The sequence below is a fragment of the Coffea arabica genome, chromosome 7c (genome assembly GCF_036785885.1).
Source record: "Coffea arabica cultivar ET-39 chromosome 7c, Coffea Arabica ET-39 HiFi, whole genome shotgun sequence".
NCBI classification, from domain to species: domain Eukaryota; kingdom Viridiplantae; phylum Streptophyta; class Magnoliopsida; order Gentianales; family Rubiaceae; genus Coffea; species Coffea arabica.
In genome coordinates, this window is record NC_092322.1 from 20,188,335 (window position 1) to 20,332,513 (window position 144,179).

A 144,179-nucleotide genomic window follows, 5' to 3' on the forward strand; every position below is an offset into this window, starting at 1 on the left:
ATTTTCTTCTTCCATTGCTTTTTCGTGCCACATTTTTATTCTATTTTCTTTTCAATTGAACTTTTCACCTATTAGAACAATATTAGAGCAACATTAAGTAGCTTCCATTCAAAATAAAGCTCAAATAATATAGTTAACTAGCAACTTATGCATGTAAATATTCTACAAATTACACCCTCTCAATCAGTGTTTAATTTCGGATTCAAATTTGGGTAACGCTTGTGCACATTTGTGTTCACTAGAGTGCACATTCATATTCGCTAAACTATGCTTATATAAGTTGCTATAAATCAGATTATAAGTAGCAGTAAGAGGAATGTTGTCGACATTCCAAAGCAAGTTGAAGTGCACATTTATGTTCATTAGAATGCATGAGTTCATTTGAGCACGCGCGTGCACATACATATACTTACATACATATATATATACAAGTTTGGATTGTTCATTTTTATCAAATTAATTTCAAACAAGTTTTTATTGAGCCAAAGTTGAACTTTAGCCATATTTATATATATGCACATATTTATATACACTAATCAAAACACAAGTCAAATTTGAACTTTAGCCAAATTTTATATTTTATATATATATATATATATATATATATATATATATATATATATATACTAGTATATAAATTTGTAGTTTTGAAATTGGTTATGGAATGAGTTGTATTTTTAAACTTTTAGTTATATTTCTAATAGATGAAAAATTGATCACCATTCAATCATCAACAACGAACCAAGTAAGTAAAAAACAAAAAGCCAGTCTATAGTAGTTAAACTTTTAGTGGAACATATATTTAGAGAAGCAAACTCAAGTCAAAATATAGGCCATTCGTATATTACATTAAATTTATACGTAATAGATCATAATATTATAGGGCAATGTTCAATTATTGACATTCATATTATTTGAATTGCTTTTTCTTTTCACTTTAGAACATCTACTATCTAATCATTTAGAACCAAAAAATAAATATAAACTGAAGTAACTTGCTTGCCGTCCACCGTGGCTAAACTATCACTAAATATTTGACTAAACTAACCCAGTATTTGCAATAAAACTATAGGATAGAATGATGATAGCCAGAATTAACAGGTACTCATAGTCAAAAATCATGGCACTTTTGTATGTCCGCATGTATAAATTAACAAATATATACATGTGTAGGAAGAGGCTATAATGCTAGCAGTGCACTTTACTTTAGACTGGGCAAGATTTGCTAGTCAACAGCAAGAAAAAGGAGGGAGGGGGAAGGATGGCCCCGTCTTGTTTGAACGATACTAGTAGTACAGCTAATAGCAGTAATTATTGCACTGCTCCTACTAATGCTATAATCAACAATATCCGGAGTAGATCAATTAAAGTAATATTTTAAAGATTCTAAACAATCTAAACTATTGTCTTAATCATTCTTTATAAATCAAATAGAAATTGCCTCTCAAATAATTCATCTAACAGATAGTAAACAATAACAACAGTAGTTCAAGACAAACCTGCAAACCAAGATCTTTTGTGAATATGCAACTGTTTGTTGATCTTCAAACTCTGTGGCAAGAGATAAATTATTTGATGAAGGCAAATTTATGAAAACAATGATGCAGCAAATAATTTTTTCCATATTGTTATCCCTTCTATCCAAATGCAATAAAAAAGGGGAAAATTAATCAAATTATTGGCGATTCTCTATCCATGCAACATTTATTTTGTGTTTTGGGTGCAAATAAAACAACTAAAACAAATAGAAAATTCCCTTACCAAAGAGTACCGTGAGCACTAGTCGATTAATACTGGTTGTGAGCACTTTTCTCCAAGAAAGAAACCTGTGTTTGAAAGCTTCCGAAGCCTTATCGAGGTTATGCTCTTCATTTGAAACCGAAGACTAAGGAACACCAAAAGAATCTGAAACTGAAGAAATCAAAAAGACCCAAACGGAAGAATGCAGGCAATTAAGGCTTCAACTCATATTGTAAGAGTGAGATAGTCGTTTGAGTGCCTTTCCAATTTTCTGGCTCATTTAATTGAAATTGAAACGGTTAAATGAGTAGTAAATTAATGTAAGGGTTAAATGTGTCCATAGGAAATTATTGAAAGCTATATGTATTTGTACCATATGCATCACTAATTTCAACCAAGCACTCATATTTCTAAACCAACCCTACATGGTTAAACATATACCAAACACATATGTCAAGTGGTCAATTGCAGATGACAATTGTTGGTGAAGGTAGTGTTAAAACAATAAACCAATCAAAGAATGTTAAGTCAATTTAAGTTGTCCACATGGCACTCCTTGGTGAAGGTAGTTTTAGATTTTTATATTGTGATTAGATATATAAGAACAAGTTGTTAGTTTAAGTGATATTGAAATATCCAATTTAGGAGATATTGAAATATGCTTCCTGTTGGGAAACGGGTACCGGTGCAAGCACACAATATCAGAGTAAGTCCAAGATAAATTACTCTTTCCCCAAATACTAGTTAAAATATAAATAAATTAAATCACCAAGTAATAATGCCAGCAGTGATAAAAAAATGTAGTAAAAATATAAGGCACAGGACACCAAACTTTTTACGTGGAAAATCCAAATTGAAAAAAATCACGGGATCTAGTCCAGTAAAAAATCTCCACTATTACAATAATGGGAATACATAGATCTACCCGAAATATTCGGATGACAATCACCAATATCAATCAAGCAAAATTACCGTAAAATCACCCCCAAAAACTACAACTGTCAAAGAAGTGGGTTTAGAAAGGTATTACCAAACGAAGAGGAAATCCAAAATCTGAATTAGTAGCTGAGTAGAGCCTAACGAGAGGATCACGTGGGTAAAATTTAGTCTCAATCGAGTTCTGAATAAATATTCAATCAATATCTTGAAGTTGCTCTCTCTCTAGCCTCTTTTCTCTTTCTCTCTCTCTTCATTTTTCCTCCAAACCAGCAAAAAGTGGTGGCTGTTCTTTTTTCTTCTCCGTTGATCACTTGTGCGGCTAAAGCTTTTTCCCCTTTATAAAGAATGAAAACCTGCAGCTTTGTATTGTGGTGTAGCCCACAAATGGGCTGGCCCACAAACCCAACAATCTCTCCCTCCATCTCATTTGGAGAATATAGTCAAACTTGCTTCCTGTCTGCAAAACAAGAATTTCTCCTTAGGCAATGCTTTGGTCAACATGTCAGCACCATTATTTTTTGTATGCACTTTCTTAAGTGTTAACAATTTGAAATTCAGTACTTCCCGAATCCAATGATATCTCACATCAATGTGTTTGGATCGAGAATGAAATGTAGAATTCTTACAAAAATGAATAGCATTCTGACTGTCACAATAAAGGTTGTACTTCTCTTGCTTCATACCCAATTCCTGAAGGAATTTCTGCAACCAAAGAGTCTCCTTGCATGCTTCAGTAGTTACGATATACTCTGCTTCCGTACTGGAAAGGGCGATGCACTTTTGTAACTTACTTTGTCATGACACTGCTCCCCTTGCAAAAATCATCAAGTACCCAGATGTGGATTTCTTATTATCAAGATCACCTGCCATATCTGCATCGGTGTACCCATCTAGTATAGTGTTACCATTGCCGAAACACAAACACAATTTGAGAGTTCCTTTGAGAAACCTGAGAATCCATTTGACCGCATTCCAATGTTCCTTACCAAGATTGGAGAGATACCAACTGACTACTCCAACTGCATGAGCAATAACTGGCCTGGTGCAAGCCATGACATGCATCAAACTACCAACAGCCAACACATAAGGAACCTTTCTCATGTCTTCTTTGTCTTTCTCACTTGTAGGACATTGCTTAATATTTAACTTAAAGTGACCTGCAAGTGGAGTAGAGACTTCCTTAGTTTTGCTCATGTTAAACCTGTCAAGCACCTTCCCTTCTTAATATACTTTTCTTGAGACAACCAAAGTTTTTCATTTTGCCTGTCTCGTGAGATTTTCATCCCCTGTATCTGTCTAGCCAGATCTAAATCTTTCGTTGCAAAAGATTTATTTAACTCCTTTTTTAACCTATCAATTTTCATAGCATCATGGCCAACAATCAACATATCATCAACATATAGCAAGAGAATAATAAAATTACCATCTGAAAAATTTTCACATAAACACAGTGATCAGATGCAGTCCTATGGTACTCGTGGTCTACCATGAAGGAGTCAAATTTCTTGTATCACTGTCTCGGTGCCTGTTTCAACCTATATAAATTCTTCTTGAGACGGCATACAAGATTTTTCTTCCCATTTTCTTTGAACCTCTACAGTTGCTCCATGTAGATCTCCTCTTCTAAGTCATCATGCAGGAAGGCCATCTTTACATCAAATTGCTTGATCTCCGAATTTAAATTAGCTGCAATACTCAGAACAACTCGAATTGATGACATCTTTACCACAAGAGAGAAAATTTCTTCAAATTTTACACCCTTCTTTTGGCAAAATTCCTGCACAACCAATCTTGCTTTATACTTTGGTTATAAACTGTGCTCCTGAGTCTTCAATCTATAAACTCATTTGTTTTTCAAAACTCTCTTGCCCTTAGGTAGTTTCACTAAGTCATATGTGTAATTCTCGTGCAGAGATATCATTTCCTCTTGCGTGGCTCGCAATCAATCTTCTTTGTCCTCATTCTCTAGAGCCTCACAGTAGGACTCTGGCTCTTCGTCATCTGTTAACAACACATATTCATGAGCATTATATCTACTAGTAGGTCTCCCCTTTCTGGTAGATCTCCTAAGCTCATCTTGTGGTGGCAGTGATGGAATAGGTGGTGCCTCATGTTCAGGTTCATCAGCAGCAGGATTATCACTGTCATCAACATCTTCTCTCTGCTCTGTCTCAGCTCCCCTTTGATTAAAATCAACAGATACTGGAACTGGAACTGGATCTGGATTTGAACTAGTAAGAATATCATCTGAGAATTTTGGGTTGTCACCTTTTTTAATGTCTTCAATGGTTTGATCTTCAAAGAAAATAACATCTCTGCTTCTGATCACCTTCTTATCAATAGGATCATACAACTTATAACCAAAATCTTTATTTTCATAACCCAAGAAAATACACTGTTTTGATTTTACATCAAACTTTGACCTCTCATCTTTGAGAATATAATCAAATGTCCGACAACCAAAAACTCTCAAGTGCTTAAAAGATACATCTTTTTCCATCCATACTCTCTCTGGGATGTCACCATCTAGAGAAACTAATGGAAAAAGATTAATCAAATCGACTGCAGTGCTCATTGCCTCACCCCAAAAGAATTTTGACAATTTAGCATTATAGAGCACACATCTGACTCACTCAGTGATAGATCTATTCATCCTCTCTGCTACTCCATTCTTTTGAGGAGTTTTTGGCACAGTTTTCTCCAATCTGATCCCACGGGACTTGCAATAAATTTCCAATGGTCCTCTGTACTTACCACCATTATCAGCACGTACACACTTTAACTGTTTACCAATTTCTCTTTCAATTTTGCTATGAAAATCTTTAAACACATCCAAAACTTAATCTTTGGGTTTCAAAGCAAAACACCAAACCTTTCTAGCAAAGTCATCAATAAAAGTTACAAAATAAATGGCGCCACCAAGAGACTTATCTTTCATATAGCATATATCAGTGTGCACCAACTCTAACGGATTCAATTTTCAAGATGGAGAAAAATTTTGAAATGCAACTCTGTGTTGTTTCCCATAAATGCAGTCAACATAAGGTTTAAGTGCATTACCTCTAACTTCAGATAGCAGTTGCTTGCGAACAAGTGTCTGAATCCCCTTTTCACCCATGTGTCCAAGTCGCCTATGCCAAATGTCAATTGAGGAATCACGAACTGCATTTACTTCTCCCTTCCTCAACTTGGATTGTATCACGTAGAAGGTACTATACTTCTTTCATCTGGCAGCAACGAGATTTCCTTTGCTGAGTTTCCATTTGTCTCCACCTTGCGAGCTATAGTAACTCTCATCGTCAAGTTTTCTTGTAAAAATAAAATTAAGACGAATATCAGGAACATGTCAAACATTTCTCAAGATCAGTTGGCACCCGGTATCTGTGTCCAGGTATATGTCTCTCATGCCAATAACTTTGCATGAGACCTCATTTCCCATCCTAACATAGTCAAAGTCTCATTTGGTGTAGGTTGAGAAGAAATGTCTGTGTGGAATAACATGGTAGGATGCACCCGAATTAATTACCCAATCACTGTCATAACAGATAATATTCACCTGACCATCATCAGAGAACACAAACATGTCATTATGATTTGCACAACTGCTGTTGTCTCCTCATCATCTTTTCCCTTAGCTTTACCCTTTTTCTCTGACGGATCTCGTTTTATAAATTTGCACTCCTTCATATAATATCCATTCTTTTTTACAATAATAACACGTAGTATTTTTTTGCGACTCAGACCTGCCTCTGGATTTATTATTCCTATTGTGGGGTCCTCTACTTTTACCTCTCCCTCTTCTTTCTTTCTTTTCTGTCACCAGGGCCTGGAACTCATAGACAATTTCTTGTTCCTTCCTCCTGAGCTCTTCATTCATCACGGCCTCTTTTGTAATAGTCGTGGTTAACATACCATTGGGAGCTAAATTACTGACGGAGACCACTATGGTTCCCCAATTGTTTGGTAATAAACTGAATAATAATAGAACTTGCACTTCATCATCCAAGTTCAAATTCAACGTAGTTGTCTGGTTTATTAACCTCTTAAAATTACCCAAATGTTCAGTCATATCTTCTCCATCTTTATATCTCATCCGAGTAATTTGTTTCAGACAACTAGCTTTGTTTAAACCGATTTTCGGTTCATACATACTCTAAAACTTTTTCTACAGTACATCAGCTCTGGTGTCATTAGCAAAGTGTTGAAAAATACTCTGACCAATCCATTTTTTAATATTATCAACAGTTTTCCTGTACATAACAGCCCATTTTTCATCACTCATATTTGTTGGTCTACCATTATCCCCTAGAACAGACTCAAACAAGTCTCTACAATACAGATAGTCTTCTATTCTAGACTTTCAAATCGAATAATTAGTTGCATTTAATTTTATCATATAATTGCTATCCGAATCATCCATTTTTAACTAGTATAATTGAGCAGCTCAACCTGACTGCTCTGATGCCACTTGTTAGGAAAGGGATACCGGTGCAAGCACATAATATCAGAGTAAACCCAAGATAAATTACTCTTTTCCCAAATACTAGTTAAAATAATAATTCCAGTAGTGATAATAAAATGTAGGAAAAATAAAAGGCACAGGACACCAAACTTTTTAAGTGAAAAACGCAAATTGAAAAAAATCACAGGGCCTAGTCCAGTAAAAAATCTCTACTATCATAATAATATGAATACACAGGTCTACCCGAAATATTCGGATGACAATAATATCACCAATATCACTAAGCAACATTGCTGCAAAATCACCCTAAAAAACTACAATTGTTAAAGAAGTGAGTTTAAAAAGAGGTTACCAAACGAAAAAGAAATCCAAAATCTGAATCAGTAAATGAGTAGAACCTGACAAGAGGATCACGTGGGTAAAATTTCGTCTCAATCGAGTTCTGAATCACCCTCCAATCAAGATCTTGAAGTTTCTCTCTCTAGCCTCTTTTCTCTCTCTCTCTCTCTCTCTCTCTTCGTTTTTCCTCCAAGCCAACAAAAAGCGGCGGCTGTTCTTTTTTCTTCTCTGTTGATCGTTTGTGCGGCTGAAGCTTTTTCCCCTTTATAAAGAATGAAAACCTGCAGCTTTGTATTGTGGTGTGGCCTACAAATGGGCTGGCCCACAAACCCAATACTTCCCTACCTGTCAGAATTTGCACATCTTCAACAAACTTTAACCCCTAACAAAATTCATGAAAAAAAATTAGTATAATCCGGATAAGAATCGGAACTTGCTTATGAAAATCAATCACATGAAAATCAATCACACCAATTAAAAGATTAGAACTACTGACATTTGAATGAGAACAAAATCCTCGGTAAGAGCAACAGAATTTCCTCTGTTTGTCTAGAAAGCAGTCTTGAGTTCTGCTAGAACTAAAGTTTCCATTTAGGAAAGCTCAAAAATTGGAAAACTTTGTATAACAATTATTGACCTTCGTAATTCCCCTGTAAATGCTTCTAGTGTATCACCAATTATTCCAGCAATGGATGACAGGGTTTTGATATCAAACTTGGGCGATAGATAATTGTCAATTTGGTGAGAGATAAAGAGTATTGGCTGATATTCTCCCTTATCTACCTTGTTTGGTTGTAAATATTCATAGAAAAATTTTTATATTTTCTGTAAATACATTTCTGAATCACTTTTTTACATTATGTATATCAAATCACCACAATACATATTTTTTATAAAAACTTCAAAAAATAACAATCCAAAGAAAGAATTTTTGAATGAACGTAAGGTGGATCTTTTGTGGAAAAGTTGGTGGTGGTAGGTTAAGGGCGGTGACCGAGGGAAAGGGAGAAGGAATTCATTTGGGTAGAAGATGAATGAGATTTTCCACCTGGACATTTTGGTAAGTAATTTAAGCCGAATTTTATTATATTTAATATTGGCTGAATAGTTGTACACCATTTTTGAATCTTATCCCCATTGTATGAACTTTTGAAAAGTTGCATTTTTTAATATTGATTTTGACGGTTTCCAAATCCGAAATTCTCCCAAATATTTAAGATGATGGGCAATATTTTTTTAAGGGGTGGTTTTATTTCTTCAATTTTTATGTTTTCAGCTGGAAAATTCAATGTTGGGATAATATCTTATTTCTAGTCACGGAAAATTTCCATAATTTTCTGGCAGATAATTGTTAGTTTGCTAGGCAAGCTCTTGTCACAAAGATGATTTTAGCAATTTAGCCTTGACGATGGCTTTTATGCTATCTAATTGCTATAGATTTTCCTGCCCTACACTAGTAGTCTAAAAGGACAATCAATTCCTTTTGACAAGAGAATTACAGTTAAAAGTTTATTCTATTGCTGAGTTGGTAGGATTTGTTTGGTCAGTTCGTATTTGAATTTTTTTAGAAATGTTACATGAATAACCCTAGTTGCAACAGGCATAGTTTATTGGAGTTACATGTCTTATTTTTAGGTGTTCTTAAACTCATAATTAAGTTGGTGTTCACAAGGATAATGATGGTATTCACGGAAAATATTTTAAGATATTAATGTAAGCAGATCTGAATATGGTATTTACATGTTAAAGTTTACGAATTATTAAGCCCTTAATAATGGATCCCTTGAAGACCTATGCAAGGTAAATTAATATGTTATGTGTCTATATTGGAAAAAAAAGTTTAGAAATAGATTTGAGACAATCAACAATAGAATTGATGTATTGCAATTAGAGAAATAATCAATTCTATTCTATACAACTAAAGTGTGCATAAATACGACAAAAAAGTGTGTGATTCTTTAAGAGTAAAGTTTTCATGTACCGTCAGTTTACACATATGCCATAATTTTTATGCACTATTAGCGTTCAACATACATAGATGTACAAATTTTTGTTTGTGTGAATACTACAATAACTAGTGCCTATTCAATGGAAAAAAGGAGAAGACTTGAAATTCTTTTTTTAGTTTACGTGTTGTTTGATTTTAAAAAATCAAAAAGAAAAATGCAAAATGCAAAACGTCCAACCGATTGCCTATGTACCTTGTAGTTATCCCTTTGTACCTAAATTAATTCCATCCTATTGTCCTCAAAGGAGATACGTGGTTAGAATTGCCTTTGGGTAAATAGCAAAACAAATAATACATTTTTCTAATGGATTCTGCTTAATATCTACAAGTGGACTGGGTAAATGGCCAAGACATTATAGTATTTAGCTTGGTATCTTGTCGTGTTTGCATCATTTAATAATCTTGTAATCCTTTGTCCTTCTGGACTTCTTGGAAGCAACTAGATTAATGAACTAATCTTCTACACTATCCTCCTATTTGTTATTGCTTTGTGAGTTGCATGCCCTGTTATTTAGAGAAAATATTTTAATACTGCACATGTATACATTTTGACAATGTATAAAAAATTTTACTCTTTTTTATTTTCCACTTTTTCTCTACTTCATTTGTCTAATAAAACTCATGCTCCTAATTTTTCATTAAAAAAATCTCATTATGTAAAGCAAACACCAGATTATCTCTTTCCTATTGCATCCACCATAGTCACGAAATCATTTAAATATTGGATAGAGTATTATTTGAAGTATTATTTAGAATAATTATTGTAGTACTTTTTATGATGTGATGTATATGAGATTAAAAGGTGATTCGAAATATAAAAGGTGGATTGAAAAATGTGTTCATGATACAAGCGAAATATTATTTGAAAAAATTTAATATCCAAACAAAGCCACTATTTATACTTAACATCCACCAGTACGTGCCCCATGACCGGTTGGTTATACAGACTGGATGCACTGAACATCAATATGTATAGGCTAACTTTTATTTTTATATATAGATTAAAAATGTAAGTTAATGTATATTTTGTGCAATTTTTTTGCTAAGTAATTTTCTCATATGTCATTTCGTTAATACTAGCATTAGTGATGTATCTGCTACTCTTAAAATGATTAATAATATATTTATTGATAAAGATGTATATTAAATGTGGGCATGGCAATAAATTGGTAAACTAACAAGTTCATAATTTAGGATGACCACAAAAAAAATGACCTTATCTTATAGGAAGAGGGATAACTAATACTGCTCTAATAGTATGATAACATCCTTCGTCCCACTTTAATAATCTTATTTTTTATTTTCATCTTTCCTAAATTATAACTCACTTTCTAATTGAAAAATAACTTTTAATTTCTTTAAAATATCTGTATTTAATGTACTTTGTTTTCGGTGAATTTAATCTACCTTATTCAATAATTGCTCTGATTCATACCTTAAATGGTATAAGTTCTATCAATATTATTGTTGTAATTAATATAAAAGTACAATGATTGATCATACTCCTAATATTAATGTAAACATATTAATAAAGTTACTCTTTCAATAATTGCTTTAGGATTATAACTATTTTACAAACTTTGTGGACAGTGAAAATGAACAGTACGTATTATAAACCATTTCCTGCATCATGGTCTAGAAACGCCTCGAATCGGTATCGTTTATTTGCGGTGTAAAAACGTCCATTACTTGGAAATGCAACATGGCCGACAGTTGGCAAAGGTTCCCTCGTTTAGGCCCCAGCGCAGGGACCTGAAGTCACCACCAACGCAAGAAGTCAAGTTTGTTTGGATTGGCTTGGTTTTAAATAAAAAAATTTATTGAATTTCAATCATCTTTTTATGTTATTAATCGTCTTTTTATTTTACATACATCACATCATAAAAGTACTACAATAATTATTTCAAATAAATCATACAAATAAACTCTTATCTAAACAAAGAGATTAATAAATTTAGCATAAGTAATTAATAATTTCTATTAATATACATATGTAATTATTAGAATAATTGATAATATTAATTATATTATATATATACTAATATATATTATATAATACTTATAACTAATAATATTATTATTATAAAATTATTACTAATTAAATTATATAAAAATTTGTTAGTGGGTGGCTACTAGAGGTGGCAATACGGATAAATGGTTCATAATTGGTTTTGATTTAATGGATGGTGGATGAAATTTATCCAATCCATTTAGATCCATTTAATAAATGGATTTAAATGGATGGATCTAAATGGATTAAATAAAAACCAATTATCCATTTATAATCCATTTAAATATTATTTACTCATTGGAGCAATCAATATCTCTGACTGTGAAACGATATATACATACATGGTAAAACACAAAACAGCCTTGAGGGTGGGAAGGTTTGTGCCTTGATTTGTATAATTATGGGAGGCTGCCCATTTTTCTGCTAGGCCCTCTCCTTCAAGCATTCGATCCACATCCGACATCTTAGGCCGGTTGGGGGGGGGGGGGAGGTATTGAGTGCAAAGTAGAGCAACTTGGAGCATCTCACCCACCTCAATCCGGTCACAGTTGATCCCCAGTTCTCTATCCACCAAAACTTCAATTTTATTTGGTTTTTAAATAAATGGATATATATGATTTTTATGGATAATCCATATAAATCCATTTAATTTAATGATTTTACTTTGGTCAACCTTTTAAAACCAATACTATAAATGGATAATCAAAATCCATTTAATTATGGATTATATGGATGGATAAATGGATTTCAATCCAAATTGCCACCTCTAGTGGCTACCCAGCCCCGCCTCATTTTTTTAGCAGAGAAAAAATTCCTCCCGCCTCTGCCCCATCAGTCCTCGAGGAGCGGGTGCCCACGAATTGCCATTCTAGAAGCTGCAAGCCTGCAACAAGGAAAGAAGAAAGAGGCTCGCCCACAATATTTGACTAAGTTTATTCAAGGTACAAATCCGATCTGGAAGGATAAAATACATTAAATCCTCTTGTGATTTTGGTTATGGTCATAAAACTCTCATTATTTAGAAACTTTCAGGGAATCGCATTGTGTTTTGGACTAATTTATTTTTATTTTTTAATTATTTTTTAAATATATTTTTCAATCACTTTTTAATTTTACATATATTAAATCATAATAGCGTACAACAAATATTTTATTAAAAAATTCAAAAAACTTATAGTTAGTCAAAATGAATTTTTGCATCTTTTTCGAAAAACTCCAAAATCAATAGTGAGACCTATTTATGCAGTTCTTCTTTTTTTCGTTACTGCAGTCTTGAGAACCCTATATGTTTCTACTTAGCGAATATTCATCTAAATACAGAATCGTCATGGTTGACAACAAACAGAGTAATTAGAGTATAAACACCTGTATTCTTACTTGTTGAAGTATCCTAACAAAATTGGTTTCAAAATAAGATATTCCTATTTTGTAGCCTAAGACCACAAAATAAGCCTGCGCGCATGAAAAAAAGGGGTTAGACGGTTTGTGTTATCTGATTGTTATGGCTTTCTCCGTCCTCCTATATAGTAGTCAAAGAGCAATCAATACCTTTTTACAAGAGAATCACAGTTAAAATCCATCATATCTCGAAATTGGTAGGATTTGTCAGGTGAGTTTTGTATGGATTTTGAACAAATGTTATCTGGAGTTTTAAGAGTTGTTACCTTAATATGTCTGGAGTTTTAGGTGCCCTCAAACTTCTAATAGAGTTGGCATTGGCAAGGATAATGAAGATATTGATGAAAAAATAGTTCAAGATATCAATATGGGAAGTTTACACTGTAGCGTTTACATTCTGGTAAAATTGTAACTATTTACAGTTTTTGTAGGCATCGAAAATGAACAGCAAGTATTATAAACCATTTACTGCTTTAGTATCTAGATTGGCCCGAATTGGTATCGTTTCTATGCGGTCTAGAAATGTCCATTACTTGGAAACGGACTTCGGCCGAAAGTAGACAAAAGCTGACCCCTTCAAGCCCCAGGAAAGGGACCCTAATGTATCCACCGGCCCGGCCAGGAAAACTAAGAGTCTTGCCGACGATATTTGACTATTTTCATATCATGAGAAAGTTGTAAACCTTGAACTAAGTTCGTTCATCAAGGTACAAATTTGATCTCAGAGTGAATAGAAGATGCAATAAAAAAATAATGGAGATATCCTTCCGCAGTAGCACTAGTTGCTTTGAGTTCGCAATAGAATTTCTTGGCTGGATGTATGAAACCATCTTAGCGTTCGATTCTCTTATCTCGAACCTGAAGAAGGGGGTGAGACTATTACAAAGCTTTGACCTGTATCTGACAAAGTGTAGGAGGAGGAACCATGAAACCTGTTTGGAACAAGATGAGGAGGAGAAGGATGTTACGTCTTCCAGAATTCAAGATCTGATTATCAGGAGAATGGAAGGTCTTGAATTTGCTTGCAGCGAATACTTGATTCATTCTCGTTCGCCTGATTGGACTCATATTGAAGGTGAGCTCACCATATTCTTGGAAGCGATCAAGTTGTTTTTCGAAACAGATATCAACGAATCGTGCATCAACTTTCTGCTGGACTGTTACTGGCTGCGAGATCCAGAGCTAGTTATTGATTTCATTGATTCAGTTTCCGAGAATCTGGCAGAAATTGACGAATCCCATTTCAAACGCCTTGACAAGAAGCTAATGTTCTTGAAGAGTTTCATTCGCTTTGCCATATTTTGCGGTATCGAGGGTCAGAAATCGATAGATCTCTTGATTCATGCTGAAGTGGTGGCTATCAATGCATTACACGTGTTTTCTATATGGTGGTTCGACAGCGGTACATACAATGGAGAAGTATGGAAGAAAACAGAACTTCAAATTTGTCGACTAATAAGTGAGAAGATTAATCTCGGTAATCCCCAGGTCCGAGAAACTTACAACCATGTCTTGACTCTAGCAAAGTTGTCAAGATCATCAGACATTTTAGCTCTGGAGAAGAATAAGCATCTAGTAGCTGACTTTATGGATGATCTCATTACCAATATTATGGAGCTAGTAGAATCTTGTACCAATACTTTGGTTCCGATTATGAATCAAATGCTAAAACTCCTTGAGGGGCTAAGATTCCTGACAATCCTTCTCAGGCATCAGGAGAAGTTCAAAGAGCTATGCCATGAAATGAAGAACCTTATTGTAGTTGTGGCCTGTGATGCAGCGGTTGTAATTATCTCTCTTTCTGTGAATCAAATCGAAGAAGGCTTGTCCAAGGAAACCGATCTTGCTCTTTTTCATTTGCTCAAAGTGCTCAAGTTTGTAAGGGCAGAATTTACACAGGTCGATCCACTAACACCGGTATCAGGATTTGGTTTTCCTAGGATCAGTGAGTTGGGATCTATGGATTTTCTCCTAAGAAATCTGAAGGAACTAGCAAGGTCCGATGAAATTAATGGTTCAAATGCTTTTCCAGTGGATACAATCCAGACGATCCAAGAAGATTTTGAATTCTTAAGATCTTTCCTGGAGAAAATCAAGGAACAGCGCAATCAGAACGAAAAACTCCAAGCTTTCTGGAGTCGTGTTATGGAGGTTGCCTATAAAGCAGAGTTAGTGATCGACTGGACACTTATTGGTGATGGACGTGAATATTTTTTGGATGATGTTGCTAGAGATATCAATGTTATGAAGATTGAGGCTCAAGAGATCTATGATAGGATAAACTATGTTGGTGAAACCAAGAGAGTCACCAAGACTTTCACTCGCATGCCATCAAAACTTACCGCTGCCACGTACAATGAAGGTCTGGTGCGTCTCGACAACGAGGTCGAAACTATCACTCAAAGACTTACAAAAGGGGCAAGGCAATTGGATGTTGTTCCTATCGTGGGTATGCCTGGGCTTGGTAAGACCACATTAGCCACTATAATTTACAGCTCTTCTTCAGTAATGTTGCACTTCCATATTCGTGCTTGGTGTATTGTTTCTCAAGCATATAGCATGCACAACTTGTTAGTTTAGATATTGGGTAGTATTGAATCTGGGAAACTTTTCAATATCAAAATATGGATGAACATGATTTGGCTGTAAAGCTAAAACAAGTGTTACTGAGAAATAGGTATCTCCTAGTTTTGGATGATTTGTGGGATACTAAGGCATGGAACTTGTTGGAGAGATTATTGCCTGATGATGCCAATGGAAGCAGGATTGTCATCACGAGCAGATTGCAGAATGTGTCTCTGCAATTCAAACCTGATAGCAAAGTTCACCATCTCCGCCACCTTACCAACGAAGAGAGTTGGAATTTGCTGCAGAAAAAGTTATTTGGCCAAGAAGGTTGTCCTCCAAGACTAAGTGGAATTGCATCTCAAATAGCAAAATCTTGTGGGGGCTTACCTCTCACAATTGTTCTTGTTGCTGGAATTCTTGTCAATAGTGCAGAAGACTCCTGGGAAGAAGTTGCAAAGAGTCTAACTTCCAGTATTGTCCTTGATGATGAACACTGCATGAAGACACTTGAGCTGAGTTACAGTTATTTACCAGATGATTTGAAGTCATGCCTTCTTTACTTTGGTGCATTTCAAGAAGACGAAAATGTTCATATCCGAAGGTTGTTATGGCTCTGGATCTCTGAAGGATTCATACGAAAGATTGAAGGAAAGAGCTTAGAGGATGTGGCAGACAACTACTTGACGGATCTGGTTGATAGAAGTTTAGTTATGGCTTCCAAACAAAGAACTTCGGGTGGTGCCAAAGCATGCCGGCTTCATGATTTGGTACATGAGTTTTGTGTTAAAAAAGCCAAAGAAGAGAACTTTCTACATATTTTGCGTAGTCTGAATGATGGTTTTGTTCTAACTGGCCAAAGCAACCCCCTCCGAGTTTGTGATCAAAATGCCAGGAATTTGATGATTTGGGAATTAATGTTAGAATTTCCCAACGTACGCAGTTTGTTATTGTTTAGGGAGGACGATTTGGGGTTTTGGTTACCTAAACTTCTAAGAGTGTTGGATTTGGGGGAATTGGTGTTTGGTGCATATTTTCCGATGGAAGTATTTTTGCTTGCTCACTTGAGATACTTGGCTCTTTTTCTTTACTTCATAGACTCTATCCCAGCTGCAATAGCAAACCTCTCAAGGTTACAAACTTTTCTGCTACGAGGAAACGTCATTGATTGTTTGTTACCCAAGACTATTTGGAGCATTAAGACATTGAGGCATCTATGGACTACAGATTCCAATATTGGTTTTATTTTTCCAATTGAAAATCTTGAAGTATCCCCAGGTTTAGATCATTTAGACACTTTAAGCCTTGCCATTGATTCCTCCTCTCAAAACTTGCAAAAGATACTAGCAAAGTTACCAAGCATCCACAGGCTAAGATGTAAGATGAGGAAATCAAGAGAAGAATCTACCAGAATTGGCGACGGGATTCTCGTGTTTGACTATTTGAGTCAACTAGAATCACTTGCTCTGCGTTCCTTTCGTGGATATGGATTTAAATTCCCATTGAATTTGAAGAAGTTGACTCTCTACAGGAATGATCAACCATGGAGTGAAATTTCAACAATTGGAAATTTGCCTAGTCTCGAAGTGCTTAAATTACTCGAGCGCTCCTTCTCTGGGGAAGAATGGGAAATGAAAGAAGGGGAGTTCCCTAACCTCCGAGTTTTGAAATTGTCTATGTTGTGGGACTTTCGTAGCTGGATTGCGTCTCCTGATAATTTTCCCCGTCTTGAGAAATTGGTTGTGCATAGCTGTCTAAAGTTGGAAGAGGTACCTTCTTGTTTAGGGGATGTTAGAAGTATTTACCGTTGTTAATTAATCATATTTGTTTATGCTACCTAATTAGTGGAGTTAGTGGAATAACTAGTGGGATTAGTGGAGTACCTAGTGGAGTTAGTGGAGTTAGTAGTGGAGTGAGTGGAGTTATTGGGATAGATAGTGGAGTTAGTGGGATAGTTAGTGGAGTTGGTTTAAACTCTATAAATAGAGTAATTTCATGTTATAAGTTGTGAGAGTTTTACAAAGAAATAAACATTTGTCCTTTGCTTCTCTTATTATTTGCCTCAATATTTGTATCAGTGGTACCAGAGCTAGGCTAGTGAGTGAAAACAAAAGTGAGTTGTGAGAATTGTAAATTACGATGGCCACCGACAATTTTGTGCAGCCAGCAATTCCTCGCTTTGATGGTCACTATGATCATTGGAGTATGCTAATGGAGAACTTCTTGAGATCCAAGGAGTATTGGCAGGTTGTCGAATCTGGAGTAGCAGAGCCAACAGCCGGAGAAATATTGTCAGAGGTGCAGAAAATGGAGTTGGAAGCATTGAAACTGAAAGATCTTAAAGCCAAAAATTATCTTTTTCAAGCTATTGATCGAGCCATTTTGGAGACAATTCTTAGCAAAGATACCTCCAAACAAATTTGGGACTCCATGAAGAAAAAGTATCAAGGAAATGCAAAGGCGAAGCGGGTGCAGCTTCAAGCTCTTCGGACCGAATTTGAGACTTTACGCATGAAGTCAAGCGAATCAGTCACTGATTATTTCGCAAGAACGATGGCAATCGCTAACAAGATGAGGATCCATGGAGAAAACTTGAAGGACGTCACCATTGTCGAGAAGATTCTTCGATCAATGACAACAAAATTTAATTTTGTTGTATGCTGTATAGAGGAATCGAAAGATATTGATGCAATTTCAATTGATGAGTTGCAGAGTTCTTTGTTGGTTCATGAGCAAAAAATTAACCAGCAAGAGAAAGAGGAGCAAGCACTAGTGGCTTCAGCAGAAATTCACTCAACATGGAGAGGAGGCAAAAGCAGAGGCAGAGGCAGAGGTAGAGGAAATAATGATCGTGGCAACCAACAACAACAATACCAGCACCAAGAAAATCAATTTCAAGAAAGAAGAAGAGGACGAGGAGGCTATCCATTAACAAATCAAAGGCCAAAGTCAGCAGACAAGTCCAATGTTGAATGCTACAAATGTCATAGGTATGGCCATTATCAGTCCGAATGTCGAACTAATTTGAATAGACAAAATGGAGAAAGGACTAATTTTGCAGAAAAAGAAGAAGAAGTGTCTCTTTTGATGGTGTGCCACATGAGTGAAGAAACTCAACAAAACACATGGTATTTAGACACCGGTTGCAGCAATCACATGTGTGGAGATAAGAAGGCATTCTCTGAATTGGACGAGTCATTCCGTAGCACTGTCAAGTTTGGTGATAACTCTACAATTTCTGTTATGGGAAAAGGAAGGGTAATTATCCAAGCTAAAGAAAATTCTTCTACCCACACTATTACTGATGTTCTTTTTGCTCCAGACTTAAAGACAAATTTGCTTAGCATGGGTCAGTTGCTCGAAAAAGGGTACGAGATTTTTGGCAAAGGTGGTGTATGTCAGATTCGAGATGCAAAGTTGGGCTTAATTGCTCAAGTTAAGATGACGGCAAATCGTATGTTCCCACTCGATTTGCAGAACTTGACTCATTCATGTTTCTCGACAAAATCGAAAGATGTGGGATGGTTATGGCATTTTCGTTATGGACATTTGAATTTTGGTGGACTGAAAACTTTGCAACAGAAAAATATGGTAGCTGGTTTACCTCAAATCACAACTCCTTCAGAAGTTTGTGAAGAGTGTGTTGTTAGCAAACAACATCGAGATAGCTTTCCAAAAGGAAAATCGTGGAGAGCAAAAAATGTCTTGGAGCTGGTTCACTCTGATCTATGCGGACCCATAAATCCGTCATCTAATGGTGGAAAACGTTATTTTATGACGTTTACTGATGATTATAGTCGAAAAACTTGGGTCTATTTTTTGCAGGAAAAATCTGAAGCATTTTCAGTGTTCAAAAATTTCATGACTCTTGTCGAAAAGGAAGCAGGCAAATCCATAAAATTTTTCCGCAGTGATCGTGGTGGAGAGTATAATTCACATGAATTTATAAATTTTTGTGAGGAGCATGGAATTCAGAAGCAGCTTACAGCAGCTTATACGCCGCAGCAGAATGGTGTTTCAGAGAGGAAGAATCGTACAATATTGAACATGGTGAGGAGCATTTTGACAAAAAGTGGTGTTCCAAAAAATTTTTGGCCCGAAGCTGTCAACTGGAGCATTCATATATTGAACAGAAGTCCCACACTTGCTGTTAAAAATATGACGCCTGAGGAAGCATGGAGCGGACGGAAACCAACAGTGGATCACTTCAAAATTTTTGGATGCATTGCCTATGCTCATGTTCCAGAGCAAAAGAGGACAAAACTAGACAACAAAGGGGAGAAATGCATTTTTCTTGGTGTTAGTGATCAGTCAAAAGCTTATAAGCTTTATAATCCTATCACCAAGAAAATTGTCATCAGTCGGGATGTAATTTTTGATGAGGAAAATTTTTGGCCATGGAGCAACAATATTATTAAACAACAAATACCTGCTGATTTTGATGGAGTTGATGAAGAAAACAGGCAGCAGTTGACAGAACAAATTCCATCAAATGGTCCAGATAATGTATCAAATTCCCAAACAGTAGCAGAAGATGAAGGACGGCCTCAACGTAGTAGAAAAAGACCTGCATGGATGATTGATTATGAGGTAACTGGAATTGATCAATCTGAAGACCCACTTACATATTTTGCACTATTTTCCGATTGTGATCCTACAGTTTTTGAAGAAGCTGTCAAAGATTTGAAGTGGCAGAAGGCAATGGATGAAGAAATTGCAGCTATTGAACGAAATAACACTTGGGAGTTAACCAATCTTCCAGAAGGACAAAAATCTATAGGTGTCAAGTGGGTGTACAAGACGAAATTAAAGGAGAATGGAGAAGTTGACAAGTACAAGGCACGTCTGGTAGCTAAAGGCTATAAGCAAGAGTTTGGGGTGGATTATGGAGAAGTCTTTGCTCCAGTCGCAAGGCATGACACGATTAGGATGGTGATAGCATTGGCAGCTCAAAATTCATGGCCTATCTTCCAGTTGGATGTGAAATCAGCATTTTTACATGGTGATTTACAGGAACAGGTATTTATTGATCAACCTCCTGGTTATGTGAAGGTTGGAGGTGAACATAAGGTATACAAACTCAAGAAAGCATTATACGGGTTAAAACAAGCCCCACGTGCTTGGTATAGTCGTATAGATGCTTATTTTTCTAAGGAGGGATTTAAGAAATGTCCATATGAGCATACACTTTTCATAAAGATTGGAGATGGAGGTAAATTGCTGATTGTTTGCTTATATGTTGATGATCTTATTTTTACTGGGAATGATAGTGCCATGTTTGAGAAATTCAAGAAATCTATGATGGCTGAATTTGATATGTCTGATCTTGGAAAGATGCATTATTTTTTGGGTATTGAAGTGGTGCAATCTGCTGATGGAATTTTTGTCTCTCAAAGAAAATATGTGCAAGAAATTCTGAACAGATTTCAAATGTCGAATTGTAATTCTGTTAGTACGCCAGTTGAAGTGGGTTTAAAACTCATCAAAGAACCAGGAGGAAAGAGGGTTGATAGCACCCTTTACAAGCAAATTGTGGGAAGTTTGATGTATTTGACAGCAACTAGGCCTGATATTATGCATGCTGTAAGTCTTATTAGTAGATACATGGAAAATCCAAGGGAGACACATCTTCTAGCTGCCAAGAGGATTCTTCGATACTTGCAGGGAACCATTGAGTATGGATTATTTTACAAGAATGGTGAAAAATTAGATTTGTTTGGTTTTACTGACAGTGACTATGCAGGCGATTCTGATGATAGAAAGAGTACGTCTGGGTATGTGTTCATGATGGGTTCAGCAGCTATTTCATGGTGTTCAAAAAAGCAACCAATTGTTACGTTATCAACAACTGAAGCAGAGTATGTAGCTGCAACCGCCTGTGCCTGTCAAGCAATTTGGTTAAGGAATATTCTTGAAGAGTTGCATTTTCAGCAAGAAGGAGCTACTACAATTTATTGTGACAACAGTTCTGCCATCAAGCTCTCTAAAAATCCAGTTCTACATGGAAGAACCAAACACATAGATGTGAGGTTTCATTTTCTAAGGGAGCTCACAAGGGATGAAATAATTGAGTTTCTCTACTGCAAAAGTGAAGATCAGATTGCTGATATAATGACCAAGCCATTGAAGTTATCCACGTTTCAGAAATTAAGGAAGCTGCTTGGAGTCTGTGCAGTTAATAAATCATATTAAACTGAATGTTTGATAAACTTTCAGTTTAAGGGAGGAATTGTTAGAAGTATTTACCGTTGTTAATTAATCATATTTGTTTATGCTACCTAGTTAGTGGAGTTAGTGGAATAACTAGTGGGATTAGTGGAGTACCTAGTGGAGTTAGTGGAGTTAGTAGTGGAGTGAGTGGAGTTATTGGGATAGATAGTGGAGTTAGTGGGATAGTTAGTGGAGTTGGTTTAAACTCTATAAATAGAGTAATTTCATGTTATAAGTTGTGAGAGTTTTACAAAGAAATAAACATTTGTCCTTTGCTTCTCTTATTATTTGCCTCAATATTTGTATCAGGGGAATGTCCGACTCTTGGAATGATTGAAGTGAAACGATGTGGCGAGTCTGTTGCAAGTTCAGTGAAGCAAATTCAAGAAGAACAGATAGATATGGGAAATGAGGTTCTAAAGATCTTAATTGAATATTGTGGTGACGCACGGAGTTCCAGCAAAGAAGAAGAAGAAGAAGAAGAAGAGGAGGAGGAGGAGGAGGAGAGTCAAGTACCCCCCTCGCAAGTAGTCTAATTCAAGTTTCTTGAAAAGCATTTTCTGGAGCTTCCTTTTTTTTTTTTTTTGTTTGACTTGATGTGTTTAGCTATAACTTTGTGACTGTGACTGCAATGGCAAACACCATAAAATCTCAATTCGTGAAATCTTCTTTAATTTGCTACAGATTGATTTGATACTTATGGCAAGTTGAGCACAAGTTTAAATGCAAGATACATCTTTCTCTTCCTTCTTACATGTTTCAGTCAGAGTAGTACAGAAACTTTTAACTTTCAGTTAGAGTAGTATAGAAACTTTTAACAAAGAACCACACAATCAATTAATTAATATGTTAAAACATCCATTTTTTGTCTAGCAACAAATATTAAGAAGAGACAGAAGAAAGGGGCGAAAAACTCGGTTATGTTACTTTTCAATAGAGAAAGGGCATAGCAAAAGAATAATAAAATTTGCCTCAAGTGGTTGTCTAATGCAATTTGTGTATTGTTGTTATATGCAGCCCATTTTCATTGGCGTAAGAGCTAGAAATAACTTTGGATATCAGGCCAAAAGGAAAAAAGAATCTAAAAACTTGTGCAACAATTATCTTTATATGCGTCTTTCTTCGTTACACTATTTTCAGGCACATACTTTTTCCAATTAGCGATACTTTTGGAAGTCTAAAGAAAGTAAACATTTTAAAACTTTTCTTTGCCGTTTCATCTTTTAGTTTCCATTCTTAGCGACTAAATGTTCAAACTGATCAAAATGAAAAATCAAAGAAACTAGATGACAATTTTGTTGAAAATTTTCTGTACTTTTTTTTTTTTATCAACTGGTCTTACTTTGCCACAGTTCCTTCCTCTAGAGAAATTAATGAAAATCAAATTAAAATCTTTTGAGATGGAAACAAGTTGGTTGCATTAACGATCACTAGTTTTTGCATAAAGTATTTGTTAAAATTTATAATGCACTTTGACTGCACATATCAAAATTGTGCCTTCAAGAAAATATTTTTTTAATGAAATAGCTCATATTTTAATTAACATAATCTTTTTTGTTTTTATTACACAAATCTCTATTGTCTACAATTTTTAGAGAAAAATTGTATCAAATTTTTAGGGTTGGACGTAATTCATCTCTTTTCACTAAACATACAATTTGAAAATGGACAATGCTGTGATAATGAGGAGTCACCGCTATAATTCATAAATGAGTTGCTGATATACTGCCACATATAGGTTTTAACCTGCTATTATAGGATTCACAGGGGGGACAAAATTATAGTAGTAAATTTGGTGTAACTAATAGTAAGCTTTTGCATAAAACAAGTAAGTTTCATAATTAACCAACTACTTCTAGAATAGTTGGCCACCAAGAGCTTTAAGTCTCTACTTGCATCAAGGTCAAGAGAGTTATAGTCATAATTTCCTGAAGATTTCGCCAACGGGTGCATAAGTATCCGTTTGGATGGTATCCGTTTGGATGGTGATTCAGTCCTCTCCAGGTTCCTCCTATCCGTTTGGATGGTGATTCAGTCCTCTCCAGGTTCCTCCTTGATCCCTTTGGGTCCTTCTCCCTCCTAGTATAGAGTAGGAGTAGGTGTAACTTATTATTAGAGTAGGAGTAGGTGTGACTTATTATTAAAGTAGGAGTAGGGGTAGGCGTAGAATAGAATTTATCGTATCCTACCAAAAACTGGGAGTAACTGTTTATTTTCAAATCCACAGTAACAAAGGGGGTGTTTTTGTGCAAAAGATGACAATCAAAGAAATTCAAATAAAAATATCAAAATAAATAACTAACTAGAAATTAAATGACAATTCACTAAACTTAGAGTAACAATAATTGAAGGTCTAAAACAATTAAAACAAGAAAACAATTACAAATAAAATAAAATAGGCAACTAAAAATCAAATGGCAATTCGCTAAAATCAAGGTAATAATAATTAAAGATCTAGCCAAGAAATAACTTCAACAATGGTTCACCTAATTGATCATCAATGCACAAGCAATTCCAGTTATTTATTAATAAATAAGTTATAACTGCCAAACAAGCGATGACAGTCAACCCCTCCTTACTGTGTCGATGATTAAGGTACGCCCGTTAATCACTACTCTAATTGAGAAATAATTCTAGGTACGCCCATAAGATTTAATTTCTCAATTGTCTTACGTATTAGAGGAGTCTTATTCTAATCAAATAACGCACTACCAGGGTTATTTCAGATTAGTCCGCGTATCCCCCTGACACAAACCCAATCGTGCCAGTTGTCACTAATTCAAGGCAATTAAACAATTAGGGATTTAAATGCCCTAATTGACAATAGATTACCAAATTAACTAATTATCCGGATCCAAGACAATCAATTAATTAAATAACCATAAGCATAGCAATCAAGGAATATGCAAATACCAATGAATAAAAGAAAAAGATTAAATTAAATCGATCTCACAATTTTAGGCGATCCAAAGCATCCGTTATTCCTTAACTAGAGTGAGGAAATTAGTTCATATTTGATGAACAAAATTCACAGGAAATTGAAACAAGAGCTGCGGCCATCAAGTGGAAAATAGGCGAACTCAATTCGTTCAAAGGAATAAAGAAAAGCAAAGTTATAGAGGGTAATTCAATGTCTTCCTAAATGTTCCTGCCATCCGAGGAGAAAAGAAGTACTAAAAGACAAGAACAAGAAAAGTCAAAGAAAGCAATTCCTAATTGCTCCTGACAAGCGCCGTAGGAGTCTTCCTAAAAGCATCCCCAAACGAAATATCAAAAGCTAAGCCTAAAAGTAGTGCTTGTCCTCTGCCCAATTTTTCTACCTAACTGCTAACTAAGAGCTCCTCTTGTGCGGCGGCTCCCAAGGGAAAAGAACACTTCGGCCAAATTGCCCAAGAGGGCTTGCGTCTCTTTTGTTCCCAAAATGCCCCTATATGCCGTTCATTTGAATTCTTTCCTGATGACTGTCAAATTGGCGTTGGTTGTGGTATTTTCGTTCTACTCTCTGAAATAAATGCAAATTACGAAAAATAAGTAGAATCTAATAATTAATTCATATCAGATCAGGTAATAAGAGAAATTAATAATAAAATAAATAATAAAATTGCAACCTATCAGATATCAATCACATTTATAGTAATATTCTTAAATTTCCCTAGTCATAGTACTAATGAGATAGGACATCATTAGTATGGAAAGACTAGTACACAATTAGTCTCTACTTAATGTAAGTAGTGGTTGTTCTCATCAACCATAGTATATAGATACCTAGGTTAATGTGTAGATGATTTGTAATGTACAAATACATTGGAGTGATTCGCTTAGAGATCCCATTAGGATATCTATCTAGTGCCAATGGTTGTATCTCTTGTGGTAAGTTATGTAAATGATCCTGCGACTTGAGATCACCATAGTATCTTGAGTGTGAATCACTACATTTTGACTCTATTGCTTGTTACTCATTGAGAGTGACTTAGAGAACAGAGATTGGGTGTAGTGTGAAACACGGAAAGGTAATGAGTGATCAAGATAGGATTCACCACTCCGATAGTCGGAATTGATATCCGGATGGCCACTAGTGGGAAATTAATCCTAAAAGGTCGCCTACATTAGGTTAATTGAAAAATATTTTCAAGTTAACCTAATCTAGGGTTAATTCTGGAAACTAGTAAATTTAATTAGTCATTAAGGAATTGGCACTTATTCCTTGACTAATTGGATATCGGTGGTGAAAGGATAATAATTACATGGTAACTTCTCATGAAAAGGTTAGGTCAAAATTCCCTTGACTAATTTCGGGTACTTGGGCGGTCATGCTGTGTTGCTAGACACCGCTCATGATTTATAATTATGAATTAGTTAATTATTGTAATTAATGATAAAATAAAGTTGTTTATTTTATCTAATTCTTTTTGGGAATTATAACTCATAATTATTGCCAATGTATTTGGAGCCTATTGGATCACATGCATTAGAGTTTTGGTTCTGGATTAAAATTATGTGTCTGAGTGAAGACTTGGAAATAAAGTATAAGATACTTTCGGGATTTAATTTATAAGAAAAATAAATTCTAGACCTATTTGAGCAGATAGGAGAAAATAGTTATCTCCTATCTATCAGATAGCTGAGGGATAGAGTTTGTTATTGGATAAAAAACCTATCTCTTCCTTTTTTCTTTCTACGAATCCTCTCTCTATTAGAACGATGAAACATCTATGACTCTCTCAAGGGAAAAATAAGGTTTTGTCATACATAGAGAGTGGAGGAAAAAAGGTGTGTAAGACATACATAGAGAGAAAAATATAGACAAGGAAAAGTGAAAAGAAAGGCTGGCAACTTTTATAACTTTCACACATATATCGTAGAGACGATCCAGATATCACTCTCGCGTGGATTTCGGTACAGGCAGGACATCTGGACTGCTCAAGGGGTTGTTCATCTTCTCCAATTCGGCAGAGGAACGTCACGCGGATTAAGGTAACCCGTTTTTCCCTCTCTTCTGGAACCATACGCAAAATCTAGGGTGATCCTTGAGTGGGTTTTTGGGAAAAAATTTTTAATTTCCGCTGCCTTTCTGTCCCAAAAACCTAACACCATATCACATGAATGACGTTATAGATTTCTTTTGTTTCTTTTTTTTTTTTTTTGTTTTTGAAAAATGAAAACCTATGAAAATGGTGAAATGGAAACATTAGATAAAAAAAAATTAAAAACCAATAAAACTAAACATAGAAAATTTGAGCAAAATAAGTTTTAGTGAAAATGAAAACTCTGAGTTTGTAGATTTGGTTCTACGCGTGCATACATTTTAGTTTGACAAAACACAATTAGTGCTTTTATGTACTAAGCTTGTGTAGTAAAAAACGTTTCCCCTTCTAAGCTTGTACACTTGAGTAGAAGTCGAGGGCAAGTCTTTTGATTGGAAAATCACTCTTGATATTAAAATTTATTGAGAGAATAAATGTATGAACTTATTAGATATTCATTGACTACCATTCTTTTGAGATTTGTACCGCACTTTATTTAATTATACTATTTAGTACTTTTTAAATTTAGTCTAGTTTAATGTTGGCTTGTATTCTTGAGCAGGACTTGAGAATATGACAGATGTTACGTGACAGGTGCGTGTGGGTTAGGGGCGTGATAATCTCTTTATGGTCTTAACCTTGTTCAGCCTTCAGAAAGCCAATCAAATACCAATGTTATATATATATATATATATAAGATACTAGCCTATATTTAACTATTGACAAATACCAATGTTCTACATATATATATTTCACTTTAAAACAAAGAAAATGAAAAGTGAAATATATACATATTAAAACATTGGTATAATTCAATGGTTAAATATAATTTTTTATTTTTTTGGTAAATAAGTATTCTAATTTTTGTAATAATTTCTTTTAAAAAATGGAGACAAAATATACATGAAAAGTACTTTCTTTCATTTTTATTCTTGTTCTCTATTAATAAATCCTTTTAATGTTTAAGTATATATTAGTATTTTTTTTTGAAAAATATTTCAATTGCACATATTATCATAACTACAAACTTTATTTAATAAAACATTTATGTAATTACTATGATTATATACATCTACAATTGTATCACAATTTTCTACAATATTCTTTATTTAAAAAGATATAATAACACCATTGCCCAATGATAAAACTATTAAAATATTATGTATACGAGGGCTTGAATGCCTTTTCACACATCTCATAAATAAAATCTAATCCACTTGTTCGACCTTTTGGCAATAGGGGGCAATTTGTATGTTTTTTTATTACAGGGGGCAATTTGTGATTAAGGCTATTGAAAAAGAATAATTTTTCTTCGTTGATTAGCAATGTGGACTACGGTAGATATTGATATACACTTTAATGTTTGTCAATGTTCACTTTTGATAAAACACTATGGTAAAATAGAGAAATCATTAAAAGATTTTTATGTAAGGACAATGAAATATCACATGATTGCAATTTTTTTGATGTAGCATAACCAATTGAATAACTCGACTTCAATTTGAGGCAAAATAGACACTTTTCCTATACAGAATGAGGTACTTTACATGCACGTTAGGGTACATTTTTATACAAGTACTTTTCTTACAGTAGTTAATTAATGATAAAAAAAAATTCAAGTGGATGGCTGAATATAATTATACATTTTTGAAATAAAAAATTTGCAAGAAACAAAGCTCATAATAATCACTAACTAATTTTTTAAATTTACTATGCCAGTCAGTGAATTTGAGATCAAAGAAGCATTTAATTATCCATAATTTAACAAATACAATATATCTGAAGAATTGTGAATAGATTTGAAAAATATAAGAAATTTCAAAATTGTTTTCTAATAGATAAATCGCCGCAACTCCCTTCTATGCAAATTACAATCACAACTTAGATAATCATTAACAATTGACTGATTAGTGTTTAATGTTGGATTTGAATTTGGGAAACGCTTGTGCACATTATATATATTCACCAGAGTGCACATTCATATTCACTAAATTACGCTTATGGAATTTACTCATTTATGTTCATTAGAGTGCGCACATATATGAAAAAAATTATCCAATTTAGGCGATATTGAATTATGCTTCCGTGACTGTCAGAATTTGCACATCTTTAACAAACTTCAGCCCATGTCAAAATTCAAGAAAAAATTACTATAATTTAAATAAGAACTGGATCTTGCTTATGAAAATCAATCACGCCAATTAAAAGCTTTCAGCTACTGAAATTTGAATGAGGACAAAATCCCAGGTAAGAGAAACAGAATTTCGTCTGTTTGTCTGGAAAGCAGTCCATTTCGACTAGAACTAAAGTTTCCATTTAGGAAAGTTCAAAAATTGGATAACTTTGTACAACAATTATTGACCTCTGAAATTTCCCTGTGTGACGATTCCACCTCTCCCTAGGACGAACCCAAAGGTTTGGCGGATTACCTACCCAACTCTCGTCGGGACTCACTCACTAGCATTGTCGAAAATAATAAGGTTCTCAAATCAACCATAATTCAACTTCATTTACAAGCCAAAAGTGAAACGTAGCTTTACATTGCCAAATATCCCAAATGTATTAAATCCATAAAAGTACAAGGAACTTATACACACTAGATCACGTTTAGTTGCTCCAGACCTCCACTTTCTGTAAGGAAAACAAAAACTAAAGGAATGAGCTAAAAGTCCATTGAGGTTCCTAAACAAGCAATCAGGTAGGGAAACCATGGAAACATTACATTTAACAATTTGCATGCTTTGCAGAGTAATATCCAGTCATTCAAGAAATAAACTTTCAATCATTGAAAGGATACGTACCCACTTGGATCCATTCATTCAAGTCATTCATTCATTCATTCGCCAACCATTTTCCTTATCCCTCCAACATTAGAAAACATTTACAAGTGAAAACTCCTTCAGTGTTCTTGTCATTCATTCATTGATATCATTGCATTGAATTCATTGGCCAGTTCTCCACCAGATTTCATGGTAATACTCGAGTATACCAAACACTGTCCCAGGGTCACCAGCCGCCCGACCGAGTCCGCTTCTGGCTCGAATCGAGTGGCAACGAAGGGCAAGGGCCCAGTTCAGCCAAAGGCTTACATTCATGCACAAGTAACATTCAATCATTAATCATTGAAAATTTCACGTTCACTTAGGTCGAGTGCAATAAAGTACACACTCGCCTATTGAAAATCCATTTAACAATCATTTGAAAGGATTTGACATTCAAACAATCATTCACATAGTCACTTATTGTAGAAACACGCAAGGAACACTCACCTTTTAAAGTAGATCAAAGCTAAACGTTCGACTCCGGGTCGTGCTCGTTCCCACCGTTAAACCCTAAAAGTAACCAAGACAAGATGTCATGGTCCGATCATTCAAAACTTAGATTAATAAGATACTCACTTTAGCTTTAATCATGAGGCATACACCTATCTAAAATCGGCCTCTCAAAACACAAAACTCAAAGACAAACTTGAAAGCCAATTGAAGAATATCCAAATGCATTCTAGGGGTATGAAGTACACTTGTTTAAGGCCACAAAATCATCTATAATCACACCAATTAAAGTTTTCTCAAAATTTTCCAAGTTCCACTCAATTCATTTGACAAAATTTCCCAGCTTTGGCGACATTCTTTGAAAAAGTATAACTTGAGTTCCGTAGGTTGAAAAATCACAAAACTTATACCATTAGAAATAGACTCAAAGTCTAATAGACTTTAGAAGACATCTTCATAAAATTCAACTCATAGGTTAGTCAAATTTTTAGTTCAAAATCACTGCTGTCTCTTGAGCAAAACAGAACAGTCATGGTTTTTCAGGAAAATTTGTAAATTTGCTGGTATTTATAGGAGTTGAACCAACCCCTAATTTTTACACGGTTAAAATAGCTATGAGTCTAGTTTCAAATGCAATAAACGGAACTCAATTCAGATTTTTCTACACCAAGATATAACATATTTTTCAAATCTGCTCAAAGTCTCTTGCGGGAAAAATTTTCAGCAGCACTTCCCCTTATTTTCCCTAATTTCCAGCCATTTTTAAGGCTTCATTCTCACCATAAAACAGCCTCAAATCAAGCATATACATACCAGGCCACCAACTCACTAAATCAAGCATTACATAGCATATAACCATCACATACTCAAGTTGGAAAAATTAAACCCTAGGCTAGAATTTCACATCTAAAGCTGGAATATCCTATTTTGAAGATAAAATTTCATATCAAAGCTACAAATCTTCATATCTAAACTTTCATATCCAAATCAAAGTTAGAAACTCCCAATTCATGGCTGAAAAATATAAATAAAAGCTGAAAAATTCCAACAACATCACAAATCCATGAAACCAGCCACAAAACTTCCATAGTCAAGTCATATGCCCAATAAATTGCAAGAATAGAAAGAGAAGCAAGTTCCTTAGCTTCATACATTCAAACCTCCAAGGAAAAATACAAAACAAGGGCTTTCTTTCTCAAGTAACTCCACCAAAAGCTTCCCTTCAAGCTCAACTCAAGAGTAATCGCTGTGGTTTAGGGTTGGTGTTTGGATTTTTCACAAATCAAGATGGAATTTGGAAGTTTTTTCTCTCTTTTTTTTCTCTCAATTTTGGCCATAAGGAAGGAGAAATGAAGGAAAAATTTTTTGGTCAATTGCAAGATAAAGACTAATGGAAGTCTTAGTCAAAGAAAGCTTCCTACGTTGACACTGGTCATCTCTTGGTTCCATTCCTATCTCTTTGTCTTTCTTATCCTCTAATTGCTAGTTTATGCTCCTCTAATATACTTTTAACACTTCTAATCATATACTCCTTCTAGTACCACACTTGTTCTCATTCATCAAATATAACACACACATCTCACTAGTCGGTCAAACTACCATAATACTTTACGAAACTTAACATGCATCAAAATTATAAAAGGGAAAACAGAAAAATCTTAACTTAACCTTTAAAATTACCATCAAATTAAGACTAACAAATAAGCAAGTAAAGTGAACTAGAAGGAAGTAAAAATTAGTTTTCAAAAACAGGGAAAAATTTAAAAATAATTTTCGAGTCCTCACACCCTGTAAATGCTTCTAGTGCATCACCAATTATTCTAGAAATGGACGATCAGGGTTATGATATCAAACTTGGACAATAGATAATTGTCAATCTGGGGAGAGATATTAAGTATTGACTAACTTTCTCCCTTATCTAGTTATTAGGAAAATTAAGGCCTTGTTTGATTTGTAATTTTTTATAGAACTTTTTTTTGTTTTTTGTAAACACGTTTTTTAATGACTGCTTTTAAGTCACATATATTAAATTGTTACAGTATATTTTTCTATAAAAATTCCAAAAAATAACAATCCAAACAGAACCAAAATTTGAATGAATGTAAGATGGATCTTTTGTGAAAAGTTAGCGGCGGTAGGTTAAGGGTGGTGAATGAGGGAACGGGAGAAGGTATTCATTTTGGTAGAAATTCAACGAGTTTTTCCACCTGGACATTTTGGTACGTAATTTAAGCCAAATCTTATTACATTTAATATTGGTTGAATAGTTGCACACCATTTTTGAATCTTATACCCACTTTATGAACTTTTGAAAAGTTCACACGATTTTTGAATATTGATGCTTTCGGTTTTCATATCCTAAATTCTCTCAACTATTTAAGATGACGGGGCAATATTTTGTTAAGGGGTGTTTTATTTCTTTAGTTTTTACTTTTTCATCAGGAAAATTCAATGTTGGGATAATATCTTGTATTTAGTCACGGTATTTTTTCATTATTTTCTGGCAAATAATTGCTAGTTTACTAGGGAAGCTCTTGTCGCAAAGATGATTTTAGCAATTCAGCACTTGATGATGGCTTTTATGCTATCTAATTGCCTAGTTTTCTGCCCGCACTAGTAGTATAAAAGGATAATCAATTCCTTTTGACAAGAGAATTACAATTAAAGTTTATTTTATTGCTAAATTGGCAGGATTTGTCCGGTGAATTCGTGTTTGAATTTTTTAAGAAATGATACATGAATATCCGTAGTCTCAATGGGTATAATTTATTAGAGTTATATGTCTTCATTTTTAGGTGTTCTTAAGCTCCTAATTAAGTTGGAGTTCACAAGGACAGAGCTGGTATTCATGGAAAAATACTTTACGATGTTAGTATGAGCAGTTCTGAAGATGGTATTTGCATGTTAAATTTTATGGACCATTGAGGCCTCAATAATGGATCCCTTGAAGACCTATGCAAGGTAAATATGCTACGTGTCTATATCAAAGGGAATGTTTAGAAATGGATTTGAAACAATCCACGGTAGAGTCGCTGTATTGCAACTAGAGAAATCATTAATCCTATTCTATACAACTAAAGTGTGACTAAATTCACACAAAGAAATGGATGATTCTTTGAGAATAATGTTTTCGTGCACTGTCAGTGTATGCACAAATGATATTTTTTTATGCAATATCAATATTCAACATGGATACAGTACAAATTTTTGTTTTCGCAAATACTACAATAACTAGTACCTCTTCAAAAAAAAAAAAGGGGAAGTCTTGAAATTTTTTTCTAGTATGTGTGCTCTTTGATTTTATAAATCCAAAAAAAAAAAAGAAGCAAAACGTCCAACCTAACATCTACCTACCTTGTATTCTTCCTTTTGTACCTAAATTAATTCCATCCTATTGTCCTCAAAAGAAATACGGGGTTAGAATTTCCTTTGGGTAAATAGCAAAACAAATAATCCATTTTTCTAATGGTTATTTGCTTAATATCTACTAGTGGACTGCTTAAATGGCCAAGGCATTTTAGTATTTACCTTGGTATCTTGTCATGTTTGCATCATTTCAATAATGTTATAGTCTTTTCTCGTTCTGGACTTCTTGGAAGCAACTAGGTTAATAAACCGATCTTCTACAGTGTCCTCCTCTTTGTTATTGCTTTGTGAGCTACTTGCACTCTTATTTAGAGAAGATATTTTAATATTGCACATGTATACATTGATAATGTATTAAAAAAATTTGTTATTTTTCTTTATTTTCCACTTTTTCTCTACTTCGTTTATCTAATAAATCTCATGCTCCTAATTCTTCATTAAAAAAAAATCTCGTCATGCAAAGCAAACACCAGACTATGTCTTTCCTATCTCATCCACCACAGTCACAAAATCATTTAAGTATGCTACCATTTATACGTAACATCCACCTATACGTGTCCCATGGAACAGGTGGTTATACAGACAGGATGCACTGAACATTTATATGTATTGGCTAACTTTTATTTTTATATCTATACTCCATATAAAAGTGTGTTAAAAGATTTACATTTGGGTGTTTCTTACATTTTTGAACTACTTATTTTGCCCTTAACTAAAGCACAAACACCAGTGTAAAGGCAACGTATTGGCATGTGATCATCCATTTGGCAATGTCCTAAAACAATACTATTAGTTAATACCTGTAATATAGAAAATTTTCATGTACCGTTGGATTGTTTGTGTCTTCGAGATCTTGGAATTGTCACCTGTCTGTTTGTGCCTTGTATAAGTTTAGAATTTGATTTACTTCCTAAATAATAAAATTTAGTTGGTGACAAATTCTATCAAGAACGCACGATAGAAAAAAGTCAAAATGGAGAATCTTTAGGTAGGTACCAAAGAAGAATCATGGTACTGTTTGTAGAGCTGTTAATCGAACCGAGCAGCTTGTGAGCCGAGCTCGACCCGGCTCGATAAGAGCTTGGCTCGGCTCGTTTAAAAAGACAAACAATCCAAGCTCGAGCTCTACTCAGTACTCGTTTAAGCTCGTTAGGTTCGAAGAGTAGGGGCATTTTCGTCATTTCAATGTATATATGGTACTCTAAGTTATCTCCCGTCTCCGTCTGTAGCCATAATTTTCTTTCCTCTTCTGGTTTTACGTTTTCCCGTCCCACGGCCGTCACCCTCCAGCCGCACCCCGCAGCCTCCATTCATATGCCGCACCCGGCAGCTTTTCGAGGAGAGAAACAATGCCGATGAAGGTGAAGGGATGGATTTATTGTGGGAGACGTACGAGGTGGAATCGACTAAGAGCAAGGCAAACAGCAAGATGAGCAAGAAGAAGAGTTACAAGAAGAATACGAAAGCAAGCATCGTGAATGCGAAGATATCAGCTGCGATGGGCACGATGAGGAGAAGGAGTCAGATGGGCAGTTTTGTTGCTTGCAAGCCCTTAAGTTGTCAGCAGGAAGGGTGAATTTGGGAATGGCAAGGCCTAATCTTGTTAAGATATTTAAAGCCATTAAAGGAATTGGGTGGCTGCATAATCTGAGCAGGCATAGCAAGAAGGTGCACAGTGGAGACAGATTCTAATTTACTTCCTACACTGATACTAGTCGTTAATTGGTGGTAGCATCAAGTAGCAGCGAGATTGTTCTACTATTTAGTTTCTTTGAATATTTATTTCTTGCTAGTATACAGTTTATATCTTTTAGCTCCCATGCCAATTGTTAATAACAAAATCTTGTGCTCTATGATTTCTTCAAGTTATGGATGAAAAAGCAGCAGATTCTTGACCGCATTAGCTCTAGTATGATGTCCACGATAAACACTAAGTGGACAAAGGGAAGTGAAGTTAAATCTTTGGAGCCTCGGCTCCAGTTTTTCGCGAGCTCGAGCTCGAGCTTCGAGCTCGATGAGCTCGGCTCGATTTCAAACTCGAGTTTGAGCCCGAGCTCGAGTTTTCTATCAGTATATCGAGTCGATCTCGAACGCCTTATAAAACTCGAATTACTAATCGAGCGAGTTCGAGCTAGCTCGATTAGAGGTTCGAATCGAGTTCGATTATCCTATGCTCAAGCTCGACTCGTCTCGTTTAACAACTCTAACTGTTTGGGAAAAATTTTGTGGAGGAGAAGAATACACGATTTGAAAAGCCATAGTTTTGATTCTTTGGGCATTAATTGTAAAGAATTATGAGTCCAATAAGCACTTCTAACTTGGATCATTATATCTTATGCACTTTAATGAAACTTCATGAGGTTGATTCATATTAGAAAGGAAAATAATTTGAAAAAAAAAAAAGAAATAGCCACAATCTTCCCTCTTCAAACCATGAACCATAGTGATGATGAAGCATGTAACTTAAAATCACACGTTAATATTGTATGAGTTTCTTGTGATTTTTTTTTATTGACTACATATCTTCAGGAAAAATTTATATCACTTATTAGACTTACATGTAATAAATACTTCAAAATTTTCAGCAAGATGTTATTATTATTTTTTTTTTTGGCAAAACTACGCAATAATATCTATTATCTTTATATAATTTTTTTTAGTTAACATATGAACAATTTTGGCTTAATACATACTTTCATGCTATGTGATAGCTCATTGCACTTACCCCTTCTAATCAGGATTTTACACATATATGTTTACCTGCAAGAGTTCTTTTTAATATGCACAACATTCTAGACTAGGAAGATATGACTGATTATGTTAATTGTTAAAGGTATTGGGTAGCATTTTCCTTTCTCATTTTCTTGTTTCTTTAGGTGCTAAACTTATTTGTTTTTAGTACCTAAAGAAACAAGAAGCTAAACTTATTGCAACTTGTTGCCCATGAAATGCGAAAGCTTAACTTCAAATTTTAAGAAGAAAACAAATAATAAAATAGTTTAATATATAATGGAAGCAATACATTCACAAAGTTAACATAGCTCTGAAATAGGAAAATTTTGACATTATTGGCTTGTTAAAGAAATGGAGGCAGAAAAAAATGTGCATGTATTATATGTCAAAGAAAGAAATAAAACTATGACAACCGTTAAGAATGAATTTTCTCCAGTACCTACATTGCTGAGCCAGAGAAACACAATGGAGGAAATGACTACTTAAATATGACATAGATCCAAGTCAACTTCTCGAAAGTGAAATAGTATAAGAAAATATATACAATAAGAAAACACGACCCTTAGATTTACTCAAGCAAATTGCATGCTCAGGTTTAAAAATTTGGCAATCATAGTACTGGTTTTATAATTGACCTCCTATAAATTATATCTTGGATTAGTTCTATTGTTTCTTTTTTCTAGTATGGATTAAAAATGTAAATTAATGTATACTTAATCTTTTTTGCTAAATAATTTCCTCAAATGTCATTTCATTAATACTAGCTTTAGTGATGTATTTGTTACTCTTAGAATGATTAATAATATACTTATTGATAAAAAATGTACATTAAATGTGGGCATGGTAGTAGATTGGTAAACTAACTACCCTCTTGCAAAGGAAACAAGTTCATAATCTAGGACGATCACAAAAAAAAAAGACCTTATCTTATAGAATAGAGGGAATAACTATTTACTGCTTTAGTATTATAATAATTCCCTACGTTCCACTTTAATAGTTATGCTTTCTATTTTTATCCGTTTTAAATTGTAATCCACTTTCTAACTGAAGAATATAATTAACTTTTAACTTCTTTAGAATACCTTTATTTAATGTACTTTGTTATCAGTAAGTCTAATCTATCTTATTCAATAATTACTCTAATTCATGCCTTAAATAGTACAACTTTCATTAATATTATTGTTGTAATTAATATAAAAATATAATGATTGATCATACTCCTAATATTAACGTAAGGATATTAATAAAGTTACTCTTTCAATAATTGTTTTAGTATTATAACTATTTTGCAATCTTTGTAGATATTATTGAAAATGAACAGCACGTATTATAAATCATTTACTACTTTAGTGCCTGGATTTGCCTCGAATTCGTTTCTATGCGGTGTAAAAATGTCCATTACCTGGAAATGCAACTTGGCCGACAGTTGGCAAAATTTCCCTCCCCAGGGTAGGGACCTGAGGTTGCAACAAGAAAAGAACAACTCTGGTCCAGAGTGAATGCCGTTGTGGGTTGCCATCTCACATCCCACATCAGTTCTTGGGGGTGTTGGGTTTGGATTTGTAAGTCTCCGGGAGGATCTCAAAAGTTGCCAGACTTTTGAAGTTTCTTCTGGGATCTAGGTTTATAAAAGTCGAATTTCTAACTTTTATTAGAAAAGGTCATGAGGCAAATTCCTGCAAGGGTAGTTATACTGGGTTTCATGGGGGGTCTTTACTTCTTAACAGCAGCGGGTTTACTGGCTTGCCCTTGTGGGGTTGCCATCTCACATCGGTTCTAGGGGGAGGGGTTGGATTTGGGTTTATAAGTCCTTGGGAAGATCTCAAAAGTTACCGGCTTTTGAGATTTCTTCTGGGATCTAGATTTATAAAAATCGAATTTCTAACTTCTATTAGAAAAGGTCAAGAGAAGGGGGTGGTCCTAGAGTGAATGGAAGATACAATCATGCAGCTAAAATATTTCTTGATACATTTTCAATATTTTTTTAATTAAATATATATATTTTATATATTAAATCAGGCAAGTTGCCCAACTGGAGCCAGCACGGTACCTAATGATAAAATATGATAGAAGCAAACACCAGAATATGTCTTTCGTGTTGCATCCGTCTCGCTAGTATAGGCTAACTTCTAGTTTTCTATATGGACTAAAAAATGTAAGCTAACTTATAATTAGTGCAATCATTTTTGCTTACTAATTTCCTCATATTTCCTTTGGCTAATACTAGTTTTGGTGTTGTATTGAATCTATTGATTACTCCCTACCGCCTAAAGTTTCCACCATTAGAAGAAGAAGCTGCAACAAGGAAAGAAGAAAGAGTCTCGCCGACAATATTTGACTAAGTTTAGTCGAGGTACAAATCCGAAGGGGTAAAATATACCCAGGAGTGCTATTTTGATGGTAAATTATTTCAGATAATATTTCGTTTATATTATAAATATATCTTTTAATTCATTTTTTTATATTTTTAATTATTTTTTTATTTCATGTATATCAAATTATAAAAATTGTTATAGTAATTATTCCAAATAATATTTTAAATAATACTCTATGATCATAAAATTTTCTCATTATTTGAAAACCCCTGTAGAACCCCATTGTGTTTTGGACTAATTTAGAAAATATTTTATGTTCGTTTTTCAATCACTTTCTTGATGCATTTTTCAATCACTTTTTGATTTTACATATATTAAATCATAATAGTGTACAGTATATGTTTTATAAAAAAAATTCAAAAAACTTAGACCAACACCTGGCAATCAACCAATGGGTTTATGCAGTCACGAAGAAATAATCGTGCAAGGAAAAAGAAGAACAGAAAATGCACCTCTTTAGATTCTTGTTAGTCTCCCAAATTTTGGACGCATGAAAAATTTTGGCTATAGACTTTTTTTCTGTGGGATTTGTTAAAGAAGGACATTCCAAAATATTCGTTTTAAACTGATCCAAAATGATTGAATTTCTGAAACGTTTGATCGATTTAGTGAAGTAAATAGATTCCGAAAGGTAGGAACTAGGATCTGTCAGGTGAGTTTTGTGTGGATTTTTAACAAATGTTACCTTAATATGTCTAGAGTTTTAGGTGCCCTCAAACTTCTAATTGAGTTGGCATTGGCAAGGATAATGATCGTATTGATGAAAAAATAGTTGAAGATATTAATATAATATGAGCAGTTTTGACTGTAGTGTTTGCATTCTGGTAAAAATTATTTACAGTTTTTGTAGGTATCGAAAATGAACAGCAAGTATTATGAAACATTTAGGGTTTGTTTGTTTGGACTGAAAATCTTTTCCAGAAAATATTTTCTTCAATTTCTGGTGTTTGGCTGCAAAAGAGGTCAGGAAAATTTTTTCTGGTCGAAAATCTTTTACATAACTTGGTGTAAAATGACTTCCGGAATTAAGATACGGAAGTTAATTTCCGACAACTATCGCGACTTATCAGTTTCCTCGGCACTTGGCTATTGTACAAAGCCATCAAGCACTATACCACAGAGATCAAATCAAGAGCTATGTTCCTGCACTTGCTTCTGCAAATCCCACAACTTTGCACCTCTTGAAGCTCTCCTCTTTCTCATGTTCCTCTCTACTGTTCCCATTTTCTTGCGCCACACAAACACATTTATGGATTATACAACTCTAGAGTCTAGATCTAGATTGGGCTTGCATTGAGAAGTTTTGAAGAAAGGAAAAAAAAGTGAAGCCAATGGAGGCAGCAGGAACATTTTTAGAAGAAGAGTTAATACAATAAACATCAAATTTCAATTGCTAATTTCTTATAATGGTTCAATCAGCTGTAGGCATATAATATAAACTTTTTATTACAATGGCACTCAACTGGCTTGGGGAGATTGTGAATTCCTGTTCTGGTCTTTGATTTATTTTTTGAGACTTGAAAGGATTTGGATTGGGGATTGTTTGTGGTGGCTGATGAGGTGGGTAGAGATAATGATAATTAGTAGCAACAATTAGCAAAAGAGAAATCTGAGAACGATATTATCGTTGGAGGATTTTAATTTTTTTTTAGAACATTTTCTTAAAATTGCACCAAACACCAGAAAATGAAGGAAAAATTAGATATTTTCCAGAAAAGAATTTTCATTGAAAATATTTTCTTAGGAAAAATATTCTACATTGAAACAAACAGACCCTTACTGCTTTAGCATCTAGACTTGGCATCGTTTACTTGGAAACGCACTTCGGCCGAAAGTAGACAAAAGCTGACCCCTTTAGGCCCCAGGAAAGGGCCCCTATTGTATCCACAGGCCAGGCCAGGCCAGGAAAATTAGGAGTCTTGCCGACAACATTTGACCATTTTCATGTCATGAGAAAGTTGTAAACCTTGAACTAATGTTTTATTCAAGATACAAATTTGATCTCAGAGTGAATAGAAGATACAATAATGGAGATATCCTGCAGCAGTAGCCGTAGTTGCTTCGAGCTCGCTCTAGACTATCTTCGCTGCTTGCATGATACCACCAAAGGGTGCGGGTATCGTATCTCGAAGCTGGAGATGGGGGTGAGACTATTACAAAGCTTTGATCTGTATCTGACAAAGTGTAGGAGGCGGAGGAGGAACCATGAAACCTGTTTGGAACAAGATGAGGAGGAGAAGGATGTTACGTCTTCCAGAATTCAAGATCTGATTATCAGGAGAATGCAAAATCTTGAATTTGCTTGCAGCGGATCGCCTGATTCGACTCGCATTGCAAGTGAGCTCACCATGTTTCTGAAAGCAATCAAGTTGTTTTTCGAAACAGATATCAACGAATCATGCATCAACTATCTGCTGGACTGTTATTGGCTGCGAGATCCAGAGCTAGTTATTGATTTCATCGATTCTGTTTCCGAGAATCTGAAGGAAATTAACAATTTCAATTTCAAACGCCTTGACGAGCAGCTAATGTTCTTGAAGAGTTTCATTCGCTTTGCTATGCTTCGTGGTGTCGAGGGTCAGCAATTGATAGATCTCTTGATTCATACTGAAGTGGCGTCTATCAACGCATTACGCCTGGCTTCTATATGGTTCTCTGAGGGTATCAGATATAATGATCCTGAAGCAAAAGTTCAAATTTCACGGCTAATAAGTGAGAAGATTAATCCCACTGAGCCCCAAGTCCTAGAAACTTACATCCATGTCTTGACTGCTTCAAAGTTATCAATATCATCAGACACTTCAGCTCTGGAGAAGAGTAAGCAAACAGTAGCTGACTTTATGGATCGTCTCGTTCAGAATACTGCGGAGCTACTACAACCTTGTACCAGTACTCCAGTCCCGATTATGAATCAAATGCTCAAAATTGTTGAGGGGCTAAGATTCCTGACAATCCTTCTTGGTGATCAGGAGAAGTTCAAAGAGCTATGGCATGAAATGAAGAATATTATTGGAGTTGTGGCCTGTGATGCAGCGGTTGTAATTTTCTCTCTTTCTGTGAATCAAATCGAAGAAGGCTTGGCCAAGGAAACCGATCTTGCTCTTTTTCATTTGCTCAAAGTGCTCAAGCTTATCAGGGCAGAATTTACACAGGTCTATCCACTAACATCAGTATCGGGATTTGGTTTTCCTAGGACCAATGAATTGGGCTCTATTGATTTTTTCCTAACAAATCTGAAGGAACTGGCAAGGCATGATGAAATTAATGATTCAATCGCTTCCCCAGTGGATAAAATCCAGACAATCCTGAAAGATTTTGAATTTTTAAGATCTTTCTTGGAGAAAATCAAGGAGCAGCGCAATCAGAACGAAAAACTTCAAGTTTTCTGGAGTCATGTTATGGAGATTGCATATAAAGCAGAGTTTGTGATTGACTCGACACTTGTTGGTGATAGACGTGAATATTGTTTGGATGATGTTGCCAGAGACATCAATGTTCTGAAGATTGAGGCTCAAGAGATCTATGATAGCATAAGCTATGTTGGTGAAACCACCAAGGGAGTTACCAAGACTTTCACTCGCGTGCCGTCACAAGTTCCTGTCGCCACGTACAATGAAGATCTGGTGCCTCTCGACGACGAGGTGAAAACTATCACTGATAGTCTTACAAGAGGAGGATCAAGGCAGTTGGATGTTGTTTCCATCGTGGGTATGCCTGGGATTGGTAAGACCACATTAGCCAATATAGTTTACAATTCTCCATCAGTAATGTTGCATTTCAATCTTCGTGCTTGGTGCACTGTTTCTCAAGCATATAGTATGCACAACATGTTAGTTCAGCTATTGGGTAGTATTGATTCTGAGAAACTTGAACAATATGAAAAGATGGATGAAAATGATTTGGCTGTAAAGCTAAAACAGGTTTTGTTGAGAAATAAGTATCTCTTGGTTTTGGATGATTTGTGGGACACTAAGGCTTGGTATTTGTTGGAGAGATCATTGCCCAATGATGCCAATGGAAGCAGGATTCTCATCACGAGCAGATTGCAGAATTTGTCTCTGCAATTCGAACCTAATAGCAGGGTTCACCATCTCCGCCGGCTTACCGACGAAGAGAGTTGGAATTTGCTGCAAAAAAAGCTATTTGACAAAGAAGGTTGTCCTCCAAGACTAAGTGGAGTTGCATCTCAAATAGCAAAATCTTGTAGGGGCTTACCTCTCACAATTGTCCTTGTTACTGGAATTCTTGCTAGTACTGCAAAGGACTGCTGGGAAGAAGTTGCAAAGAGTCTAACTTCCAGTATTGTCCTTGATGAAGAATACTGCATGAAGACGCTTGAGTTGAGTTACAATCATTTACCGGATGATTTGAAGCCATGCCTTCTTTACTTTGGTGCATTTCAAGAAGATAAAAATGTTCCTGTCCGAAAGTTGTTATGGCTCTGGATCTCTGAAGGCTTCATGCGGAAGACTGAAGAAAAGAGCTTAAAGGATGTGGCAGATGACTATTTGAAGGATCTGGTTGATAGAAGTTTAGTCATGGTTTCCGAACAAAGAACTATGGGTGGTGCCAAAGCCTGCCGACTTCACGATTTGGTACACGAGTTTTGTGTGAAAAAAGCCAAAGAAGAAAACTTTCTACATGTTTTGCATAGTCAGAATGGTCCTTTTGTTCTTACTAGCCCAAGCAACCTCCACCGAGTTTGTAATCCAATGAATGGGGAGTTAATGCTAGAATTTTCCAATGTACGCAGTTTGTTATTGTTTAAGGGGGATGATTTGGGGTTTTGGTTACCTGAACTTCTAAGAGTGTTGGATTTGGGGGAATTGGAGTTTGTTGCACATTTTCCAATGGAAGTATTTTCGCTTGCTCACTTGAGATACTTGGCTCTTCGTACTAGAGGAGTAAATTTCATCCCAGCTGCAATAGCTAACCTCTCAAGGTTACAAACTTTTCTGCTACGAGGAAACAAAGCTGATTGTTTGTTACCCAATACTATCTGGAACATCAAGACATTGAGGCATCTATGGACTACAGATCCTGATACTGGTTTTATGTTTCCTGTTGAAAATCTTGAAGTATCCCCAGGTTTAGATCATTTAGACAGTTTAAGCCTTGCCATTGATCCCTCCTCTCAAAGCTTGCAAAAGATACTGACAAAGTTACCAAACATCCGCAGGCTAAGATGTACGATGACGGAATCAAGAGAAGAACCTACGGGAACTGGAGATGGGATTCTCGTGTTTGACTGTTTGAGTCAACTAGAATCACTTACTCTGTGTTTCTGTCATGGATATAGATTTAAATTCCCATTGAATTTGAAGAAGTTGACACTCCTAGCGATTGATCCGCCATGGAGTGAAATCTCAACAATTGGAAAGTTGCCCAAGCTTGAAGTGCTTAAATTACTCTCTTATTATTACAGCTCCCCTGGGGAAGAATGGGAAATGAAAGAAGAGGAGTTCCCTAAGCTCCGAGTCTTGAAATTGAGAGGCTTGCGGGACTTTCGCAGCTGGACTGCATCTTCTGATAATTTTCCCCGTCTTGAGAAATTGGTTGTGCACGATTGTGAGAATTTGGAAGAGGTGCCTTCCTGCTTAGGGGAATGTCTGACTCTTGAAATGATTGAGGTGAAACGATGTCGCCAGTCTGTTGTAAGTTCAGTGAAGCAAATTCAACAAGAACAGATAGATATGGGGAATGAAGTGCTAAAGATCTTAATCGAAAAGTGTGTTGATACTTGATGCACGGAATTCCAGCAAAGAAGAAGAAGAAGAGTCAAGTCCCTCAGAAACAGAGTCAATGCCCCCACAACAAGGAGTCTAATTCGAGCTTCTTGAAAGCAATTCTGGAGCTTCCCTTTTTTGTTTTTTTTTTTTTTGTTTTTTGACTTGAAGTTGAGGCTTCTTTAATTCTGGAGCTTCTTTAATTCTGCTACAGATTGATATGATGATTATAGCCAGCTGAGCACAAGTTTATATGCAAGATACACTTTTCTCTTCCTTCTTTGTATTTTAGTCGGAGTAGTACAGAAACATTTAACTTGCTTCTGTTTTTCCTCAATAAAGAACCATACACTCAATTAATTAACATGTTAAAACATCCGTATTTTTTGGCAACAAATATTAAGTATTGACAGAAGAAAGGGGGAAAAAACTTGTGATCCGTTTGGATAGTCTAATTTGGAGAAAAAAAAATTTGTAAATATTATCCTATTTACATCATAAACATAATTTTCAGCAACTTTTTTTTAATCTTATATATATATATATATATATATATATATATATATATATCACATCACAAAAAATATTATATAGTATTTGAAATAATTTTTTTTTCCAAATGATCTCATATCCAAAAACACTCATATATTCAAATAGCTGCTAGGTAGCGAAGCCTTTTTTTTTTTTTTTTTTTCCATTTACCTTTTCTAAAGCCAACATCTTTACTCATCAAAGCATATTTTCAGGTAAAACGACTTTGTGCATTCCAACTTATCTTTTTTCTTTCATGATTTTTTTCAACTATGTTTTGGTGAAAATAATTACATTTTTATGCTCCATTTTATTGAAATTTTTTATCACATAACGACAGAGAAAAATTTGAGCACGTGCATTGGAAAAAGAAGATATTACGGAAGCAACTTTTAGAAGATTACATAAAATACGGACATTCACTAATGTAATTATTGTTGTTTCTCAGATATAATTTTCTAAGATGATATTTGAAAAAAGGGTAAAAAAAACGAGTGATATTAAAGAAAAAAACAGGTGCAACTTTTTCAAAATTCATATATAGTGCAAATTCCAATACGCTGATTGAATACAGGTCGACATAATGCAAAGAATAAACAAAAAAAATCACTTTACATCCTGAATGCATCATTACCACTTAAAGTTCAGTAGAACCATGAGCATCTTGGCATCCATGTGCATGAACTTCACTTGTGATGAGGCTTCCACTTGTGATGATCTTCTTTGTGCACTTCCTTTGCTGGAGGGGGTTTCTGGAGAATTAAGCAAATACGGAAACAGGAAGAATCAATAAAACCATATAATGGGGATGAAAACTACAACTTAATGCTTGAATCTAATCCCTACTGACTGTTTTTAGGTCTAGTTCTACAGATTGATAAAACCATATAATGCAATCAAAATTTTTGGATTAAAGAAAAAATAAAGATGAAAAATGGTACTGATTAATTTTTTTCTTAAAAAGCCAACCTTGAATTAAGACTATCAAAGTGCTAAATTAAATTTAAGGTTAATATAGTAAATTCACAATAAAGGTTAAAAAAGTTGTTCTACACAAACTCCTACATTACACTGTTATACAAGGTGCAAATGAAAACTAAAGAAACAGGCAAACGTTAGAAGTAGAACATGACAACTCGAGGGACCAAATTAGCAATTGTACTTTAACCCCCAAGAAATTAACCCAGAGAGAGAATGTAACATAGTAAAACCATATTTTTAGTGTTCACTTTACCATTTACCCTTTTGTTCATATTTTTACATGACTCTTAAAAACTAAAGCCACCCTCCCTTCTCAAACTCTATTGCCTAATTTCTAGGAAGTTGCCTTTCTATATCTTGATTTACTTACTTTTTATGCATATTTGTGGCTCACCTTCGTCAATTTTTTTTCTTTTGTCTTTCTGGTTTTTAGGCAGAAATTTAAAATTTTGTTGTGGGTATAATAGAATTGGAGGGAGAAATGTTGAATTTGTTTGCTAAAATTGATGACAAAAGTTGGTTTGTCTAGGATTTGCCTTTAGCTGAACAAAACATTAGCATTGCTTATGGTGGGAAATTTATCGATTTTGTTGGCTCTTTTCTTGGGATGTGCTTTTTCAATTTTAGGGTTCTTATTTTTTGGAAAAAATATAGGTGCAAGTTCATTTCTTTTCTCGGTGAGTAATTTGGATTTGATTATGTGAGATAACTAAGATGGGAAAGGGAAAAAAAATTCACCTATGTGAGGTTCTGTGCAGTAGTTAGTAAATGATGCTTTCGGAATTATGCTTGTGGGAATTGGTTTTTTTTTTCTTCTATAGGTTTTATTTATTTATTTTTTTTACCTTGTTTTATCTGAAAGATTTTGGTGTGTAATTTATTAGATTACCTAGTTTAATTGCTAACCTGTTAGTGATATTCCAAAATTACCCCTCTTTTGTTAGTTAATTAGCGATCATATTCGATTTTCTTGGTGATGCCGCTACGGCGCTTCTTAATTAGAAGTAAAAAATAGGTTTAGGTATTAAATTTGACAAAATTAAAAGATAGGGACCAAATTGACACTAGTGAAAAAGGTTAGGGACTAAATTAGCGATTTTTCTTTTTTCTTTTTTTTTGCCCTGTTTTTTTCCTGGCTTGATCTTCACTTCACTTTGTGTTTCCTCTCAGGCCTTTAGCAGGCTGACAGCTACCGGGATTACAGTTCCATCAGCCGGTATATTGCACTCGGCAGTAGCACCCCTGCGGACAGTAGGTAAGATTAAATTCATGTCCCAAATTTTGCCCCAGCTTAATTTTTAACCCATTCAGTTCTTAATTGTGGCCTAAATTCAAAATTTTGATGGAGTCGCTGGTAAGTTTACTGAGATAATTTTCTTTAATTTATTCTTAGTTCCCTCTGTTGTTTGTGAGAAATTTATTTGCCTTTTTTCTTTATATGCTTAGGGGAACGAAGGTTGTTATATTTGGCAATCTATGATGGAAGAACTGCAGCAGAAGGGTGTAAAAAGGAGGAAGGAATGGAAGAAAAGTAGTTCTAAAAAGTCCAAAAACAAGAAAAGGTGAGAACTTTAGGGCCTGGTTCAGAAGATGGGAGGGTTAAGAAAATGGATAAAAAGATGAAAAAGTTTCTTCAGAAAAAGGCTAGAAGCTATAATTCAGATGATGATGAGGTGGAAGAATCCGGAATTTGAAGGGGGGAGAAGAGCAGTCAGGACTCAGGAGTAGTGAAAAATGAGGTAAAAGGTGGGTTCGAGTCGAAATTTTTGGATAGTGAGGAAGAAGGAGAAGAGAATGGTGAAGAGAAAATTGAGGTTTCGGAGGATGAAGATGGTGAAATTCAGCCAGGAGTTATGAGATTTTCAGAGGGTTGTAAGGCTTTTTAGGTTGGCATTCAAGAAGATTACCAAGAAAACTGCTTCAACCGATCATGATGTACTGGTGAGTATGCTTAACAAATTCTTGACTTCTGCTATTGATCATGTTTGGAGATTATTTTTGTAACTGTGATTGAATTTGATCAGAGGCGCTTCTTCTTTTTGGTAGGGTCCTGTGTTATCAGCACATAAAAAACTCGTTGCCGAGAAGCTAGCTGACGAAGAAGCAGAGAGAAAGGTTAAGGGTGAGGCGAAGAAGGAAAAACACCTGGTATATTGATGAATTTGTTTAGTTATTTAGTTATTTTCATGTTTAGGTTCAAGTAGCGGGATTTAGAAAATGTAATTTCATTGAGTTTTACGTGAGTGAAGTTTAGCCTTAATGGTCAAATTAGTGCAGATTTTGCCTTTTCCATTATAATTAGTTCTCACGTGATTTGGTTTTCTTTGCATCAAAAGGTTGAAGGGAAGGGGCATGTGAAGCCTGCTAATTATTTGGATTCACTTGAAAAGCATCTCATTGGAGTTGCTACTAGAGGAGGTATTCCTGACTTTATTGATAATGGAATAATTGTTCTGCAAAGAAAAAAAAGGTCTATTTTTTAACTGATGAAGCTTCTGTGTTTCACGTGTCTTGCTGTGCTTTTCAGCGGTCAAGTTATTTAATGCTGTAAGTGGCTTCTCCAAACCTATTATTTTCAGATTTTGTTTCCAACTAAATATGACTGGTAGTTTTTTTTTTTATTCTAGTTTTTGTGATTTATGTAGATGAACTTTGTGGTACTTAAAATGATTATTTATATGGCATGCAGGTCAATAAGGCACAACACTCGCAGAGAGGACTGAATCCCTCAAGGTCGAAAGATGAAAAAGGTAGGTGAAAAGCATCAAATTCAACATTTCAGACTTTGATATATCATTTTTTAACAACAAGGTTCTTGCTTCAAGTACATGGTATTTATTCCTATTATCTTTTCCATTGGCTTCTGTTCTCACAACAATCTAATTTTGAAGCCAAATATTTTTCTTTGACTTGATATTCAGCAATACCTTGTCCTTTACTTTAAGAGAATTTGTATTCAGACTTTGAGGCTTTAGTTACCTGGTTCGGAATGTCCTCAAAAGCTTTCTCTTGCTCCCAAAAATGCATTATAACGGGGATCCTCAACCAAGAAATTAACATAACATCCTTATTTGCAGTCACTAGAACGTATATGTGCTGGGTTTGAGATTTTCTAGTATTACTGCTGCTTGTATCACTGTAGACAACCTGAGGTAGTCAATTATAATTAATTTTGTACACAGTTTCGTGTTAGTCAGTTGCTCTCTTTAAGATGAATTCCTCTGTCTCTCTCAGTGTGTGGTTTGAAGAGTGCTAACAAGATTAGGCAGCAAAACTTCCTTCCCAGGAGGATTATGGTGCTTCATTACTAATTCACGCCTTCAATCCTTACTCTGTTATTTATCCTTAAGTTGTATGGGGTGCATGTTATTTCAAGCTGGTTTAATTTTAGAATGTTTTCCCCTCGGAATTTTAATGGTGAATTGCCCTGGATCATGCCATGATCCCTGAATTGTTAAGCATAGTTATGAACTTGTCTGATGACGTGTTACTTCAGGAATTTCTTTCTGCATGAGTTCTTTTGAGTTTCATCTTGGGATCTGGATGGAATTTGTGCAAAGCGTCATCATAGTATAAAGGCATTTCATTTAAGATATAAAACCACAATTAACAAGGTTAATTGATAGTTAACCTTCATTGTCTATGAAATAATGAACCTTTCTCTTTCATTTCACAATGATGTAGTTATTACAGAATGTTTTGCTATGGAACTTTATCTTGGGTTGGATATTGACAGTAGTAGCAAAGGGTAGTTTGTGTTAAAGTTTTATGCTATGCTAAGAACTAAATATAGGAGTTTGAGATTGTGTGTCAAATTTATCCCCAATCAAATAAAAAGAATTTGAGACTTTTACTGGAGAAAGCTATAGGTGACGAATCTCGGCATTTGATGCTTTTCTGAGCAGTTAATTTAGGCTATAACTGGTTGTCTGTTCTTTTTTGCATTTTTGGTGATCAGTGATATCCTGGTTTGCATATTGACCATTGATGTCTGGAAATATAAGAAACCATTATTAAGATGATGCTGGTTAAATCCCATTAGATAAGTTGGATAACAACAGGTTGCGGTAAAAAGGTAAGGAATTACATGAAATTAGGATTTTGGCATTAGGATGAAAGATTTGGTTTTGATCAGATTCCAGTCCATAGTTAAGACGTATATGCAGATTCTTAGCCAGCTGTTGTAATTGGGAATCCTCAAGAGGATGAGGCTTAAAATCATTGAGAACTGATGCAGGTGTTCTGTTAGATTGGATTACAAATGAGAGAGTTTTAGATAACTAGAAAGCATGTGAAGAAAAACGATAATTAGTCAAATGCTTTAGGACTTTAGTAATTTAAAATAAAAAGAAATAATAAGCTATTTAGATTAAAATTCCATTTAGAGGTCAGGTTTAAAAGTTTTCTTGTTGAGCTACGTAAATCAGTTTAATTTTGTTCTTTATCATAAATTGCATCTTCTTTGACAACATCTTCTTCGGTGGAAATATTTTTGATGGTGGAGATTCTTCTGATGGTAGAAAGTCTAAGTAAAACTTGAATTGCATGGACAAGGGTCATCCAAGCCAAGGGAGTGGATGGAAGTTTACTGAGATCTGGACCGGAAGGAAGCAATTGAATTACATGAGGATGTTAGCCATTAGGATTAGAAGATACGGATTACTTTTAAGTTCTTCTCTAGAGATATAACTTACCTATTTAATTTCTTAGAGCCTTTAGATGTAGTTAATACTAATCAGTTTTAAATACTATAACTTGTTTTTTCTAAGAACTTGGTGCTTTGCAAAGAACAGCCCAATTCAAGGTTTTCTCTTGGTTTTCCTAAACCTGTGTGTGATCATGAAGACTTTGTACTTGCCCACTTCTACTTGCCTTATAATACAAGTCTTCTGAGTTAGTATTAGTTGTAGATCATTATGCCTAAATTGGAAAGCAGCAAATTTCTATAGTTGGAACTTGAGATGTCATACGAAGATACTTTGTAGTTTAAGTATGATGTTGGTCTCTTTTTATCTAGCTTGTGGTGCATGGAACAGATGGATAACCAAAGAACTCTGTGTGTGTGTGTGTGTGAGAGAGAGAGTATCTTTATCGACCTTCAAAATTACAAACGTTCACTCTGCTGAAACTTGCTGTCACACTGCCTCCTCTGTAATCTTAGGCAGAGCTACTTCAAGTAGTTGTATTGCAACTGAAAAGTGTGGTCTTCTGATTAGTCATTTTTCAATCAGTTTTAGAAAGAAACAAGTAGGTTTTTGACTGTCTAGTTAAGGGGATTTATTTGTAATTCGCCCTGAGCTGCAAAAGTACATTGACATGCTATTTCAACTCAAATTTAAGCTAATACATATCCTTAATGCTGTGATTATGAAATGGTGGACTCATGTTCAACCTTTATTAGGAATTGTTTTAGCATGAAAGTTAGGAAATGATATTTTCATTTCAGCTGGCAGGTGGTGATCTCCATCTCATTTGTGGACATAATAGTAATCATAATGTACATCTCACTGCTTGTGGCCTTCCAAGCATACATGAATTTAGCTGGTAAAGTACAAGTTGCATCTATTGAGTATCCCTTTGGGAGCTGAGGTTATAATCAGTTTGATTAGTTTTAATTTGTCTTTCTTGGCTGTCGGGAGTTTCTTGGCTGGTAAAGTACATAGTTGCATCTATTTTCCCTGAGGTTATAATCAGTTTTATTAGGTTTAATTTGTCTTTCTTTTTAATCTGTGCACCAACGTTAAGTGCTCTCACTCTTGAGCAACTTTATACAATTTCTCATTTTTTTTAACATCGAGTCATATGGATATTTATGTTGTTATCTTAAACGTGCAGTAATTAAGAAGCGGAGGAAAGAGGCTTTTTTCTCAGTCTTGGGCCGGACCCCTTCCCAAAAAACCGGGAGCATACAAAAGGTCAATCTCTATATGTTTGTTCCTAGTCGTGGTGTTTGAACTAAATTGCTTTCTGTTTCTACCTTTTTTTTTTCTTTGTGAATGACATATTTTGGATTTCATCAATTTTTTTGCCCTTTTAAATTCTTAATAAGGCAGTCAATTAATTTGCTATATTTTGTGTAGATTGGTGCATCTGCTGGCACTGGTTCTGTTGATGCTCCTGCATGGGCGCCATTGCGTGATAATTACATGTTAACAAACTCTAAGTTGAAGGACTGGAGATAAGATGCCAGTGAGAATCCCTCGAAACCATTCCTTTTTCTGAAGTGTTAGATAGCCATTCTGTAACGCAACATCCATCTCATTTGCTTGTCAAAATTCTGCCTTTCTTGCCGATGCAGGGCACAGCTGCTGTAGATGACTTTGGGTTGCGACCAGATGTAGATAGTTCATCTGATGATGAGTAATAAATGTCAGGATAAATTACAGTCAACTTGCAATGCTTGGATGCAGCCAACTGGATGGAGCTGGAGATGATCTAAACAGAAGCAAGAAGTTGAGACTCGTCCTCTTCATTCCAAAAGCCAATGCCTATTCTTATCATCAGAGATGCGACATCATAGAGAGATTCTAGCCTTGATTTGAACAGTTCCATACTCCATTTTCAAGACTCGGACAGGGGTTTAAAGAGTACCAGCTCAATGATAATTCAATTTTCACCAAAACAAAAAAAAAAAGAAAAGAAAAAGAAAAGGTAGCTTCAATGAACCATTTCATCAGAATCCCCATCTGTCTCACATGACTATCTTAGGATCATCATTGTATCTACCTGTGAATAGTCTCATCGCCCACAAACATCGTGTTAGAAACAATATCATAATTACATAGGACTTCATTGTGTAATGTCCAATATAACTCAATTAAAAGGAAAAGGAAAAATCGTTTAAAATGTCTTCTGTATTTTACAAAATGACTTTTTTTGTTCTTCACTTTTAAAAGTGTAATTTTACATCTCTTATGAATTTACATTGATCAATTTGATTTCTATCTAGGTTTCTAATTAGTTTTTAGGTGGAATATACTCTGTATCTTGCTCGTGATTATTTTTAGGGGTAAAATTGTCAAATTATATTTCACATAATCCAATTCATAGTCTCTGACATTTTATAAAATGAATTTTTTCGTTCTTCACATTTTACAAAAATAAAATTTTCCATTCTTCACATTTTATACAATTAATTCTTTTCATTCTTCATTGGTCATGTGTATGCATAATTTTTTTTTAAAACTCATGTATATGTCTATATGATTTCACCTACAACTACAATTAGCTTGTTCAGATAAAATTAAATAGAGATATATTACATGCTATTCATACTGTTTAGGTGAAATCAAATAGATATATACATGAGTTTTGAAAAACAAGAAAAAACTATTTGTACACATGATCAATGAAAGATGAAAAAATTTATTTTGTCAAATGTAAGGGACAAAAAAAATTCATCTCATAAATTGTGAGGGACTATGAATCGGATTATGTGAAATGTGATTTGACATTTTTGTCCCAAAAAATGATCACGTATAAGGCTCGTGGTAAATTCCAGTCAAGAATAAGTCAAAAACCTAAGTAGAAACCAAATTTTATATATGTGAATTTATAAGGGATATAAAATTACATTTTTAAAAATAAGGTAAGGAAAAAGTCATTTTACAATATGTGAGAGACATTCTAAGCAATTTCCCAAAGAAAAATTCACAAACACCTCTCAACCATCATTATCTAGTACAAAAAATTGCTCCATGGTTAAGCATGAAGTTTCTACAAAAGCACAAGACCAAAAGAAATCAACTTTAATTGTAGTTTGTATTAGGATTTTTTTTTTTACACAAAAAATGTAGTGTGATAATTATTTACCAATTTTTATGTTTTCTAGATCAGCTAAATTTCTTTTAAATTAACGTGTTTTACAAAGCCAATCTTATGTCAAAAGTATAGATTTTGAGAATTTGATTGCAAGTACACAATCAAATTGAAGAAATTATTTCTAGAATTAACTTTTTATGAACTAACAGTATAGTAATTTTTTTATATTTGCAAATTTTTATATATGTCACATGTGCATGATTTGAATTTTAAATTTAAATTCATATTATACGGCATGATTTTAACCTATTAGTGTAAAAATAAAATTTGTATACTAACAGTGTATAAAAAAAGTTATCCTTATCTCTAAAAGTTTAATTGGTATATTTATATGGGTCGGGTACCCATGCTCGCCAATTCTCAAATTTATGATATGTTTGCATACATGCAATATCTACTTCTAACCTCAATCCATTGATATTAGACACTGAAAGTGGATTTCATATTTGTTTAAATATGTAAGAATTAAAGAAAAGTAGGTGGTACCAAAACTCTAAGCTTCACTCACTTGAACCCAATGCAATAAGAACATATGAAATCATAATGAAATGAAAGTATTAAGCTTGAAGAGGCACTCGAAATTCGTTAATAGCTTAGCCATTCTTCGTCTCTATTAAGCTCCCGAGCCAAAATTTCTTGCTTCCAACAAGACCAAGATTCACCTTATTAACGGCTCTAGGTTAGTAAAATGACTTGAAAAAAAAATCAAAAGATTATTAGTGTTTAAGCATGAAATTGCTTTGGTGACTCTATACACCTAGAATGCAAAGTTGAGGGGACATTTTGAGGTTTTTGAAAGGCTTTTTCCTATAGTGTCTTAAATATTGCATCAAAAGTCCCATTTAAGACTTTTTCTTTTTTTTATTTCTATTTATTCATTAGTTTCTTCCTTTTATATTTTATTTTACGACAGGATAGAGCTCATGTAGAAAGTATTAATTGATTTCTTGAAGCAAGAATTGGGTTAATACAAATTAATAAATTGGAATAACTTCGTGACTATACATTCGATATAGAAATAGAAAGCATAGCATTCGAGGAAATTTCTCATTCACAAGGAAATTTTGTTGGGCTAAATCAAACTTTTTTGGCCCAATGTGTTTTTGTCCACAGGACGCCAGCAGGAAATTCCAGTAACTGGTATGTTGTTGCCATTTTGAAGGGATTAAGGACTGAAGAAATGTATGAAGTCTAAACCCAATGATGGGTAAGGATCCCAGAAAAGCACCCTCTTAATTGTCTCAATAACTAAGCCCCACTTAGGATCTAAAGATAAGAAACAAAATTTTAAAGGAGACGAATAAGGGGGTAAAGACCATCTGAATTTTGTAAATGAAACAAAACCAAAATTACAAAATCCATTTTTATCTTATTTAAATGACTTTCCTGCATGACAATTGATGAGTTTTGATCAATTGAAACTAGAGGTGTCAAAATCGGTGACTTGGATGGATTTGGATTGGTTAAAATAAGTAATAGATATAAGTGAGAACCCATTTATGCCCATTTAATTAGATGATTATAAATGTGTAAGTCAAAAAATGAATTGGGTAATCCAATTACCCATTTATAACTATTTATTTTAATTTTTTTATAAACTCATTTGAATTCATTTTTGCAAACTAAGTTATCAATTTATATCACCCTTTACACCCATCATTAGTTTTAAATATTTTATCAACCTTTACACATATAATTAGTTTTAAATATTTACTTATAATGCTTAGTAAGGGTGGGAGAAGGCAATTCTAAATGGATTAATTAGGTTTGATAGGTTACCCAATAATACCCATATGCAAAAACTTAAAATACACATACCCATCTCTATTCATGAACGGGTATAGATAAATTTAACTAAATAGATTTGTTTGCCACCTATACCATTTAGCAATCATATAATGATGAACAATGGCTTTAGCAGAAAAAATGTAAGGTGCTCTGCATACACCTTGTGGCACACATAAACCATGCAATACCTCCTCAAGATCCACGATCCACTTCTATCTTCAGGAATTTTAAATGGCCAAGGCGGACCCGTGGCAATGCCACTTACTGCTTCAAAAGCAATCATATTTCACCGAACAAATTATCCGGATAATCACTGAACTTTTTAAATAATTAAGATTTGGCTACCCAATTACCTGGATCTATCAATGGGAAAGTAGCCAGGCAAAACCAGCTGGTTGTCAGCTAGAGTTCGTTCATGCGCTAATAGAGGGAGGGAGGTGGAAGACAGATCACTTGCAGCTCTGGTTTAATGCAGATGATGTGGAGCACATAACTAGCATTTCTCTTAGCCTTTATGAGAGGAAAGACAGATTATATTGGAAGCATAGCAAGTCTGGGGTTTATACAGTTAAAACAGGTTATGTGGTTGCAAAGGGGGGAAGGGACACCATGAACCGCAGGTCAACACCTGACTCTGAGACTAGCTCGGAAATTAGGAAGCATATGGTGTGGAAAAGATTGTGAAGTTTAAATATTAAGATGAAACTGAAGCACTTTTTTATGGAGGTGTTTGCAAAATGGGCTGGCTACTAGTGAAGCACTCTATCAGAGAGTTGGAAAGGGAAGCAATCTTTGTCATTGCTGTGGAGAGGCTACCGAAACCATTGAACACGTGTTCTTTTTTTGCCCAAAAGCTCAAGTGGTTTGGAGGCTAGCTCGTGTGAGATGGGAAGGGATAGTTGAGCTGCAAGGCAACATATGGAGATGGTGGAATGCTGTGATGGAATCAGCAAAGGAGGTGCAAGGAGTGGATCGTGTCAAGCTCACAGCGAATATTCTTTGGCAGCTCTGGAAAGCGAGGAACAAGATGGTATTCCAGATGGAGAGTGTGGATGCAAAAATGATAATCGACAAAGCTCAGCAGAGACACAGACTCCCGAGCAACTGCATCATCAGAGAGGGAAAGACTGGTTCAGCATGCTTGGGAGCCACCCAAGGAGGGAGTCATGAGGATTAATACGGATGCAACAATCTCAGCTAAAATGGTCAGGACCGGACTAGGGATAGTTGCAAGGAACTGGCGTGGGGAACTAGTGAAAGCTCGAGGAATCGGTGGAAGGAGAAGAGGGGAAGCCGCCACAGAGGAATCATTAGCGATCAAAAGTGCGTTGGAAATGGTTCAAGTTGCAGGTTGGACAAATATAGAAGTCCAGTCTAACTGCAAAAATGTAGTGAGCTCTATCAATGCGGGTAATGTTCAGGATTGTAAGATACAAACAATCCTAGAAGACATTGAGGCCCTAAAGAATAGCTTTGACAGCTGCCTAGTCTCTTTTGCTCCTAGAACTACGAATGGTTGTAGTCATGCAATGGCTCAATTTGCAGCCAAGTCAATTAGAGACATTGATTGGGAAACCTCATTCCCAACATGGCTAGCAAACTTAGCTAGGAAAGATATGGGGGTAGTTACCCCTTTTTGTAATTAACTCTTATTTTTTCAAATGTTAATACCTATAAAATGTTATCATTTGTTAAAAAAAAAATAATTAATAAAATATTTTTATCCATTGAACTATTAAATATGTAAATTTTAACCATTCCATCTAATTTCACCGTTAACTTTAATAGACCTAAAAAATCGCATAATTTGCGAGATATACTATTAATAGTTAAATTTGACATAGTTAACGGTAAAATCGAGCAGAATGATCCAAAATTTATACATTTAATAGTTCAATGGGTAAAAGCATTCTATTAATGGTTGAGCGGCTAAAACTCTTAGTAACTACCCAGATACTTTGCTCTACTTCACCGTCTTAAGTTAGGTCCTTATTTGGTGTGTACATTCGCGAAGCACTCAACCTTTATTGGAGTGATGCCTTCTCTATCCATAGTTTGAACTAGTTGTATAAATAGAAAATGAAGATTAAAACCACAGAGGTAGGATCAGTGACCTTACTATCGTAAAAAGCAGCCATTCTACTCCTGTCCATGTCGGACATTAGAATTCTTTTTCAATTTGCATACCACAAAATCACATAGGACTCTCACAATACATTTGCTATTAATTTCAACCACCCCATCTCAAAAGACGGCAAGACAGCTAAAGGTTCCTAATTCGATCCCAATGACATCATACGATCCAAGAGAGAGGAGGAGTTTCAATAGCTGATCTAATACAGGAAGCACCTGCAATGAATGAACACTACAGTTACACTTCATTGAAAACACAAGTTCTGCTAAGCAGACAGATCTAATACAGGAAGCACCTGAATTTGGTTATACCAGTTAAAGCAGTGACCAAATCGATTGTTTGGGCATAGATGGGGCAATTAAAACATAAGTAGTTCACCATCACAGGCCGCTTTTACCCCGAAGCCAAAGGATGTGTCATATAAATCAGTATGATACAGGACATAAAATGCCAAAGAAATCTGAAGCACATTTTTTACAAGTGAAAAGCAAAGACAAAAGAAGTTCATCAATTATCCCCTCTTTCTACAAATATACATCAGTTACTTTCAAAAGCTTCACAAAAGAACAGCACATGAGGAGAAATCACTCACCTTGAAGCCCTCCAAACCCTTTTAGATGTTTCTTCTGTTAATGCCATGATACGTCGTCCTTTAGCACATGTTCCCAATCTGATGGGCAATTATCATTAAACCCCAGAGAAAAATGGTTTCCCCGTCCATGCATTGCACTAGATTGGTTTACTGGAACATCTGGGATAGAGGGGAAAAAGTCTCTTACCAATTCATATCCAGAACCACCAACATGAAAGCTAACATGGCCTTGGTTAACATCACCTGTTTTGAGAGAATCAGGTTCCACAGCTAAATTTAATCCACCATCCTCCGATTGATCTTTACTAAACCGCATGATATCAGAATAGACAGCATCAACTAAACCTGCATGTTCCCCTACCAAATTTGTCCCTTTCAGGTCATCGCGGCATTTTAAGATATTGAATCTGGCCATAATGGCCGCATCAACATTATCGATATTCCTATTTGAGCTCAAATCATCTTTGACTGCTTCATTTTGGGAACAACCTATATTCAAGTCAGCCTGCCCTTGATTAATATCATATTTTTTTTGAGAATTAGGTGCCACAGCTACATTGAGTCTTCCATCCAGAAATTGGTCTTTAACAAATGGCATCTCATCCGAACAGAGATCATCAACCATAACTGCATCTTCTCTTACCACGTTCGGACTTCTTGAGTCATCATGGCATTTTAAGATATGGAATCTGGTCATAACAGAGGCCTCAATGTCATTAGGATTACTGGTTGAGCTCAAACTCGAGCTGCAGATTGTAGTCTTTTGCAGCGAGCCATCAACCTTAGGTGGTGGCATATCAGATATTCTCAAGTCATGTGAACTAGAAGTTGACATATTCTCCAAAGCAGCTGCATTTTCTGTAAAATTTAAAGCATAGAAAATCAGGTAAGCAATCAATCATACATAGAGAATTGCAATAAGCAATCCCTACCTTTTTTCTGGTTGGATTTCAATTTCTCTATCTCAATCTTCATCCTATCAAAGCGAGCTCTGTAACTAATGGAACACAATTTAGCTTCAGCCTCAAGCCACGAGTTCTTAAAAAAAAGAGCTTGTGAATCCATTTCTTCCCCAGAATGAAAATTTTCCTCGAGGACCTTCTTTATTGCCTGAAATACAATAATCCAAACAAATTTATTGAGAATTCTATTTTAAAAAAATTCCAGAACAACTTAACAGAGATACATAGATCATTCAAGTTAACCACATGCAAACACAAAACTGTTTCTTAGGAGGAACATAACCCTACCTGGGCCATATTATCATCTTTCAATACTTCTAAACCATCTGTTACAGGAGAAAGGGGCTGAAGCTTCTCATTTTTTTCCTGGGTAACATTGTGATTCCCCATCTCATCATGGGTATTTTGAAAATCAAGATGGCAATGAGAATTTGTATCCACTTCATTTTCAAACTGATGTCTGCCTGCAGCATTGCTCTGTAAAAGATACCATTTGGTTTTACACATAATCAGATGCTGCTTATATACCCAAAAGATTATCTTTATCTCGCGTATTATGTCTTTATGTTTACACGTGGTAAACAAAAAATCTCTGCCACAAAGAAAAAATGCTTAATGGACAAACAAATGGAAACAAAATATTCAAAGTATGTTGTGAATTGAGTTTGGCCTCCACAAATTCCTGGGATAAAGGATGCAATTGTTATAAGCAGATATAACTGCAACTCCAAATTATCACCCAATTATTTTTTTTCTCTTCTGCAGCCTCAGATGTACCAAATTAACATTATTGACACAATGAAAAGAACAGAATTCAAACTATATAAGCTGCAGATTAACAATGCTGACGAACCTCTAACTGGGCATGAATAACCAGAATAATTTCCTCTACTGCTATAACAATCTCAACGTTACTTATACAGAAGTCATATGCACCATGATATTTAAATAATTAAACTTAAAACTTCGAACAACTCACAGCAGACACTTCTTTTAATAAACATAGCTTTATCTCATAATGCAAATCTAAGATTTCGACATGATACAATATTCAAACATACCACATGAGGATCAGCGGAGTTTTGAATTTTATGACAAGTAACTTGCTGCCGAAATATTCGCTCTTGTGGTTGAATGAAATACTCCTTTTTCCTTGAAGCAAGCACATCCAGATTGCTCATTACATGCTTAAGGGCCTCTAAGTCTTCATCTTTTAGTGCAGATGAATCAGTTATACAGTTGAAGACAAGCAACTCCGAAAGGTTTTGCAATGCTTTAACTAATGATTGAACATCTATTTTGGGAGCCGATTCACATCCATGCTGTGTTGCTTGCTCAGCAGCACCTTCTTCAGAGGAAGGAGAACGAAGAACATTTTCAGCTGCACGAACAGCAACAGAACCTTCTGCAGTGACACTGGTGTTCAACACAGAGTCCATAACTGAAGAGTGAAAATTCAGAACTGAAGGGGTAAAATCTTCGACTCCAAGTTGTTTGATGCCTGAAGATTTCAAATCAGAATCATTCTTTGATTGTGTCTGCAGGTTGCAATCTTCGCTAGGCTTATTGTAAGCCTCACAAGGTTGAACTCCTTCACTCGGGCCTTTAAATCTGGCTTTTACAGCATCAATTGACTTCAGTTGTGTGGCAGTGCAATCAGCTTCTGAAGTATTCTCTGAAATATGTGATATGCCTCTCCCTGCACTGTTACATTCGTGCACTTTGTCTTCACCTGCTTTTGCAGAGGAGCATCTTATAGAATCATTTGGCAGAGAAAAACTCTCATCAACTTGAAGATCCAACTGACAATATCTATCCACTTTCTTTTCAAATGGATGTGTTTTTTCGGTTTCCACATCCAATGGAGAGAAGTAAGAAGCTGGGGCTCCTTTCCAGCAGGGAGAATCCACAGCAAAATTATGATGATCTAAAGAATCTGGTACATTGTCAGAAGACTTGATAGCTTGAAAGCAGTCTCCTGCCAGTGAAAAGCCATCTGAGACATTAATACTTGGGACTTGTGATCCAGATTTTGATTTCGAAATACTATTTACGCCATCCCAAATCTGGGGATTGCATGATAGTTCCTCCGTCACAGCAGATGGTACAAAAAATAGCTGGCCATTACCTTCTTTCTGATACTTGAGCTGACTTGAGATTAAGGAACCTTCTTCAACTTCATGATCAAACAAAATCTGATGTTCTTTTCCTTTAGCAGGACAACTGCTACCCAGTCCTGCTTTCAGATGAATGGCTGCAAGATTACCAGTATCAACAGTCTTGCCTAGAGAACCATTACCAGTATCAACAGTTTTGCCTGCTTTTCGGGTTACTGGTGGTCTAATCACCAAAGCCGGAGATTTTGTTAGAGATAAAGAACCATTAACGCTAGAATCATGTGGCAGGATGCATTTCTCATAGGCATGCTGAGAATTCTGAAAGTTAGTAAAATTCTTAGGCAACTCCAAAGATGAACATGGAGAGTCAGATGCTGAAATTTGAAAACTGGAACTTGAAATATTTGTCCTTGAGTAATCAAAAGGAGGGGAGAGAATTTTTTGAGCCAAAAGTGATGTACTATCCACAGGTTCCATCCTTATCAAACCATTAGCGTATTCTCTTCCATTAGCATCAGAAAATTGCCCAAAAGAAATGCTAGAATCCTTTTCAAGTATGTCCCCGTATTCAACAGTATGATAACCTGCAAGTCGACAGGTAGACTTATAAAATAGAAAATCCAGCACAGAATCCAATGACAAAGTCTGGAAATACTAAAAGAAAATATTTGTCATCTATTGAGCACACAATCCAAATTATAGCTCTGAAGCAAAAACCTAATTCTAATTACTTAAAGTCATGAACTTAGATTTTATTGTCATCCTTTAGAAATGCCTTTTTAAAACATAACAAACTTTAGTGAAGATGTTTTGACTTAGTCCATAGTAGCAACATTGACAATACCTAGCAAATAACTGCCTTGCAAAACTAAGGGCCATTATATGTGTTGAAAAATTATAAAATTTTGTGAAAACATTTTGTATACAAAACCAAAAATCAATATTCAAAAATTCAATTTTAAAACTATAAACAATCTACTTTGAGTATGAACTCACGTTTCATGTCATACAGCACCACAGATTCATTCTTCAAGAAAACCAGCAAGAACATGTAAGACATATCTTTGATCCCTTGGAATATTGCAATTTCAGTTCAATAATACTCCCTCCGTCCCAGAAAGTGTGTCGCGCTTTGAAACTTGTAATTTTTATCAACAGTGCAAGACTTTTAAATGATTTGTGTTTAAGTTCCAGCAATACCCCTTGACTTTCAATGTTTCCATACGTGATTGAATGATAAAAGGGCCATAAGTTGTGATAAGACATGTGGGACCCAAAAGAATAAAAAGTCTCCACACTACTTTAGAGGAAAGTGTCATGCACGATTGTTGTTTGCATTTCATGTGAGAATCACGAACTATCAAGTGCAGTGTTGGTACTTGGGAAGTGCATAATTGGGCCCACTAAAAGATAAGAAAAGGCTGTCACATTGAAGGGTATGGAGCGGAAATGTGTGAGAGTTTTCATTGCCAATTTTAGTAAGTGACAATCATTTTGGGACGGATAAAAAAGGAAAGTATGACACTATCAATGGGACGGAGGGAGTATTAGCTAACAAATTTCAAATCTGTTGAAGCTAATGTCGTTCAGTAAACCAAAATGAAACTCCAGAAACGAGATACGCAAATAATGAACCAAAAAAGAAATACTATCATTAAGGACAAATAGATTGGCTAACAAATAATAATGGAATGCAAAGGATTGGCTAATATGCTGGGAGAAACATGATTATGCATCACTTTCAGAGCAGTAAAGACATGAACTAACAGAAAAAAGAATGAGGCGGCAGTAGTAGGAGAAGCACCAGTGAAGCATGCTGGGGAAGGAGCAGGTAAAATTCCATTAAATTCTTGGCAGTTTGCTATACGCTATATAATTACTGTACATTCAAATCTCAAAAATCAAAGATCCAGCAAAAGTATTTTCTCTAACTGTGCCGTTAACGCAAGTCAAAGTTATTTCTACCTTTTGCTTTTCCAACCAGCCACCGATAGTCATGCAGTAATTTGAAGCTAGAATTTCAACAACAGATGGAGAGATCAAAAACAATAAGATGAGTTGGACACAGGAAGAAATCATTAATGGAGAATAAAAGGCTAGCGGTAATCTAATGATACAAAACATTCTGAGGTGGTTTATTGGACAAAGTACACCCAAATACTATCATATTGAGCATTGATATCTCAGACAGGAGAGGTACCTTGATTCATATGGTTGCCATAAGCATGTGAATCAGCAGCATTTGTGATATCCAAGGAGAAACCCATATCAAGTTTTGCTTGTTTACCCCGCTTTGCATCAATTAATCCACTCCAGCCAGTATGCCAGTGTGGCGGGTACTCCAAACCAGATAAGCTCTGAGTATAATCAACTTGAGAAGGCACATTTGGCGAAGATAACAAGCCAGAAGAGGGCAAAGTGTCATAACTGGGTTCAGTAAGGGCAAGCAGGGGAGAATCATGGTCGACCACTGGGGAAACATAAGGGGAGTAATACGAATTCACCTTAGCATCGTAAGAGAAAGTAGCAGAGGAGGAAGATTTAGCACAAGGATTCACAGTGGACCAATGAGTGGTTTGAGGATCACTATTAGACTGGGGAACTGAATACCCAAAATGGTAGTCATTTCCTGTAGGTACAGAAGTGGTCCTAGTAGAGTCAAGGTTCAAATCACATTTCTGATACACATGGGGCCTACAGGTAGGAGCTGAAGGGTTTGAATATTGCCAGGTTACATGAGCAGCAGCATAGGGCTGCGAATCAGATAATTGCACAGAAGGGTTCGAAGTGGGTGGTCTTAAACTAAATCGCTCAACAGTAAAAGGTGGGGCTAAAGCTGATAAATTGGAGGAGGCCGATGAAGATGCTGCTGCTGATGATGATGATGGAGAGGGTCCTCCACCACCCCAATACCCAAAACCCATCATCTTACCAAAGCCTAAAAGTTACTATGAATCAACCAACTGATCAAAAAGCAGAAACAAATTCCCAAGTCAGACATAAATTAAAAGGCTAAAGTTACTATGAATCAATCAACTGATCAAAACCCAGAAACAAATTCCCAAGTCAGACACAAATTAAAAGGCTAAAGTTACTATGAATCAACCAACTGATCAAAACCCAGAAACAAATTCCCAAGTCAGACACAAATTAAAAGGCTAAAGTTACTATCAATCAATCAAATGAACATAACCCAGAAACAAATTCCCAATTCAGACATAAATTAAACAAAGTTGAATGATGAAATCTGTTAAACATGAGGGAATAATACATCCGAAAACCAGTACTTGCTTAACATATAGACATCTAAATAAACAAATACAGTACGAAACTTAACTAAAAACTGAAGAATTATTGAAATTACTGTAATCAATTAAAATAATGACGCATGCAATTGCAGCAGTAGAGAATCAAAAGATTATGACTGAGTCCTGGAATTGAACAAATAGGGGAAAATCATACCAGTCAAAGAGGAAGAGGAGAGAATAGACCCTCTGTCTTTTCCGTTGTATTCTCAATCTCCAAAAAAGTACTCCTAATCAATACCCCTCCTGTTTTTATTGCTTTGCAATTCTTTTTATTGCTTTGCTATTCTACTGGCACCAGTGTATTCTTTCAGGTATTTCTCTTTATTTAAGAAGCGCCCTAAGTATTTTTTTTTTCCTGTAATTGCACTTTTGGCCAATAGTTAACCCAAGCTTTTTTTAAAATTTTTTTTTTTCTCAATAAGGAAGGATAGAATTTAAAAAAGCGGTGAAGAGGTTGGAGGATTTGACTTCAAAATTTTAATTTCTAGAATTTCAATCTAATTTCAAATTTTCTACTATTTAACCTACAACATTTTTTTATTTATAATTTTGTGATTTTATTTAGCCAACATTTTTAGCATTGCAGAGGAGTAAAGATATCATAGCAAGATCCTCCAACGCTTTTTTTTTTTTTCTTACGATTTTGTGATTTTATTTAGCATCCTCCTCAAGGAGAAAAACTTGAATATACTTAAACTTATATGTATAATATACTAAAATATTTTTTAAATTTTTGCGAGGATAAAACTTTAAATTTATGAAGTATATTTTGAAAATTTTTAATTTTGTAAGGCAAAAAAAATTAAATTTTTAAAACTTTGGGGTGGCGAGGGGGGCCCCTCCCTGTCCCCCTGCTTCCGTCCTAGAATGGAATTGAAGGGGAAACTTGAAATAAACAAATTGCATGTCACGTTTTTCGAGCAAGTTGCTTGTTGACGTGAGGTTGCTTTTGGGCAATGCCATGGCAAACTATGGCGTGTCCCGTTAGAGGCCCCATTTGATAATGGGTTTTTAAAAGTGTTTATCTTAAATTTTATTATAATTTATTATAAAAGTGATAGGAAAAATTTTATAGTATGTAAATTTTTGAGTATTTTAAAATATATAGTTTAAAATTTTGAGAAATTTTTTGAAATTACTGTAATTAAAGTTATTAAAAAACTTGTAAAAAATAAACTTGGCCGAAAACTTGTTTACCAAACAAACCCGTGGCTGTTTGGATTGTTAGTCTTCGTAGAAGAATTTTTGGAATATTCTCTAGATACATTTTTTAATTTTTTTATTTCATATATAGTACATTGTTATACTATATTTTTTTGTCAAAATTTTTTTAAAAAAATTGCAATTTAAATGAATCTAAATGTCCAACATTGATATTGTAATAATTTTTAGCAATCTATTGGATTTGTGATTTTTTGTAGAAATTTTTTAATATTTTTTGTGAATACATTTTTCGATTATCTTTCTATCTCATATGCATCAAATCGTTATAATATATATTTTTTTTTACAAAAATTCCTAAAAATTCCTAAAATATAACCAAAGAAATAAACCTAATGGAAGAAATAAACACAAAAATAAAATACATAAACTTCGCGAGATTTAGACATACAACCTCTTTATACATGGATGTAGTTTTCAACCAATATTTATCCAAAAAAAATTCTATGGTGAAATCGGTAATTCTCAATAATTATAATTCTCTTATATGAAAATTTTAATTTAACTACATTTCTTCATTTTTTTTTCAATAGAGTTTGTTTCTTTTGTATTCCTGTCTTAGAAATGGAGCTCTATAGCTGAGTTTCTAATCATGTGGTGGCAACCTTTGAAAGGATTAATGTGCATACAACACATAAGTGAGAATTTGCAAACCTGACATCAGTGGAAAGGCTAGACTTTTTCAACTGTTTTTTTTTTTAATTTCTTTTTCTGGGCTTTTAGAAAAAAGTGACCGTTCTTGTTTTTGTAAATTATCTTAATTTTTGGCTCTAATAATTATTGCTCAAATAAAATTTCAGGTTGACTAATATATATCTTCAAAATTTTCTTGCTTTGGGTGCTTTTATGTCCCATACTCCCATGCACTGTGGGCATTTTTTGCAGGACAATTTTGTTTTGTGAGTGATTGATATGATGAAGTGAAGATGTTTTGGGTAGTTTCAAATTTAATTTTTTTTAAAAAAAATTTAACTGATTGGTTTTTACTTGGTTGCTTCGTCAAATTGATAAAAGCCCTTTTCTCTTTTATTTGTAATTTGCTAAATTGAGTCGTCTATAAGTATTTGCTTTGATAGTGCAACATATTTGAGGTTGTAAATAGGATTATTTGATCTGTATAATTATATCTTGTACTAGTTTACGATGATATGCATCAGGTATCATCTGATGAGGGCCAAGCCAAGGTTAGAGGGATTTGGAGCGAGTACAATTGGCATGATTATTATATTTTTTTTTTGATTTGGTATATATTCACATAATTTTGATTTGGTATACCCTTACATAATTTTTATTATGCTTTATGAAATACGACAAAATTATGTATATGTATACCAAAAGATGAAAAAGTATAATAATCGTGCCAATTACACCTAAAACCAATTGAATCCTGTTAAAGATGTTGATTTGGCATTGCCAGGTATATTCGTTCCTGTGGAACACTTGTAATTTTGGGGCTGTAAAAGTGTTCGAATAGGAAAACATCAGGAAGGCCAGCCAGGGAGGAGGGGCCGGAACGATTGTCAGATTAGACAAAAAAAAAAAATTTGTGCGACTTAAATCACTCTTTATAACTCGATTGTCACGCTACGTAGGACATACAAAAATGTTATTCTAATGTTACTCGCTGTTGTTTTATTATTATATCTTGTACAGATGATGTTATATCGCGTGTAAATAGTGTTACATCTTTCGGAACGATTGCTCTGAAAACCGTTTCAGCCCCGGATCCGCCTCCGCCAGCCAGAGGACAATGTCAGCCTTAGTTAGTGCTTTGGAATGTGTAGGTTGGCCTCGTTTAATTTATACTCTAGAAGTGACCCTTGAGACTTTCTTATTGTAATTCAAGTACATTAATTTGTGAAAACTTAGTGTAACTACTGTCATGTACCTATTTAGCGTGGTGAAAAAAATGGATACTCTAGTAGTAGACCTGTCAGCGGATCGGTTCAGACTGAAATTGAATATTTTAAATCTAGATCCGCTTATTTATGCTTGTTTTGGATTTAACCCATATATCCAACAGGTCTTATGCTTGACCTCTCGAATTCGGCTCCGATTGGGTCCGGATACGAATTGGGTATACTCGTACTCAAAATTATATATTAATATATATTTTTTATAATTATTAATATGTATATATATTTTATAACTATTAATTCATGTAAACGGGTTTGAATAAGATGAGAATCAGAAGTCAATATTTCGTATTCGACCTGCTTTTTTATTAGAGAAAACTATCCGTGTTGATCCTTGAAGTGGAAAGGAGTTTGGGGAGGGGGGTTAAAAAAATATCAATGAATTGTGGTCCCTATTGTTCATCCAAGGCTATATAGGGGTGGAAGGTACAAAAAAACATAAATAAATAAACAATGAATTGGTGTCTATGTTATTCACCCAAGACCGTATTTTCAAGTATGTGACAGTATAGAAGTTTTGGCTTGCCAATCTTATTGAAGTTTTGAGCTCTACCATTTTACCCTTTCAACAAGTTGCTTTTGATCAGTCCACATGTTTATCTCCTTTAATTTCTCTTTAAAAATGTGTTTTATAATAACTCATTCTAGTTTCCTTATATATATATATATATATATATATATATATATATATATATATATATTAAATATCATTGTTATAATTTTAATATATTTAGTGTATCCTTACATTAGATAAGGTAAGGAAACAAATAATTGACAAATAAAAGAAAATTTAATCATGTTAAAAATTATATTTATATATGATTGACTTGAAGTATTAGTCAAAAGCTAACACCTAAACAAATAAGCATCTTTTCCTAAATTCGTTCAACTTATCTCAAACATCCACCCTTCGCAAAACTCCATTTTCCCAAGCCAAGTCTAATTTTTTTTTTTTACAATTCTTTTATATTTTGATCCATCATCATTCATTATTTAGATACATACACTTATTTTAAATTTTTTACTTAGATTTTTTTATGATTATTAATTTGCTAATTGCTCTTATTCTAAACTTGTATCTTAGAATTTTTGTATTAATTTGTATAGGGTTAATGTCTATTTATTGAATTTAGTTAATGTTTATATGATTTTGGTCCATGAGTTAATTTTCATCTTTTGTTTTATATTTTGTCGCTTATTATTACAAATATTTAATGCTTAGTTATCGCCTATTCAACTTTGATTTCAAGTTAGTGTGTATCATTTGTTTTCATAATTGTTTTTTGTAATCGTTGTCTTCCTCCCTTCCCCCCCCCCCCCAAAAAAAACAAAAAAAAAAATCCTGCATCTGTCACTGGTAGAAAGAGTTGTTGACAATTGCATATTGTAGTTTGTAGAACTTTAAGTAGCTAATACAGAAAAATGATGATAACTTGATGCAAGTTGAATTTGGATCTACTGGCGTTTTGTAAATATTTAATTGGTTTCATAAACATTACACTGTTGTCTTAGTATGAATATGCAATAAGCACGTGAAAAATGTAAATGTACGGAACTTTATGTTTTGAAACGGGAAAAAATGCACTTTTCATCCTCAAAGTTTAGATTTTTGACCAATTTCACCTCAAAGTTTCACCAAAAACACATTTCATCCTCAAAGATCTGTAATTTTGATCAATCAAGGATAATTGACAGAAAACTAAGGATAGTTATTTAATTTGAACGAAACTTTGCACGTGAGAAGCACGGTCTGTCAAATCCAACTCTATACTTAACCAAAAACGGGTTAAATAGAATGGAGCCACTTTCATAATTACTTGCGTGTAGGCCTTAGAGCGTGGTTAAAAATTTCCCAAAGTTTGATTGTTTCATTGGCTCAGAGACTTATAATAGATGAGGCCAGAATTGACTTGACTATTTCCACAAAACTTGCACAGTATCTATTCTTGTCTGTTTGGAAGATATTTCCACTCCATATCCACACTCGACAAGAATCATCTCCTTATTCTCAAACAAATCCCATAAGAAAGTGTGGAAATCAAATATGAACTCAATCACCAATAAGGATAGGCAGCTGATGGAAGATCAACCTTCGAGACAGAGAAGGAAGATAAGGAGCTACATCTTTTTCATCGTCTTATTCACGGTTATCATCGGTTCAATCATCACAGTTTCCATAGCTCTCATACAAGAAAAAGAGTCTGAGTTACTCTCCGCTTCAATTCCAGATAGAGCAATTCGTGCCATCTGCAATCTGACTCCAAAGCCAACCTCATGTTTCGACTCTATATGGTGTCTCCGCACGAATTTCTCCACCGATTTAGGCGAGATCAAGACCACCCCATCAAGAATTTTCACCCTCTCTCTCCGTGCTGCTATCAATCAACTAGAGGACTTGATTTTAGCTAATGAAAAGGCAATCTCTGAGGTCAAAGATTCAAGAACTTTGACAGCTTTGAAAAACTACAATGTCTTGTTCAAGGATTCTTTAAGGCTTGTAAACGCGTCTGTGACAGCAATGGGAGTCGAATCTGATGACAAAATTTTTAAGGTCGCGAAATCTGTTGATGAGAACAGGAGACTGGAGAAGGTGCTGCTGACGAGACGCTGACGGACGAGAACAGGAAGCTGGAGAAGGAGCTACAAGAACTGAAAGCGCTAAAACTAGCTCAGCTCTTGTACATGCAATTGCCAACGGCTACACTGACCATGTGCCCTTCTTGCGAAAGGGTCGGCAGAGTTGGTGAAAACTCTTCCAATAAGAGCCCATTTTCCATGGCACCAAAACCGCACTTCTTTAATTTCTTCACCAATGCATCTGCTAGCTTGTTAGCCAGCTTTTAATGTAGCGATAGAGATAATAGCGTGAGCATTAGGCATGAGGGTACTGAAAAGGGTCGTGGGTCATTAGGCATGAGGCGTGAGGCGTGAGCAACAGGGGTGAGATAGATGCGGGGAAAGAAAAGAACGGAAAAATCCCTAAAACTCATTTCCCCTTCCCCCTCTCTCACTCTCTGAGAGAGAAAAAGCAAAGAGAGGAAGGAAGGAAGGATAGTGCGGTGTGTGTGGATCATAATGAAGGAGAGGGAAGAAGGAGAAGAATGTTGGTTTTCGTCCGTTGCAAATTATTATTCCATTAAAAAATAGTTCCATTCGATTTTACCCATTTTTTGTTGGGTTTAAAGTTGGTTCTAACGGCTCACATGCAAATTTCCATCAATTGTCCTTGATTGACCAAAATTACGGATCTTTGAGGATGAAATATGTTTTGGGTGAAACTTTGAGGTGAAATTGGTCAAGAACCCAAACTTTGAGGATGAAAAGTGCATTTTTTCCTTTTAAATCGAGTGATACAAGTGCATGCATATTTTGTTTTAGATTTATGTCATTCGAGATTGACACATTGTTGAGACAGGGAACTCAGGATTGTTACTCTCGTATTTTTACCCTCCTAATTTATCTGAAAATATCTGACTTATATTCTACTCCTATATAACTTTGGCAGCCTTTTTTTGCCTTGTTTAGTCTTTGTTTTTTTTTTTTTTGACAAAAAGCAAGTTCTATTAATCAATGGTTGAAAATTGTCCAGTATGAATTGATTTACATCATTGTACTAATGACAAGTTAAACATGCATTAGAAATAACGTATTAGATCGGTTAAATTTAGCAAATCTGAAATATTTTTAACAAATTTGAAATATATAAGAAATTTTCAAGCTATCTTTTAACAAGGTAAATCATTGTAACTATCTTCTGTGCATGTTGCAATCGCCAGATCTACTAATCAATGGTTTTAAACTCCATGACAATGATGAGATTTATGCCAAAAAAACCCAAAACCTAAAAAAATTTTAGATTTGACAACTGGATTTGAAACAAATTCGAATCCAACAATAAAAGAGAAAAACAAAAGAAGCTTTTTGAGAAGAGGAGAAAAAGTAGAGAGTCTGCCTTGTCTAGACTAGTAAATATTGTACTTGTTCAAATCTATTGTACACGTATTAATAGCAACTTGACCAATTTGAAGTCCCTATTCTTGCTGATGCATGGCCTTCAGAACTATTAATTGCTACTGTTGAGCAGTACCTTTCCTATATTACCCAGTTTTGCACATAAAGAATTGCTATTGGAAAAATCGCTACTTTAGTCCTTAAACTATTTTACTTATGCCAATTTCATCCCTCAATGTTATTTTAGCCTAATTTAGTCCTTCAACTTAAATTTCTTGTCCAATTAGATCCTTTTACGGCTGCACCACCCAATAAACTTTTTCCGACACAAAAAGCACTACCTAAACAAAGGGCACGAATGGAAGTACAAGTCTTGTCCTACATTAAAATAAAGAAATCTGAAAACTTTTCATCTAATGGGGTAAAACAAAAATTTTACACTAAATTGGGGAGAAAAATAAAATATCTGTAAAAGAAGATCCCAATTTTCATCTCCATTTATCACTAGTCAACAAGTCATCACCATGTCACCAATCTTCTTTGGCAAACTTCCGAAACAAGGACGTCGTCTTTTTGAACTCTTAAATCAATGGCCATTCTTAACTGGACAATCGAGACTCCTCTCTAAATTTGTAAATATTTCTACAAATGAGGCACTACAATTTTTTGTTTTAACTCTCACATATTCTCTGCCAGTGTTGCTACATTATTAATTCCAGAGGATTCATTAATTGGGAAAAAAGCCTGTGTGATTGTCGTAAAAGCAACTCATTTGTAGGATATTTTTGTGAGCAGTTTTTTTGCTCAATATGTACTCTACATTGTGATAGTTCTTTGCTCAATATGTATTCTAGATTGCATTTTGTTGAAGAGGCCCGAAAAGTGTTTGATGAAATATTTAAGAGAATTATAGTTTCATGAACCACTATGGTTTGCTAGGTATGCAACCCCTAGACTTGCTGTGGAGGCATTTAAACTTTTTCAACCTCTATTTCATGGAAGGTAGATAGAGGACTTGAACGAATTTCTTAGAGCTTTTTATGATGATACTGGTGATGGCCCTGGAGAGAAGAGGGAAAAGCCTTAGCTTCTCTCTATTTGAGACTCGATAGGTTTGGAAAGCATTGACAATTTAATTCCATAAGTTCTGTGCCTTGAAACTTTCTGAATTTTTTGACATCTTTGTGAGAAAAAGAACCCAAATAAAAAAGAAAAAAATGAGAAGGCGATGGAATCCAAGAAATGAAATATAGAACGAGAGAAGATGGTGATGCTTAAGGAAAGGTTGTGATTGATAATTATTAGTAGATGGTAGTAATAGTGAAAAATTTTGTTAAGAGACTAGGTATGCTTTGACGTAGAAGGATAATTCAGATTCTCTTTTGATGATCTCTATTTTCTTTCCCAATTTTGTGGAAATCGTTTAATGGAAATAGTTTTGTTGGGTTCTAACTTTGGCCCTAAGTTTGTAATTCCTAGATTGCCCTTAATTGGGTGGTGATTTTGTGCCTGAAGGATTTTAATTGGTGGTGCATCTGTGAAAGGATTTAATTGGACAAGAAATTTAAGTTAAAGGACTAAATTAAGCTAAAAAGACATTGAGGGATGAAATTGACATAAGTGAAATAGTTTAAGGACTAAAATGGCGATTTTTCCATTGCTATTAGAAGTGATAAATGCACACACATCACTTGTACATATTTATTTCTCTTCCGGTGAATGGGAATGTACACAGAAATAGGTGCTTTTCCGGAGGAATACTTGTTTCCTTCTCTATTGGTTTTGGTTTAAATGTCATCATTAGTTGTACATATCTATGTAAAAGAGGTGCTTGTTCCCTTCTCCTTTCATTTAGATTTTATGTCCTGTTTGATCAAAATTCAACCAACAAGTCTTGTTAATGTTTTCACATCTGGTGCAGTTGCTTCTTCCCGTTCTGGGCAAAAATGTGCGGATGAGCCAAGATTTCAGTCAGAAACAGAAATAGCTTCGAGGAAGGGTCGTACGCCATCACAGTTAGCATTGGCACGGGCTCATCGCCAAAGAGATATGTCTATCCAATTCCGGGAACCACCAAGAAACAGAACCTTGAAAGTAATATCAAGGCTTTATCTGTTAAGTTAACCTCAAAGGAAATAGCTGAACTCGAGTGATGTTCTAGGAGGTTACCGGTAGTACTTGAGAGTTGGTTTAATGTGGAGTTTCTAGTCTTTGGACGTCGGTGTTTGAGAGATTCCTGGCGTGCATGAGATATCAAAGACCGCCAAAATTTGGATCCGAGGCCTCTCCAGTTGAAGTTCCATCCAATTCCGTTCAGTTGTGTAAAGTGTAAACTGGCACAATTTCAGTATAAACTAATATATTTTTGGTGTAATTGTAAATTTTATACTAACTCAGTTATAATTCATGTTTACACTAAAATTCTATCAGTTTACAGAACTAGAGAGGCTCCATTTCCCCTAAATTTCCAGATGAAGAGGCGTCTATAAACTAATATATTTTTAGTGTAATTGTGAATTTAATACCAATTCAGTTATAATTCACGTTGTAAACCCGAAATTCTATCAATATGTAGAACTGGAGAGGCCCCATTTCCCCTAAATTTCTAGATGAAGAGGTGCGAGACAGTGTTTGTACCTTGTTCAGTCAGAATTAAAGTTTTTCATTCTGTTCTTAATCTCCTAAAATTCCAAACAAAGGGCAATTGACTGTCAGAGATAAATCAACGTAGTTACAGTGGACAGCGGCCGTGAAATTCAAAGACGTGTATATTTTGCTTTGCACTTCTTGAGTTCAAAAGCTTTGTTATGCATTAGTAGGAACAATGTTTTAAAAACCGGATTGTTGATTGAATCGGTGAAGTGAAAGAGTCGAGATTTAACCGGTCGAATCGGTTTAACCTTGGTTCAATGAATTTTTTTAAAAATTATTTATATAAATATATATATGTACAAAATAAGACATGTAATGGATTAATTTAATACTTTATATGATGAAAGGTTTACTATTTTTTAATAACTTGGATTTTTTAAAAATAAAATTTTTAAATTATAAGTTAAAACAAATAAATTTCATCTCAATTTCAATTATATCTAAATCCAACCCAAAAATATCACAATATTTTGAAATTATACAAAATTCACGTCTATGAGAATTTAGATATTGTGAACTTAAATTTTAATTTACGTTTTAGAAATTGCAATTTAAAAAAGGAAGTTTGGAGTTCGAAGGAAGTCAAGAAAATCGAAAATAGAAATGTAAACTTGATAAGAAACAAAAAATGAGATAAAAGTGAGTGGTTGTAGCATTAAATAATTTGGGTTAAAAAAAAATTCTTTTTGAACTTTTTTCAATTTAATGGATAAAAACAAAATTAAAAGATGGAAGAAAACATCAATAAATTTAAAATAAAGAGGTTTGATTAAAAAGGGAGTGACAAAAAAAAGACAGGATAGAGAGAGAGAGAGAGAGAGAGAGAGAGAGTTGAAAATTAAAAAGAAAGAGCCATGAGAGAATGAGATTTTGTAAGAAAAATGAAAAAAAAATATGAGTGTTTGTTTTATATAAATAAGTTATAAAAAAAAACTAATAGGATATGATGGTGCAACGGTTAATACATTGGTCTTCTATTACAAAGGTCTTGAGTTCAAATCTTAATAGCTGCATTTTACCAAAAAAAAAAAAAAAAAAAAAAGAGAAATGTTGAAAACCGGTTCAATAGTGGTTTGACCGCGATTTTTACGGTTCGACCGGTTCTTGACTGGTTTTCTGACAAAATCAATTGTAACATTGAACCAGACCGGTGCCATGGCCGGTTCGCGGTTCAACCGGTCGAACCGGCCGATCCGGTCCGATTTTCAAAACATTGGGGGAATACAAGTTTGACCAGCTTACCTGTTTATTTCAAGTCCTATTTCTTTCTCTGGTTAAAAAAGAAAAGAAGTCGGACCAAAAAAATAAAAAATGAAAAAAAAAATCAGAAACTTGTACAAATTCTCTTCTGTGTCTGCGTGCATTGCATAGACTAAGAACCAAATGCTGCCATAAATTCATGCGTCGGAGGGGAAAAAAAAATAACAGAAACATAAAGGAACTCTTTTTAGCTGTAACTTGTTTAAGGAAGGAAGCCGAGTAAATTGCAGAAATGGCAACTGCAGTGAGGAGGATCAAGCTGGGCTCCCAAGGCTTTGAAGTCTCTGCACAAGGACTCGGATGCATGGGCATGTCTGCTCTCTATGGCATTCCTAAGCCAGAGGCTGAAATGATCCCACTCATACATCATGCCATAGATAGTGGTGTCACCCATCTTGACACTTCCGACTTCTATGGTCCTCACACCAACGAAGTTCTCATAGGCAAGGTACATAATAAATCCTTATTTTTTACTTTAGTAGCGAACCAAATGAAACTCTAAGAGCTTTTATCTATGGGGGAGATGCTTCTTAGGCGGCATGTAATGGTTTTGAGGCGTTTCTTTGAAGGCTTTGAAGGGAGGATATAGGGAGAAAGTGCAGTTAGCTACCAAGTTCGCGATAAGAGTACTAGAAGATGGAAGCATGGGAGGTATCTGTGGTGAACCAGCATATGTTAGAGCAGCATGTGAAGCTAGTCTGAGGCGTCTGGATGTTGATTACATTGATCTCTATTACGTTCATCGTATTGACACTCGTGTGCCTATAGAAGTCACGGTTAGTCTTCTTCCCTGAAATTCCAAGATGTTTCATTTCTAGTTAAACTGGTTCATTCATCGGTTGATAAAATGGATAGCATAGACAATACCATTTTCTTCCTGCTTTAAGCATTTGATATCTTTTTCTCAAGTCTCCAATATTTGTTAGATGGGAGAACTGAAGAAGCTGGTTGAAGAGGGAAAAATAAGATACATAGGGCTCTCAGAGGCCTCACCTGATACCATTAGAAGGGCTCATGCAGTTCATCCAATAACAGCAGTTCAACTGGAGTGGTCTTTGTGGACACGAGATGCAGAAGACACTGTTATTCCCACTTGCAGGTAACACGTTGATTTTTTTCGGTAATCATAATTAGCAGACTGTTCTCAACATATTACTCTTTCTTGCAGGGAGCTTGGAATTGGCATTGTTGCTTTTAGTCCCTTAGGAAGGGGATTCTTGGCGTCTGGTAGAAATTTGGTGCAGAACCTGGTTGATAATGACTACCGAAAGGTTACTGCTTATAATAGAGCATGACTTTCTTTTTCTTTTCTTTTTTTTTTTTAAATTTTTGAATTTTTTGGTTCAAATTGGAATGTCTGGACTTACTGTTCTACATTGATAAACAGAGCCTCCCCAGATTTCAGCCAGAGAATGTTGAGAACAATCTGGAAACCTTTGAGCAGGTCAATGAAATGGCCTTGAGGAAGGGGTGTACACCATCTCAGCTAGCATTGGCATGGGTTCATCATCAAGGAGATGATGTTTGTCCGATTCCAGGAACAACCAAGTTGGAAAACCTCAACAACAATATCAAAGCTTTAAGCGTGAAGCTAACACCAGAGGAAATGGCTGCGCTTGAGTCCATTTCTAATGCAATTAAGGGCGAAAGGAACAAGTACATGGTCCTTACATGGAGACACGCCGATACTCCACCCCTGTCCTCCTGGAAACCTATATGAGTGGATTTCCAGCCCTTTTACTTCTAGCAGTATTAACCTGAGATGAGTAGTTGAATTGGTACTACTGCGGAGTGTCCCGTGTTTGGCTCTGGTTCTGGATTTTTATGTTTGAGGGGTTTATAGTATGAAATGAGTTTTCTGTTGTTCTTGTTTGACAAAGTAATGGACCTGGTGAGTATATGAGAAAATTTATGGATTCTCACACAGGAGGATAGAAAAATTGTATTCTATTCGTCTCTCAGAATGAAAATGTTGTTCTCCCTTGTTCTCCCAATCTTTGGTTTTGACAATGAGGGTGTTAATAACATCAGAAAGTTGGGTGTCGTTTGTTGCCTTTGGAAACTCAAATCTACTGGAGTGAGAAGGTGATCTTCACTATAGGTTACCACTTTAGGCTAATGTTTGGGGTCTTCATTGAGGTAAATTAACATGGTTAAGAGTCTTTACAAGATGTTTAACTCTCCTATGTACAGATACTTGAATGATCTATATACATATAAAGTTAACTTTTCTTAAATAGTTGTTGTATAGAAGAAAACTCTTCCCAAATTTTACAGCCGAAGATCATTTTACTAAATCCAAAATTCCTTACTCCTTATAGAACCTGTTTAACTATCGTTGTGGAGCTTTTTAGTGGTGAACCCACAAGGAATGAGATTACATTCTACCTCTGGTTTCAAGTGCGAGCATGAACTGCAAAATTCACCTATGGAGTCGATAGTGATGCAGCAAACTTTGCAGTACTTATCAAGAATTTGCTTGAGTTTTCTTCTTATATCTTTATTGCTTGGGTTAGATGCAATCTCATACGGGCCAATTTACCTGAAGAAATCATTTACACCATTTCTCAAATCTATTAGGATACCAACGTCCAACATATATAAGAATATAAAGCAATTTTACATCCATCACATTTCAAACAAAAATTGATCTGAAAGTAAATCCAAAGCCAGTTTCATAGTAGAGATGCATTCACTTTTAAAGTCATATAAACAGTCACTCTCAGGCTTCAATTGGTTCATAGAATTCATCACATCAGATTCGCTAGGCAAGCTTTCTTTAATTCCATTAATGTTAGATAAGACGACCATATCTATTATGGTAATTGAACCATACAAAGGATGATTGCAAAGGTTGAAGCAACTATCCTGCAAATCCTTATCACCTTGATCATGTTCTGGAACTATGAACACATATATTCTTAGATTTGGCCCAAGATTGAAACTATTGTAATTTTCTCATGAATCTCTATGATGGTTTACACTACAAGGCTACATACAAGCATCAATTGATATACAAGCCAGGTAAAAACAAGCTTAATTTTCGAGTTTCATTTAGGTAAAATAAGCAAATCCTAACCACCAGAGTGCAAGTCATAGTTCAAACGTTAACGGACACTGGATAAGGGAGTAGAAAAGTGAGCTAATGCGAGTAGTATTTTGCAAGGGAGGTATTTGAGGGTATATTTGCCAATTCATCATCAATGATATTACAAATAGGGATGGCAACGGGGGCACCGTGGGGGGTCATTGGGGCGGGGTGGGGGTATACTCCCCTGCCCCACCCCTCGCTCCACCACCCGTTTGGAAAAAAAAAAAAAATATATATATATATATGTACATAATTATATATATATAATGATATTATCAAATATACTACTAATTATACATGTTTATTAATAAAAATTATTAATTAATTGTACTAAATTTATTAATATATTTATATTAAATTCCTAACTACACTTAATACAATAATACTTTTTTCTAAAAAAAACACAATAATAATTTAGTTATTGTATTTGTATCAAAAGTGAAAACTTGATTATTTTGGTTATATTTGTTTTATCATATTAGGTTGTATTCAAATAACCATTGTTTAATTATTTTTATGAGTTGCAATTGTGAAGTTACAATGAATAATAATTTGGTGATGCGTTGATATTTTTATACTTGATTATTTGTTCAAATTTAATTATAGTAAAATTATATAATAAAATTTTTTTAATCCCACGGAGGAAGCGGGGCGGGGTGCGGGACAGAGCGGTGGCCCGCGGGGGGATTAAAATGCAACGAGGCGGGGGTTGGGAGAGGTGTCTCTCGCCCTACCCCCGCCCCATTGCCACCCCTAATCACAAATAGGGCCCAATAACCTGACAAGGGAGGTATCTGATATTTTGCAAAGTTCAGGGAGGTGAGTGAGAATGCTAGAAACCTCAGGGGAGGTTTCTAAAATTATCCCTTTAATAAATTGTAGAGGCATACGCCACCAGTGGACCCAACGTGTGTTGATTATTAAGCTATGTGGGATATCGAGAACAACATACTGTTAGCAAAAACTCAAAACTTTTGGGCAATGTTCTCAAATGAATTTGACAGATATTGAAATCAGATTTACATCAAGATGTACTGCAATAAAAGAAGAAGGAAACAAATCGAGCAACAAATGAATATGGAAGCTGAACCAGTCCCACTTGCACAAGTAAAGATTATTTTTGCAATGGTGACATAATTAATGATTAAATTCAATAAAACATTATACTATGTGGATGTTACAAAAAAGAAAAATGAAATGAATCAACATGCCAATTCACAAGGGAGGATCAGATGTGATCTCAATAGATATATGCATGCTGCAAGGAGCAAAAGTCCTTTCTGGGCCTAAAAGTGGTGAGCATTCAATGGCATGAAAATCATCTTCTCCACTTCTCATGCCAAAAAGTATTGGTTCCAAACCACCAAAATTACAGTTTTTAATGTCATTATCCTTTGATCATCTTGTCAGGGAAACCTGAACCAAGGAAAGTTTATATAAAATAAGTTTGAACTTCCCAGCTTGTTTCCAAAATCTGCTGGGACTAACAATTGTTAAGAAATTAAATGAGCCTTCAATTCCCAGAACATTCAAAAGCAAATACTTAGGCAACTAAGTATTCAACTTTCAAGAATACACAATAATAGTCAATTACATACCTGAGTCACCATTTTTTGCCAATGAATGGGGACTTCAACTTGTCAGAAAACTCCAAGTCATGAAACTGGACAAACAGGTTGTAAAATCATAAAAAATAATCACTTGGAACCAAATCATGATTAAACTAAGTATAAAAAGTAAGGGTCTGTCTATTGACTGCCATTAGGCATCAAATAAGAAGTGAGTCCAATATTATCCTTTCTCCGAAAAGACAATTTAATCCGCTAAAGTGTTGCAATTCAGGGGATCAATAGTAATTTAGAGCATTAATAATGCACCTTAGTGTAGAAGGAATTATATATAATCCTCAATCACTTTCAAAAAGCAGAAGGAATTATATATATACTCCTCAGGAATTACTCAGCAGGCTCTTAGTGTAGAACAAACTATAAAAATGTACCTTCCCCGTCAGCATCATCATTTTCTGGCCCCAGCTCTGGATCAGAGCCCTGCCTATCACCTCCATCATCATTGTCCCAATGTTCTCCCACTGGTGGCATCCAGAAATCATCTTCTTCCTCCAGTTCACTGTCCTTCTCAGAAACAATTCTTGCTTCAGAGATAACTTCAACACCAGTCTCTTCCCGAATCTTCTTCTTTTTCTTCAAACCATCATCCTTAACGTTTGATTTCTTTGTTGCCTTTTGACCATCATCCTGTTTCCACTTTCTCCGTTCACAATACCAAATGAAAAAGATAAGGTTGATGTCCAAAATGGAAGCTCAAAATGAGTGTATTACACAATGACTCCACATTTTGCACAGGTAAATTCCTAGGCATTCCAAATATGAACAGCTCCCTCATGTAACAAAAAGGGAAAAACAGGACAAACCTAGCACATTGTGGAAAATGTTTGCCATTAATATGCTTCCAGATATGCTCTTCTGATTTGTTGATAGGAACTCCCGTTAGAATGCAGATTTAGCTTCTAACTGCAAGAGGGAACCCAAGAATTACCAAAAATGTTTCCATATGTATCAGAAGAACCCAAGCATAAAAAATACATACTTTCAGGCTTAGACTACCCAGGGCAACCTATGCAGGGCAAGATTGTAAGTAATAGAGAATAAATCATTATAAGACAAGTAAAACAATATTTGCACTCCAAAATAGTCCCTTGGGTGTCCACCTTCCTTCATGTAATAAAATATTTCAGTGAAGCGCCAGAAGCTAATCTTGGAGTGCAAATACACTTGCCTAAGATAAGAGTCAGAGTCGCAACAAACATTTAATTTGAGCATACATAAATGGAACCCCAAAAAAAAAGAAAAGAAGTACTCAACAAAGTAAATAAATAGATAAAACTGAGAGCTTTGACACTGCAAGTTCTGTGGAGAATCCAAACAATCGAGTTTCTCGCAAGGGAACTGCTACTTTCTTCTGCTATACAAGAGAACCCAGAAGTTAACTAAAATTACAAACGAGAATGGAATCCTTTATTTCATCTACTACCAATTGCATTATAGACGAAAGGAGACTAGTCGAGACGAGACAGCCTAAAAATTCTTCCATGGAAACAAAATGAGCGTTAAAGTAACAAAACTACAACTCATCCAATTCACTTCGCTGCACAGGCCAGCTCTGTTCTGTTCATTCCAAATATGTTCGTTTCATACACGCACTTAATCAGCTAAAACACAATCTCCACAAAACTGAACTAAGAAAACACAAGCAATCACAAAAACCAATCTTGCAAATTGGGACGCAGTTTACATACGCATGGAGATTCTACTAGCGCAATCAACGCCAAAGAAAAAACGATTGAGAGACCAAGAAGAAGCGAAAGCCAGAAACATAAGAGCCCGCGGTTAAATGAATAAATGCCGGGCTGAGGATCTTGACGGAACATATTGAGGGGAGGTTTGCTGTTGGAAAGAGCGGCGTCGATGAGGCCCAAGTGGCGGCATTGCTTGCTGTCTCTGGCATGGGCCGGCAGCTTGTGACCCGTCTCCACGCACTTGAACCGCCCACTCTCCTCCTCCAACCTCGGTGGCCCCAAAAGATAATCCCCTTCTTTGCCTGATTCCTTCTTTCCTTCTTCTTTAACTACTTCCCCTCCTATCTTCCCCATTACTGCTGTCACCCAAGGGCCTTGCACACAGTGGATGTTCTGTCTCAATACATATTTCACTCTTTATCCCGTGTTTATTAGGTTGCTATTTTTTATTTATAAATATCATATTTTATTTTTGTTTGCTTCGAAACATCCAATGACTATTTCTTTAATATCTAATAATTATTAACTGAAAATATACTAAATTTAACGAACTCAAAACATTAAAGTACATAAAAAATGAGAATTTTTTTTTATGAATTTGCTACTGTATTTTTTATTTTCAATTACATATTTTTTTGAAATTATCGTATTTATTTTTTATTGTGTTAGTAATTATTTGACAGCAACATATAAAAAATAAGACAGAAAGTGAAGTAAGAAGTAGAACAGAAGACAGCAATGTCTTTTACACAATAAAATCTTTGTCTTTTCTAATTAGAGTTCAGAAATGTCAAGCATAATGCAAGGAACTAGGGGAGGGATGGATTTTGTGGCTCCGAGTGAGAGTGTAAATACGAATACTCGAATTCAAACCATTCCATTCTCACTTAAACTAAAACAAGAAAAGGCATAATGCAAGGAAAAGTGTGCAAATCAGGTCGTTTCAGTGTGGTAAAAGCTTTTTTCTTTTTGGAATCAATTAACTAATGCTTAAATGTAAAAATTTTTTTGTTTTTTATTTTTATTTTAATCTGTGCAAGTTCGAATTTACGGAACAAGAAGTGGAACTGAAAATTTACAAAGTTTGACTTGATTGATGAAAATTTCTAATATGGTGAAGTGTTAAGTATCTTGTTTCTACTTTTTAAACCAATCCATTTTTTCTTTTTTACTGCTATTTTTCTCATTTAACCTTTTTCAACTACTTTTAAAATTGTAAAATAACATTTTTACAAGAGGTACAAATAATGTGGGTTTGTCCCTCTTCGTTTTCTTGTACTTATTCAAGATTTCGACCATGGATGAAATCTAGGGGGAAATTTTTTTTGGGCAACAAAATCTAGTGGGGAGTTATTACTAATGCTAAGCACAAAATTATTGGTTGGGAACATTTTCGCCATTTTATTTAGATTTTGAACGTAATTTAAATGTAAAACAACGAGTAAAACTCTTTGTTCATCTACACTCATTTATTTTGATTGCAGACGTAACAAGATTTATAATATAAAATAGGCTAAATTACTAGTTTTATCTATTGCCATATAATCCTCCTAATGTTTTAAAAATGTCCATTTCATCCCCCTATGGTTTCATATAAATTGAAAATTGAATTAAAAATAACATATATAATGTTGTTAGTTGAAATACCCGTAGTGTGTGCTAAATCAAATGACGACTAAACCACCTTATACAAAATCATAGAGGAATCATGTGGATGAATGTACCAACCACTGAGTATAAAGTAGAATTATATAATTTATAAAAGGGTTAAATGGATATTATAATTTCATCATAATTATGTTTAGAGCTTGTGTGGTCTAATTACGGTAACTGATTATACATTCGATTTATTTTCCACTTTACATAAAACTGCAGAGGGACTATGTGACTATTTTAAAACCTCAAAATTACAAAGAGTAAAATGGATATTTATGCAAACTATAGAGGGGTTAAATATATGTTATAATTTCATCACATGTACTTTTAGACCGCGCGTGGTTTAATCGCCATAAATGATTATGCAGTCCATTTATTTTTCAATTTACATAAAAATTATGAAAGAATTATGTAATTATTTTAGAACCTTAAATGAATCCTCGGGCATTATGCAAAACCATAGGGAGATTATATGTAATTTACCCAACACAATTCGGAAACAACTTTGTCAAAATTCAAAATAAACGCTTTTTACTTCCTCAACGGCAGCGCGAAAGCTAACGGCTAACTTTATCAATAGGAAAGATAAAAAGGAAATTGACTGCAAAATAGGAAGTTACCAAATTTGGAAACTATTTGTTACATCGATCGATTAAACCTTCTTTCTTTGTGGAGTAGTTTATATTTATCCGACAATGCGCTAAAGATGGAAAGTTCCTTGATTGCTTAGAATAGGTGCTCTGTTTTGGAAACAAGATCATCCGATCCCCCAAGATCTTGTTTCCAAAACCTGACCAGTTAGCTACCCAATAAGCAAATTGTTTTGGTAAGTTTCTAAATTTGATTCTGTTTCCAAAATCACTCCCGTCTTACTCCTATATATTCCTGCTCTTCCAATGCCCGACAATCCCATTAACGTCTTCTTCTCTCTTTCGATCATAGTGAATTAATTTCTTGCTACCACTACCAGTTTCTATTTCTAATCTGTTCATTTTTCTGTTCTTCAGCTTTTACTAGTATTTCTGTGTGTTTGTTTGAAAGGCTAGTAGTAAGAAGAGTATCAATCAATTTGTCCTTCCTTCTGTGTAGCTTCTTGTGCTACAATTTAGGCAGATTGTAAGGAAAAGAAGTTAAAAGATGGCTGTAAATCTGATTGGAGACACTGCTTTTGGGATGGTTTTTAATGGACTGGTGGAAGCAGTTTTAGAAGCAACCACCAGAGTGACTACGTTCAGTTCCAGCCTCAACAGTTTGAAGACAACTCTTGCTCCACTCAAGTGTTACTTCGATCAAGTGGAGACGCTGAATGGGAAGCTGCACAGCCCTCAGAGAGAAACAGACATGTTCATCCTTCGTTTAGCAGAAGGGGAGAGTCTCGTGCGCAAATGCACAAGAATCAAGTGGTGGAATTTGTACAAGAAGTACTCCTATTCCAAGAAAATCGCTGATTTGGAACGCTCCCTCATTCGATTCTTTCAACTGGATGTGCAAGCGGAGATGGTCAGGGACCATAAGATGCTCTTGGTCGGGGAGGCTGATCTGCACGAGCAATTGAATGCTGTCAACCACAGACTTGATCGACTACTTTCTGTTGTCAAGAACGTTGTTCAAGAACCCTACTTTCAAGATCGTTGCTGCACTGTCCTGGGGTGCCAAAATTCAGACAATCAACGCCCTAAACGAAGCGATGTTGCTTGATTCTGTTCACTTTTTTTTTCATTCTTTTTGTGGAATGTGTATAGTGTAGATGTATGATATCTTGTAGGCTGTTAGGCTGTACATTGTAAAGAATATTGTTCATTGTTCTTGTAAATAAATTGTACCAATTCTTTTCCTCCAAATTAATTGTAGTGATCAATATCGGTCTTGGTCTGCAACCTTGTTTCTAAAATGTTGAATTAATCCTCAACTGCTTGATGATTGGCTCAAATCAATGTTCAATTTTCATTGCATATTTGTTCACTCTTACAGCGTTATAGCATCAAGTGCAGGGAAATTCTTACAAAAATCGATTCAAGTATAGATCAGTTTAGGATTATGCATTATCAAGAACAAGAAAAATCTATTCATAATAATAATGCAAGTTGCGGCTGTCCTCTTCACCCATTGCCTAAGAATCAATTTACCGAACTCCAGAGGCAATCAAATACCAAACAGGCTTTTTAGAACTCAGATATCCCTTCACGGCTTTGTTGTCTTGTTAAGCACCAGAGGAGCAGAGACTCGAAGCAGAAGGCCATCTACAGCAGGAAGAACGTGTCGAATTATCTGCAGCAAGTTGGGATGGAGAAACAGATGGCCAAGAAAACAAAGAGTGGAGAAGAAAGGTTTGAGGAGTATCTGTCCAAGGTGAAGGAAGGCAAGGACAAAATTGCTGCTGGTGCATTGCTTCCATATTAGATTATTGCGGCTTTAAATGATGGTGACGGTGGTGAAGTTGCTGAGTTTCCAGCGGCAGAGAATGGCGGAGGATTTGGCCAATAAGGGAAAATTGACAAACTGCCTTGTAATCTGTGATGTTTTGGGTAGCATGTCGGGGACAACCTACATGGAAAAAAGGGCAAGTAGCATTTGATGCTTAGTTTCAAATTGAATTTAACAAAATGGCAATACAGAGGTTTCTGAATGTTATTTTATCGAGAAGAAATGTTTCAAGAATCATTATTCAAGATACATGCCTGTGCAGATACTGTGGTATCCAGTGAATTATGTATCAAATTCTATCACGAAACATCCGACATTCTTCTTGTTTTTCTTTTATCCACAACTGGTACATTTGTTTTTCTTCTTATTTTTCTTTTATCTACATACTTCTTGTTTTTCGTACAACTACAACTGGTACATTAGTTTTTCTAGTGTCAAAATTCAACCAACAATTCTTGTTACTGTTCTGGTTAAAAATGTGCAGATAAGGCAAAGATTTTAGCCAGAAAATGTTGAACACAATCTCAAAATGTTTGAGCAGGTTATCAAAATAGCTTCGGGAAGGGTTGTACGCCATCACAGTTAGCATTGGCACGGGTTCATTGCCAAGGAGATGATGTCTATCTCATTCCAGGAACCACCAAGAAACAGAACCTTGAAAGTAATATCAAGGCTTTATCTGTTAAGTTAACCTCAGAGGAAATAGACCGAACGAGACGAGTTGAGACGAGACAGACTAAAAATTCTACCTTGGAAACAACATGAGTGTTAAAAGTAACAAAACTACAATTCATCCAATTCACTTTGCTGCACAGATCAGCTCTGTTCTTTTTGTTTTCCACAAACGGTAACAGTACTTTCATATATTAACACTTGATAATACAAGATTTAGTTACAAAAAGGGGCGACCGCCCTCATATCTTTCCTTGCTATATCCATTAACCATACCGGGAACTCAGTGTCCCATTGTATATCATTTACTAGCCTGATTGCATATTGAGCTAGTGTATGGCTACACACATTCCCTGCTCTATACACAAAAGAAAAGTTGCACTGTTCAAATTCTTTCTTCATCTCCTCAATATCCTCCAGGACTGTTGCAATACTAATGTCTTGAACATTGCTTGCATTGATTTGGTCCACCACGGATTTGCAATCTGATTGGACTTTATCTTAGTCCATCTTGCATCTTTTGCCATCCTAAGCGCAACTCTTACTGCCAGAGCTTCTTCCTCAACGGCTTTTCCACTCTTCCATTCCACTATACCCCTTGCTTTCATTATTTTTCCAGTCCAGTTCCTCGCTATAATTCCCTTCCCTATTCTTACCATTTGAGTTGATATGGCTGCATCTGTGTTAATCTTAACAACTCCCAGCTTTGGTAGTTCCCATCTCTCCTGTTGTTGTTGTTTTGACCTTTTCCTCATCAGTTGCATTAGCCATTTTGAACACCATCCATTCCTGTTGTGCCATTTGCACTATGTCTCTTGCTTCTGTCACTCTGTGCTCAAAGATTCTCTTGTTTATTGCCTTCCATAACTGCCACAAAATATTGATTGTGAAGTTAATTTGATCTCTTCCTTGAGCTTTTTCCTCTGACTGTACTACTGTTTCCCACCACATCCATATATTATCTCTTATCTCTAATTGGTGCCATTTTCCATGTCATTTCTGCCATTGGACAATGGAAAAACAGGTGCTCTACTGTCTCAGTTGCCTCCCCACAGCACTCACATATTTTATCCCCTTTACCAGTTCTTTTATAGATGACCTCCTTCACTGGCAAGCAATTTTGTGGACAATTCCACATGAAGTGTTTCAGCTTCGCCTTCAAGTTCAGATTCCACAGCTTTTTCCAGACAGTGTGCTTTCTTATCTCGCAGCTGGTCTCAGCTCTCTCTTCCTCCCTCCTTATCCGCTGTGTTTATCCTGCTTAGCAATTGTATACCCAGATTTTACTGTATATGAACCTAATTTGGAGTATTTCCAGAAAATCCTGTCTCTCCTCCTACACAGGCTCAGGGCACACTAGCTATTAGCTCTGCTTCTTTTTGATTGAACAGCTGTTGGAGCTTCTGCTGATTCCTCTTTCACTCAGGTCAGCTCTGTTCTGTTGATTCAAAACATGTTCCTTCTATACACACACTTAATCAGCTAAAACACAATCTCCACAAAACTGAACTAAGAAAGCACAAGCAATCACAAAAACCAATCCTGCAAATTTGGACGCAGTTTACATACGCATGGCGATTCTACTAGCACAATCAACGCCAAAGAAAAAACGATTGAGAGACCAAGAAGAAGGGAAAGCTAGAAACATAAGAGCCCGTGGTTAAATGAATAAATACCCGGACTAAGGATCTTGACGGAACGCATTGAGAGGGCGTTCGTTGTTCGAGAGAGCGGCGTCGATCAGCCCAAGAGGCGGCAGTGCTTGCTGTCTCTGGCATGGGCCGGCAGCTTGTGATCCGTCTCCATGCACTTGAACCGCCAATTCGCCTCCTTGAACCTCGGTGGCCCCAAAGATTTTGCCCTTCTTTGCTTGATTCCTTCTTCTCTTCCTCTTTGATTACGTCCCCACCCTTCTTCCCCATTGTTGCTGTCACCCATGGGCGTCGCACATAACGGTACTCTGTCCCATTTTCTATTCCATCTTTCGTAGTTTTATTATATTACCCTTTTTCCATCGTAAATATTATATTTTAATATTTTTTATTTTCTTAATATTCATAAATATCATATTTTAATTTTTTTAAAATCTAGTAACTATTAGATTTTAGTAATACACAAAATTTAATAACAAACTCAAAACATCAAATTACACAAAAAAAATGAGTCTTTCTATGAATTTTCTACTGTATATTTTGATTTTTCAATATTGCTTTTTTGAGACAGTTGTATTTGTTTTTACTGTGTTAATAATTATTTGATAGTAAAAAAATAATTATTTGATAGTAAAAAAATAAAAAAGAATTAAAATATAATATTTATAAAAAAGAAACAGCAATATAATAAAAAGTAGGATTAGTTATAAAAACTCCTCCTAAGGTTTAACAGTTATGCACTTTGCCATCTAACATTATTTTTTTCTCACTTACCCTCTAAACCGTTAGTCAACTCTGACATCGCGAAACGCAAATATCAAAAGACATTGATATCCCTAAAGGCTAATTATAGTAAATCCCCTAAGTATAGTTATTTGATACTTTATCCACTAATATCATTTTTCTCTTCATTTGTCTATTCATCCATAAAATCATTAGTTAACTCTAATATATTGCACCACTCAGCAATTTTTTTAGATGCAATAAAAATTTTAAATAAGTTTAGCAAGTTAAATAAATTTTAATAGCATCTAAGCATGGTATATTAAAAAAAGCAACTTTGAAAATTTTGAACTCCAAACCAACCATATTTCTATTTTTTAGTATTATCAACAAAAAATGTATACTTCCATATAAAAAATCTAACTATTAAAAGAAAAGCTTAGCCGTATGCACATTCCTAAAGAAAAACTAACAATATCCCAATCTTTTTAAAACTTTTAAAAATATTTTCATATTTTAATTTTTTAATAATAATTTTTGTTTGTTTTTTCCCACTATTGAATCAAATTAGCAAGATATTCTCCTCCATCTAAAACAAAGGTTCAATTGTGGAATGAATTTAACTAGGAACACATATATAAAAGTTATTGTTCATTACTATTATTTTAGGAATATTGATTTTTTAGATATAAATTTTTTTGGGTGTTATCAAATATTGGAGTTCACTAATAATTTTAATAATAAATAAAAAAATTAATAAAAAATTATGTTAAGGGATAAAGCGCAAAATAAACTATATTTTAAGGAGATTTTTTGTAGTTAACTCTTAGGGGTATAAATGTCTTTTCGACATCACCATTACACAATGTTAGAATTGACTAACGATTTAGGGAATAAAATGAGAATAAATAACGTCAGGGGACATAGTGCAAAATGGTTATACCTTAGGGGGAGTTTTTGTGATTAATCCTAAAAAATAAAACGGAGAATAAAACAAGAAGTGGATCCGTCTTTTACCCAGTAAAATCTCTGTCTTCTCTAATTAGGGCTCAGAAGTGTCAAGCAAAATGCGAGGAATGGGGGAGGATGGGTTTTGTGATTCAGGATGAGAATATAAGTAAGAGTTCTCGAATTCAACCTCTCTCACTTTTACTTGCACTCAACCAAAAAAATGGGCATAATGAAAGGAAAAGTGTGCAAACAAGGTCGATTCAGTGTGGTAAAACCTTTTGCCTCTTTTTATTTTAGCAATTAATTAATACTTAAATGTACTAGTTTTTTTATTTTTTAAAATTTGTGCGAGTTGGAATTTACGAAACAAGAAGTGGAACGGGAAATTTACAATGTTTGACTTGATTGATGAAAATTTCTAATATGGTAAAGTGTTAAGTATCTTGGTTCTACTTTTCAGACCAATCCATTTTGCTTTTTCTTTTTTACCACTATTTTTCTCATTTAACGTTTTTTAAACTACTTTTAGAATATTATATTTTCACAGGAGGTACAAATAATACGGGTTTGTCCCTCTTCGTTTTCGTGTACTTAGTGAAGATTTTAACCATGGGATGAAATCTAGGGGGAAGTGTTTTTTTTTTTTTTTTTTTTTTTGCAAAAAAATCTAGTAGGCAGTTATGGCTGATATTTAGCACAAAATTATAGGCTGGGCTGTTTTTTGCATTTTTATTTAGATTTTGAACGTAGTTTAATTGTAAAACAACGATTATGACTCTTTGTTCATCTACACTCATTTATTTTGATAGCAGACGTAAAAAAATTTATAATACAAAATAGGGTAAATTGCTAATGACCTCCTATAGTTTCATCTATTGTTATATAATCTTCCTAATATTTCACAAATGTCCATTTGACCCCCTATAGTTTTATGTAAACTGGCAATTTAATGGAAAATAGCGTATGTAATGTCGTAAATACTAGCAGTGTTCTTACTTAATACTAAATCAAATGACAACTAAACCACCTTGTGCAAAATTATAGGGAGATTATGTGGTTAAAAAAATCACAAAGGATAAAGTGAATATTTATGCACATCATTGGGAGATTAAATTGGTATTATAATTTATTCACATGCATTTTTTGAGCTCATGTGGTATAATTGTAGTAAATGATTATGCATTCCATAAATTTTTCACTTTACATAAAACTACAAAGGGATTTTAAAAGTTTAGAATGGTCATCTGGCATTATGTAAAACTATGGGGGATTGTATGTAATTTATCCTACACTATTGGAAAATAACTTTATCAAAATTCAAAATAGACGCTTTTTACTTTCTGAACGGCAGCGCGAAAGCTAACGACTAAACTTTACCAAATATGACTGCAAAATAGGAAGTCACCAAATTTGGAAACTATTTGTTTCATCGATCCTTGATTGCTTAGAATAGGTGCTCTGTTTTGGAAACAAGATCATCCGATCCGCAAGATCTTGTTTCCAAAACCTGAGTAGTTAGCTACCCAATAAGCAATTGTTTTTTGGTAAGTTTCTAAATTTGATTCTGTTTCCAAAATCACTCCCGTCTTACTCCTATATATCCCTGCTCTTCCAATGCCCGGCAATCCCATTAACGTCTTCTCTCTCTCTTTCGATCATAGTGAATTAATTTCTTGCTACCACTACCAGTTTCTATTTCTAATCTGTTCGTTATTCTGTTCTTCAGCTTTCACAAGTATTTCTGTGTGTTTGTTTGAAAGACTAGCAGTAAGGGTATCAATCAATTTTTCCTTCCTTCTGTGTAGCTTCTTGTGCTACAATTTAAGCAGTTCGTCAGGAAAAGAAGTTAAAAGATGGCTGTAAATCTGATTGGAGACACTGCTTTTGGGATGGTTTTTAATGGACTGGTGGAAGCAGTTTTAGAAGCAACCACCAGAGTGACAACGTTCAGTTCCAGCCTCAACAGTTTGAAGACAACTCTTGCTCCGCTCAAGTGTTACTTCGATCAAGTGGAGACGCTGAATGGGAAGCTGCACAGCCCTCAGAGAGAAACAGACATGTTCATCCTTCGTTTAGCAGAAGGGGAGAGTCTCGTGCGCAAATGCACAAGAATCAAGTGGTGGAATTTGTACAAGAAGTACTCCTATTCCAAGAAAATCGCTGATTTGGAACGTTCCCTCATTCGATTCTTTCAACTGGATGTGCAAGCGGAGATGGTCAGGGACCATAAGATGCTCTTGGTCGGGGAGGCTGATCTGCACGAGCAATTGAATGCTGTCAACCACAGACTTGATCGACTACTTTCTGTTGTCAAGAACGTTGTTCAAGAACCCTACTTTCAAGATCGTTGCTGCACTGTCCTGGGGTGCCAAAATTCAGAGAATCAATGCCCTAAACAAAGCGATGTTGCTTGATTCTGTTCACTTTTTTTTTTAATTCTTTTTGTGGAATGTGTATAGTGTAGATGTATGATATCTTCTAGTCTGTTAGGCTGTACATTGTAAAGAATATTGTTCATCGTTCATGTAGATAAATTGTACCAATTCTTTTCCTCCAAATTAATTGTAGTGATCAACATCGGTCTTGGTCTGCAACCTTGTTTCTAAAATGTCGAATTAATCCTCAATTGCGTCAAGTGTAGGGAAATTCTTACAAAAATCGATTCAAGTGGAGATCAGTTAAGGATTTTTAGCACACGGATACCCCTTCAGGGCTTTGTTGTCTTGTTGAGCACCAGAGGGAGCAGAGCTCGTAGCAGAAGGCCATCTACAGCAAGAAGAACGTGTTGAATTATCTGCAGCAAGTTGAGATGGAGAAACAGATGGCCAGGAAACAAAGAGTGGAGAAGAAGATTAAGCAGGCCAAAAGGGCAGTTGAACGATACCGCCATTGAATTTTTGGGAGTTGAGCAAGATCAGCCTTGCTGCCAAGTGTTGTCCCTCACTGGATTCTTCCTTTGAAAAATTGACCCTCTTATGCAAAAGCATTGCGAGAAAGGTATTCCCCTGGGAGTCCTATCCCGAATACGATGGGATTGAAGATGTACATTATGCTTTTAGCGTGAGAGATCAACTGAGGAAGCAGGTTCTGGTTCTTCTGCACAAGGCCTTGGAATTGCCCGAGGTCTGCATTGGGGCTTGCAACTGGGGCTCCATCCCTTATAACAGGGTTGCATCTGTGGCTATGAAGAATTACAACTTACAAGGAGAAGTTTCTGAAACACAACAAAGAAAGGTTTGAGGAGTATCTGTTCAAGGTGAAGGATGGCAATTGGCAAGGACAAAATTGCTGCTGGTGCATAGCTGCCATATTAGATTATTGCGGCTTTAAATGATGGCGATGGTGGTGAAGTTGCTGAGTTTGCACCGGCAGAGAATGGTGGAGGATTTGGCCAATAAGGGAAAATTGAAAAACTGCCTTGTAATCTGTGATGTTTTGGGTAGCATGTCCAGGACAACCATGGAGGTATCTGTGGCTCTGGGGGTTTTGGTCTCTGAGCTGAGTGAAGAGCCATGCCCAAGCTTCAGAGGATTTGAGATCCAAGACGAATTTCGTGAGCTTCCAGGAGACCAATCGCTTCCAGTAGTAAAGACCACGACTGCCAATACACTAATATACAACAATTGACTAGCTTAAATAACTCGGCTCGAGTAGCGGTAGGATGCCCAATAAATACACCAAGCAGATTTTCCCTGTTCCCTGTACTGCAATGAAAAATATAAACAAGTGTGAACCAACTTATGTTCACTGCAGAAGCAAAGATCCCTCTGGAAGAGCAACCACACTATGGAAGGAAACCGACCGCTGAGGCAAAGATCCGTCTTCCTCATCACCGTCAAATTCTAGTATGTACCTGCCAAACAATCATTCGAGCATATTACTATAATCATTTCCTTGGAACAAATCGAACCAGGCCTTCCTATAGAGTATTACTGCCAAGCAATACAGGCAAAGGGAAAACAGTCTGAACTGAATTTACAAACAAGCTTGAATAACTACTAAGGAATCATCTAAACTAGTCAAAAGAAAAACATGTCGAGTTGTTAATTCTTCAAAATACTAGATGAATACCAAAGTTTGATTGAGATAGCTTCTTACTCGTCAGTTTTTCTCTGAAAACCAACAGCGGAAGCCACCAAATGCCATACAAGTTGTAGAAAGGGATGTCAACACAAGATTAATGGACAGTCATGCTGCTATTGTAAAATGCACGTAATGTACAGGAACAATTGAAACTACATATAGGCAGAATGTACCTTACGAGCTTGAACTACAGTTACTTTATAGAGGGCAGTGGTGTTTGGGTAGACAGCTAGAACATGTTTTCCTGGTGGGAAATCTTGAGCGCTAGAGGGATCATTCTGCTTGGGGAGCTTGTACTTCCTGAAAGAAGTAAAATTCAGCTCCCAATCAGTTGAATAAACAACGACAATCAGGGCTTGAAACAAGGAGACTGACGAGTAACTCCAACTATATATGACCAAATAAAAGTATTTTAAAAGGAGATAAGACTTGCATAAACTATATTTGAAGCTTCAGAATAATCCACATAGGCAAATGTTTGATCATTGTTTTATAGGTTTAAACCAAAAAAATCAAGTAGCATTTGTCATTTGATGCTTAGTTTCAAAGTGAATTTAACAAAATGACAATACTGAGGTTTCTGAATGTTATTTTATCAAGAAGAAATGTTTCAAAAATCATTATTCAAGATACATGCCTGTGCAGATACTGTGGTATCCAGCGAATTATGTATCGAATTCTATCGCGAAACATCCTACATTCTTCTTGTTTTTCTTTTGTCTGTCGTACAACTACAACTGGTACATTAGTTAAAAGAAAAAGGCATAATTGTTCATGAAGAAAGATCATACTAGACTATAGTTTAAGATAATAAAAAGAAAAAGAAAATTGATAGTCCTTGACTGTAGAAAAAAAGGATACAAAATAACTCCTAATTAAATAAGTGCATGCAAAAGCTTAGTAAACTAAAAGGCACAAGAGAAATTTGGATTAGATATCCTCAGATGGATAGAAATAAAAGGAACCAGGTTTTCTATCTCTGCCCGCCAACCTCCTCATCATCACCAGGTTCTTCGTCTAGGACTTCAAATCTGCACGTAGTCATCAGAAGTAAGAAAAAATGCAAATGAGATGGAGGAAGTTAATTAGATGATCTTTGCAGTTAATTTTGAACTTTTGAACAACACAAGAAATGAAACTGTGACATTTCAAGAGAGGATGGATGATCTTTCTCCTTAATGATGTGTTTTGTAGGCCCCTGTGATGATGAGATAAGATAGTTCCAAGCTAGTCTCAGAAATTGACTTACTCTCTACTTGCTCTGTCGAACTGTGTTACTCTAACTATAAACTACTCATCTTTATCAGCATCCTCTTGGGTAACCCTAGCTGCTACCCGGAAAACATACAAGTTTCAAAGAACTATTGAAAAGTTATTGCAAGCAAGAACAAATAACGTGTTAGGCTGCTGCCCTAAGTTACACTAGGACAAAAACAAAAGAGGTTATCATGTCAATGAAAATAATAATCAGTTCATACTCGTTCACCCTTCAAACTAGCAAGTAGCAAGAGCATCAAGGTGGTTATGCGCAGAAGGTGTCAATATTGAGACATCAGAATCAGCCTTCATACCTTTATTTTTTCTGCTGCTCACTGCCGTCTGTAGGTAACATCAAAAAAAAGTTTACTGAGAAAGAATGAACCTGCATGGATATCAAAAAAGGTTACTTCGAATGCAAATCAAAGCCAAGAAAAACTACATCATCTCAAAAACAAAATAGTACAAAAGATAAGATGACCAAATTGACTCTGTCAGAAATAAATGATTTTCTCTCTTACTAGGTTCCATGTACTAGAAACACCATAAGAAGCATTACTTGATATTTAATGCTCATAATTCACTCATTTGGGAAATCATTTTCACTTACAATTACACCCTTCAATAGTTCTTTACTAAGGGGAAGATATTTTTTCTTTCATATTTCTTAGCTATGACTTTGCAAAGTTATTGACCTGGGGAGAAAATATGTTTGATGCAGTGTTTTTGGAAACTTTGAGCTTAACCAAAATCAAAGGGCAGCACAGGTCCCAGTTGCAGGCTTCTCCATTGACACCGTTAATTTCAAGTCTCTCTCTTTTCCTATTAATCTTCTTTTCAATTTCAATCACCATTTTGTAAGCTCCAAAGAAGGTTAATTTCCCCCTCTGTATACCAAACGACCCAAAAATGAAATTTTTTTTGGTGAATGCAACAGCAAAAACTTAAGGCAGCATAAAGCCCGAGTAAGTTCTTAGATTACTTATTTACAGTCATTTATCAGCAGTATCAAACAAAAATACATATCCTTTGTCACTTCTGGGAGAGTAGACATACCTATCCTTCTTCGCTGTTGCCCTGAAGGTCCAGTAGGTATCAAAGCATCAAGTTGCCCAAACAAGTAACAACTGATTGGAGAAACTGCAACCAAACAGACAATGATCTAGGTGCTTACTTTTGCAGATCTAGAATAAACAATTCCAGAAGAATTCAACAGTTATTATGAAGTATTTTCATAGAATAATCCAGGGCATACTACTTCCTCCACCACCGAAATCGTTAACATATGAATGGAACCAAAGCTTTTGGAAATGTCTGCCTATCAACAGTGATTTATGTTTGAGCGTAATTTGCACGCACAAGGAAGAAAAAGAGCAAGAAGTGGAAATGATGGACACACTTTATTTCACCCTCTGAAAGCTCTTTGGCTTGAGTATATAGCATCTTCAGCCTTGAGAGTGAATTATCACCAGGCTTCTCAACCACCCCTGGAGCTGCATGTGCAAGTAAAAAATTTAAGACACTTTTTGTATATGCTTGTGCAGAATCATTAATAACAGGCGAACAAATAGAGAATTTGCAAATAATCTGCCTTTGCAAGAACATAGGTTGTCAGTTGTTCCCATAGATTGTATAATAGCGAAAATAACCACAAGTTAGCTACTTCAACTACCAGGAACTAATGTCGTGCTTGTCAACTTCAACGAATTTGAGTTCAACAACTCAACAAATATCTGCAATCTCATTAATATAGACTGGTTAAAGCAATCTCATTTTGACTCTTTCTTCCAAGAATCAGCATAATGAATCTGTGAAAAGCTTTAAGAAGCCATGGGAGCCCTTGACATGGGAAAAAGATGCGACTTTGCATCTTTTTATTCAGCTCTCTTCTTTGGACTATGTAACTAAGTTGCCATTGAAGCAGCTTCTGTAACATACTTTAAGCCAACCTTGAATTGAGTCAATCATTGAAGTATGCCAAACCATTTTTTGTCAAACTTCCATAACATTTAAAACGGCATTACTTCCTAAAGAAACAAATTCCAATTGAACAGAAGAGATGTGTAAAATAATTGGCTCTTGTGTAAAACTGGCTCATCTGGACCAAAAAATATAGAGCTTAATTTGTAGATAGCTGATTGCTATTTGAAGTGCATTCAAAATCTATTCGAGTCATGAGCCAAGTGTAGCATCATGACATAATAGGTGTACATCGTCTGGCATTGGTTGTCATATGTAAATTAACTAGTTAGTGAGTTTGACACTCTAAAATGGGACAAGACACTGAATGATTTGGTAAGCTCCCTTCCTCCATTGCATTTTCTAGTGTAGATAAATTTCCCACTAAGGGAGAAGTTAGCGCAAGGCTGACACGTGTTTGACACCCAATGCAATGCATGACATATGTCTCCCAAAATTTTGAGGGATATCAAATTGGATATGGGGCACAAACGGACATCAGATGGACTGTTCAGGAGCGGTCCTCTCACATGCTCCAACAAGAGGCTTAGCAAGAGCCACATCGCAAGGGAATAAGTAGGAGACAAAATGACCTCGTTTCAATTAGTAAGGCTAAAAAAAAAAAATAATCGATGTGTTACTTTAACAGATTCCGTCACAAAGTGTTAGGACTCCGTTCCATAGAATCCCGCCCAAATGAACAGGAAGCAGTAAAAAAAAAAGTCCCTTGCATTCCCTCCAAAATAATTGCCAATATTCATTCATCCACAACTCTAGAAAATAGGGCAAGATAGCATATGGCAAAATAACATTGTAGAATAGGAAAGTGGCAGACCAAGGGCAAAGAAGAAAAATGGTGGAAATGCACTGTCACTTAATAAAAATTACAATGAGGAGAAGGAAAAAATAGTGGCAAAAAGGGATAGTCTTGGAAGTGTGAAATCTAAAAAAAGTTTAGGAAAGATGAACTCAAATTGTAAAATGGGAGATGGGGGATCCGAAGCAAAGACTAAGCAGAGACATACCCAGGTAATAATACTGCAAGCTTGTCATATAATTTGCATACTTTGACAATGATGTGGAACAATTTTACTTGTACTTATTTTAAGCACACAATTTGATTGAAACACTATAAAAAAATAAAATAGAAAGTTTGTTCGGAAAGCTATAGGAATACTAGGAGTTAAATATGTGGATGGACCATATAAAAGAGGAAAGTGGAAGAAAATTTTGCACAACAAGTGTTTGTGAAAAAGTAAAGGGCAACTGTCCAACCAATTATTGGTAGGAATTGCTAGTAGAGGATAAACAGAAGCCATGAGTTTCCACAATAATAAGAATGGTATATTCATTATACGAACTATATGAACTTTCCACAATAAGTGAGGAGGTTTTGGGCAGGTAAAAGAATAGGGAAATTTAAAAGTTGTATTTTTTTGGGTAAGCAAGCAAATCTTCTGGTGTATATACTATTACTAGGTGTTTATGGGTGATCAATTTAAGATAAACTAAGACACATAGGAAGAGAAAAGGTAAGCAAAATGGCTCGTCAAAAGTAGATATATATAGGTGAAGATGTTTAGATGAGTATGTCCTAATATCATGTTGGATAGCAAATATTTTTTTAGATGAACTAATGATAGTGGAGAAATAGTGGGATGCAATGTAAATCAGTAATTGGAACTAATTGCTTTACAATTGATTAGCATTACTGTTGATTGGGATTTGTATGTGTTATGCTAAATTTACACAATGTTCAATGTGCCTCACCTATTGTTAAAAATTGGTTACAAGATTATTACGCATGCCTATACATTTTGTTGGTTACGTATTACGTCATGTGACTAATTAGTGACATTGGAGCAATGCTTTGATGCAATTGAAAATCAATAATCTATTACCATAACAATATTAAAATAAGGTATGGAAGATTGACAACAGGAGAAAAATTTAAAAAGAAAGGGGGAAGGAGATAGGGAAGTGCACACAATATACTAGCATTAACTGTTGTTACCTCATGTTTACGAGTTGGTACCTATTCGTATAGTAGCAATCTAGTTGAAATGGATTGCTTCAAAATTGATTGCAATGAGTGTAGATTCTAGGTTATGTGTATTAGTCCGAATGTACACATTGTTCAGTATACCTGACATAGTGAAAAAGAATGGTTACAATGTATTTTAGTAGCGTGCCTTTATATCATGTTGAATACCTATTGTTTTATGTGAACAAAGAGTGACAGTGTAGCAATACTCTCATATAGTTGTAAATTAGTAATCCATTAGCATAATTATATTTAAGCAAAATCAAGAAGATTGACAATAGAAGAGAAAAAATAAAAGCAAGGAGAGGGAAGGGAAGTGCAACACTATGAATCATTAATAGTTGTTAGTTAATATTTGTCACTTGATACCTATGTGTATAGTAGCAACCCAGTATTCATGAAATTAAATTTGATTAGAATGAGTATGGGTTATAGTATGTATGTGTTAGACTGAATATTCTTGACGTTGAGTGTTCTGAATATGCTATATCATACTTAGTAGTGCATTTGGAATGTATTTGACTATAACAGCATAAGCAGCAGCATCCCATAGCAATTGAGGGAGATGTGGCTAGTGAAGCACCCATAACAAAGTCCACCATAGGTGATTTTGATTCACAATTAACCTTAGCAAGCTAGTCTGATCAAGTACTATTGATGGCAATGTGATAGATATTTATGCAGCTGAATTAAAGGCTCCGAAAAGCATTTCAGAGATCCCACTACCATTATAACTTGTGACGCCCCCACTTCTCCTTAAGGCGAACCAAAGGGTATCCGCGGACGCCTGCCTAGCTCTCGCCAGGACTCAAGCAATTCCATTCAAGCTTATTATCGAACTACACAACACACGTAAATAACTTAAATACAGTAAATGCGGAAGCGTTCAATCTTAACAATATTCATCCATAATCCAACCCGACGTCGGGGTTCAAAGTACATCATGAATCCCAAAAGTTACATCATCGCCCCAAGAGTTACATTTCAAATCCAAAAGTACAACCCAAAACCAAGGCATAGCCAAAAGTAATAGAAATCCTAAACAAAAGCCCATCAGGAAGGTTTTCGAGTACACCTCCAAGTTCAAACCTGTTAAAGAAAACAAATCTACAGGGTGAGCAAAAACGCTCGTGAGGCCAAGAACACACATGCAGGCACATAGCTCAGGTAACAAGGCCAAGTAACGATTCAAGTAATAGCTCGCAAGTAATTAATAATGCCAACCAAAAATGTAACTAGAAACAATTCAAGGATATGGTAGCTCTCAGGAGCTAAGTTCCACTTGCTTTGCCAGTTCATTCGTATATCTTCCCGTGATGACTCTCCGTCAACCGGATTGATATTTCCAAACCATAGATCACCACTTACTTCTCATCCGTCCACCATACACCGCTTCGGGCCCGCACGACATTTATAAGGCGATATTCCACGAGTATGCTAAGCAAGATCTCTCAATAGATCAAGCTTATCATGTGAATCTCATGGCTCACCGAGATTCCCGACCAAACCCATGCCGGCTCGAGTTTCAAGGTCGGCCTATGAGTTTGGGCGTCCCCCATGTATCATGTAAGTGTCGAGGAGATTCACTCCAACGACGTATGCAGCCATAGCATACCATGTCATGTATTCAAGCATTCGACAGGTTCAAGCATGTATTTCAGGTCATGTAAATCAGGCAAACCATGTTAAGCATGAATCATTTGTTTCAAATGAGATCGAGTGCGATAAAGTACACACTCGACTCTCTTTTTCAAAACCAAGTAGGCTAAGCGTGTAATCAGGTAAGCCAAACATGAATCAAGTCCATAGAGTTCAAGTAGTCATACACTTGACACTCACCGAGCAAATCAAGAAGAAATATTTTCTGGAAGTTCAAGTGTGCACGGTAGGATTCACTTGAAGGTTCTCGTGTGCGCCTGAGCAAATAATAATGTATTATCATTCATATCCCAATTATCAAGGAAGATTGTACACTAGTACAATCTAAGAAAATTTCACGAAAATGAACCTCAATTACTCGTAAATCAAGATTCAACTGGAGTTTCTTAAAGTACAAGGGCGATCGAGTTTTCATTTTAGAAAATCAAGTATAAAATGTTCAAGTAATATCGAAGGGATAAAGAGTGCTTGAAAACTCTCTTCTTTTGGAATTTGGAAAATTTTCGGTTTTGATACGATATTTTGAAAAATCATATCTCACATTCTACATGTCAAAAATTGGAAAACTTGGTACCGTTGGAAACCTCTTTGAAAGTACTAAAAGTTTTTACAAAACACTTTTCCATGAATCTAAGTGGAAGGTATTCAAAAATGGGCTCAAAATTGCTGTTCCAGAACACTTAGAATTGAGCCGGGGTTGATTTTTAGCTAACTTTGGAAATTAGGCAGAATTCACACGTTGAGAGCTAGCCTCTGAAATTTGTAACTCAATTAGAGTTGCAAGTAAGGTTTATAACAGAAAAAGCGGATCAAGGATTGGAGTTTCGAGCACCAAGATATGGTAGCTCAAAGTTGGGACAAATTCAAGACTGTTGAACAATTTCCAGATTTGGGTTTCCGACTTTGGACCTTTAGTTAAATGTCGAAACGGACTTGGATTGGTGTCAAATTTTGCAGTATAGTACTCCTATATAAAGGATATCTCTCTATCAAATTGCGTGGAAAAATACCTTCGGGAAGGTAGTTAACCAATCAACCAAAGTTTCGAAAATCACAACGCAAAACTGCCTTGACCCTTTTGTTTTCCATTCCAAACATTTGGTCAAGGAAAAATTCCTCAAACATGGCTCATCAACGTAGGCAAAGCCTAAGAAATATTCATGGTACATTTGGTAAGTATTTATCACCAAAATATTCAGTTAACAAGTCTATACCAAGTCTTGTATCAAATCTGTTCAAGAATCAGGGTTTTCAAGAGCAGGGCAGTCACCGGATTTCGATCACAAATCACTCAATTTAACTCAGAATTGGACATGGTTTATGGAATTGAAAAACACATTCATAGGGCTATAATTTCACAGAAGAAATTGTTTTAAGATTCAGCATGCAACTAGCTCGAAATTGAGCCTAAAATTGCAGCATCATCAAATCGTTCCAGCAGAATAGAGAAACAGGGCAGCCTTCTTAAAACGATCGGTTTGGCTCACACACTTGGAATCAAAATGTACATTTTATACCGTTGGAAAGGTGTGGATGTCTAGTTTCAAATACCACCAACGGCACTCGATTTCGACGTCGGAGTACAGAGTTATGGATGAAATACGAACACTAGTCTGAACATTACGGGAACAGTTTCCAGATTGCTAGCTTTGGGAAATAAATTCATTTGACCAACCAAAACTCAGTATTTTTCAATGAAAATTTTTATACAACTACTAAAACATGTAAAAAACACAATCAATCCATTAAATCCTCAAATTTTTGTATTAAAGTGGCCGAACAAAGCAGGGGCAAAATGGTCAGATTTGGCCTTTGCACCCATCATGAGTTTCCATCAATTTTCCACCAATAAACCACTAATTTAAACACTAATCCAACATTAAATCTATCATCAAACATTATATCAGCCATCAACACAGAGGTGGGAGTTCATAGAGCCCACCTTCCAATTTTTTCAACAACAACAACAACCCATATGAAAATTCAATCTCATAAGTGTAATTTAACTTCCATAGGACAAGAATTTTAGAGTGGATCATTACCTACTTTGGTTGATGAACAAGTCAGAAATTTCGGCCCCTCCTTGCTCCTAAGTGGACCGTGAAAAGCTCTCCGTTTTTAGCTAGATGTGATATCCAAGTCTTAAGCTAAGTAGTGTTAAAATTTGAGAGGATTTGGTAATGATTTGAGCAAGATTTTAGAGTGAAAAATTGAAGAACTTTGGTTGTTTCTTTGCAGCTTGATGGCCAGCCAAGAGAGCTAGGAGAAAGAGATGTTTGGTCTGACTTTTTGGCTTACAAAGGAAGCTTAAGAACTAAGAGTTTAGGTGCGCAAATAGTGCGCATACGCGCGCGTTTTGTGCTCGGTTCCTCTTGCATTTGTTTTACTAGTGTACTAAACCTCTAATGCACTTATATTCATACAAATATTATTCACTCTTAATTGTCCCAAAATAATGGTCCAAAGTCCCTCAATTAATCGTGCGCGTGAAAACGCGTATTTCCAATTTAGGTGCGATAAATTGAAACCTTCAAACAATTCTTATAACGATCGTACCACTAACTATCATTTGAGTGTTTAAACCTAAAATTACCTATTTTAGGACCATTATACATGTCTCCAAATTTTCAAGCTTATTGTACTCCCAATTGGCTAAAGTTTTCAGTCACGTTACACTATTTAGATTAATCGAGCTTTCAAAAAATTAATTTTTGAAACGAGTCACTTTAAAAATATAATGAACTCATAACTCCATGTATTTAAATCTAATAAGATTAGAAAATAATAATCGAAGCAAATATATGAATAAATAATTAAATGAGCCAAAAATAGGAGTCGAAAAATAATAATTTTACGAGTTCTCACATTCTCTTCCCCTTAAAAAAATTTCGTCCTCGAAATTTACCTTGATTGACGAACATGTCTGAATACTTTTCTCGGATTGCTTCTTCGACCTCCCAAGTTGCTTTCTCCAACCCATGGTTCTTCCAGAGGACTTTTACTAATGGTATCTATTTATTTCTCAATTCCTTCACCTTTCTATCCAGAAGCTTAACCGGTTTCTCCTCATAGGTCAAAGTCTCATCAATCTCAACATTTTCCGGTTGTAAGACGTGAGAAGGGTTCGGATGATACTTTTTAAGCATAGATACATGAAACACATTATGAATTCGAGATAAATTCGGCGGTAATTCCAACTTATAGGCTACATTCCCCACACGTTGGATAATCTTGTAAGGTCCTACAAATCTCGGTTGTAACTTCTTTCCTTTTCCAGACATCAAACTTGCTTTCAAGGGCGTGATTTTGAGAAATACCAAATCTCCAACAGTAAACTCCAAATCTTTTCTCCGATTATCGGCATAACTCTTTTGGCGGCTTTGGGCAGTTTGAATTCTTTGGCGTACCAATCTTACTTTTTCATTAGCTTTCTCAATCCATGATACTGTGGTCCGATCTAAGATCTTTCGTTCACCTATTTCGTCCCAATAAATTGGAGACCTACATTTTCGACCATAAAGTGCCTCATACGGGGCCATCTGAATAGAAGAGTGGAAACTATTATTATAGGCAAATTCTACTAAAGTCAAAAACTTACTCCAACTCTCTCCAAAGTCCAGAACACAAGTTCTCAACATATCCTCAAGGGTCTGAATTGTCCTTTCAGACTGTCCATCGGTTTGGGGATGATAAGTAGTACTAAAATTCAATTTAGTCCCTAACACTTCTTGCATCATTTGCCAGAATCTCGAAACAAATCTTGGATCTCTATCCAACACGATACTGACAGGTATTCCATGCAACCTAATGATCTCATCCAAATACAACCTGACCAACTTTTCTAATGGGTATTTCATATTAATCGGCAGAAAATGAGCCGATTTGGTCAATCTATCCACTATTACCCAAATTGCATCATGGTCTCTCTGTGTCCTTGGTAATCCCGATACAAAATTCATGGTGATATTCTCCCATTTCCATTCAGGTATTTCTAGAGGTTGCAAAAGTCCCGATGGTTTCTGATGTTCGACTTTAACTTGTTGACAAATTAAGCATGTTTGGACAAATTGGGCAATTTCTTTCTTCATGTTTTCCCACCAATACAGACTTTTCAAATCTTGGTACATTTTATTCCCTCCTGGGTGTACCGTAAACTTTGATCGGTGTGTCTCTTCTAAGATTTTCTTTTTAAGCCCTTAATCCTTTGGCACAACTACCCGATTCTGAAATCTCAATACACCATTCGATCCCAAGTTAAAGTCCGACTTGTCCCCCTTTTTAACTTTTTCCAACAATTTCTGCACTTCAGTGTCCTTTCCTTGAGATTCCTTGATACGTTCCATCAAAGTGGAATTCAATACAATATTTTCCAAGATTACTTTCCTCGGTTCCAGTCGAGGGTTCCACTGACTAATTTTTTTCCAACAATTCGGATTCCTTAATCATCAATCCAACCTTCTGTACTTGACGACTCAAAGCATCAGCCACTACATTAGTTTTCCCTGGATGGTATTTGATCGTGCAGTCATAGTTTTTCAGAAATTCCATCCATCTATGTTGCCTCAAATTCAGTTCCTTCTGTGAAAATAAGTACTTAAGGTTTTTGTGGTCTGTAAAAACCTCAAATGTCACTCCGTACAGATAATGCCTCCATTTCTTTAAAGCAAAAACCATAGCTGCTAACTCCAAATCATGAGTCGGGTAATTCCCTTCATGCGGTTTCAATTTCCTAGAGACATATGCTATCACTCTATCATTTTACATTAGAACACACCCCAATCCTTCCTTAGATGCATCTGTGTAAACCACAAAACTATCCTTTCCGTTTGGCAAAGCTAACACAGGCGTCCTTGTCAACCGTCTTTTCAATTCCTGAAAACTTTCCTCACACTTAGGACTCCATATAAACTTCCCATTTTTCTTGGTCAATTCAGTCATGGGTCCAGCAATTTTTGAAAAATTCTGAATGAATCTCCAGTAATACCCTACTAATCCAATAAAACTTCGAATCTCGGTAGTGTTTTTCGGTCGTTTCCATTTCGAAACAGTTTTAACTTTAGCTGGATCCACTTTGATCCCATCCTTAGAAATTATGTGTCCCAAGAAAGTCACTTCTTTTAACCAGAATTCGCACTTGCTAAACTTAGCATACAATTGATGTTCCCTTAAGATTTGCAAAACAACCCTTAGGTGTTTCTCATGGTCTTTCACATTCTTAGAATACACCAAAATATCATCAATGAATATTACCACGAATTGGTCCAAATAAGGCTTAAAAATCCTATGCATTAAATCCATAAAAGCAGTAGGAACATTCGTTAACCCAAATGGCATCACGGCAAACTCAAAATGTCCATACCTCGAGTTAAAAGCAATCTTGGGTATGTCCTTTTCCAAAATCCTCAACTGATAATAACCCTATCTCAAATCTAACTTCGAGAATATTACAGCCCCTTGCAATTGGTCGAACAACTCATCAATGTGGGGCAGTGGGTATTTATTCGTAATTATAACATCATTCAAGTCTCGGTAGTTTATACACAGTTTTAGACTCCCATCCTTTTTCTTAACAAACAAAACTAGGGTTCCCTACGGCAAATCACTTTTCCGTATAAAATTCCGTTCTAACAAGTCTTGTAGTTGCAATTTCAACTCCTTCAATTCAGCTGGGGCTATTCGATATGGCGCTCTAGAAATAGGGGTTACTCCCGGAGTTACATCGATTTTAAAGGCTATTTCCCGTTCCGGAGGTAGAGACTTCAATTCTTCAGGAAAAACATCAGGAAAGTCTTTCACTATAGGCATGTCCTCCAAATTCACTTTATCACTAGAGGTGTTAATAAGAAAAACCAAATACCCTTGAGCTCCTTTACTTAATAATTTTCTAGCCCGAATTCCTGAAATAAGTGCAGACGAAACTAATTTGCCCCTTACATCCAACTTCAGGGTTGTCTCCCCTGGAATACACAAGTCTATAATTTTCGTCCTACAATTCAACTGAACATTATAACGGGCTAACCAATCCATCCCTAAGATTACATCATATCCCTTAATTGTCAATCCCATGAAATCAGCCAATAATTTTCGTTCCCCAATCCAAACTTCACAATCTTGATACACCAAGTTAGCAATTAGACTTTGTTCCCCAGTAGGCGTTTTAACCTCTAGATCATATGGTAACTTAATTAGCTTCAAGTCTATCCCACTCATGAAGTTAGGGTTTACAAAAGAATGCGTAGCACCTGGATCAATTAAAACCCTAACTAAACGGTGAAAGATTGGGATAGTACCTTCTACCACCTCAGCTGCCTCAGGAACTTGTTGATAATCTAGTGCATAAACCCTGGCCGGTACTTTCGGTCGACTCCCTCCGGCACTGGTTTGCTTAGAGGCTGACTTTTTCCGTCTCTGGGTACCACCTCTCGTCTTTATTTTGTTTGGACAATTCGCGAGCTGGTGCTCAGTACTACCACAGGCCAAGCACTTCCCAGACTTCCTCCAACAGTCGTTTTCAGAATGGTTGGATTTTTCGCAGTACCCACACGTAACTTGAGGGGTCACCGCTGAACTACTAGAAGGCGCTTTCATTGCCTGTGTCAGTCCACCACGACCTCCTCTAGATAAAGCTCATCTCGAAGCTCCATCAGTCCTTACTCCTCCTGCTCCTCTTCCCATTTTGGAAGACTGTGCACTTTTACTAGCTTGCCCAGAGGTATGGCTAGAAAAGTTTCTCTTTCTATTGTGGAAGTCTCTCACTTGAAATCTTGCATTCTCAACCCTTTGTGCCTTCTCTAAAGTTTCAGTAAATGTAGAGATTTGGGTTGCGGCCAAACCCTCTTGTATTTCTACATTAAGTCCCTGAACAAACCGTCTAATCCTTTTTCGCTCATTGGCCACCAATTCGGGAGTGTACTTTGAAAGTTTAGTAAATTTTCCTTCATACTCAGCTACACTAAGAGTCTCTTGTTTCAGTTTGATAAATTCGTCCTCCCTCTTTTCCTGAATTAAGGGCGGAAAAACTTTTCATTAAATTCCCTTGTGAAATTCTCTCAAGTCCAAAGGGTTTGAGTTCTTTCCCATTTTCCTTTTATCAAATCCTACCAAGCACGGGCTACTCCCTCAAATTGGAAAGCAGCAAAATTCACTCGCCTATCTTCAATGTAGTCTAAAGTAGCGAATGTGCTGGTCATCCTTTCTAACCAATTCTCCGTTACCTCAGGATCAGATTCGCCAAGGAACTTAGGCGGGTTAAATTTCAAGAACCTCTCTAAAGCTCTATCCTCTCCTCTTTCCTGACCCCCAGGTTGGTTGAACGGTCCAGGGCCTTATCTATCAGTTAAGCGCTCTAGGATATCAGTCATCCTATTAATGGCGGTATCCACTTGATCACTCTCAATATTTTCCTGATCTTGGGTCGGTCCAGTTGCCGATCCCTGGTCATCCCTTTCAGGTTGGGCCTGTCTAGTTCCTCACCCACGATCTCGACCACTTCTTAGTCCCTCCATAATCTAGGCGTGCCTAGTGCAAGTAATAAATAAATAAATTATGCGATTTAAATTAGAGGACAGTAACCAATCGAAAAAACATTGGAATTAACAATAATTTACATTCATTAACATATCAAATTCATACAATTAGCAAGTCATGGGGTAGTCACAAAAATGTAGTACACAGGTGTCACAAGAGTACTTTTAGTCATAGAAGACTAAAGTAAAAACAAGTGTTTCAAAAATAAGCCACACAGTCATGCAAAATACAATGGTCTCAGTACTTAGCATCACCCCTGCTAATACTAGCTATACTAGTCAAAAGAGTCAAAAGAAAGGTCAGTCAATCTAGACCTAGTCCGCAGCAGTACTATCAAGAGGAACCTCCTCCTCAGAGTCCTGGACTACACCCATAGCCTCATCGACTAGTCTAGTGGCATCAGCTACGATATCGGAAGCCCGACTACGGACCTCCTCCCTTAACCTAGCAAGCTGAGCCCTAGTGCTCCGAAGCTCCTCATTAACCACAACAGACGTAGATATCTCGCCCTCAAGCACCTCCTCGATCTCAGCGATCCTCTCTTCTTGAGCGCTAACCATCTGTCGAAACTCGTCCACCTCAGCCTGTAAGTCCAAGTTGGCATTCACCAACTGACGACGCTCGTCGTCCAAGGCCAGTACAACATGGTTTGGGTAAGCAAATGTCACCCTACAAGCACATCGGGGGTATCGAGTATCAGGCGAGTAGCGTACACGAGTTTTCTCAACTAAACCTCGGTAGTAGATAGGCCTAGGAGGCACTACATGACCATTCGCATGGCCATTCCCGTTAGCTGCCGGAACTCCATTTCCGTTTTTCATCCCTGCAAAATAATAGCACTTTTCGGGTTAGAAATTTAAATCACTATCTAGTTCGAATGTCGTTTATGCATGTTTAACCCAATCACTAGTATGCCCCAAATACCTCTTAGGGTATAACTTATTTATCCGGTCTCAAGTCTTAAGGGTAGAGTATCGAATATGTCTCCCATATAGATCTCTAACCTAGCGCTAACCTAGCGTTCTGATACCAACTGTGACGCCCCTATTTCTCCCTAAGGTGAACCAAAGGGTATCCGCTGTACGCCTGCCTAGCTCTCGCCAGGACTCAAGCAATTCCATTCAACCTTATTATCGAACTACACAACACACGTAAATAACTTAAATACAGTAAATGCGGAAGCGTTCAAGCTTAACAATATTCATTCATAATCCAACCCATACGTTGGGGTTCAAAGTACATCATGAATCCCAAAAGTTACATCATCGCCCCAAGAGTTACATTTCAAATCCAAAAGTACAACCCAAAACCAAGACATAGCCAAAAGTAATAGAAATCCTAAACAAAAACCCATCAGGAAGGTTTTCGAGTACACCTCCGAGTTCAAACCTGTTAAGGAAAACAAATCTACAGGGTGAGCAAAAACGCTCGTGAGGCCAAGAACACGCATCCAGGCACATAACTCAGGTAACAAGCCTAAGTAACGATTCAAGTAATAGATCGAAAGTAATTAATAATGCCAACCAAAAATGTAACCAGAAACAATTCAAGGATATGATAACTCTCAGGAGCTAAGTTGCATTTGCTTTGCCAGTTCATTCGTATATCTTCCCTTGATGACTCTCCGTCAACCGGATTGATATTTCCAAACCGTAGATCACCACTTACTTCTTATCCGTCCACCATACACCGCTTCGGGCCTGCACGACATTTATAAGGCGATACTCCACGAAGGGATAAAGAGTAATATCGAAGGGATAAAGAGTGCTTGAAAACTCTCTTCTTTTGAAATTCGGAAAATTTTCGATTTTGATACGATATTTTGAAAAATCGTATCTCACATTCTACATGTCAAAAATTGGAAAACTTGGTACGTTGGAAACCTCTTTGAAAGTAATAAAAGTTCTTAGAAGACACTTTTCCATGAATCTAAGTGGAAGGTATTCAAAAATGGGCTCAAAATTGCTGTTCCAGAACACTCAGAATTGAGCCGGAGTTGATTTTTCGCTAACTTTGGAAATTCGGCAGAATTCACAAGTTGAGAGCTAGCCACTGAAATTTGTAACTCAATTAGAGTTACAAGTAAGGTTTATAACAGAAAAAGCGGATCAAGGATTGGAGTTTCGAGCACTAAGATATGGCAGCCCAAAGTTGGGAAAAATTCAAGACTGTTGAACAATTTCCAGATTTGGGTTTCCGACTTTGGACCTTTAGTTAAGTGTCGAAACGGATTTAGATTGGTGTCAAATTTTACAGTATAGTACTGCTATATGAAGGATATCTCTCTATCAAATTTCGTATAAAAATACCTTCGGCAAGGTAGTTAACCAATCAACCAAAGTTTCGAAAATCACAACGCAAAACTGCCTTGACCCTTTTGTTTTCCATTCCAAACATTTGGTCAAGGAAAAATTCCTCAAACATGGCTCATCAATGTAGGAAAAGCCTAAAAAACATTTATGGTACATTTGGTAAGTGTTTAGCACCAAAATATTCAGTTAACAAGTCTATACCAAGTCTTGTATCAAATCTGTCCAAGAATCAGGGTTTTCAAGAGCAGGGCAGTCACCGTATTTCGATCACAAATTACTCAATTTAACTCAGAATTGGGTATGGTTTATGGTGTTGGAAAACACATTCATAGGGCTATAATTTCACAGAAGAAATTGTTTTAAGATTCAGCATGCAACTGGCTTGAAATTGAGCCTAAAGTTGCAGCATCATCAAATCGTTCCAGCAGAACAGAGAAACAGGGCAGCCTTCTTAAAACGATCGGTTTGGCTCACACACTTGGAACCAAAACGTAAATTTTATACCGTTGGAAAGGTGTGGATGTCTAGTTTCAAATGCCACCAACGGTACTCGATTTTGACATCGGAGTACAGAGTTATGGATGAAATACGAACACTGGTCTAAGCATTACGAGAACAGTTTCCAGATTGCTAGCTTTGGGAAATAAATTCATTTGACCAACCAAAACTCAGTATTTTTCAATGAAAATTTTTATACAACTACTAAAACATGTAAACAACACAATCAAGCCATTAAATCCTCAAATTTTTGTATTAAAGTGGCCGAACAAAGCAGGGGCAAAATGGTCAGATTTGGCCTTTGCACCCATCATGAGTTTCCATCAATTTTCCACCAATAAACCACTAATTTAAATACTAATCCAACATTAAATCTATCATCAAACATCATATCAGCCATCAACACAGAGGTGGGAGTTCATAGAGCCCACCTTCCAATTTTTCCAACAACAACAACAACCCATATGAAAATTCAATCTCATAAGTGTAATTTAACTTCCATAGGACAAGAATTTTAGAGTGGATCATTACCTACTTTGGTTGATGAACAAGTCAGAAATTTCGGCCCCTCCTTGCTCCTAAGTGGACCGTGAAAAGCTCCCCGTTTTTAGCTAGATGTGATCTCCAAGTCTTAAGCTAAGTAGTGTTAAAATTTGAGAGGATTTGGTAATGATTTGAGCAAGATTTTAGAGTGAAAAGTTGAAGAACTTTGGTTGTTTCTTTGCAGCTTGATGGCCAGCCAAGAGAGCTAGGAGAAAGAGATGTTTGGTCTGACTTTTTGGCTTACAAAGGCAGCTTAAGAACTAAGAGTTTAGGTGCGCAAAAGTCAACCGCAAATAGTGCGCATACGCACGCGTTTTGTGCTCGGTTCCTCTTGCATTTGTTTCACCAGTACACTAAACCTCTAATGCACTTATATTCATACAAATATTATTCACTTGGGTTGGTCATGGCGACAAAGTTTTGAAGGGAAATTGACTTCACTAGTTTCACCTTCAATGTTGCCGATATTCCTCACCTATCACCCAATAACGTGTAATTTTTTGGCAACTTTAATATTCATGATGAAGCACCCAAATCATTGGAGCGAAAGGTTGGCCGTGCATCATTTAGATTTATTGAAATTGTTCATATCTCATAACCTGCAAAGCTAGTTGTTTATATATTGAATACCTTTTGTGGAAAAATGAGTGACTGGAGTTAAAAAATTTTACAGGAAAACGATACCAAGTATTGGTTGCTATACACAGCTTAGCTATGTACTTCAGAGCACAATGCTAACTTCAAGGAAATCATAATGACCTTGCAGATTCCTAATAGAACGAGGCTAACTCTTACCGATGCTTGAAGTCGAATGTACATTGAAATGACTGCTTGCAAGTTAATAAACAAATGACTATATTCAGATAGTTTTTGTTTTTGTTAAGGTCAATAGATGGAAAAAGTTCATCCATGTTTGAAAAATAATAGCATTTTTTTGTAAATTTGTGAATGCAATGAAAATGAATAGTGTTGTAGTTGTGTACCTCTTTGTGGCAATTATTGGAGTTATTGTCCAACACATATGTTTGACTAATTATTTTGATTTCAATTGATTCCATTAAACAAAATAAAAGTTCTTCTAATACACTAAATTAATTGGTGATATTTGAGCACTGTGTAGTACTTTTATATGAAAACAAATTGATCATGTCAAATTTAGTGCTTGTGTGCTTACATAATAGGAAATAAAGTGTTCCTGATCAGTATAATGCCGTTTACACAAGTTGTACATTCTTATTGATCACTTGTACAATCTCACAACACAAGCGTCATAAATTTAGTACTACTTGAATTTTAGCAATTTAGGATTCCTAACATACCATGAAAACAAGCCATTCTTGATCGGCATAATACCATCTATACAATTTGTAACTCCTTATTAACTATTTATACAATTTCACAATACAAGTGTGATAAATTTAGAATTACCTAAGTTTAGGAATTCAGGATTCCTAATGTAACACAAAATAATCTATTTTCAATCAGTATAACACCATCTACACAAGTTATACATCCTTATTAATTGCTTTTGCAACCTTACAACGCAAACATCAAATTTAGCACTACCTGAGTTCTAGCAATTTTGGATTCCTAGCACAATATGAAAATAAATCGTTCCTGATTAGTGTAACAATGTCTACACAGTTTGCAACTCCTTATTAATTGCTTGTGTAACCTTACAACACAAGTGTAATAAATTTAGGACTACCTAAATTCTAGCAATTTTGGGCTTCTAATGTAACACAAAACAAACGATTCCTAAATAGTATAAACACTATCTGCACAAGTTGTACATCTTCACTAATTGCTCGTACAACTTCACAAGACAAGCATCATAAATTTAGCACTACCTAAATTCTAGCAACTTAGGATTCCTGACACAATACCTGACCAGTGTAACATTGTCTACACAATTTGTAAGTTCTTATTAATAGCTTGTACAACCTCACAACACAAGTGTAATAAATTTAGAACTACCTAAATTCTAGCAATTTAGGATTCCTAAAATAACACAAAATACACCTTTCTTGATCAGTAAAATACTTTTACACAAGTTGTACATCCTTATTAATTATATGTACAACTTTACAATATAAGCGTCATAAATTTAGCACTACCTGAGTTCTAGCAATTTAGGATTCCTAACATAATATGAAAATAAATAGTTTCTAATCGGTGTAACATCATTTGCACAATTTGTAACTCCTTATTAATTGCTTGTACAATCTCACCACATAAGTGTGATAAATTTAGGACAACCTAAGTTCTAGCAATTTAGGATTCTTAATGTAACATGAAATAATTTGTTCGTGATCAATATAACATTGTCTACACAAGTTGTACCTCAATAATTGCTTGTACAACCTCAAAATACAAGTGTGATAAATTTAGCAGCTGCTCAGGTAGGCTCTAATCATAATAATTGTGTTTCTATTATGAAGTTATACAAATAGTAAAAACTATATTACAAGCTATTTCAAGAACATTACATCCATTCCTTGCCCTCTATGAACAATTTGCAAATCTGATTAAGATGAATATAAATAATTTCATGTTTTGTAATTCACTTTAAACTCTAAAAATTTACACAGCTGAATTGTTGGTGCCACAAACAAAGATACATAAAAATTTATTGGTCGATGTTACAATGTTAACATTGTTCTTATGGCTAGTTGGATGCGATTTCTATTGTCTCCTGGCTGTGGTGATAGTAATAAACCAACCTACACATTAAATGGATCACTGTCAATTAAACAAAACAAAGGAGGAGGGTTGTACAAGCATAACAATGGTACTTAGGGTTGCAAACGAGTCGAGTCGAGTCGAGTTTTGGGCTAATCAATCGAGTCTCGACTAAATTTTACCAAGCTCGAGCTCGACGAGCCGTCAATTTTCGAGCTCGAGCTTGACTCGAATCAAGTCGAGCTGAGCTCGAGCTCGAAAAAAATTAAAAAAATAATTATTTTATTTTTTAAAAAATAAATAAAATAATATATTTTTTAATAAATAATAAAAATATTAAGGATATATATATGTAATTTTACTATTAAAATAAAAAAATAAAAAAATATATATACTTAAAAATAAAAAAAAATATACTTAAAATAAAAAAAATAAAAAATATTATATATATACTCGAGCTCGCAAGCCGGCTCGCGAGCTAACGAGATTAATATTTTGAGCTCGAGTTCGAGCTCGATTTTAACTCGAGCCAGCTCGTGCTCGACTCGAGCTTGATTCGATGCTCGCGGATCGATTCGTTTGCAACCCTAATGGTACTCAAATTTTTCTTCAACAAATACAATTATAGATTACTTGGACAAATAATAGGACTACATTGCTTGCTTTTTCGTGTAAATTTGGTGAAATTGCCAAAGAGATCTAAACTTTTCACAAAATGCAACAAAAATATTGTGAGTGAGAAAGGTTCATTTACAACAACTTATCAGCTATAACAAGTGCCTTGAATGATTGCAAAGAAAACTATATAGTACCCTTGACAAGACTATATTTGTTGTAAAATTTATAGGCATTATCTTCTGTGTCAAACTCCATTCCTAATTGTGGAGTTCCATCTTTTGTCCACTTGTTGCTTTCCACAATGCCAATTCCTAAAAATCACGCATGTACGTTAGTTATCACAATATGACCCATTTAATGTACAAGTTGTGCGAAAAGGTTTTACATGATTATCAATTACATATAGGGTATATCCAATCAGACGCCCATTGTACAACTATATGAACTCCATGTAGCCAATGAACAATAGTATAGTAAGTTCATTCTCACTTTATGTGCCATACACATGACATGACAGTACATAAGAACCAATAACCAAATGCAAATTTAAGTAATAGGCTAACTGCTATAAATTTATGACTACGCCAGCATACAAAACATATAACACTACACCATACCCACTAACAATATGCACACTTTACAAAAATATGCAAATATGAACTATACCAAAGTTTCTAAAATGCAATCTAGCTCACATAGCTACATTCTTTGCGCTATGCAAACTATGTAAGGAAGAGAAAGGTGAAGACTTAATTATACTCATACTGACAAATTAACAAATTGCAACTCACAAGGTCTACATTTCTAAAAACACCATGTTCATAAGGTATATCATGTAAATTAGCACTAAATTATGCAAAAGCAAATCCAATCCAAGATGTTGCACGAATTTGAGACTTCTACAACTAGTAAAAAGGTGTTCATATCATTGCCCTCCATTTTACAATATACATACCGTAATTTTCACCTAACAAGATGTACACTATGGGAAACATATTGTACACAACCACACACCATGTATACACTTAGTTCTTTATCGATGAGTAACAAATTACACATTCTAACAGACACCAAGTACATCACTTAGTTCTTTATATATGTCGTGCCATCCACTTAATAGCTTATGATTTACTCATAAATCATATTTGGGCAATGCATATCTCTAAAGCCTGATGACAAAGTGACGAAATTTGCACATGTGCACTCATACCAAACTAGTGTAACTATTGCACTGCTTTTCGTACAAACGCATAAACACAATGATTGGCCATCACGTAATTGCTCATCATTTTATCATATAGTCCTCATAAACAAACTTTACAAATGATTTCTTTTGCCGATTACGATTATATGTTTTTGAGCCTACAAGTAACCACAATTCAATAAATAGGTCAGTGCCATTACCTTCGTCGGACTCCGACATTGTGTTTGACCACCATGTTGTATATGGTTTGTTTCAAATCGCTGTGCACTTTACCGAATTTACCGAAGATGGATATAGCTGTATTTGGCCTCTTCCCTATTTCATATCACCCTCATTATACTTGGTGGTCGAAATATTGTGTGGTACAAAGTTACTGTACCTTTCTTCTCGATGATTCCATAGTTGAAATCCACCACTAACATAAGAAAGACAAAGTGCACATTCCTTCTTCAGTTCAAATTACCCTACACATCTCCTTCCAATAGATTCAGCCCTCCTCCCCAAAACTTAATATATGCAAGTTTATCTTTCTACTGATTTTTTCCTTTCCTAGTAAGACAGAGAATGGTGTTTTGTTCAATATTATGGTAGGCAATTTTTCCTGGGTTTCATTTCAAAGTCACAAACCAAATCACAAATTCATTTCAAATTTTGAAATTTTGAAAAGCCAGTTTGGCTCTAACAGAGTCTGTTAGGGTAAGCAATCCTTTTTATTTTTTTTTCATTAGCCTAACTAGCTGAAACAAGGTCATTTTGACTTTGCTTATTCCTTGGCGACGTGGCTATTGCTGGACCTCTTGTTTCGTAATGTGAGAGGATCGCTCTTGAACGGTTCCTCTGATGACCGTATTTGGATATGGGGCACAAATGATCAACAGATGGACTGTTCAGAAGCGGTCCTCTCACATGCTCCAACAAGAGGCTCAGCAAGAGCCACGTCGCAAGGGAATAAGTAGGAGACAAAACGACCTCGTTTCAATTAGTAAGGCTCAAAAAATAATAATAAACGTGTGTTACTTTAACAGTTTCCGTCACAAAGTGTTAGGACTCCGTTCCATAGAATCCCGCTTAAATGAACAGGAAGCAGTCATTGAAACAAAAAAAAAGTCCCTTGCATTCCCTCCAAAATAATTGCAAATATTCATTCATCCACAACTCTAGAAAATAGGGCAAGATAGCGTATGGCAAAATAACATCGTAGAATAGGAAAGTGGCAGACCAAGGGCAAAGAAGAAAAATGATGGAAATGCACTGTCACCTAATAGAAATTACAATGAGGAGAAGGAAGAAATAGTGGCAAAAAGGGATAATCTCGGAAGTGTGAAATCTAAAAACGTTTAGGGAAAATGAACCCGAATTGTAAAATGGGAGATGGGGGATCCGAAGCAAAGACTAAGCAGAGACATACCCAGGTAATAATACTGCAAGCTTATCACATTATTTGCATATTTTGACAATGATGCGGAACAATTTTACTTGTACTTGTTTTAAGCACACAACTTGATTGAAACACTATAAAAAAATAAAATAGAAAGTTTGTTCGGAAAGCTATAGGAATACTAGGAGTTAAATATGTGGATGGACCATATAAAAGAGGAAAGTGGAAGAAAATTTTGCACAACAAGTGTTTGTGAAAAAGTAAAGGGCAACTGTCCAACCAATTATTGGTAGGAATTGCTAGTAGAGGATAAACAGAAGCCATGAGTTTCCACAATAATAAGAATGGTATATTCATTATACGAACTATATGAACTTTCCACAATAAGTGAGGAGGTTTTGGGCAGGTAAAAGAATAGGGAAATTTAAAAGTTGTATTTTTTTGGGTAAGCAAGCAAATCTTCTGGTGTATATACTATTACTAGGTGTTTATGGGTGATCAATTTAAGATAAACTAAGACACATAGGAAGAGAAAAGGTAAGCAAAATGGCTCGTCAAAAGTAGATATATATAGGTGAAGATGTTTAGATGAGTATGTCCTAATATCATGTTGGATAGCAAATATTTTTTTAGATGAACTAATGATAGTGGAGAAATAGTGGGATGCAATGTAAATCAGTAATTGGAACTAATTGCTTTACAATTGATTAGCATTACTGTTGATTGGGATTTGTATGTGTTATGCTAAATTTACACAATGTTCAATGTGCCTCACCTATTGTTAAAAATTGGTTACAAGATTATTACGCATGCCTATACATTTTGTTGGTTACGTATTACGTCATGTGACTAATTAGTGACATTGGAGCAATGCTTTGATGCAATTGAAAATCAATAATCTATTACCATAACAATATTAAAATAAGGTATGGAAGATTGACAACAGGAGAAAAATTTAAAAAGAAAGGGGGAAGGAGATAGGGAAGTGCACACAATATACTAGCATTAACTGTTGTTACCTCATGTTTACGAGTTGGTACCTATTCGTATAGTAGCAATCTAGTTGAAATGGATTGCTTCAAAATTGATTGCAATGAGTGTAGATTCTAGGTTATGTGTATTAGTCCGAATGTACACATTGTTCAGTATACCTGACATAGTGAAAAAGAATGGTTACAATGTATTTTAGTAGCGTGCCTTTATATCATGTTGAATACCTATTGTTTTATGTGAACAAAGAGTGACAGTGTAGCAATACTCTCATATAGTTGTAAATTAGTAATCCATTAGCATAATTATATTTAAGCAAAATCAAGAAGATTGACAATAGAAGAGAAAAAATAAAAGCAAGGAGAGGGAAGGGAAGTGCAACACTATGAATCATTAATAGTTGTTAGTTAATATTTGTCACTTGATACCTATGTGTATAGTAGCAACCCAGTATTCATGAAATTAAATTTGATTAGAATGAGTATGGGTTATAGTATGTATGTGTTAGACTGAATATTCTTGACGTTGAGTGTTCTGAATATGCTATATCATACTTAGTAGTGCATTTGGAATGTATTTGACTATAACAGCATAAGCAGCAGCATCCCATAGCAATTGAGGGAGATGTGGCTAGTGAAGCACCCATAACAAAGTCCACCATAGGTGATTTTGATTCACAATTAACCTTAGCAAGCTAGTCTGATCAAGTACTATTGATGGCAATGTGATAGATATTTATGCAGCTGAATTAAAGGCTCCGAAAAGCATTTCAGAGATCCCACTACCATTATAACTTGTGACGCCCCCACTTCTCCTTAAGGCGAACCAAAGGGTATCCGCGGACGCCTGCCTAGCTCTCGCCAGGACTCAAGCAATTCCATTCAAGCTTATTATCGAACTACACAACACACGTAAATAACTTAAATACAGTAAATGCGGAAGCGTTCAATCTTAACAATATTCATCCATAATCCAACCCGACGTCGGGGTTCAAAGTACATCATGAATCCCAAAAGTTACATCATCGCCCCAAGAGTTACATTTCAAATCCAAAAGTACAACCCAAAACCAAGGCATAGCCAAAAGTAATAGAAATCCTAAACAAAAGCCCATCAGGAAGGTTTTCGAGTACACCTCCAAGTTCAAACCTGTTAAAGAAAACAAATCTACAGGGTGAGCAAAAACGCTCGTGAGGCCAAGAACACACATGCAGGCACATAGCTCAGGTAACAAGGCCAAGTAACGATTCAAGTAATAGCTCGCAAGTAATTAATAATGCCAACCAAAAATGTAACTAGAAACAATTCAAGGATATGGTAGCAAAGTTTCTAAAATGCAATCTAGCTCACATAGCTACATTCTTTGCGCTATGCAAACTATGTAAGGAAGAGAAAGGTGAAGACTTAATTATACTCATACTGACAAATTAACAAATTGCAACTCACAAGGTCTACATTTCTAAAAACACCATGTTCATAAGGTATATCATGTAAATTAGCACTAAATTATGCAAAAGCAAATCCAATCCAAGATGTTGCACGAATTTGAGACTTCTACAACTAGTAAAAAGGTGTTCATATCATTGCCCTCCATTTTACAATATACATACCGTAATTTTCACCTAACAAGATGTACACTATGGGAAACATATTGTACACAACCACACACCATGTATACACTTAGTTCTTTATCGATGAGTAACAAATTACACATTCTAACAGACACCAAGTACATCACTTAGTTCTTTATATATGTCGTGCCATCCACTTAATAGCTTATGATTTACTCATAAATCATATTTGGGCAATGCATATCTCTAAAGCCTGATGACAAAGTGACGAAATTTGCACATGTGCACTCATACCAAACTAGTGTAACTATTGCACTGCTTTTCGTACAAACGCATAAACACAATGATTGGCCATCACGTAATTGCTCATCATTTTATCATATAGTCCTCATAAACAAACTTTACAAATGATTTCTTTTGCCGATTACGATTATATGTTTTTGAGCCTACAAGTAACCACAATTCAATAAATAGGTCAGTGCCATTACCTTCGTCGGACTCCGACATTGTGTTTGACCACCATGTTGTATATGGTTTGTTTCAAATCGCTGTGCACTTTACCGAATTTACCGAAGATGGATATAGCTGTATTTGGCCTCTTCCCTATTTCATATCACCCTCATTATACTTGGTGGTCGAAATATTGTGTGGTACAAAGTTACTGTACCTTTCTTCTCGATGATTCCATAGTTGAAATCCACCACTAACATAAGAAAGACAAAGTGCACATTCCTTCTTCAGTTCAAATTACCCTACACATCTCCTTCCAATAGATTCAGCCCTCCTCCCCAAAACTTAATATATGCAAGTTTATCTTTCTACTGATTTTTTCCTTTCCTAGTAAGACAGAGAATGGTGTTTTGTTCAATATTATGGTAGGCAATTTTTCCTGGGTTTCATTTCAAAGTCACAAACCAAATCACAAATTCATTTCAAATTTTGAAATTTTGAAAAGCCAGTTTGGCTCTAACAGAGTCTGTTAGGGTAAGCAATCCTTTTTATTTTTTTTTCATTAGCCTAACTAGCTGAAACAAGGTCATTTTGACTTTGCTTATTCCTTGGCGACGTGGCTATTGCTGGACCTCTTGTTTCGTAATGTGAGAGGATCGCTCTTGAACGGTTCCTCTGATGACCGTATTTGGATATGGGGCACAAATGATCAACAGATGGACTGTTCAGAAGCGGTCCTCTCACATGCTCCAACAAGAGGCTCAGCAAGAGCCACGTCGCAAGGGAATAAGTAGGAGACAAAACGACCTCGTTTCAATTAGTAAGGCTCAAAAAATAATAATAAACGTGTGTTACTTTAACAGTTTCCGTCACAAAGTGTTAGGACTCCGTTCCATAGAATCTCGCTTAAATGAACAGGAAGCAGTCATTGAAACAAAAAAAAAGTCCCTTGCATTCCCTCCAAAATAATTGCAAATATTCATTCATCCACAACTCTAGAAAATAGGGCAAGATAGCGTATGGCAAAATAACATCGTAGAATAGGAAAGTGGCAGACCAAGGGCAAAGAAGAAAAATGATGGAAATGCACTGTCACCTAATAGAAATTACAATGAGGAGAAGGAAGAAATAGTGGCAAAAAGGGATAATCTCGGAAGTGTGAAATCTAAAAACGTTTAGGGAAAATGAACCCGAATTGTAAAATGGGAGATGGGGGATCCGAAGCAAAGACTAAGCAGAGACATACCCAGGTAATAATACTGCAAGCTTATCACATTATTTGCATATTTTGACAATGATGCGGAACAATTTTACTTGTACTTGTTTTAAGCACACAACTTGATTGAAACACTATAAAAAAAATAAAATAGAAAGTTTGTTCGGGAAACTATATGAACACTAGGAGTTAAATATGTTGATGGACCATATAAAAGAAGAAAGTGGAAGAAAATTTTGCACAACAGGTGTTTGTGAAAAATAAAGGTCAACTGTCCAACCAATTATTGGTAGGAATTGCTAGTAGAGGATAAACAGAAGCCATGAGTTTCCACAATAATAAGATTCTGCCCTCCTCCCCAAAACTTAATGTATGCAAGTTTATCTTTCTACTGATTTTTTTCCTTTCCTAGCCAGACAGAGAATGGTGTTTTGTTCAATATTATGGTAGGTGATTTTTCCCGGGTTTCATTTCAAAGTCACAGACCAAATCACAAATTCATTTCAAATTTTGAAATTTTGAAAAGCTAGTTTGGCTCTAACAGAGTTTGTTAGGGTAAGCAATCCCTTTTATTTTTTTTCATTAGCCTAGCTAACTGAAACGAGGTCGTTTTGGCTTTGCTTATTCCTTGGCGACGTGGCTATTGCTGGACCTCTTGTTTCAAAATGTGAGAGGGCCGCTCCTGAACGGTTCCTCTGATGACCGTTTGTGCCCTATATCCAATTTTAAGGTTGTCTGGTTGGCCCGTGATTTGACTGTGAGAAGAAGTAACTGGTTGCACGCCAAAAGTGAGAGTGACAGCATGACCCTTGCATACTTTGCTATATTTTTTTATTATTTTTAACCTCAAATTTTAGACCCACATATCTTTTATATTATACATCCAAATTAGGCATATAATATGTCATTGAAAAGCTAATTAAATGTAATTTCAAATGAGATTGATATTGACGTATTTTTGGATGACATATCAATGCAAAAATTTGGCTTAAAGAAGTGAATTTAACTTGTAATTTGAAAAAAAAATTGTTAAAATAAAATTTTTTCTTCTTATTTGGTTGAAGTGTATACATATTATACATTATTTATTGTACATGTGGATAATTTCAAAAACTTCCTCTGAGGTTTCTCGTGATATCATTCAACTTTTTGAGATTTTTGAATCTTACTTATCTCTTGTGTCAGCTTGACAAAATGATACAAACTCGACCTAGTAAGAATCTGTCTTAAAAAACCAAGTTGATCAGGCGGTGGAAAGATCTATTTTGACTAGGTTATGGAACAATAACTATCATATTAGATCTATATTAGATCTAAAGAGAATCAATCTCTAGAAACCTAATGGATTGATTATTGGTTTGAAAGAGCATGATGATGTGATCGTCTTGCCTTGTACACCATAAGTATCAAAGTTAAATACTTGATATAATTCAAAAAAAAACTCAAGTTCCATCAAGGAACTCCATAAAAGAGAACAATTCACTCGAAATTTTATTACTTGGCCCTAAAAACGTTGCAAGGGGCTATATTTATAGCCTTACAAGACAAAATCTAAACTAACTAACTCATAGTCCAATTAAGAAGCTTATTGCTAGCCAATTACAAGGAAATAACTAACAAATGACCTAATTAACCAATGGACTTGACAACTAATTCGATTCAACTCAACATGAGATCTTGGACCAAGTTTATTCCTAGCAAATTAATTAGAAATATTGAAAATAAACTACTAAACTACTAATAAAAACTCGAACTACTTGAAGCTTGAAACACGGCCCATAAGCAACCCATATGTAGCCTATATCTCGCATCACAAAACTAAATATTCCTATTAAAAGTCATAAATTGACAACATTACCTTAGCTCTTAATAACTATTTATCCAAAAAGTCAAAATAGAATAAAATTTTTAAACAAAAAAATATAGATTAAAAAAATAAATTGCTATCTAATAATATTTTATATTTCTCTATTTCAAGATCGTGGTAGGATGGTAAAGAACATGGGTAAATTAAATCTAGTCAAAATCAACCACTTAGAAGGATTTTGGTGAATAATTAACGACTTGAAAAATTTCATAGACAATTATCAAAAAACCAAGAAATTTTTTAGGAAATAGATTTTAATCCACGATATAGTTTAAGTTATACTAAAAACTAAAATATTCTCTTTCTACATGTGAATTTTTAAGGTGTGAATTTTACTTTTGTTCCAATGCAACTAAAATAAATTGTTTTAGTCAATAAATTTACACCTTATAAAAATTTAACCTTATTTTATTTTTTATTACTGCTGTAAACTTCATAAGTATGATAACATAAGGGTAGTATTGGAACAAAAGTTCTATCTTTCTTACATTTCCTCCAAAGGGGCTAAAATGTTATAAAAAATGTCAATTTAGGAGAAGTAAGTTAGATTTAGAAATCTCAAGGAAGCTGAGTGATATTACAAGAAATCTTATGGAAGGCTTCTAAAATTATCCCTTACACATAATCAAGAAGCTGTGCTCATCAATTGAAAAAATTGAATTTACAAACATGAGAAAAAGATATATATCTATGCAACTGTAGGCATATTTTAAGAACTGATATATCCTTTATAGAGTTAGAATTTCAAATTTAGGCCTTCTATTGTTGTTTGTTTTTTTCTCGCTATGTAATTTTCATACTTTACTTAAAAAAGTAATAATTATTCTTAAAATTTGTGACAATGAGTAAAAATGTGACAAAAAGTTTGATATGATCTAGAGCCCCCCTCCCATGAAGATCTCACATGCGAAAGTTATTCAAGTTTCAAGTTGTGTCGTTTATTTGGTCTTGTTGAGCAAGGGCTTATTTGTCATTTATTTGCTGTTTTGGTTATTTATTTTATTTTAATAAATTCGGCCAAACTACCATTATTTTGACCGAACATTAGATAGTATTTTTTACTTAATAAATTCGGCCAAGTTGTCCTAGTCTAGTAGAATTATTAGTCCTTAAATTTAGGGTTTAGATTGAATCCAATTCACTTTAGGATTCTAGTTTCAGTGAATCCAATTTGCTTTAGGTCTTCTAGTTTTGTATGGCTATATATAGCCCAAGTAAGAGACCTTCAAAATCAGTTTTTGAATCAATAAAATTGTGAGTTTTTACTTTTCTCTTTCCAAGAGAGCTTCTTTAAATATTTGAGAATCTTTCTCAAGTTATTCAAGTGAACTTATCAATCAAGTAACTCCTTGGTTGTGGCGTTCCTCTACCTATAGTTTGGTTCGCTAATTCGTTAAGTAGTGGGTTGAGATAGTATCAATATTGTTCGCTACTTTGGGGATTAGATTGGGTCAAATTTCCGCTGCTAGACCGTCAGTGTTCGTTGTCTAGATCGTGTCCAAGTGTAGATCACATCAAAATTAAACATTGTAAATCACTATCAAAATGAGTAAAAATGTGACAAAATTAAATATTTTGTGGTAGAATGGCCGCAGAGTTGGTAGACAAGTCAAAGAACCAGTTACTAGGGTTACTAGGGATGTTACGCTTGAAAATCACTCACAATCCCACCTAAGATGAGGAAAGTCAACGAAGTGATAGAAACTAACAATTGCCTTTAGGAACCTCTTGATATAGGAGGGAGATGTTCCACTTTTCTTATCTTCTTTCATTTATATGTTGTAAAATTAAGCATTTTTAGGTGGATATAAATAAGTATACACCATATAATTTAGTAAACTGCACCACTACATTGAAGGAGAATATTGACTTCACCTAAAGTAGCCATTTAGTACAAGTTCAAAATGTTTGACACCCTCTTTATAATGTCCCATATCAGAAGCCAAGAACAGAAATGATATAAGTATAACATTGGACCTATGGATTATTATATAATGGGAAAATGACCAATTTAGTCCCTATACTTTTTTTTACTGTCAATTTAGTCCTTACATAATTTTTTTGGCCAATTTAATCCCTATACTTATTTATCGGTTCCAATTGAGGATCTCTGCGGCGGCGCCACCTTGTAATTGCGATCAAACATCTAATTGAGCACTTAAGCATGGGCATTTCTGGTACTTCACTGTTGGGGCTCCTTTTCAGAAGTAAAAATCAAAACCAAAAATTTACCGGCACACTTTTTATCACTATTGAGAAAAACCCAAACCTGAAACCTCAACTTTTTCTTGCAAAAATCCACTGAAATTGACTGAAATGGTGATGAATAAGGAAATGTAGTGGCATAGGAAGTCGAAGGATAGAGGTAGCAAGTACGAAAGACGCGAAAGAAGAAATTTTGAGAAAGAAGGGTCAACAAAAATGGGTAAGTTGAGCCACTTAAATCTGTTTGATTTGTTATGTTAATAGCTTAATCAAGTTCGGTGTGGGTTTGTCTTGCCCTAAACAGCAAGTATTGTAGTTTAATAGCAAGATCGATTGAAATGTGGTTGGAAAAAGGGCTCTGTTTTTTGTTTTTCCTTTTTTTTTTTTTTCTGAAAAGGGGTTCATGTGGTCCATGGCTATAAATTTAATTCGTTATGTTAATAGCTAATGAAGTTCGGTGTGGGTTTGTGTTGTTGTGTATAGCAAGTATTGTACTTTAATAGCAAGATCGATTGAAATGTGGTTGGAAAAAGGGCTCTGTTTTTAGTTTTTCCTTTTTTTTTTCTGAAAAAGGGTTCATGTGGTCCATGGCTGTAAATTTAATTTGTCATGTTGTTTTCATGTCTCTCAAAAGGCAAACAATGACTATAAATTACAAATTATGGTAGTAATTTTTTTATTTGTTTGGAAAATAAAATAGGTGATGACTCGGATATATTCACTCTGTATATCTACTCTAGTGGGGCATACATTGAAGAACCAGAACCAAAATATGTGGGGGTACCATGGAGCATTTTGATGGGGTTTTAGCCTCCAAAATTAACGTAGATTCTGTGTTAAGCTTTGGTCATTTACTTGGATGTAATGAAAAGGCCAGCTATAGATATAGAATCCCTACCATAGATGGGAGACTGAGAGTTAGACAAATAGACAGTGAACAGGATGTCATGGACATGGCTGCTATAGGTAAACAAATTGGGAAAGTTGAACTTTACATTGTCCAAGAGTTTCATATTAGATCCATGGAACCTAGCAAGAACAGGGCAGTTTTCGAGAGAGACAGTGAGAATGAAAAAAAGATCTACTGTATGTGGACATCACATTTGATGAATTCTTTGGGAATGAAGAACTTGCAGAACTTGCAGTTGATGTAACTAAAGTAGATTGGGGGAAAATAAAAAAGGGTAAACGGAGAGGTGCTAATGTGATTGAAAAAGATGAAGGTGCAGATAATGAAATTGAACCAGAATTAGAGGAAACGAATGGTGGTGAATGCTTTCATGATAGTGACTATGATTTTAGGGAAGACGAAGATGACATAATATACAAGAATTGTGCAACTACTGCTGATATCGAAATTGATGGTCAGAGGAGTGTAAATGATGCTAGTTATGGAGGGGAAAAGCCACTAGTGAAGAGAAGAAAGGATCAGAGCAGCCACAAAAAGCCAAAGCAAAAGGAAAAGGAAAAGGAAGTCTTGTTGCTGACCATGACCGCGATATTTATGATGGTGACTAGATTCCTGTCCAAGAGAAATCTGATTCCATCAACACAGAAGAGTTTAATAGTTGCTCTAGTAGCTCGGATGAAAATACCTCAAGAAAGAAGCCGAAATATGCAAGGTTCAAGCCAGATATTGATATGAAGGACCCAAATTATATGTTGGTTTACTGTTTGACACTAAGAAGATGTTTAAAAGAGCTGTTGAATATTATTTTGTGCAGTGGGGCAAAGAGCATGGCTGGCAAAAGAATGATAAAATCAGGATCAGAGCAAAATGTAAGAAAAAGAAATGCAACTGGTTTGTTTATGCTACAAAAGAACCAGATTGCGATGCATTCGTGATAAGAGCGATGGGGCCACAACATCAATGTGGTAGAACTTTCTATCACAAACATGCAAATTGTGGTTTTTTGGCTAGGCATTACATGGAGTTTCTGCAGATGAATAGAAAGTTTACGGTTGGTGCATTTAAGGACAAGGTGCATGAAGAACTGAATGTGAATATCACAAAAAGATCAGGCTTACAAAACCTTTGGGAAAGCCAAAATTCTGATCCAAGGAAAATATAAGCAACAATACACAAGAATTTGGGACTATTGTGAGGAATTGTTGAGCTCAAATCCTGGTTCCACAATGCATGTAGAGACGGAGGCTGATGAATTTAGCGGAAAAGAGAGATTCAGAAGACTATACATTTGTTTTGCAGCCTTGAAAAAATGTTTTAAAGAAGGTTGTCGGCCTATACTTGGTGTGGATGGGTGCCATCTAAGAGGACCACATCCGGGAGTGCTTGTGACAGTTGTAGGGATAGATGCTAATGATTGCATCTATCCTATTGCATATGCAGTGGTTGAGACCGAGAACAAGAGTTCTTGGACGTGGTTCATTGAATTCCTAAAGTTTGATCTCACAATCCAGGACCAAAAACAATGGACATTTATCAGTGATAGGCAAAAGGTATGGCTAAGTAATTAAGAAATTTTTTTTGTTGGAAAACTACTTTATAATGACTAATTAGTGAATTTTTTTGTAATTTTATCTAACTGGGTTTAGTTCCCCCATCCAAGATATTCTTCCTGGAGTGGAGCATAGACACTGTGTTAGGCATTTACACAATACTTTCAAAAAGGTTCATCCCAGAGAAACACTCAAGTGTATGTTTTGGGCTTATGCAAGATCCTCATATGTGAATAAATTTGAAGCTGAAATGGATATATTAAGGTAGTATGATGAGAAAGTGCACAAATGGTTAGTGGACAACACATCACCATACCATTGGTCTAGATCACATTTTAGGATCACGGCGAAATGTGATATTCTTCTCAATAATCTGTGTGAGAGCTTTAATTCTGTTATATTAGATGCAAGAGAAAAGCCCATCTTTGATATGCTTGAAAACATTAGGATATACCAAATGGAAAGACTTAGGACAAAAACGGAATGGATGAGAAAAAGAAGTGATATTATTTGTCCAAAAGTTCAAAAAAAATTGAAAAGGCAAAGGATGATGCTAGATCAAATATTGCCAGATGGTTTGATGATGACAGATTTGAGGTGACACATATGTATGGGGCTAAGTTTGTTGTTGACTTAAAGACGAAGACATGTACATGTAGAAAATGGGAACTCACTGGTTTACCGCACTCTCATGCATTGCTTTGACCGGAGCTTAGCCTAAAAGTCTAGTAGTGCATCCATATTACTCAAGGGATGCATATCTAAAGGCTTACGAGCCAGTTATTGGTCCAATTAATGGACCTAATAACTGGAAAAGGTGTAAGAGGGCCCCTATGTATGCACCTAAGAAACTAAAACTTCCCGGTAGGTCTAAGAAGGCAAGGAGGAGAGAGCCGGATGAGCCACAAAGTGATTCCAAAAGGTGCACAAGACTGTCTAGAAAGGGTACTACACGTATGACTTGCTCTCTTTGTCATCAAAAGGGCCACACTAAAAGAAGATGTCACCTCAACATGGAAGGAGTGGGCAACAATCAAAGAATACCAGTTGTGAATAGTAATAGGTGTGGAAAATGCAAGGCAATGCAAGAACTTGTCCATTGGATGCCAAGGGAAAAGACGGAACTTACGATGAAACTGGTATGGCTGAAATCCTATTTTCTTTCATGTTGCACTATTTTAGTTAGCAGCTACTAATCTGTTTTAGTTGTTGCAGCTCCTTCTGTGGATGGGAATACTAGCTTACCACGTGATAATGAAACATTTCAAGACTCTCCTACATTGCAAGGAGTTAAAACATGTATTGTTTACTTTTAAGTTTTTTAACTACTACTGTAATTGTTGTTGGCTGTTTACTATTTGATGAACACATCTGAAATTTGTCATGTTTTTATAATGCAAGTTGATCAAGTGCCTGAAGAAATTGATGTTCAACCTACTGCTCCAACTGAAAGCTCTCAGAGGCTCAAAAGGACCATGTGTTGTTTTTTTTGTCATGCCTCGGGCCAGACCAAAAGAACTTGCACTTGCTGCCAAGCACAAGCGTGGAGAAACAGGATGGCTACTGTGAAAAGGAGAAAACAAAGGGTAACTTTTTTGGGGCCACAAAATCATATATAAATTATTGATTTTAATTTACTCTTGGAGGTTCTCACCACGTATGAATTTGCGTCTCATACGATACTCAATGAGCTGGATGATTAGTGAAAATGAATGCAGCTACATGATGACGTTGTTGATAAAGTTGTTTTTGAATTGACTGTTTTTGGGCTGATGAAACTGGTTGATGAAGTTGCTAGATGAATGCAGCTACATATGAAGCTGATGAAGTTGCTAGATTAAGTTTGTTGTTTTTTTTCTTGTCTTTTTTGGTAGTAACAATTGCAATTTGATGTCCAGACCTTTATATCATGGGATTCACTTGCTTTTGTAATGAATCCTGTCACTTATTGTTTTTTGCTGCTAAGACTTCTAATCTAATGAATTCTGGATTATGGAAGTTTTCCTATGTGCTGTGATTGAGTTCTGGATCAATATGGTAGATTTCCTAGGAACTGGATGCTACTTGGAGATGGCATCATATAGTTGTTGGGGGAAACTTTTAGTTGAGAGCTCTGAATTGAAGATTCCAGATGTGTGTTTGCGTATTTAACTTGGGCTGGAGTAAAGGACTCGATTGGACATGGTAAACATGGCTAAAAAGAAGTTAGGGGATTTTACCAACAATCTGATGAGCAATTCTTCCACTACAACCAACAATGACCAAATAATAACATATATACATCACCAAAAACTCACTGAAGACTGAAGAAAGTTGCTCTCCTTGATATTCAACATTGAATTTGTAAACATACAACTGGGAATTCAAAACTATTACAAATCCATAACAATCCATATCCAAAACTATTACATGAAACCTTTGCAATTACTTCATTCGAAAAGGGCAGCATTACATGGTCAAAAGCAACTGAAGCTTGAACTTTCATATGATGTCCAGAACTACTGCAACATCTTCAATTCACTGAAGCTACCATTTTGCGTTTGAGTGCCCCCGTGTGACGGCCCCACTTCACCCTAAGGCGAACCAGAGGGTTGGCGGGTCGCCTGCTTAGCTCTCGCCAGGACTCACGCAAGGAAACCGACTAAACCCTTTCCACGTATAACTTAACCCAAAACAAAATTCGTCACCCGAATAAGCCAAACCTTTAAACGACCAGAAATCTAGGAACACATTAATTTCAGAGATAACATTGCCATTGGATAGCTGAACGTTCACTCTTAAGTACATTTCCAACTAGTTTAACACATAACTACATTTATACAATATAAACCACAAAGTGAAATCCGAAAATACAAATTCATTCATACAAGCCAAAGTTTAGGGTTTGCACTTTTCCAACTTCAAGTGACAACCCAAAACAAAAGATACATAGTCCGATACAACACAATATTCACAAAAACTAAAGGTAAGCTTCAAGTCTCTCGAAGGCCACAACCTGATCAGGAAAACAAATAGCGTGGTTAGCTAAAGCTTAGTGGTGCCCCAAACATGCAATCAGATAAAACAAATAGCAAATAATAATCCAAGCATAAATTCAGCAAGTAGGAAAGCATTTAACAGCACAGAGTAGGATACAGGGCTCTCAGGAGCCATTTTCCACGAACTTGATCAAAATTAGCCGCAGTCGACCCTCCGTCAACTTTCACTATCTAAAGTCCATGTAGATTCATTATTTTTTTTTCTTAACATGCTCCAACCAACTTACTCCCACCGAGCCCGTTCTTCTCACGAGAGGGTTTGGTATTACTCGAGTATACCTTTTATAGCCTAGTCGAGGGATTCACCCAACGACGTCACAACAAGTGGTTACCAGGTCAGGATAAGAGGCCCTCCCACCCTAAGGTGTGGTACATTCCCCTGCCTGGTGGATTAGTTGACGAGTCCACGCTCCAGTCAACAATTGCAAGATTTTGGTACTTGAGTTAGGATAAGAGGCCCTCCCACCCTCAGGTGTGGTACATTCCCCCACTCAGTACACAACTAGTACAAGCATGATATTCGAGCAAACATTTCAAACAATTCACCACTCGAAAGGCTAATGCGATAAAGTACACACTGCCCACTTCGATGGATCAGCAAAACCACATTCCAATTATCACATAACAGTTAAGAAAGCACTTTAATAAGTTAATCATAGAACAAGCACGGACACTCGCCAAAGGTGAAGCTCAAAAGTCAAGCTGGGAATCGAAGTCCACGCCCTCGCTAAACCCTAGAAAACCAAGTTTTAAAAACTATAAGTTTACTATACAAACTCTTAGTTTATATATAAAAGATTATCTGGTACATAACTAATTTATTTCCTCGGAATAACTTAATAATTCTCTTAGCATTAAAGTTAGTAAAAGTGATAAAATATTTCGTATGGTTTCCTTAAGAGTATTTCCTTTCTAGAGGCGCAAACTAGAACCAAATTAATACAAACAAGTTTTCTTGCCGAACAAGTTTTCTAAGCCTTTCTTTTTAAAATTATTAAAATCTCATGTTTTTAACAATTTTCCTCAAAACAACTAGCCAGGAATAATTTTTACGAAAAACTTAAAGTTTGGAAGTTAATGCAATTATTTCCTAAAAGTAATAAAACTAATTTAAGCAAAGAAAAGAATTAACTAGTTAGTAAGGTTTTTAAAAAAAATCTCGACACTCGAATTTGAGCATTATCGTACTATACTCAATTTCTATAGCTCGATACTAGGACAAAATACTTCAATAAGGCTTGATAAAAAATACTTGAATTCAAAGGACCAAAACGGACTCCACGATTCCAACTTATTTATACATTATATTTCAAGTTGCCAATATAGAAAAATCACAATTCAAATATCAATTTCACTAGGGTTTCATCAATCATTAGCCCTAGATCTCAAACGGTTTAGTTCTAATCAAAATTAAAGAAAGAAAATCCAAGATATCAAACGATTCCAAACCACAATTCATGGACCTTCCAAGTACATTTCGGCCAAACCACTTAAACAATTCCATCAAGAATTTAACTCTTGCAAAAATTACTCAAATGGCCAAGAGCTTCATCAATCATTAGCTCTTGACGACAAACAATCATTCCTTACAACAATTAACAAGAAATTTAACTCAAAACATAAAAGATAGGTCACCGCTAGCTTACACACAAATAACTCTAGAAATTCAGATTTTCTTTTCTTGTTTCGACAACCAAGAAAAATTCTAGCAGTGACAATTCAAGACATCCATCAAAGCTCCATCTTTTACTTGCTTGAAACACTAAACACATAGCTCATAATCTGTCCAACCAAAACCAAAACAAATAACACACAATTCCAAAAAATAATCTCACCAAAAGCCTCAACTAATTCGGCCAGCCACCATAAACAATTCCAGCAATATAACAACTTAACTTATAGAACTTTGTCCATAATTTTCTTTATTTTTTTACTTCAACTCACATGCAAAAGGTGATTAGCAAACTACAAGCTGATCTTTAAACATCCAGTATGAAAATTTTAGCCAAAATTCGAAGGAAAACTGATCAAGTGCTCAACCCCCTTCTCTCGGCCAAGCTGGAAAATTTTTAACAGCTTCCAAATTCTTGAAATACAGATTTTCCTCTCTCTTTTTTTTTATCCACGGCCCATTTCGGCTACATACATGACCAAACCAAGCTAATATATAATATATATTACAGTTTAACATAGGAATTGTCGCGCCCCATTTTTTGATAAATAAATAAATGGTTTAAAAAATGTATTCTTGTGATTGAATTTGGAAAATGAATTGTGATTTAAAAGAAAAATGGGTCTAAATGGGGGTTTGAGAATGCGACGATTTGACCCAAAATTATAGTTTAAAAAGGGTTTTTTTGAAAACAAAATACGGAGTCGCCACTTGGTAATGAGTTAAGGTGTACCAAGTCACCAAAAAATGAATTTTTAAGAAAAATAGGAAAAAGTAGTGAGAAACCCTTTTTAAACGACTCCTAACCCACGTAAACCAAAGAAAAAGGTTCGGGAGTCACATTTGACAAAGGGGAAGGCAAGGATAAAATCCAAGGCACCCCTTTGACCTAGCCAAGGCTAGTTGCATGATTTAATCAAAGATTTTCTTGTTTTAATCAAAGAATTTATTACATTTGGATGCACTACATGAATGCAAAATGAAGAAAAAATGCAAACCTAAATTCTAAAATGTCTCTTGCAAGGTTTTTGGTCCCAACCACATGAATTGTGGCGGCCAATAAAGGAAAACCTTATAGAGGTCGATTAATGCAAATGATGGCTAAAGTGCAAGTGTGCAAGTGTATAAAAAGGTGAACGTGTGAAATTGTATGAAAAATCCAAGTGTTTGTGTGCAAGTGTATGAAAAGGTGCATGTGTGAAATTGTATGAAAAATCCAAGTGTTTGTGTGAAAATAGAATAATAGATATATAAGGTAAAGTGGAATTCCATTTGTGAGGTGAAAATGAGCGCGTGATAGGAAAAATGTAATGAGAAAGTATGGTTTGAGAAATGTGAAAAAATGTGGTTAAAAGAGTATGTGGGTGATAAAAATGAAAGTATGACCCTAGAGGAATGCAACAAGTCGGGTACGGGGGTTGACTCCTAACTTTTCGACTTCTATTTTCCCTTTGATTAGAAGGCAAAACTAGCGTGCTAAGGCTATTGAGTAGCCACACTCGCTCGTTTTCCTTATCGGAGGGGGACACTCAAGCAAAATGAACCCTATAGCTAGCATGAGATGCAAAACCTAAAGTGAGGGGAAAGGGATTCGAGGAACATGCCCAATGATAAAACTAAAGAAAGTTGTATGATATGTGGTGAACAAGCAAATGATGTACTAATGAAAAGAAAGGAAAAAGCCTATTGGGTCTAGCGTTGGACTGGCCCTTTCTATGGATTTCTACTAGCATTGGACTAGTGGAAACGGAACAATGAACCACAACTAGCGTTGGACTAGTGTGGTGACGAGAAAGGGGGCCACAACTAGCATTGGACTAGTGTGGTGACGTCCATTCATCCATCACGTTCATTCATGACTATAAAAAGCGAGTAGACATGCGAATCACTTATAAACACGTAGCACATAACACTTAGCATGCTTGACTAGATGCAAAGACCTAATAAAGCGATTAAACACGTAGCAACGAAAGCAAGCAATGAACTTATTACATTTGCTAACTAAAACAAATGGGGGGAAAGGGAAAATGGACAAGAAAGCTCACCAAGCCCTATCTATTACAAGCCAAGAGGTGTACACATACCCCATTTAAAGAATAATTTAATAAAAGCAAGAATGAATGAAATAACGGAACTAAAGAATGGTAATGAAAGCAAATTAGGCATGCGATTCACACTTAGCACATTGGATCACATAAGAGAGACAAAAGGGATAAAAGAAGTTATACCTTCCTTGAAGTGGAGATTTAGTGGGGTGAAGTCACTTATTTGTCCTCCAAAATAAAAAATGGGTCAAGGCACCAATTTATTTGACAAATAATCACAAATGACAAAAACAAACATGAATTTGAATCAATTAAATCATGTAGACAACCTACATTTAAGAAGTCAAAAGAAGAAAGGACTTGATTGCAAAGATTAACAAAGTTTGGAGGTTAAAATTAAAGAAAAATAAAGTTCAGGGACCTATTTGCAATTAAATTAAGGACCGAATTGAAAGAAATTAAAAATGTCTAGGGCCACAGTACAGTTAAAGAGAAATTCAGGGACTGATTTGCAAATGCATTTTTTTGGTTTCTTAGTGGATCAGGCCACTTGGGCCATTTTATTTATTTGTTTGGGCCAGACTCACTTGGCCCAACAAAAATCCAAGCAAAACAAATGGGCTAATCCTAAGAATGATCCAATTAAATCACAAAACCCAATTCTGAAACCCAACTAAGAGTGTTGGGCTCTATCTTCCTAAACCCACGTCAGAAATCCAACAAAATAAACTAAAACCACTTGCTTGAGCCCAAACAAAAAGTCCAAACCAAACCAAATTTTTATTTTTATGAAAAGTCCAACAAGATAAAACCCAACTAAAAATTGCTAACCTCTGATTATGCATTAAACCCCAAAATTAATCTATCCAAAGTCACATAAAATCGCATCAAAGAAGGAAACATTTAAAAGGACAAAAATTGGTTAAATTATCTAATTCTCTGGGCCAATGCAGAACAAAGGGCAACTTGAGGGGTTTAAATGTAACAAGACCAGGGACCTAATTGAAAGAAATTAAAAGTTTTTGGGGCCTGATCAAGATTTTTGAATGTCATCATCTTCTTTACCGAGAAATTGAAGCAATCACCAGTTAACATTTCCGTTGTTATTGATCAACAATTACCAGAAACTTGTTTCAATTTCAAACCAACGAAATCCACCCATAATATGCAAAAACAAACTCATCTCCTATCACTGATTCGGATTGGAGCAAGAGACAGAGAAACAAAACAAAACAGCAATTCATCAAGATTACTCAAACGCAAGGAATGAGCTCACGGACTTGGGAAAATGCCGGCTAAACATCTATCAATTAGAACTTTCACTCGGACAATTTAACAAGCAATGGATGGGCATGAAAGAACTTCAGCAAATTTCGCTCAATTGACTCCAGAATCCGCCCCAAAATTTCATTAGCAACTCAAGACATTCAGCCCAAACAACACATATAACATGTACAATCAGAAAAATCATGAACGGACAACATGAAAATTTGTCACCACAGTCCACGGCAAACCTTCTCCGGAAAAAAAAAAAAAAAAAAAAAACGTAAAAGAAAAGGTTGACTTACAGCGGGTTATCACAGGGACAACGTACGGGCGGTAGCGGTGGAATCCGACGTTGCTTCACCGGCTTCATCTTCGCTTTGGTTTAGGCGCTGCAGCGGTTGGCTTGGAGCGAGAGGCAGCAGCTCTGGTGATTGCGTCAGTTGGAGGCTTTTCTTGGTAGTCGCAGCGGCAGTTGCGACGGAGGAGGAAGTCGACGAGTGGGGGACTGGCATAATCGGAGACGGTCCACCGGTGATATGAGATGGACGCTGTCGGTAAGGTCTGAGGAGGGGGAAGGCTGTGGTTTGTTCTGATTTGGTTTAGGATTTGAAGGGGCGGAGGCGATGGTGGAAGAGAATGGCTGCGGTGGAGACGTTGGGGAGTAACGGCGGAAAAAGCATGTGTTGGAAACAGGGAAGAGCAGAATGGAAATGAGGGGTTTTGCGGGGGTGTTGCTTGGAGAAATTGGGGGTAATTTGAGGACAGAGGGTAGAGAGAGCGGTGAAAGCGGGTTGCGGTGGTGGGCAATTCGGTGGTGGTGATTTGGAATTTTTCCGGATGATTGAAGTTGAAGCTCCTTCCCATTTTCCAGATTTTTCCTTTCCTTCCTCTGGCTATTGTTCGAATCCTCCGAAGGAAACTCCTCCAATTTCCAGATTTTCTCTCTCTTGCTGAAGCTCTCCTCTCTGGTTTCCTTTGTTTTTTCCTCACCAAGCTCTCGGTTTCTCCCTCTGTTCGTTGCACCCAATTCCAGCTACCCCTTTCTAATTGTTTTCCGAAGCTTTCATTTTTCCCTGTTTTTGAGCCGCAGCCTCCTCTGTTTTTTCTTGTTTCTTTTTTAGCCTCCGATGAAACACTCTTCTTTCTTTTTTTTCCATCCGAAGCTTTTCTTCTGGCCCTCCCTTCTTGCCGTTCTTCTCTTTCTTTTAGATTTTCCGTTCGTCAAATTCATTCCCGTAGCTGCTTTGTGGCTTTCGTTTTTTTTCCAGCCATTGATGCCTCTCCCTTTTTTTCCATCCGTGGCCCCCTTTTTTTTTTTTTTTTTTTTTTTTTAATTCTCAAAACCTCCCTTCTAAGCTAAACAAGTGTCCTCCTAAATGTTGTGTTGTCAATTAAACAAAAGGGACACTTGTCCCATGATTGTTTTGTACACTTGTTCCACATGCACACTTCCACCTATTCTTTTTCTTTCATTTTTCATTTTTCATCATTTTTCCTTTTTCTCTCTCTTTTTTTTCATTTCAAGAAATTCTATGCTAAAAACTTAAAAATAAAAATAAAACTATAAACTAAAAACGAATGAAACTAACATAACAAATAAAAAACTAAAAATGAAATTACACCAAAAATTTGGTGTCTACAGTTTGCCCCTCTTTGTCTGAGTTTTGGAAAAACTTGAGACAAAGAAGTAGACACCAAATACTTACCTGTGTTATTCGGTGGCGAATGTCTGGAACGATTGCCGCTCTCGAAACGAGGACTGACCTCTTTATCAAAATGTTGAAATGGGATCGACCCAGACAGGAATTTAAAACGGGACTGACCCGAACATGAAATTTAAAAACGGGACTGACCCGAACATGAATTTTAAAACGGGACTGACCCGAACGGGAAATTAAAAACGGGACTGACCCGAACAGGAATTTAAAAACGGGATTGACCCGAACATGAATTTTAAAACGGGACTGACCCGAACGGGAAATTAAAAACGGGACTGACCCGAACAGGAATTTAAACGGGACTGACCCGAACAGAATTTAAAGTTATGAATTGAAGTGAGATGGAGTCTTAGTGGGATTGACCCATGTTTACTGGTGATGTAAATGAAAGAAGTGAAATGAAATGTTAATGGGACTGACCCATGTTTGTTAGTGATGCAAATGAAATGCTCACTGGCGGGACTAACCTCACGCTCCAGTGGCTGTGAAAACGGAATGCTCACTAGTGGGACAAACCCAACGGCTAGTGGCGAATGCAAATGAAAGGCACACTAGTGGGACAAACCCAACGGCTAATGGCGATGAAAATAAAAGGCACACTAGTGGGACACACCCAACGGCTAGTGGCAATGAAAATGAAAGGCTCACCAGTGGGACAAACCCAACGGCTAGCGGCGATGAAAATGAAAGGCTCACCAGTGGGACAAACCCAACGGCTGGTGGCAAATGCAATTAAGAGGCACACTAGTGGGACAAACCCAACGGCTAGCGGCGACGAAAATGAAAGGCTCACCAGTGGGACAAACCCAACGGCTGGTGGCAAAAGCAATTAAAAGGCACACTAGTGGGACAAACCCAACGGCTAGCGGCGACGAAAATGAAAGGCTCACCAGTGGGACAAACCCAACGGCTGGTGGCAAATGTAATCAAAAGGCACACTAGTGGGACAAACCCAACGGCTAGCGGCGATGAAGATGAAAGGCTCACCAGTGGGACAAACCCAACGGCTGGTGGCAAATGCAACTAAAAGGCACACTAGTGGGACAAACCCAACGGCTAGCGGCGATGAAAATGAAAGGCTCACCAGCGGGACAAACCCAACGGCTGGTGGCAAATGTAATCAAAAGGCACACTAGTGGGACAAACCCAACGGCTAGCGGCGATGAAAATGAAAGGCTCACCAGTGGGACAAACCCAACGGCTGGTGGCAAATGCAATTAAAAGGCACACTAGTGGGACAAACCCAACGCCTGTAGCAATAAAATGCTTTTGACAATCGGACAGTGGGATAAAACCCGAGCCTGCCGAGGTCGGAGGGATAAAACCCGTGCCCAACGAAAGTAAAAGCGGTCAGTGGGATAAAACCCGAGCCTGCCGAGGTCGGAGGGATAAAACCCGTGCCCAACGAAAATAAAAGCGGTCAGTGGGATAAAACCCGAGCCTGCCGAGGTCGGAGGGATAAAACCCGTGCCCAAACGAAAATAAAGCGGTCAGTGGGATAAAACCCGAGTCTGCCGAATGAAAAATTGGCAGCACGAAATCCAGACCCAACGTGATCCTTAGAATGTTGGCGGCACCAGGTCCAGGCCCAACTTGATTTTGGAGATGTTGGCGGCACAAGATCCAGGCCCAACGAGATTTTTGGAATGTTGGCGGCACCAAGTCCAGGCCCAACATGATTTTGGAAATGTTGGCGGCACAAGATCCAGGCCCAACGAGATTTTTGGAATGTTGGCGGCACCAAGTCCAGGCCCAACTTGATTTTGGAAATGTTGGCGGCACAAGATCCAGGCCCAACGAGATCTTTGGAATGTTAAGAGAATGGGGGAACAGAATGATGCGCAGCGTGCATTGAAGCTTTGCCCACAAGAAATCAAATTTGATTTTTCAAGAAACAAGAAATTGAATTTGATTTTTCCTGATTTTTCTGATTGATTGATTTTGATTTTGATTTTTGTATTTTTGATTTTTGATTTTTCTTTTCAGTGTCAAGTCCATTTCCTCCTTCTTCTTGCTTCTCTTTGCAGTATCGGCCTTCCGCCTCACTGGATGTTTTTCGTCCTTTTGAACCATGATTACCTGTACAAGGGATTCCTCAAAGTATGACATGCATTCAAATTTCTTATTTGGAAAGAACAGCGTGATCGGTCCGAAAAATGTCTTGCTTGACTCTTGGGTGAAAATCTCAAATGTATTGCGGAAAATTTTGCCCCAGTGTGGGCTTATTTTACAAAATCCCTCCAATGAAAACTTGCCCCAGTGTGGGCACATTTAATTGCAAAAATCTCTCAAATGAAAATTTGCCCCTGTGTGGGCCCATTTGATTGCAAAAAATTTGTTCAGATGATTCCCCATCAAAGAGAAATCGCACCTTCCAAAATTTAGAAAGTAATCATTTGAACGTTGAATGCAGAAATTTCATGATGAATTCCTCGAAGTAACACCAAATTCAAGAAAATTTCTTCCTCACTTCTAGCATTGGTGTTTAGGGTAACGGGTCACCACTTCTGGTTGGCTCATCTTTCAGGACCAATCAAGTGACTTTATTATTTTTTTGAAATGGCTAAGGAAATGGGAGGTCAGAATTTGTTTGGCTTTTGTGCCCAAAATTGTAATGCATTCAACATCACATCTTAGTGAAAGCAAAGAGTTTGTCACCCTTATTTTTCAAGAAAACTTAGTCAACATACAAGCTTTCTAGGCTTGTAACGTATGGACAGAAGTGATAGCTAAACATGTGGAAACAGGTTATAGCCTTATGATCACAAATGATTTGATGAATTTCTTATGAGTATGATCCTCACTTTGGATTGTCATGAAAGAATAAGTCAACGATGGACTTTATTAGCTTGTAATGTGGCTTGAAAACGATAGTTTAAGACTTTCAAGGATATTGCACCATAGATCGCCTTTTTCCAAAATTGCCCATATTTTGAACTCAAAAGATTTCAGACTTTGTTTGGATTTTCTCATCATTCCCCAGGGACCTCAGTGTCGAATTTTTCTGCATTTTCCTTTCTTGCTTTTCTTTCACTTTTTTTCTTTTCCCTCGAGCTGATGGGGTTTTCACATGGTGAGTAGCGTCAACCTCATACTCAAGCAATTCAGAAATACAGCTAAAATTTTCCAGCATCAGAAATTTTCTTGACAGGGTCATTGCAAAGAACAGAAGTCAGGACTTTCGGTTTTTGTAATGGGGTCAGGTGTGGTGTTTTTAGAAAAGTTAAGGCTTGAAGGCAGATTTTAAATATGGTTTGAATAATCTGAGATCGCATTGCTGCGCCAACCCTATTTTAGGGCTAAATCAGAATTTGCCCCAGTTTATGCTCAATTGAGGCTTTTTCTCTTTCATTTTGTTTTTCCCTCGGCCTTTTGCCATTCCTTTGAAATTTTTCAAAAATTTGCCCCAGTTTATTTTGAACTGAGGTTCTCTTTTCTTTTGCTTTTGTTGTTGCCTTAACACTTTTCACCTCTTGGGACTTTTCTTTTCTTTTCCAACTCAAAGTTACCCCAGTGTGGGGTTTGCGATTCTCAGGGGTTGCCAAACGAAGTAATTTATTCTGAAAGCTCAAAAGGGATAATTAGGGATAGAATGTTCGATTGGAAAAGAAGAGGGCCTGACTTTTAATCCGTTCCTTACATTAACTCTGAAAGGAAACTTTCATGAATGCGAAATTTTTGCATGCACCTGAATCAACTGACTGAGGAAGACCCTTGGTTATCCATATCTGTGAAACATAGAGGATCCGCCAGACAACTTTTCTTTCTTTTCTTTTCACTCTTCTTTTCCTCACAATTGAAGCTCAGGTAGAATCAAATTTCCCCAATTTGCGGTTCCCCCTTTTGAGTTTTAGCATTTTTTTGCTTTTCTTTTTTTTTTTTTTTTTTTTTTTTCTTGGAAAAATCTCCAATCTCCCTCCCCAATGTGGGGTGCGATCATAGGTGCTTTGAAAAGAACCATCAATTTAGCTCAAATGAGAATGCAAGGGGTAAATTGTGTTTAGATTGTAGAAACGACGGCCAAAGCATCATTCTTACACTCCATGACAATTAAGGTGACGAAACGCTCATTGAGAATCCATTCCCCTTTTGATATGTGAAAATTTTCCAATGTAGGGTAGTGAGCTTTAAGACTCTTATTTGAAACGAAATTATTCTTTTAAAGGCTCAAATGGGAGAGCAAATGATAAAAGCTATATGGATAGAGAAACAAACGCTTGAAATATCATCCCAAATTCCCAAAATAGATAAGGATAGTGCACCATTTTGCTTTCACTGAGATGTGGATTGAATCTAATTAGACACAATGGACATTTTTCAAGTAAAGATTGCACCAATTTGCAATTTATCAATCAATGTGACTGATTTTATTTTGCGGTTAAATGAAGGAGAAAAGGTATCTCATTGGGTCTTTCGAGTGACCTCTTACTTTTTTCCTGAGCACTCTTATTGTATAACTCGGATCACCAATCGAGTGTAAGGATTTTAGGAAGCATACACTTGTGAAATTCAGGCTATAGGTTGAAAAATCTCAAATTGGGTCTTATTTCTCAAAATTCATCATGAAATCTCCAATGAGTAAGAATAAAGAATGAAATGCACATAAATATACACAAAACAATAATTATCCAAAAAATTTTATTGTTGAAAAAGTTTGAAACAAAATTTCTCATTCAATTATGATACAAATGAGAAGAGAGAAACTCGTAAAGAGCTCAACATATACACTTTTTGTCTCCTTTTCTTTTGGAACAAAATGTGTTAACAAATCAAATAAATAGAACTTCCCCTTTGGAAATAATTACAAAATCTCCCAGAGACTTTAGCATAGAGCTTCCAGATAGATCTTACATGTTTTCGTGGCAAGGTCTGCCCAAGAATCAAGTAATACTTGTAATCTTCAAACTTTATTGAATCAAAATTATCATCAGATATAGAAGAATATTTTCGTCTTATTGAAACATTTTTATGAATGCAGGGGAGGGGGAAAACAAAAGAAAAATACCCAGAGTTAGTAAGCAAAACTGCAAAATCGGTATGCATGTCCTATGGGGGAACCCTTTTTGTGCCAAGGGTAGGCCTAGCATGAAAATGCAATCCGCTAGAGTAGGCACTATACAATACCTGATGGATCCGATCAACTCATGGAGTGAAAAATAATTTGAAAAATTTGGCCCATTGGAATGAGAAGAGACGTTGGTCAAAATGAGGACCTCGTCCGAAGGGATTGATCACTTTCGATCGATACAAGAATTTGCAAAAAACGTACGGGTTTGACCTTGACGAACTTCCTATCGAAGAGATTGGAATTCGTTGACAAATTTTCTCAGTGAAGCACGGGTCAAAAACCCCAACTGATCAAATGGCTGGATGCAATGGATGTTTTTCTCAAAATCGACTAGGTTTTCCATTTTGAAATTCGAAATTGAAATCCTAATTGGTCAAATGGGTTGAATGAAATTGACAATTTATTTAAAATCGACCGGATTATCCTAAAAAGGGAAATGGGTCAAATGAGTTAAGTAAAGTTTAAAAACTTATTCAAAATTGACCGAATCATCCCAAAAAAAGGAACTTGATCGAATGAAATTGAGAATTTTATTCAAAATGGATCGGATCATCCCAAAAAGGAAACTTGATCAAATGAATTGAACGAAATCGAGAATTTATTCAAAATTGACCAGATCGCCCTAAAAGGGTAAATTGGTCAAATGAATGAAATAGAATTAGTGATTTATTCAAAAATTGGCCGAACGACCCTAAAAAGGGTAAATTGGTCAAATGAATTGACGATTTATTCAAAATCGACCGGATGACCCTAAAAAGGGTAAATTGGTCAAATGACCTTAAAAAGGGTAAATTGGTCAAATGAATTGACGATTTATGCAACATCGACCAGGTAATCCTAAAAAGGGTAAATTGGTCAAATGAATTGATGATTTATTCAAAATCGACCAGGTAACCCTAAAAAGGGTAAATTGGTTAAATGACCCTAAAAAGGGTAAATTGGTCAAATGAATTGATGATTTAT

General features: G+C 35.7%; 7 protein-coding genes, 6 long non-coding RNA genes and 1 pseudogene across 16 annotated transcripts; 8 read left to right on the forward strand and 6 right to left on the reverse strand.

Moving 5' to 3' along the window:
* Nucleotides 1-13,650: 13,650 nt before the first annotated feature.
* On the forward strand, nt 13,651-15,477 carry LOC113699714 (putative late blight resistance protein homolog R1B-17). The gene has a single exon (XM_027220071.1). It carries the CDS (start codon nt 13,651-13,653, stop codon nt 15,475-15,477), a length of 1,827 nt encoding a protein of 608 aa, XP_027075872.1.
* A 44-nt stretch (nt 15,478-15,521) lies between these two features.
* Nucleotides 15,522-17,276, forward strand: LOC113699715 (putative late blight resistance protein homolog R1A-10). The gene has a single exon (XM_027220072.2). It carries the CDS (start codon nt 15,522-15,524, stop codon nt 17,274-17,276), a length of 1,755 nt encoding a protein of 584 aa, XP_027075873.2.
* Nucleotides 17,277-29,172: 11,896 nt separating this feature from the next.
* On the reverse strand, nt 29,173-31,295 carry LOC113698966 (uncharacterized). Its single transcript, XR_003450327.2, has 4 exons — nt 31,121-31,295; nt 29,966-30,028; nt 29,498-29,780; nt 29,173-29,327 (listed from the first exon to the last, which is right to left on the reverse strand). It is a non-coding gene; the product is annotated as an uncharacterized lncRNA (long non-coding RNA).
* Nucleotides 31,296-40,469: 9,174 nt separating this feature from the next.
* Nucleotides 40,470-44,186, forward strand: LOC113699716 (putative late blight resistance protein homolog R1A-3). Its single transcript, XM_027220073.1, has one exon. It carries the CDS (start codon nt 40,470-40,472, stop codon nt 44,184-44,186), a length of 3,717 nt encoding a protein of 1,238 aa, XP_027075874.1.
* A 1,713-nt stretch (nt 44,187-45,899) lies between these two features.
* Nucleotides 45,900-52,526, forward strand: LOC113699717 (uncharacterized; annotated as a pseudogene).
* Nucleotides 52,527-56,491: 3,965 nt separating this feature from the next.
* On the forward strand, nt 56,492-56,935 carry LOC140010587 (uncharacterized). The gene has a single exon (XM_072057886.1). The coding sequence runs from the start codon at nt 56,492-56,494 to the stop codon at nt 56,933-56,935; it is 444 nt and encodes a 147-aa protein (XP_071913987.1).
* Nucleotides 56,936-57,340: 405 nt separating this feature from the next.
* LOC113698978 (uncharacterized) lies at nt 57,341-64,748 on the reverse strand. Of its 4 annotated transcripts, none has more exons than XR_003450331.2 (8): nt 64,557-64,748; nt 63,295-64,057; nt 60,039-61,678; nt 59,266-59,454; nt 58,948-59,125; nt 58,203-58,873; nt 58,016-58,093; nt 57,341-57,638 (listed from the first exon to the last, which is right to left on the reverse strand). XR_003450331.2 is itself a non-coding variant. In XM_027218984.2 (8 exons), exons 2-7 carry the CDS (start codon nt 64,019-64,021, stop codon nt 58,053-58,055), a joined length of 3,471 nt encoding a protein of 1,156 aa, XP_027074785.2. In that variant the 5' UTR covers nt 64,022-64,057; nt 64,557-64,747; the 3' UTR covers nt 57,341-57,638; nt 58,016-58,052. The 4 variants fall into 4 exon arrangements, 3 of the variants coding, with proteins under 3 accessions (XP_027074785.2, XP_027074782.2, XP_071912578.1); XM_027218984.2 differs by having other exon boundaries at nt 58,016-58,174; nt 58,259-58,873; nt 64,557-64,747; XM_027218981.2 differs by having other exon boundaries at nt 58,016-58,873; nt 64,557-64,747.
* Nucleotides 64,749-75,634: 10,886 nt separating this feature from the next.
* Nucleotides 75,635-77,310, forward strand: LOC113697859 (auxin-induced protein PCNT115-like). The gene is made up of 5 exons (XM_027217454.2): nt 75,635-75,850; nt 75,972-76,178; nt 76,329-76,501; nt 76,571-76,673; nt 76,790-77,310. The coding sequence occupies exons 1-5, from the start codon at nt 75,635-75,637 to the stop codon at nt 77,120-77,122; spliced, it is 1,032 nt and encodes a 343-aa protein (XP_027073255.1). The 3' UTR covers nt 77,123-77,310.
* Nucleotides 76,058-76,894, reverse strand: LOC140010199 (uncharacterized). The gene is made up of 3 exons (XR_011817473.1): nt 76,770-76,894; nt 76,396-76,649; nt 76,058-76,192 (listed from the first exon to the last, which is right to left on the reverse strand). It is a non-coding gene; the product is annotated as an uncharacterized lncRNA (long non-coding RNA).
* Nucleotides 77,311-79,671: 2,361 nt separating the features above from the next.
* LOC113699718 (uncharacterized) lies at nt 79,672-81,083 on the reverse strand. Its single transcript, XR_011817474.1, has 3 exons — nt 80,493-81,083; nt 80,092-80,156; nt 79,672-79,909 (listed from the first exon to the last, which is right to left on the reverse strand). It is a non-coding gene; the product is annotated as an uncharacterized lncRNA (long non-coding RNA).
* Nucleotides 81,084-84,602: 3,519 nt separating this feature from the next.
* Nucleotides 84,603-85,865, forward strand: LOC140010588 (RPW8-like protein 3). Its single transcript, XM_072057887.1, has 2 exons — nt 84,603-85,067; nt 85,671-85,865. The coding sequence occupies exons 1-2, from the start codon at nt 84,603-84,605 to the stop codon at nt 85,863-85,865; spliced, it is 660 nt and encodes a 219-aa protein (XP_071913988.1).
* A 790-nt stretch (nt 85,866-86,655) lies between these two features.
* On the reverse strand, nt 86,656-88,519 carry LOC113698729 (uncharacterized). The gene is made up of 2 exons (XR_003450286.2): nt 88,238-88,519; nt 86,656-88,103 (listed from the first exon to the last, which is right to left on the reverse strand). It is a non-coding gene; the product is annotated as an uncharacterized lncRNA (long non-coding RNA).
* A 2,726-nt stretch (nt 88,520-91,245) lies between these two features.
* LOC113698703 (uncharacterized) lies at nt 91,246-92,430 on the forward strand. Its single transcript, XR_011817476.1, has 2 exons — nt 91,246-91,431; nt 91,614-92,430. It is a non-coding gene; the product is annotated as an uncharacterized lncRNA (long non-coding RNA).
* A 53-nt stretch (nt 92,431-92,483) lies between these two features.
* On the reverse strand, nt 92,484-97,491 carry LOC113699719 (uncharacterized). The gene is made up of 7 exons (XR_011817475.1): nt 96,900-97,491; nt 96,627-96,720; nt 96,284-96,367; nt 95,542-95,612; nt 94,144-95,001; nt 93,690-93,740; nt 92,484-93,591 (listed from the first exon to the last, which is right to left on the reverse strand). It is a non-coding gene; the product is annotated as an uncharacterized lncRNA (long non-coding RNA).
* Between the last annotated feature and the right edge of the window lie 46,688 nt (nt 97,492-144,179).

What these genes read in the sequence shown, in the direction of transcription:
- LOC113699714 (XM_027220071.1), top strand. Translation starts at nt 13,651, where the DNA reads ATGGAGATATCCTTCCGCAGTAGCACTAGTTGCTTTGAGTTCGCAATA.
- LOC113699715 (XM_027220072.2), top strand. Translation starts at nt 15,522, where the DNA reads ATGGATGAACATGATTTGGCTGTAAAGCTAAAACAAGTGTTACTGAGA.
- LOC113699716 (XM_027220073.1), top strand. Translation starts at nt 40,470, where the DNA reads ATGGAGATATCCTGCAGCAGTAGCCGTAGTTGCTTCGAGCTCGCTCTA.
- LOC140010587 (XM_072057886.1), top strand. Translation starts at nt 56,492, where the DNA reads ATGGTCAGGACCGGACTAGGGATAGTTGCAAGGAACTGGCGTGGGGAA.
- LOC113698978 (XM_027218981.2), bottom strand. Translation starts at nt 64,021, where the DNA reads ATGATGGGTTTTGGGTATTGGGGTGGTGGAGGACCCTCTCCATCATCA. An exon ending in TGGCAACCATATGAATCAAG is followed by an intron (nt 61,679 to 63,294) that starts GTACCTCTCCTG and finishes GTCGACTTGCAG; the next exon opens with GTTATCATACTGTTGAATAC. An exon ending in AAGATGATAATATGGCCCAG is followed by an intron (nt 59,126 to 59,265) that starts GTAGGGTTATGT and finishes ATTGTATTTCAG; the next exon opens with GCAATAAAGAAGGTCCTCGA.
- LOC113697859 (XM_027217454.2), top strand. Translation starts at nt 75,635, where the DNA reads ATGGCAACTGCAGTGAGGAGGATCAAGCTGGGCTCCCAAGGCTTTGAA. An exon ending in GTGTGCCTATAGAAGTCACG is followed by an intron (nt 76,179 to 76,328) that starts GTTAGTCTTCTT and finishes AATATTTGTTAG; the next exon opens with ATGGGAGAACTGAAGAAGCT. An exon ending in TTGATAATGACTACCGAAAG is followed by an intron (nt 76,674 to 76,789) that starts GTTACTGCTTAT and finishes ATTGATAAACAG; the next exon opens with AGCCTCCCCAGATTTCAGCC.
- LOC140010588 (XM_072057887.1), top strand. Translation starts at nt 84,603, where the DNA reads ATGGCTGTAAATCTGATTGGAGACACTGCTTTTGGGATGGTTTTTAAT. An exon ending in TACTTTCTGTTGTCAAGAAC is followed by an intron (nt 85,068 to 85,670) that starts GTTGTTCAAGAA and finishes TGTCTTGTTAAG; the next exon opens with CACCAGAGGAGCAGAGACTC.